This window comes from Pleurodeles waltl, chromosome 11 (genome assembly GCF_031143425.1).
Source record: "Pleurodeles waltl isolate 20211129_DDA chromosome 11, aPleWal1.hap1.20221129, whole genome shotgun sequence".
NCBI classification, from domain to species: Eukaryota; Metazoa; Chordata; class Amphibia; order Caudata; family Salamandridae; genus Pleurodeles; species Pleurodeles waltl.
Genome location: NC_090450.1, coordinates 381,170,285 through 381,314,463, shown reverse-complemented (window position 1 = coordinate 381,314,463; position 144,179 = coordinate 381,170,285).

Here is a 144,179-nt window from a genome sequence, read left to right as displayed (position 1 = left end):
TATCGGGAGACTTGGGGGAACGCTGGGTGGAAGGAAATTTGTGGCTCCTCTCAGATTCCAGAACTTTCTACCACAGAAATGTGAGGAACATGTGTTTTGTTAGCCAAATTTTGAGGTTTGCAAAGGATTCTGGGTAACAGAACCTGGTCCGAGCCACACAAGTCACCCCATCTTGGATTCCCCTATGTCTCTAGTTTTCAGAAATGCACAGGTTTGGTAGGTTTCCCTAGGTGCCGGCTGAGCTAGAGGCTAAAATCTACAGGTAGGCACTTTGCAAAAAACACCTCTGTTTTCTTTCAAAAATTTGGATGTGTCCACGTTGCGCCTTGGGGCGTTTCCTGTCGCGTGCACTAGGCCTACCCACACAAGTGAGGTATCATTGTTATCGGGAGACTTGGGGGAACGTTGGGTGGAAGGACATTTGTGGCTTGTCTTAGATTCCAGAACTTTCTGCCACAGAAATGTGATGAACATGTGTTTTATTAGCCAAATTTTGAGGTTTGCAAAGGATTCTGGGTAACAGAACCTGGTCCGAGCCACACAAGTCACCCCATCTTGGATTCCCCTAGGTCTCTAGTTTTCAGAAATGCACAGGTTTGGTAGGTTTCTGTAGGTGCCGGCTGAGCTAGAGGCCAAAATCTACAGGTAGGCACTTTGCAAAAAACACCTCTGTTTTCTTTCAAAAATTTGGATGTGTGCACGTTGCGCTTTGGGGCGTTTGCTGTCGTGGGCGCTAGGCCTACCCACACAAGTGAGGTATCATTTTTATCGGGAGACTTGGTGGAACGCTTCGTGGAAGGAAATTTGTGGCTCCTCTCAGATTCCAGAACTTTCTGCCACAGAAACGTGAGGAACATGTGTTTTTTTAGCCAAATTTTGAGGTTTGCAAAGGATTCTGGGTAACAGAACCTGGTCCGAGCCACACAAGTCACCCCATCTTGGATTCCCCTATGTCTCTAGTTTTCAGAAATGCACAGGTTTGGTAGGTTTCCCTAGGTGCCGGCTGAGCTAGAGGCTAAAATCTACAGGTAGGCACTTTGCAAAAAACACCTCTGTTTTCTTTCAAAAATTTGGATGTGTCCACGTTGCGCTTTGGGGAGTTTCCTGACGCGGGCGCTAGGCCTACCCACACAAGTGAGGTATCATTTTTATCGGGAGACTTGGGGGAACGCTGGGTGGAAGGCAATTTGTGGCTTCTTTCAGATTTCAGAACTTTCTGCCACAGAAATGTGAGGAACATGTGTTTTTTTAGCCAAATTTTGAGGTTTGCAAAGGATTCTGGGTAACAGAACCTGGTCCGAGCCGCAAAAGTCACCCCATGTTGGATTCCCCTAGGTCTCTAGTTTTCACAAATGCACAGGTTTGGTAGGTTTACCTAGGTGCCGGCTGAGCTAGAGGCCAAAATCTACAGGTAGGCACTTTGCAAAAAACACCTCTGTTTTCTTTCAAAAATTTGGATGTGTGCACGTTGCGCTTTGGGGCGTTTGCTGTCGTGGGCGCTAGGCCTACCCACACAAGTGAGGTATCATTTTTATCGGGAGACTTGGTGGAACGCTTCGTGGAAGGAAATTTGTGGCTCCTCTCAGATTCCAGAACTTTCTGCCACAGAAACGTGAGGAACATGTGTTTTTTTAGCCAAATTTTGAGGTTTGCAAAGGATTCTGGGTAACAGAACCTGGTCCGAGCCACACAAGTCACCCCATCTTGGATTCCCCTATGTCTCTAGTTTTCAGAAATGCACAGGTTTGGTAGGTTTCCCTAGGTGCCGGCTGAGCTAGAGGCTAAAATCTACAGGTAGGCACTTTGCAAAAAACACCTCTGTTTTCTTTCAAAAATTTGGATGTGTCCACGTTGCGCTTTGGGGCGTTTCCTGACGCGGGCGCTAGGCCTACCCACACAAGTGAGGTATCATTTTTATCGGGAGACTTGGGGGAACGCTGGGTGGAAGGCAATTTGTGGCTTCTTTCAGATTTCAGAACTTTCTGCCACAGAAATGTGAGGAACATGTGTTTTTTTAGCCAAATTTTGAGGTTTGCAAAGGATTCTGGGTAACAGAACCTGGTCCGAGCCACACAAGTCACCCCATCTTGGATTCCCCTATGTCTCTAGTTTTCAGAAATGCACAGGTTTGGTAGGTTTCCCTAGGTGCCGGCTGAGCTAGAGGCTAAAATCTACAGGTAGGCACTTTGCAAAAAACACCTCTGTTTTCTTTCAAAAATTTGGATGTGTCCACGTTGCGCTTTGGGGCGTTTCCTGACGCGGGCGCTAGGCCTACCCACACAAGTGAGGTATCATTTTTATCGGGAGACTTGGGGGAACGCTGGGTGGAAGGCAATTTGTGGCTTCTTTCAGATTTCAGAACTTTCTGCCACAGAAATGTGAGGAACATGTGTTTTTTTAGCCAAATTTTGAGGTTTGCAAAGGATTCTGGGTAACAGAACCTGGTCCGAGCCGCAAAAGTCACCCCATGTTGGATTCCCCTAGGTCTCTAGTTTTCACAAATGCACAGGTTTGGTAGGTTTACCTAGGTGCCGGCTGAGCTAGAGGCCAAAATCTACAGGTAGGCACTTTGCAAAAAACACCTCTGTTTTCTTTCAAAAATTTGGATGTGTCCACGTTGCGCCTTGGGGCGTTTCCTGTCGCGTGCACTAGGCCTACCCACACAAGTGAGGTATCATTGTTATCGGGAGACTTGGGGGAACGTTGGGTGGAAGGACATTTGTGGCTTGTCTTAGATTCCAGAACTTTCTGCCACAGAAATGTGATGAACATGTGTTTTATTAGCCAAATTTTGAGGTTTGCAAAGGATTCTGGGTAACAGAACCTGGTCCGAGCCACACAAGTCACCCCATCTTGGATTCCCCTAGGTCTCTAGTTTTCAGAAATGCACAGGTTTGGTAGGTTTCTGTAGGTGCCGGCTGAGCTAGAGGCCAAAATCTACAGGTAGGCACTTTGCAAAAAACACCTCTGTTTTCTTTCAAAAATTTGGATGTGTGCACGTTGCGCTTTGGGGCGTTTGCTGTCGTGGGCGCTAGGCCTACCCACACAAGTGAGGTATCATTTTTATCGGGAGACTTGGTGGAACGCTTCGTGGAAGGAAATTTGTGGCTCCTCTCAGATTCCAGAACTTTCTGCCACAGAAACGTGAGGAACATGTGTTTTTTTAGCCAAATTTTGAGGTTTGCAAAGGATTCTGGGTAACAGAACCTGGTCCGAGCCACACAAGTCACCCCATCTTGGATTCCCCTATGTCTCTAGTTTTCAGAAATGCACAGGTTTGGTAGGTTTCCCTAGGTGCCGGCTGAGCTAGAGGCTAAAATCTACAGGTAGGCACTTTGCAAAAAACACCTCTGTTTTCTTTCAAAAATTTGGATGTGTCCACGTTGCGCTTTGGGGCGTTTCCTGACGCGGGCGCTAGGCCTACCCACACAAGTGAGGTATCATTTTTATCGGGAGACTTGGGGGAACGCTGGGTGGAAGGCAATTTGTGGCTTCTTTCAGATTTCAGAACTTTCTGCCACAGAAATGTGAGGAACATGTGTTTTTTTAGCCAAATTTTGAGGTTTGCAAAGGATTCTGGGTAACAGAACCTGGTCCGAGCCGCAAAAGTCACCCCATGTTGGATTCCCCTAGGTCTCTAGTTTTCACAAATGCACAGGTTTGGTAGGTTTACCTAGGTGCCGGCTGAGCTAGAGGCCAAAATCTACAGGTAGGCACTTTGCAAAAAACACCTCTGTTTTCTTTCAAAAATTTGGATGTGTCCACGTTGCGCCTTGGGGCGTTTCCTGTCGCGTGCACTAGGCCTACCCACACAAGTGAGGTATCATTGTTATCGGGAGACTTGGGGGAACGTTGGGTGGAAGGACATTTGTGGCTTGTCTTAGATTCCAGAACTTTCTGCCACAGAAATGTGATGAACATGTGTTTTATTAGCCAAACTTTGAGGTTTGCAAAGGATTCTGGGTAACAGAACCTGGTCCGAGCCACACAAGTCACCCCATCTTGGATTCCCCTAGGTCTCTAGTTTTCAGAAATGCACAGGTTTGGTAGGTTTCTGTAGGTGCCGGCTGAGCTAGAGGCCAAAATCTACAGGTAGGCACTTTGCAAAAAACACCTCTGTTTTCTTTCAAAAATTTGGATGTGTGCACGTTGCGCTTTGGGGCGTTTGCTGTCGTGGGCGCTAGGCCTACCCACACAAGTGAGGTATCATTTTTATCGGGAGACTTGGTGGAACGCTTCGTGGAAGGAAATTTGTGGCTCCTCTCAGATTCCAGAACTTTCTGCCACAGAAACGTGAGGAACATGTGTTTTTTTAGCCAAATTTTGAGGTTTGCAAAGGATTCTGGGTAACAGAACCTGGTCCGAGCCACACAAGTCACCCCATCTTGGATTCCCCTATGTCTCTAGTTTTCAGAAATGCACAGGTTTGGTAGGTTTCCCTAGGTGCCGGCTGAGCTAGAGGCTAAAATCTACAGGTAGGCACTTTGCAAAAAACACCTCTGTTTTCTTTCAAAAATTTGGATGTGTCCACGTTGCGCTTTGGGGCGTTTCCTGACGCGGGCGCTAGGCCTACCCACACAAGTGAGGTATCATTTTTATCGGGAGACTTGGGGGAACGCTGGGTGGAAGGCAATTTGTGGCTTCTTTCAGATTTCAGAACTTTCTGCCACAGAAATGTGAGGAACATGTGTTTTTTTAGCCAAATTTTGAGGTTTGCAAAGGATTCTGGGTAACAGAACCTGGTCCGAGCCGCAAAAGTCACCCCATGTTGGATTCCCCTAGGTCTCTAGTTTTCACAAATGCACAGGTTTGGTAGGTTTACCTAGGTGCCGGCTGAGCTAGAGGCCAAAATCTACAGGTAGGCACTTTGCAAAAAACACCTCTGTTTTCTTTCAAAAATTTGGATGTGTCCACGTTGCGCCTTGGGGCGTTTCCTGTCGCGTGCACTAGGCCTACCCACACAAGTGAGGTATCATTGTTATCGGGAGACTTGGGGGAACGTTGGGTGGAAGGACATTTGTGGCTTGTCTTAGATTCCAGAACTTTCTGCCACAGAAATGTGATGAACATGTGTTTTATTAGCCAAATTTTGAGGTTTGCAAAGGATTCTGGGTAACAGAACCTGGTCCGAGCCACACAAGTCACCCCATCTTGGATTCCCCTAGGTCTCTAGTTTTCAGAAATGCACAGGTTTGGTAGGTTTCCCTAGGTGCCGGCTGAGCTAGAGGCCAAAATCTACAGGTAGGCACTTTGCAAAAAACACCTCTGTTTTCTTTCAAAAATTTGGATGTGTCCACGTTGCGCTTCGGGGCGTTTCGTGTCGCGGGCGCTAGGCCTACCCATACAAGTGAGGTATCATTTTTATCGGGAGACTTGGGGGAATGCTGGGTGGAAGGAAATTTGTGGCTCCTCTCAGATTCCAGAACTTTCTGACACAGAAATGTGAGTAACATGTGTTTTTTTAGCCAAATATTGAGGTTTGCAAAGGATTCTGGGTAACAGAACCTAGTCCGAGCCACACAAGTCACCCCATCTTGGATTCCCCTAGGACTCTAGTTTTCAGAAATGCACAGGTTTGGTAGGTTTCCCTAGGTGCCGGCTGAGCTAGAGGCCAAAATGTACAGGTAGGCACTTTGCAAAAAACACCTCTGTTTTCTTTAAAAAATTTGGATGTGTCCACGTTGCGCTTTGGGGCATTTCCTGTCGGGGGCGCAAGGCCTACCCACACAAGTGAGGTCTCATTTTTATCGGGATACTTGGGGGAACGCTGGGTGGAAGGAAATTTGTGGCTCCTCTCAGATTCCAGAACTTTCTACCACAGAAATGTGAGGAACATGTGTTTTTTTAGCCAAATTTTGAGGTTTGCAAAGGATTCTGGGTAACAGAACCTGGTCCGAGCCACACAAGTCACCCCATCTTGGATTCCCCTAGGTCTCTAGTTTTCAGAAATGCACAGGTTTGGTAGGTTTCCCTAGGTGTCGGCTGAGCTAGAGGCCAAAATCTACAGGTAGGCACTTTGCAAAAAACACCTCTGTTTTCTTTAAAAAATTTGGATGTGTCCACGTTGCGCTTTGGGGCGTTTCCTGTCGCGGGTACTAGGCCTACCCACACAAGTGAGGTATGATTTTTATCGGGAGACTTGGGGGAACGCTGGGTGGAAGGAAATTTGTGGCTCCTCTCAGATTCCAGAACTTTCTGCCACAGAAATGTGAGGAACATGTGTTTTTTTAGCCAAATTTTGAGGTTTGCAAAGGATTCTGGCTAACAGAACCTGGTCCGAGCCACACAGTCACCCCATCTTGGATTCCCCTAGGTCTCTAGTTTTCAGAAATGCACAGGTTTGGTAGGTTTCCCTAGGTGCCGGCTGAGCTAGAGGCCAAAATCTACAGGTAGGCACTTTGCTAAAAACAGCTCTGTTTTCTTTAAAAAATTTGGATGTGTCCACGTTGCGCTTTGGGGCGTTTCCTGTCGTGGGCGCTAGGCCTACCCACACAAGTGAGGTATCATTTTTATCGGGAGACTTGGTGGAACGCTTCGTGGAAGGAAATTTGTGGCTCCTCTCAGATTCCAGAACTTTCTGCCACTGAAATGTGAGGAACATGTGTTTTTTTAGCCAAATTTTGAGGTTTGCAATGGATTCTGGGTAACAGAACCTGGTCCGAGCCACACAAGTCACCCCATCTTGGATTCCCCTAGGTCTCTAGTTTTCAGAAATGCACAGGTTTGCTAGGTTTCCCTAGGTGCCGGCTGAGCTAGAGGCCAAAATCTACAGGTAGGCACTTTGCAAAAAACACCTCTGTTTTCTTTCAAAAATTTGGATGTGTCCACGTTGCGCTTTGGGGCATTTCCTGTCGCGGGCGCTAGGCCTACCCACACAAGTGAGGTATGATTTTTATCGGGAGACTTGGGGGAACACTGGGTGGAAGGAAATTTGTGGCTCCTCTCAGATTCCAGAACTTTCTGCCACAGAAATGTGAGGAACATGTGTTTTTTTAACCAAATTTTGAGGTTTACAAAGGATTCTGGGTAACAGAACCTGGTCCGAGCCACAGAAGTCACCCCATCTTGGATTCCCCTAGGTCTCTAGTTTTCAGAAATGCACAGGTTTGGTAGGTTTCCCTAGGTGCCGGCTGAGCTAGAGGCCAAAATCTACAGGTAGGCACTTTGCAAAAAACACCTCTGTTTTCTTTCATAAATTTGGATGTGTCCACGTTGCGCTTTGGGGCGTTTCCTGTTGCGGGCGCTAGGCCTACCCACACAAGTGAGGTATCATTTTTATCTGGAGACTTGGGGGAACGCTGGGTGGAAGGAAATTTGTGGCTCCTCTCAGATTCAAGAACTTTCTGCCACAGAAATGTGAGGAACGTGTGTTTTTTTAGCCAAATTTCGAGGTTTGCAAAGGATTCTGGGTAACAGAACCTGGTCCGAGCCACACAAATCACCCCATGTTGGATTCCCCTAGGTCTCTAGTTTTCACAAATGCACAGGTTTGGTAGGTTTACCTAGGTGCCGGCTGAGCTAGAGGCCAAAATCTACAGGTAGGCACTTTGCAAAAAACACCTCTGTTTTCTTTCAAAAATTTGGATGTGTCCACGTTGCGCCTTGGGGCGTTTCCTGTCGCGTGCACTAGGCCTACCCACACAAGTGAGGTATCATTGTTATCGGGAGACTTGGGGGAACGTTGGGTGGAAGGACATTTGTGGCTTGTCTTAGATTCCAGAACTTTCTGCCACAGAAATGTGATGAACATGTGTTTTATTAGCCAAATTTTGAGGTTTGCAAAGGATTCTGGGTAACAGAACCTGGTCCGAGCCACACAAGTCACCCCATCTTGGATTCCCCTAGGTCTCTAGTTTTCAGAAATGCACAGGTTTGGTAGGTTTCTGTAGGTGCCGGCTGAGCTAGAGGCCAAAATCTACAGGTAGGCACTTTGCAAAAAACACCTCTGTTTTCTTTCAAAAATTTGGATGTGTGCACGTTGCGCTTTGGGGCGTTTGCTGTCGTGGGCGCTAGGCCTACCCACACAAGTGAGGTATCATTTTTATCGGGAGACTTGGTGGAACGCTTCGTGGAAGGAAATTTGTGGCTCCTCTCAGATTCCAGAACTTTCTGCCACAGAAACGTGAGGAACATGTGTTTTTTTAGCCAAATTTTGAGGTTTGCAAAGGATTCTGGGTAACAGAACCTGGTCCGAGCCACACAAGTCACCCCATCTTGGATTCCCCTATGTCTCTAGTTTTCAGAAATGCACAGGTTTGGTAGGTTTCCCTAGGTGCCGGCTGAGCTAGAGGCTAAAATCTACAGGTAGGCACTTTGCAAAAAACACCTCTGTTTTCTTTCAAAAATTTGGATGTGTCCACGTTGCGCTTTGGGGCGTTTCCTGACGCGGGCGCTAGGCCTACCCACACAAGTGAGGTATCATTTTTATCGGGAGACTTGGGGGAACGCTGGGTGGAAGGCAATTTGTGGCTTCTTTCAGATTTCAGAACTTTCTGCCACAGAAATGTGAGGAACATGTGTTTTTTTAGCCAAATTTTGAGGTTTGCAAAGGATTCTGGGTAACAGAACCTGGTCCGAGCCGCAAAAGTCACCCCATGTTGGATTCCCCTAGGTCTCTAGTTTTCACAAATGCACAGGTTTGGTAGGTTTACCTAGGTGCCGGCTGAGCTAGAGGCCAAAATCTACAGGTAGGCACTTTGCAAAAAACACCTCTGTTTTCTTTCAAAAATTTGGATGTGTCCACGTTGCGCCTTGGGGCGTTTCCTGTCGCGTGCACTAGGCCTACCCACACAAGTGAGGTATCATTGTTATCGGGAGACTTGGGGGAACGTTGGGTGGAAGGACATTTGTGGCTTGTCTTAGATTCCAGAACTTTCTGCCACAGAAATGTGATGAACATGTGTTTTATTAGCCAAATTTTGAGGTTTGCAAAGGATTCTGGGTAACAGAACCTGGTCCGAGCCACACAAGTCACCCCATCTTGGATTCCCCTAGGTCTCTAGTTTTCAGAAATGCACAGGTTTGGTAGGTTTCCCTAGGTGCCGGCTGAGCTAGAGGCCAAAATCTACAGGTAGGCACTTTGCAAAAAACACCTCTGTTTTCTTTCAAAAATTTGGATGTGTCCACGTTGCGCTTCGGGGCGTTTCGTGTCGCGGGCGCTAGGCCTACCCATACAAGTGAGGTATCATTTTTATCGGGAGACTTGGGGGAATGCTGGGTGGAAGGAAATTTGTGGCTCCTCTCAGATTCCAGAACTTTCTGACACAGAAATGTGAGGAACATGTGTTTTTTTAGCCAAATATTGAGGTTTGCAAAGGATTCTGGGAAACAGAACCTAGTCCGAGCCACACAAGTCACCCCATCTTGGATTCCCCTAGGACTCTAGTTTTCAGAAATGCACAGGTTTGGTAGGTTTCCCTAGGTGCCGGCTGAGCTAGAGGCCAAAATCTACAGGTAGGCACTTTGCAAAAAACACCTCTGTTTTCTTTAAAAAATTTGGATGTGTCCACGTTGCGCTTTGGGGCGTTTCCTGTCGGGGGCGCAAGGCCTACCCACACAAGTGAGGTCTCATTTTTATCGGGATACTTGGGGGAACGCTGGGTGGAAGGAAATTTGTGGCTCCTCTCAGATTCCAGAACTTTCTACCACAGAAATGTGAGGAACATGTGTTTTTTTAGCCAAATTTTGAGGTTTGCAAAGGATTCTGGGTAACAGAACCTGGTCCGAGCCACACAAGTCACCCCATCTTGGATTCCCCTAGGTCTCTAGTTTTCAGAAATGCACAGGTTTGGTAGGTTTCCCTAGGTGTCGGCTGAGCTAGAGGCCAAAATCTACAGGTAGGCACTTTGCAAAAAACACCTCTGTTTTCTTTAAAAAATTTGGATGTGTCCACGTTGCGCTTTGGGGCGTTTCCTGTCGCGGGTACTAGGCCTACCCACACAAGTGAGGTATGATTTTTATCGGGAGACTTGGGGGAACGCTGGGTGGAAGGAAATTTGTGGCTCCTCTCAGATTCCAGAACTTTCTGCCACAGAAATGTGAGGAACATGTGTTTTTTTAGCCAAATTTTGAGGTTTGCAAAGGATTCTGGGTAACAGAACCTGGTCCGAGCCACACAGTCACCCCTTCTTGGATTCCCCTAGGTCTCTAGTTTTCAGAAATGCACAGGTTTGGTAGGTTTCCCTAGGTGCCGGCTGAGCTAGAGGCCAAAATCTACAGGTAGGCACTTTGCACAAAACACCTCTGTTTTCTTTCAAAAATTTGGATGTGTCCACGTTTCGCTTTGTGGCGTTTCCTGTCGCGGGCGCTAGGCCTACCCACACAAGTGAGGTATCATTTTTATCGGGAGACTTGGGGAACGCTGGGTGGAAGGAAATTTGTGGCTCCTCTCAGATTCCAGAACTTTCTGCCACAGAAATGTGAGGAACATGTGTTTTTTTAGCCAAATTTTGAGGTTTGCAAAGGATTCTGGCTAACAGAACCTGGTCCGAGCCACACAGTCACCCCATCTTGGATTCCCCTAGGTCTCTAGTTTTCAGAAATGCACAGGTTTGGTAGGTTTCCCTAGGTGCCGGCTGAGCTAGAGGCCAAAATCTACAGGTAGGCACTTTGCTAAAAACAGCTCTGTTTTCTTTAAAAAATTTGGATGTGTCCACGTTGCGCTTTGGGGCGTTTCCTGTCGTGGGCGCTAGGCCTACCCACACAAGTGAGGTATCATTTTTATCGGGAGACTTGGTGGAACGCTTCGTGGAAGGAAATTTGTGGCTCCTCTCAGATTCCAGAACTTTCTGCCACTCAAATGTGAGGAACATTTTTTTTTTTTGCCACATTTTGAGGTTTGCATTGGATTCTGGGTAACAGAACCTGGTCCGAGCCACACAAGTCACCCCATCTTGGATTCCCCTAGGTCTCTAGTTTTCAGAAATGCACAGGTTTGCTAGGTTTCCCTAGGTGCCGGCTGAGCTAGAGGCCAAAATCTACAGGTAGGCACTTTGCAAAAAACACCTCTGTTTTCTTTCAAAAATTTGGATGTGTCCACGTTGCGCTTTGGGGCATTTCCTGTCGCGGGCGCTAGGCCTACCCACACAAGTGAGGTATGATTTTTATCGGGAGACTTGGGGGAACACTGGGTGGAAGGAAATTTGTGGCTCCTCTCAGATTCCAGAACTTTCTGCCACAGAAATGTGAGGAACATGTGTTTTTTTAACCAAATTTTGAGGTTTACAAAGGATTCTGGGTAACAGAACCTGGTCCGAGCCACAGAAGTCACCCCATCTTGGATTCCCCTAGGTCTCTAGTTTTCAGAAATGCACAGGTTTGGTAGGTTTCCCTAGGTGCCGGCTGAGCTAGAGGCCAAAATCTACAGGTAGGCACTTTGCAAAAAACACCTCTGTTTTCTTTCATAAATTTGGATGTGTCCACGTTGCGCTTTGGGGCGTTTCCTGTTGCGGGCGCTAGGCCTACCCACACAAGTGAGGTATCATTTTTATCTGGAGACTTGGGGGAACGCTGGGTGGAAGGAAATTTGTGGCTCCTCTCAGATTCAAGAACTTTCTGCCACAGAAATGTGAGGAACGTGTGTTTTTTTAGCCAAATTTCGAGGTTTGCAAAGGATTCTGGGTAACAGAACCTGGTCCGAGCCACACAAATCACCCCATCTTGGATTCCCCTAGGTCTCTAGTTTTCAGAAATGCACAGGTTTGGTAAGTTTCCCTAGGTGCCGGCTGAGCTAGAGGCCAAAATCTACAGGTAGGCACTTTGCTAAAAACAGCTCTGTTTTCTGTGATGTGTCCACGTTGTGTTTTGGGGCATATCCTGTCGCGGGCGCTAGGCCTACCCACACAAGTGAGGTATCATTTTTATCAGAAGACTCGGGGGAACATAGAATAGCAAAACAAGTGTTATTGCCCCTTGTCTTTCTCTACATTTTTCCCTCCCAAATCTAAGACAGTGTATAAAAAAAAACATCTATTTGAGAAATGCCCTGTAATTCACATGCTAGTATGGGCACCCCGCAATTCAGAGATGTGCAAATAACCAATGCTTCTCAACACCTTATCTTGTGCCCATTTTGGAAATACAAAGGTTTTCTTGATAGCTATTTTTTTACTCTTTATATTTCAGCAAATGAATTGCTGTATACCCGGCATAGAATGAAAACCCACTGCAAGGTGCAGGTCATTTATTGGCTCTGGGTACCTAGAGTTCTTGATGAACCTACAAGCCCTATATATCCCCGCAACCAGAAGAGTCCAGCAGACGTAACAGTATATTGCTTTTGAAAATCTGAGATTGCAGGAAAAAGTTACAGAGTAAAACGTAGAGAAAAATTGATGGTTTTTTTCCCCTCAATTTCAATATTTTTCTTTTTCAGTTGTTATTTTCTGTAGGAAAACCTTGTAGGATCTACACAAATTACCCCTTGCTAAATTCTGAATTTTGTCTAATTTTCAGAAATGTTGCGGTTTCTGGGATCCAGCATTGGTTTCATGCCCATTTCTGTCACTGACTGGAAGGAGGCTGAAAGCACAAAAAATCGTAAAAATGGGGTATGTCCCAGTAAAATGCCAAACTTGTGTTGAAAAATTGGGTTTTCTGATTCAAGTCTGCCTGTTCCTGAAAGCTGGGAAGCTGGTGATTTTAGCACCGCAAACCCTTTGTTGATGCCCTTTTCAGGGAAAAAACCACAAGCCTTCTTCTGCAGCCCCTTTTTCCCATTTTTTTGAAAAAAACGAAATTTACACAGTATTTTGGCTAATTTCTTGGCCTCCTTCTGGGGAACCCACAAAGTCTGGGTACCTCTAGAATCCCTAGGATGTTGGAAAAAAAGGACGCAAATTTGGCGTGGGTAGCTTATGTGAACAAAAAGTTATGAGGGCCTAAGCGTGAACTGCTCCAAATAGCCAAAAAAAGGCTCAGCACAGGAGGGGGAAAAGGCCTGGCAGCGAAGGGGTTAATGGGATAAAATAATGTTAATGTAAGTTTTAATATCTTGTGTAAACTTGTTGCTCAAATGCAGATTTACCTTTAAGAAATTAAAAACAAGAGTCGTTTGGCAAAACAGGAACAATTGATTTATTTAAACGCAGAGGCCGGGAGAGCGCAGTACAGAGTCTGGGTCTGATGACTGACTGTCAAAGTTACAGAGTCCTGAGTGCCCTTAAATATAATTCTTGAAGGGTTATAAAACAATTCTATACATCCTTTGCAGAAAGTAAATCGGCCCTAGTCACAGAGTCATAAGTCTGACCATCTGATAAAGTGCAGAGGTGGGTCTTGACATAGCATGGACATTCTGCAGGCCAGTGGGTAACATGTTCAGATGTCCGGCATGGGGAGCACATGATCATTGCGTGTTGTGTGTGTGTGTTGTGTTCTGATTGGCTGAGTGTTCCTAGCTGCATGCGGCATCTAACTTTATGGTGTTTTGGGAACGTGCACCCCTCCTGCCAAATGTGTTTTACTGGGGACCAATTGCGTATGACTATTGTGGTGTTGCTTTCTATCTGAGAGATTGATCTGTGTTTTTCCTGTTTGTTCGATTGTCTACGGGCTATGTGTCACCCCACCTGTGACATGTCAATCAATTGCTTCAGGCCTAGGTTGCAAGGCTTGTCTGACCACATATTTCTGACTCTGGGTTGATGAGGAGGTCACATCGGGTGGAATCGACAACAGTGATGCAAGTTTGTTATGTGCACACATATCATGTGTACATTGGCATTATTTTTATCTCTATCAGCATTCTCCCCTCTAGTTGAATTTTCAACCACATCATCCACCCCATATTTTATGACAGTCGCATTGTTTTAGGTTTTGCAGTGTTTCTGTTGTGTCTATTACTATTTCCCTAGTTATTTGAATTCTACCTAATTTGGGGACTGTATTTTTACAGCAGGAAACCCCCACTTGTAGGAAACAGCACAAAAACAGCACTAGAATGAGGATCGGAAGAAATTACATGGACAGTCTGGTCACCCACCAGGGTAACCAGGAAAACCAATCAAATAACTAATCCTGCACAGGGGCACCTCCCTCCTTCATACCTGCTTGTATACGATGCAGTGCCTGAAAGGCAAAAGTTAGTGTCCCATTGTTCAGGTCATTACTAGGGATAAATATACCACAGGATGCACTGATTTTGGTATAAGCCCCACCCTCCATCACGGTGATGAAATCCAACACATTTTGATGTTGCCTCACCATGAGGAGGATGGCTCTTAATTCTTCCTTGATGGCATTTGGGGCAACCTGATTGTTGTTGGTCAGTTTCAGCATTTCCCACCTTATTATTTGCAACCAGCGGGCGTTTGCTTTTGTCAGTAGGGTAAAGAAAGGGTATGGACCCTTCCACGTTGGTCATGAGGCCTGTGCATGGATTCACTATAGTTATGCCTCATTTCTTAGCACTCTAGAAATTACAATGCCTTTGCCTTGCCTTGTTATACATTGCACATTTTTTCTTTCCTGCCATTGTTTTGAAACACACTATAATTTCACTTGTGATTCTGTCTGTATATTCTCCGACTACTCAGTGGGAACAACAAGTGCCAAGTGTTGTTTTCTGTCTGTCCAGCAATGGTTCCCAGACTTCTATAGACGTAACACAGTAGCTCTTCACTGTATCAAGCTAACGTTATAAATTAGATCCTGTGGTGATTATTTTAGAGAGGAGGATTCTAGCAGAGCTGCCACTTCTGGGGAACAGATGCCTTCCAGGGCATGCAGCCAATATAAACTGGATTTACACTTCCCTATGAGGACCACTTGACTACAGAAGCAGAGGTATGGGGTTCTCCACTCCCGGAGATCATAATATTATTAATAGCTTTCCTGTGCATACAATTGCAGAGTAGGCTCAAGCCACTCAATTTACATTATGGTGGCTCTATTTGTGTTTTACAGTTTTCTAACTGCTATCTGATGTTTATATGTATTGCCAGTATTGTAATTGTATCTAATTTGCTTTATAATATACAGTTAGTTGCAATAAATATATTGTGTACTTTCACTGTGTCTTTTTTACTGTTTCTATGGATATGCATTACTGAGATAAAGTATGAAAAGGACTGACGTGTTTTCCACTGTACCCTCAGAAAGGGGGCTAGAGTATCATGTTTTTTGGGTTGTCAAAATTACTTGTCACTCTGTAAGGTTAAGAGGGCAAGTAAGGCACTGTGAGCTAGTCAGGTATTTTGTTATGACAGTACTGAGTTGGCAGAAGTGGTGCAGCGCCTTCATTCTGACATTTGGTTGTCCCAAGGCAAAGTTCTGCAAAAGCAGACTCCCTGCGACACGTTTACTTGAGCATCAGTGAATAGTCTGAATTCCTCCGTAGTGTTCGTGTACTGAGTCCTATATTATTGCATAACAATGGAGTAACCCAGAAAACCCCAGGACCTGGGTACAGTATGTTGCAAAAGTAGATGGTCCTACTGAGTGATTTATTGGGTAAGATGTCTAAATGGCCTACATTGGGTGAGTCAAATAAATTAGCCTACCACACCTTCCGGGGACGAGCTGAGCGTTGGCAAGTTCTCCACACTGCCAGTAGAAGTCCATCAGAGCTTAGGTGCTCCTGTGCATGTCTGGTAAATGTAGTATTGCTTCGCAGTTCTCATTCGTGCCAAACGGGATCATCCCTTTCCCTCTGACACACAAGAATACAGTGTAAATTTCCATACAATTTGGGGTTGCCCGTTACCCTCCAACACGTGTTCCTATCTATCTCAGCATCCCAGATTTGCAGACATGGAGTATCTATGCTGGTATTCAGTCCTCCCCTATGGAACTTGTTTCCCTTGTATCATTAAGGTGGATGGCCCTACCCAGGAACTTCCTTTCTGGGGTTCATTTCTTAATAAAGAAGACTGCCCCAGACATGCTAAGAGTCACCCTGGGAGGCGGGAGCAGATGAGTTTGTTGACTGGTGCAGTGGTTTTGCTAACTCCAAGAACCTCTTCTCTGGAAAGTCTCAGGGCCAAACAGTGTCCTCCCCTAAAGTGCCCCGCCTATGCATCTTATCTTGCTTAGTTTGAATATCAATAGGCTCGGTATAAAGGTACAATGTGGTGGGATTGGTCTCATATCAAGTGACATTTACAACCACCCTATGGGTTTCTGCCCTACTGCGTTGTAACTTGGCTCTAATCCTACATAGATACTGATGGATGAGACATTTCCCTTTCTTGGAGGCTAGCTCCTGTGATAAATAAAGCCTTACAGAGCCTACTGCGTGTGTTATCAGCGAACAGACGTAGCATGGTCTGGCTGATCTCTGGGTGCCCATGGCAGTCATGTGCTGATACCATGTGTTATGTAAGAGAAACAAGAGATTTCACCAACCAATAGGTGGCATGCTTTATCATCGGGCCTGCTCCTCTTCTGGCCGGCACCGCAGTGCTAAAGTGGCCCCACAACGGCTTTTTGCCGGAAATCTTTTTGTTGAGGAGTGCCGATGTGCCCTACAGGGATGTTCTCAAATCTGTATTCGCGCAAGGTGAAGGACTAGAATGTGTGAGGTTAAAACTGACTATAGGCCTTGTGAAAGGATGCTTTATTACTACCCAAAGGGCCTATGTCAAAGTTTAAAAACAAGGTGTCACAGTGGCCTTTCCTCGGGATCTGCACGCTGCTGAACAAAAGGCCCACCTCCCGGCGTCACCAACTCAGAAAGCTATTATAGCACTGAGTTATGATGAAGCCAGGTGGGGGGAAGGGAACTAGGGTAGAGAACTGCAGGGAGAGAGAGATGTGAAAGAAAAGGTTAGAACAAATATGCATATACTCATTCATAACAGTATAACTCACCAATAGACTCTTGAATAAAGGCGTCTCCGTGATATCAGATTGAGACCCTTTGTGAATTGAGCGTAGCCCCTTCTTTGAATCATGAACAAGAACAAACTGCAACATCTGAACCTAGAGATGGCAAGAGCTTTGGACTATGGACATACTCTGAATATCAATTATGTAACAACTATGCATTCATAAACATAAACCTTTGATCTCAGCCTAGAAATTCTCAAAGACTTAAATATGTCTCTCACATATTATGCTTCCCAAAAAACAATGAAACTATAATTTGCTTATCTCCGAAACGTTTTTACATTTACTACCTAGGCCTGAAAGTTTTACTCATTGAACTTGAAGCGCTTTGTTCGTTGGGCAGAAGCGCCTTGCTTGTTGTTAATGAAGCGCTTTGATCATCATGCATGAAGCGCTTTATTCTATATGCCAGGGAGCGCTTTTACTTGCTTTGTCTGAAGCGCTACGCTCATTATGCTAAGGGGCGCTTTACTCATGTGGCCTGAAGCGGTTCGATCCTCGTGTCAAGACCGCTTTACCCATGTGACCTGAAACGCTTTGACTGTCGTGCCAAGGGCGTTTTACTCATGTGACATGAAGAGCTTTGATTGCCGTGCCAAGGGCGCTTTACTCATATGGACTGATGCACTTTGATTGCCGTGCCAAGGGCACTTTACTCTTTGAACTGAAAAAACTTTACTCGTTGTGCTAAGGGGCGCTTTACTTTCGGAAGTAACAACTCCCTTCAAGATTGGGCTCATCAAGACCTTACCGCTACGAGTACGACCTACTCGTATCTGAATTCACCCCTTGGAAACAAGGATACTCTGATTTACTGTCAATCTGCCATGCAGGAAATCTGCTCTTCTTCAGAGGAACCCCCACGAGGTCTGACTGCATCGAAGTCTTCAAAATAGTGAACAATGTGCTTGAGTGTGGTTGGGCTTTATAGGCCAGCCACACCCCAAGATGGCAGCTGCCTCTAGAAACGTGGGAATTGTAGTCCATTCCTAAAATGGCACTGATAAGTGCATCTTGTCCACCAATGTCCTGACCCCGCAGCTACATGAGCTTTACCACAGGTAAATGCGGATGAGGATGACCACTTTTAGAACAAGAGGGGATGACAAGTGGTACGCATGAAGCGCAGCAAATACGAGCAGCGGAGTTTCAGGCGGGACCTGGACCTCGCACAGCTTTATTCCTGACACAGGGGGAGAGTATCTAGGAAAATAATGTTTCTGCCTTCTCTATTTGTAAAAAAATGTTTAAAAAAAAAATAATCTACTCTAGTGTACTGGTAGAAGTTTCATGCCGTTGAGTCCCAAAAGGATCTAGCGAGTTGCTTCAGGATCAAAAATATATCCTACCTAGTCCTTACCTTTAGGCAAGAAAGTGTGCTTTCAGTGTGTGTATCTGTAGGTATAACTTACACTCATATGTAGATTCCCTAATTGGGATGACCCGGAGAAAAACAAAGAAACAAACAAAAGTACTAAGACAACTCATCATAGACACAAAACATACACACACTCTGGTGGTCATTCTGACCCTGGCGGTCTTTGACCGCCAGGGCGGAGTACCGCGGGAGCACCGCCGACAGGCCGGCGGTGCTCCAATGGGGATTCCGACCGCGGCGGTAAAGCCGCGGTCGGACCGGCACCACTGGCGGGGTCCCGCCAGTGTACCGCCGCCCCATTGAATCCTCCGCGGCGGCGCAGCTTGCTGCACCGCCGCTGGGATTCCGACCCCCCCTACCGCCATCCAGATCCCGGCGGTCGGACCGCCGGGATCCGGATGGCGGTAGGGGGGGTCGCGGGGCCCCTGGGGGCCCCTGCAGTGCCCATGCCACTGGCATGGGCATTGCAGGGGCCCCCGTAAGAGGGCCCCTACATGTATTTCACTGTCTGCTGCGCAGACAGTGAAATACGCGACGGGTGCAACTGCACCCGTCGCACAGCTTCCACTCCGCCGGCTCGATTCCGAGCCGGCTTCATCGTGGAAGCCTCTTTCCCGCTGGGCTGGCGGGCGGTCTGAAGGCGACCGCCCGCCAGCCCAGCGGGAAAGTCAGAATTACCGCCGCGGTCTTTCGACCGCGGAACGGTAATCTGACGGCGGGACTTTGGCGGGCGGCCTCCGCCGCCCGCCAAGGTCAGAATGAGGGCCTCTGTGAGTGAACCATAATAGCGTTGTTGCCATCAAAAACTTGTGCCAAAATAGCCCTACAATGTGTGATGTAGCACTCAAACAAAATCTTACCCTCCTATGATAAGGAAAAGGCCCCTTGGAAATTCACATGCTGTGGGACTGCTGCAAACTTCAATGGGTATAATGGGGTTAAAACTCCCCAATAAATACAAGCAACCCTGAACAATAATAAAGCAATTCTATGTCTGAAATTTTGTTCATAAGGGAAACTCATGTCAGCAATGTCTGCCGGTGGTTGATGTACAACTAGAGTTGTGTGATAGAATGGACTTCTATGCTACCCTTTGTGTTTTTATGTAGTACAAATAATAGAGGAGCTGTAGACCCTCATGTACATAAGACACCTTTTAATGTGTTGCTGTATTGTTTGCACAGGTCCAGATTCATCCTACTCTGAATAATCTAGGTATAGGGTCTCTCTCTAAGATATCAATGGTAAACCCTGTCATGACATTCTTCTCATTTGGCTTACACACAGATATTCACAACCATCCCTCTATAGTGTGGTTTAGTGTATATGCCTGCAGAATTGCTCTTATCTAAAGTTGAACTATGATAACCATAGAGAATGAGAGCACAGAGCTATCATGAGCCCCTTCGATACATTGCATCCCGCCATTATGCATGTAAACCAAAGTGCCTTCTCATAGTCAAGCACTTAACTTGGATAAAGTATCAATACTTTCTAATTATGCACATTAAACAAGACATCTCCCACCAAGAAAGGCTTTTAGCATGGAGGAAACTTTGGTAAGTATAAAGCGTGAGGACAAGGAGCCATCATTAGCCCCTAGATATTAATGTAACAGCTCCCACCAAGGTTAACCCCCATTCAGTGCACAGTTGTGAAGTACTGGGTTTTTCAGAACCCAGTGGTGCCAGGGAACACACCCTAAGACTTCGAGTCCTTCCTGTTTCAGACTACAAAACACAGAGGGCCTGATTCTAACTTTGGAGGACGGTGTTAAACCGTCCCAAAAGTGGCGGATATACCACCTACCGTATTACGAGTTCCATAGGATATAATGGACTCGTAATACGGTAGGTGGTATATCCGCCACTTTTGGGACGGTTTAACACCGTCCTCCAAAGTTAGAATCAGGCCCAGAGTCTTCTTGGTGAAGTCAAAGATCTTGTTTATTGGCTGCAGCCAGTAACAGGTATCCTAGAAGTACAACACGGTGTATATTCTCAGGAGACTGCTCCCTTTGCAAAGCTAACCTTCTCTTTTATACAAAATATTATGCTTTAGGCAAACATTCCTTATTTTACAGTTGACCATTCACATATTTTCACTACAAAGAAATAGCAGGTTTATGATGACAAGCCCATATTTCAGTTTGTCCAGCCCTCAATCAATTACCCGGCAAGGCTTAGTACTTTCATCAGATATCGACGGACCCCCAATATAAACGGGCACCTCCTCCTTGTAAAGCAAGTCATAAAGAAAGAAACAGGGACAGGTGTGTGTAAGATTAGGCATGGTTTGTGTGTGATGAAAGGTTTATGATGTGTTGTGCCTTGATACTAATCTCATTCGGACACTGGGAAAGAAACTGGCCGAACAGGTTTGGCTTCAGGCAGTGGAGTCAGCTTGCCCAGGTCACAGAGGAGTCAGCAAAGGTGTACGTGTCCTTCAGACTCGTTTTCAGCATTAGACATTGGCCTATGTGAGGGCAATCATAAAATGGCTGTCGTTTAAATGGAACACGAGGGTTCAGGATGGAAACTCTGATATTCGGGTGATTTCATTACCCAAATATGAATACAATGCTTGTGCATACTATTCTAATCATTCTCGGTCTGCTGATACCAAAATCGTTGTGATACGACGATGTTTATAACACGGGTCCAGAATTTTCAGTACCACAGACCCTCCTTTTGCCCTTACATAGGCAATAACCTATACTCACGCTAATCTGAGTCCAGGTCTATATTCATAAAGTCGTTGAGATGTTGCTGTAGCATCATCCTATTACTTAGCTCGTCCCTTAATACAGGTTTCCTTACACACGATGTAGCACAGAGGCCACATATTGCAGGAGCACACTGTACACACAGACAGGACAGGAAAAGAATGGCTAAGATCATCCCAATGACTACCAGAGTCTTCCATCCCCAGGCGGATATCAGCTCCCAGAACCACCCCATCAATGACCAATCTCCTTTATCCACGTGAATAGATTCGGAGATCTTATGCAGTTTGGAAATGGCCTGGTAGACTGTCGGAGCGTTATCTGGGATGAAAACACAGCAACTTGATTGGATCACTTTACATACCCCACCTCGGTCTGCAAGTATGACGTCTAATGCGACCCTGTTCTGAAGAGTCATAAGGCGATCCGACTGGAGCTCAGCAGTCAAATTACCAAGGGCACCGGCGGTTTCAACTACCGTGGATTCAACCACCCTTGTCAATTGCCTTATGTTCCTGCTGTTAACCATAGGGTCCCAAAACGGCAGAAAACCCTTTGTGAAATCTCCAAATTCTTGTCCTGTAGTGTCTTCTTTACTTATGACACCTCGAACTATCCTTGTCTTATGGTAATCTGCCGCGGCCGTGTAGGTTGGAGGTAACAGGAACGAAACAAAACATGTGCCTGAGAAGTCAGGGGGCAACCATGTATAGGCTCTATTATGGCAGATGAAATAGGTACCCTTAGCTGCTAAGAACGAAGGAGAAGTCTGAGACGCAAAAACATATGTTTCAGTGCAGATAATTTTCCCTAACTGAGCTCTGGGATTCTTGCCATTACCTTGCAGACATAGGTGACCCTGATGGGGTACAATCCAAATCGGGGAGGATCTCTTTGCTCGCTGGTTCCCACTCAGAGTAACTCCATATCCTGTTATGTTCCATCCAATATATGCTAGTGTCTCATCTCTCGGGATAGTCTCATAGGAAATATCTTCCCTAATCATATCTACTATACCCTTAGCTAGAGCACTATTCTTAGGATTATCTTTCACAGAACGTAGGGGGTTGGCTTCATACGCGTATATGAACACCGTTCTATATGCCCACACAGAACCATTATGGCTGAAAGGCAGGACCAGATAAGGGATACCTTTATCAGTAGTATGAGGCATAAGACCACACACCCAACAGTTAGTTGTGTTCACTACTAATTGGTGTTGGTGTAGAAGCTGAATGAATGAATTGTTGACAAATTCTAATCTTCTGGCAGACTCGTGTTCAGGCAGGGGGTGAAAAGAATGCGAGGAAACAGTAGAAGGAGGTATGGGCTGTGTAATGGGTGCAAATGTCACTTGAAAAGAGAATAAAACATATCCTATTAAAAACGTCATTACACTAAGCAACATGAAAATACATAATATCAAAAATCGTTTCTTTGTCATTATTATACCCATTCTGGCCTTAAAGTCCATCTGTCTGGCAGGTCTCTCAATCTTGAAAAACTCCATCCTCTCTAATTGCTGCTCGTGGTGGTAGGGTGTTCTATGCTAGGGAATGCTTCTGTCAGTCCAGGGCAACTCCCTTAGACCGACCAGAACTGTCGACCTAACGTCTTCAGCTGCACTCCAAAGACTTGGGCAACCACGACCCTACAGCTGAACCCGGATGGCGGTTCGAAAAGAAAAAAAAAAATAAGAAAGTTTCTCAGATGAGAGAGCTGCACTTTAAAAAAAATAGCAAAGGAACGGGAAAAAAATTATTTGTCCTTAGTTCTTGGTCTCAAATTATAACGGCTTTTTCCAGGTACTGTCTGGTTTTGGAACAAGAGTTCAGGCTCTGTAGTGTTCAATCGAATTGACGGTGGCACAGCTTCTTGCAAATTATTGTCCCTTTCTTGTTCAGAAATTGTTCCTTTTACACGTGCATCGCTAAATGGCAAAAAACGAGGCACAGTCTCAGTCTCAGAGTCAGCGATCCCCTCCTGGACCCATTGGTCGTGCGGTAGAGGAAAAGGGACCCTCTTGCAGTGTACGCCGTGGATCCAGTTCTTTTTCCCTTCCACTCGAACAGCTGATCTTGTTGAGAGAAGGACGAGGTAGGGGCCGGTCCAACGGGGCTGGTCATTCTTTGTCCGCTGGAAGTTCTTGACCAGCACCCATGATCCAGGATCGATAAGATGTCCTGGAGCTTCAGAGACCTGAGGCAGAGTATCGTGAACCTGTTGGTGTAGAACACGCAATTTAGCCGTCAATTCATACAAATAATCAAGCAGTACAGGGTGTTTGATCTCAATGAATTTTGTTGGTCTTGGCACTCCCCATATGTTGGCCGGGCGGCCGAACACAATTTCATAGGGACTAAGTCCCACTCGCGAATGCACAGTCATTCTTGTTGTTAGGAGTGCTAGAGGCAGAGCGTCAGGCCATTTAAGACCAGAGCTCGCTTGTATCTTTGCCAACTTCAGTTTTAGCGGGCCATTATAGCACTCTACTAGTCCAGCTGATTGGGGGTGATTTGCAGCGTGGAATTTTTGCTGGATACCTAGCCCCTCACATACTTTTTTCATCACTCGACCCACAAATTCACTCCCATTATCACTCCAGACCATTCTCGGCATTCCAAACCTAGGGAAGAATTCTTTAGCAAGGGCTTTAGCTGTGGATAAGGCAGTGTTGTCTTTTAAGGGATATGCTTCTACCCATCTTGAAAAAGCACAAACAACAACGAGTAAGTTTTTCAGATTGTTGCACCTTTCCATGTGGATGAAATCTAGCTGCAAAACCTCGAACGGATACGTTGGAGGCGCAAAATGACCAGCTGGAGTTGGGGTTCCCCTACCAGGATTGTATTTCAGACACACCATGCAATTCTTGACCACATTCTCTGCACATTTAGGAATTCCAGCATTTTGCCATACTGGAGCCAACAACTTACAAATCCCTTTCACACTGATATGGGCCATTCCATGAGCCATTGTCACCACTGCAAGCACATACGCATCGGGTAACAACCATCGCTGATGTTCTGACAAGTCAACCCAACAACCATTTTCATCCAATTTACCAGTACTTTCTTTCCACACACTCAACTCTTTCTCTGAAGCTTCAGCTTGAATAGACTTCACACTCTCTATCGTATCTTCACATATTCCAACGTCACCAACCCATCTTGCGGGGCCTGCAACATACATTCGATTCATCACATCTTTTGCTGTTTCTTTTGCGATTTCGTCAGCAAATGCATTCCCACGACCGACATCATCAGTAACCTTCTTGTGTGCACTGCATTTCACAATCGCAACTTGTAATGGCAAGGTCAGTGACTCAAGAAGCTCATTCACCAACTGACCATGCTGAATTTTAGCTCCATGCGAAGTCAGGAACCCACGTTCTTTCCACAATCGTCCAAAACTATGGGCCACACAAAACGCATACTGGCTGTCGGTATATATGGTCACTTTCATTCCTTTCGATAACACACACGCTCTCGTAAGTGCAATCAGCTCTGCTGCTTGAGCTGAATTATGAGGTATACGTGCAGCTTCAACAATCGTATGCAAAGTTGTGACAGCATATGCTGCAGTCGTATCACCATACGGAAGCTTGAAGCATGAACCATCCACCCATAAGGTACCATCACACTTTACAAGAGGAGTATCTTTAAGATCTACTCTCCCTTTCGTTTCTTTTTCTGTCCTAAGAAAACAATCATGTTGTTCAACATCATCTGTTTCTACTGAAATTGGCAATAACGTGGCTGGATTTAACGTATTGCACCTCTTTATGTGCACATGACTCGCTAACAGTGTCAACTCGTAACCTGACAATCGAGCACTAGTTAAATGCTGTGTCTTGGTCCTGTTTAACAATGTGTCCACTGCATGTGGAACCATCACAATCAACATATTATTCATCACTAACCCAGCAGACTGTCGAATAGAAACAGCTGCTGCCGCTGTGGCTCTCAAGCAACCCGGCAATGCTTTAGCTACCGGATCCAAAGTCGACGAAAAATATGCGCATGGGCGCTGCTTGTCTCCAAAAGACTGTGTCAGCACTGACAATGCACAACCCTCTTTCTCATGAACATACAGTGTAAAGGGCTTACTGTAGTTGGGGGTACCCAACACAGGAGCCGAACACAATGCATTACACAATTTGGAAAAACTTTTCTGACAATCTTCAGACCACGGAACGGGGTTTGGTGTATCTTTATAGGTCAATGCTACCAAAGGTTTGGCCAGCAAAGAAAAATTCGGTATCCATTGTCTGCAGTATGATGTAATGCCCAAGAAAGCACGTACTTCTCTCTGTGTCTTTGGCACACTCAATTTTGCAATTGCCTGAATTCTTTCTGAGGTCAGTTTCCTTCCCTCCTTCGATAAGAGATGACCTAAGTAGGTCACTTCTTGTCGACAATATTGCAGTTTTGAAAGGGACTCTTTGTGATGTAAATCAGACAAATGACGCAACAACAACAAGGTGGCTTCTTTACAAATCTCTTCAGTATCTGTAGCGACTAGCAAATCATCAATGTACTGAATAAGGGTAGCGCCATCAGGTAAAACAATTGCATCAAGCTGTGTTTTTAAAGCCTGACTATATATTGATGGACTTTCACAGTAGCCTTGTGGAGCGCGTTTGAAGCGGAAACTTCGGCCTCCTAAACTGAAGCCAAAAATATCCCTGCTCTCCTCGGCAATCGGGATGCTGAAGAAAGCATTCTTTAAGTCAATCACCGAAAACCAGGTGGCGGAAGCTGGAATCGTAGTCAATATGGCAGTGATATCAGGAACAACTGGAAACTGTGGCACAACTATTTTATTTACCTCTCTAAGATCAATCACGAGACTGTAAACAGGTGGCTTAGAGGGGTCAGTACGTTTCAAAACAGGCAGAACAGGACTATTACAAACGTTGCCTCTTGTCTCTTCAATTACATCTTTTTCAATTAAATCATAAATGATCGCTAGCAACGCCTTTTCACCTTCACTAGAGATCTTGTATTGTTGAATGCGTGGTAATTTAACATTGGCTTTCAATGTCACAACATAAGGCGGTATTTCCAACAGACCCACATCATTAGGACCAGTAGCCCAAATGGTATCAGGAAGAAACGACAATTCGGTCAGAAGTTTATCCTTCGACAAATACATTGGAGAGACCAATTTCCTACCTAGTGTAAGTTGTACTCCCGAAGGAGAACAATATAATGTCGCATACAATCTTTTCAACAAATCCAATCCTAACAAGTTTTCACCACAACCTGTCAGCAGAATAAGGGGTGCTTCCAATTCGCAAGGTCCAACAGAAAGGGACATAGGACTAGAAATCGGGTTCCTAACCGGGGCGCCAGAAAAACCTACTGAAACATTCATCTCGCCAGACAAAGGTGCGCCAGGGAGTTTTGAGTGCATAATAGAACTCTTTGTAGCACCAGTATCCAACAGAAAAGGCTCCGACACACCTGATGTAATCACCTTAACATAAGGTCCATTCTGATCCACTGGAACTAAAAAAACTCCCTCTCTTCGTCTATGGCTGTCCTAACAATTATTACCTTCCAAGTTCTCATCTTCTGCATAGTAGTCGTCAGCATAGTACTGAGCCGTCCTACCAGACGCGTTATGTTGCTGGTCAAAACTATTCATTGAGTTTTGAGACGGAAAGGAACGCGTGTTCTGGGGGAAACTTCCACGTCCTCTACCTCTAGGAGCTTGTTGAACACCTCGACCTCTTGCGCCAGAAGCACCATTCGTACGCTGTAACAAAATAGGACAACTATACTTGAAATGACCCTCTTCTTTACAATATGAACACTGATTGGGACCTACAGGAACACGTGGTTGAGAAAACTCGAACCTTTGCGAGTTTCTCTGGAACTGTTGAGGTTGCTGATAGTTACTCTGACCACCACGTGGCGGATACGCCTGTTGTAAAAGAACCTTCGTCTTTAATTCTTTAGTTTTCTTGTCTGCTCTATCCTTCTCATCTTTATCCCTATTTTCGTAGTACTGTGCAGTAGCCAATATCTGTGCTGAAGAGGAAACGGCCCAAGAACTCTCTGAATCCTTCAATTTCTTACACAGCTCGGCAAGCAAATTGTGCACAAACTTGTCGACGAACAACCGTTGACCACCTTCTGTACTCATATCTTGACCACTGTGGTCGATAAACGTTTCCTCAAACCTGGTGAAGAAATCAGACACTGTTTCATCCTTCTTCTGCTTACACGCAGACAATTTATCCCAATTCACACGCATCGCAGACATTAAAGTCTTCATGTAAGTAATGATCCTAGCAGGCAGTTCTGCTACCATAGGCTCAGGCTTGGCACCACCAACTTGTCTATCATTTGCAGCACTAATATTAGCCCATGAGTCACCTAACTCTTGCGCATGATCTGTATGGCGAATCAATCCCCACAAAGGCTGTGGAACAACATTCCCAAATAACATGTCTATGTCGGCTAAATTCATGCATGAGTCTGCAGTCTGTGATAATTCCTTATAATACCCTGCAGGGTTTTTACGGGGATCAGGCAAAGTCTGCTTAAGGGCTAAAACTTCAGCTCGCTTCCACGGAACATGTACCCAAACACGCTGAAAATGAGCTGGGACAGCATCAATTTGATTAGCAACATCAGCCGCAACGGCGTCCTTCCATACCGGAGGGACTTCTCTCATTGGGTACTGTCGCACCTTTTTTTTAACAGAGGAGTCATGTTGGAACAATGACTGAGAAGGATCCTTATTCCTAAAGGACAACAACGTCGCAACTGCTGTCTCAACATCGGGACCCACAATCGTGCCCTTTGCAAACTCAAACCGTGCACGGCACAAATCAGGCGGATTGTTTCCAAATCATTATCTTCCAATTCCTCACAAAGGAAAGCACACATTTTCTCAAAAACGTATCTTTGTTTTGGTGCTCCCCATTGACGGAAGACATCCATAACAGACTCTACATCGTATCTTAAAGGGTAAACAACCCATTTAAGCGCCATACGGTCAAACATTTCTCTCTCTTGAGAATTAGGCAGTTGACTACGCGACTGTTTACGCTCCGAATCTGGGGTCACACCAGACGACCCAAAGAGAGGAAATATAAGGCTGGCAACAGTATCTGTCATTCTCTGTCGGACAGAAGGAGAAGTTGATGAAAGAACAGGAGGAAAAACAGAGGGAGGCAAGGCAGACGCAGAAGCAGACGCAGAGGCAGTATCAGGAAGAACACCAGAAGAGGCAGTCGATGTAGTACATAAAGTCGCAGGAGGTACAGATGGAGCAGGTAGCGAAGTCGGCGGCCCTTGAAGGGGTTGCGCCATAGTAGTTGGAGCCAACTGAAAAGGAGCTGGCGGCTGTGGAAGAACCTGAGGCACAATAACAGGAGGTTGCACAGCTAAAGGTTGCGGAGGTGCTGTAGCATTCTGCGCATAAGGGGGTGGCGAACTCAACAAGTGTGACATTAAAGAATCTTTCTCAAGTTCTTTTGCTGCATCTTGCTGAAGAAGCGGAAGAACTGGATAACATTTATCGGTCACCAATTTACGTTGCCTGTGCAACTGCTCATTCATCTGTTCTTCTTCATTATCTTTAAACTGCATGGCAGCTTGCATTATCGAGATACCCTCTTCCCTCTTATTTCTCTTTGCTAATTTAATTTCCTTCTGTTTGGCTTCCTTACGCCATAGGCGGAAAGAGTCAAACATCGCCGGCTGGGCTTTCTTCTTAAAAAGTTTAACCTCCAGATTATTCAGAATCTCTGTGTCAAAACTACCATATTGGGGCCATTTCAAAACTCCATCTTTCCTGGTGTATCGGATCCATACTTCATTATATATGATGGGGCCTATGCCATGTTTCACATATAGTTCATAGGTTGGAGTTCCAATCGGAGGAACCGGACACGAGTCCTCCAATCGGGAATCCCTATTATAACCAAGACAAAACAAATTTCCATATCTGCTAAGACCAGGCATCTTCGCTCTCTAGTCTAGCTTCAAACTTCAAAGGATTATCGAATACGATAGTCTTGTGAATACACGAGTCCCTCGGCTTTGGTACTTGCAAGTTCCAAATCAAAGATCCCAAGGGGATACCAAACTAAGAACCAAACTAAGGACCGGGAGACGCTCCACTTATACTTAACTGAGGTATCGATGACGTCACCAGAAGACTCGTTTATCGTTTCGCTCTACCAAATCATCAAGGGTCCAAAACAGGGCGATAGTCAGGGCGGCAGTCCTTCGTAACCGTCGGAAAGCGGGGAACCTCGCAGCAAAGACTTTCGGACCACGTCGACATACAGGGGTCGATGAAGTGGCGGCCTTCCTCCAGAATTTTCACACGAAGCTCCTCACGAACCTCTGGCTTGGACTGGTACCGCTGAAATCGCCCCACGTTGGGCGCCAACTGAAGTACTGGGTTTTTCAGAACCCAGTGGTGCCAGGGAACACACCCTAAGACTTTGAGTCCTTCCTGTTTCAGACTACAAAACACAGAGTCTTCTTGGTGAAGTCAAAGATCTTGTTTATTGGCTGCAGCCAGTAACAGGTATCCTAGAAGTACAACACGGTGTATATTCTCAGGAGACTGCTCCCTTTGCAAAGCTAACCTTCTCTTTTATACAAAATATTATGCTTTAGGCAAACATTCCTTATTTTACAGTTGACCATTCACATATTTTCACTACAAAGAAATAGCAGGTTTATGATGACAAGCCCATATTTCAGTTTGTCCAGCCCTCAATCAATTACCCGGCAAGACTTAGTACTTTCATCAGATATCGACGGACCCCCAATATAAACGGGCACCTCTTCCTTGTAAAGCAAGCCATAAAGAAAGAAACAGGGACAGGTGTGTGTAAGATTAGGCATGGTTTGTGTGTGATGAAAGGTTTATGATGTGTTGTGCCTTGATACTAATCTCATTCGGACACTGGGAAAGAAACTGGCCGAACAGGTTTGGCTTCAGGCAGTGGAGTCAGCTTGCCCAGGTCACAGAGGAGTCAGCAAAGGTGTACGTGTCCTTCAGACTCGTTTTCAGCATTAGACATTGGCCTATGTGAGGGCAATCATAAAATGGCTGTCGTTTAAATGGAACACGAGGGTTCAGGACGGAAACTCTGATATTCGGGTGATTTCGTTACCCGAATATGAATACAATGCTTGTGCATACTATTCTAATCATTCTCGGTCTGCTGATACCAAAATCGTTGTGATACGACTATGTTTATAACACGGGTCCAGAATTTTCAGTACCACAGTTGGATGATCCAGCATTTATTCAGTACACCCTGTCACTATGCGTGTGAAACAAGGTGCAAGCACTCTAGCCTGGATGGAGTTTTAAATATAAACTGAAGGCACCCCCGGTATGTGAACTGATTATAATCCCACCAACGTTATAAAGGTGGGTAATAGCAGTACGAATCCGAAGACTGTCTGGCAAGAATATTATGCGGAGCTCCATGGTGTAAACATTGCCATTACTAAAACCCGTCTCCCCACGTACATTGTCCCCTTCAAAATGACTGCCCCAATATATTTGGGGGTAGGGTACAAAAGAAAGACACGGTCCCTACTTACATTCTGCTGTGTCTGTCCATACTGGGCAACCCACCCGCTGGCAGCAAACCCAGAAGTAAATGGGTAACGCAGTACGGTAATATCTATGTGGGCGTTTCACGTCCCAAGCTTCTTCCTGATTGGTCCATGTGACCGGTAGCAAGAACACTAGTCCGCTCACGATTGCAGACAGGCAGGCCAAAGCACTGCAAAACCTTCCAGTGTAATGCCCTCAAAATATGAATTAAAAACTGTTTTGTAATGTGATTTGACAATGGGGATCAACAAAAAAGAGGAATGATTGAAGAATAAAAGGTTGTCTCGTGGATTTATTAAGAATGCCAATGCAGGCTACATACAGAATCTGAAGGTGAATCCCCTATAACTACATTGTCCCCTGCATTTCTCACAAAATATTGATAATATAGGAGGGGGAGCAGCAAAAAGGTAAAGATAACAATAAAAGGTTTTAGAATTAGAGGTATTGCTGATGATAATAAGAGCTCTATACCAACTCAGGGGGTGACTTCCCCAAAAAATATGTTCTGCTCACTGACAGTGTACAGTGTAATGTAAATAATTCAAATTAAATCAGTGTATTCAGACAGGATGAGACAAATTAAATATTTTGACGTTAGTACGGTTGAAGTCCTTCCTTGAATGAAAGATTATGTCCCAAAAGCAGGCCACTTTCACCTAAAGAAACTGGACCATGGAATCCCATCATTCAGACCGGTGATGTGTGTGTTAAGTTTGAACACCCATCTTTGCTCTACCTCCAATAGGATCTGTGGAGCTACATTTTGACTAATGGTGGACTCAAGAATGATCCACCATAGGTCGTCAGGGGTATGCTGCTTTTCGATGTAGTGTGTGCTCAGTTTAGTGGTGGTACATCCACATCTGATGTTACTCCAGTGTTTGTTGATCTGAATTTTCACTGGTCTCATAGTCATGCTTATTAGGCCACATGTAATCAGATAAATACAACTGCGAGTGTCGCAACTGGTGTGATTCTTAAGTTACCACGTGGTAGATTCTGTGTGTTGCCATTCCAAACAATAAGCATGTCATCAATAAAACGCTACCACAGTCTTATATTCTGTGAAAAAGGATTTCCTCTGTCCAAGATGTACTGTTTCTCAAATGTAAACATGTAGAGGCAGGCCAGAGTTGGATCAAAAGTACTGCCCATTGATGTGCTGCATATCTGATGGTACAGCTGATCTTCAAATGAGAATAAATTCTCTGTGAGTGCCAGTGTGGCACATTCCATAATGAAGTGGATTGGTGTGGCGAAGTCCAATCCCGGATTATTAAAATAATTTTTTTTTTTTTTTAAATTAAAATTGACAACAGTCAATGCGGCCTCTTAGGGTATGTTGGTTTAGAGTGTCTCTACATTGAGGCTAATCAAAGCATCCCCAGGATCTTCCATGTTGATGTGATCAATAAGGTTCAAGACATCTTTTGGAAAAGTTGGTTTAACCTGGTTGAAGGAAAAAGTCACAAAATTTAGACAAAAGGTCTAAAATGAAACCAATACCAGAGAAAATAGGTTGCACAGGAGGAGATTGAACCCTTTTATTTTGGGGGGACAATAAAAGCATGGGGTTCGTGGATGGGAGTCTCCAAAAATTCAAGCTCCTTATGGGTGATCCACTCCTTAATTTCTTCGTCTTCTAGCATAGAGCGTATTCATAGTTGTAAGCCGTCTGTTGGATCTTGTTGTAACAGACATTAATAGGGAGTGTCACTCAGCAAGCGCAGGCATTCTTTTCTATATGCTTCTGTGTCAAGTATGACAAAGGCTCTTCCCTTGTCAGTAGGTTTCATCGTAATAGTCTCATCCCTTGCCAAGGCTTCTCTCTCCCTTGTAGAGATGTTGATAAATGGTTATTTGGGGTGTAATCTACTCACATCTTTCAGGACCACCTTCTCAAAAGTAAGGACCTCAAAAGGTTCCAAGTTGGCTGGGGGAGTAACTGTGGATGGAATCCTCAGTCAGGAATCTTCCGGTGGATTCTGTGTCAGTTTGTTCTGAAAGAAAGAGCGAAGCCTAATTTTCCTAAAAAACTGGATCAGCTTGCAATTCAATCAAGATGTTCTCCTTGGGGGTGAGCACAAAACCTAGTCCTTTATTGAGGTCTTGTTGTTCAATGTCTGTTGAAGACCTCTGCGACAAGTTGACTGCAAAGTTGCTGTCGCCTGAGTTTTCCCGCGGCTCCTTGTTACCATCTGTGGTTCCTCTTTTCCCGTTGTATGCACCTCCCTCTTCTTCTGTGCCTGCCTCTTCTCTGCCCCAGCCTCCGACTAAAAAAATGCATATATGGATGGATGCAGCTACGACCACAACAAACAGAGGCTGTGCAATGGTGCAAGGTTTCACAACATTTTAAAGGTGGAGAGCTTGGGATGGTTTTCTGGGGAAACATCTGCGGTTTTCTGGAGGTTGGGGTTATTGACTGCTCTTGGCCAAAGTGCTGTGGGACCGGGGGGGTCTTTGCTTTTGGAAAGAGTTTGAAGTATGTCTGTAAAAACAGTCTTTGCACACTTGGATCTTGTCAAAGTTCTGGAAGTTGTTGCTCAAGAAGTGGCAAGCCGCTGTAAAGGTGGTGCACTTGTGGTTTGCTGCAAACCAGTTGGATAAGAATTGTGGGTTGTAGGTTATCTATAGAAAAACATGCATCACTATTTAGTCTCAGGAAATTGCTGTGCCTTTCTTTTATACTTATGTTCTACACATTTATTTTGGAGGTGGCCCCAGCTGGGGCAACTACTTTAGGGAACAGTGAGTGTTTTAGTCATGGGTCGCCTGAGTTTTGTTTTGCGGCTATTTAGCCCTCCTCTTTTCCCATGGCAAAGGAGAATGTTTCTGTGGGATGATCTTCGTGAGATTGTCCTTTTGCTTTTTTTCCCTAATTATTTTCCCTAACGTGTGTGTGCTTTACTGGAACCTTTTGACCTACACGTGTGCTGCAGTATGAAAAGAAGGGGGGGGGTTGCAATTTGGGTGCTGCTGGTGGTTGCAAAGTATTCTGAAGACACATTTATGCCCCTCTAGTTCTTTCAAGTGGTGTGCATTGAGGTTCTCCCTAATGGAGTCAAGTGTTTTCCCACACCCCTTTTCTGAAAACTCGTGTTCGGCTACCTTTTGGGCTTCTTTTACAGGTCGCCGGACCCTTCCCTAGATTTTCTTGCAAATCTGTTTTCTTGAGGTATGACAAGGTGTGGAGGGGTCTCTCTCCTCGTGTGATCTGACCGACAGGCCAGACACGGCAGTGAGCTTATCTGTGTGCCTCACATGGAGTTGTGATGGTCATTTACAGAGTCCCTTTTCCTCACAGCACCTCCCTCTCCGTGGATCCAGGATGTTTTAGGCCTGCCGCCCCAGGCTGTGCCCAGGGACTTCTGACCGGTGGCATGCTATTCTGGTTGTCTTGGAGGGACATGATCCAACGAGCAGGCTTTGGACATTTGGAACTCCTTTGGGGAGAGGAGGATCCAGAGCATTTGCTTGCAATGGGAGTCAGGTGTGTGACTGGGACTCGTCTAGATTGCCCAATGTGGATAACGAACTAGGACGGCTGATTGCTCTGGTGAATTTCCCTACTGATTTGGTACCATATAGTTGCTTCGTAACCTATCTGATTTGCGTGGGAAACCTGGCTCTCGGCACTGGAAAGTCGGTTCTTTTTGGAACTGAAACGGGACCTCCATTAGCTGAAGGCCTGTTGTTGAAAGAATGAGGTCCTTTCGACTTGTAGCCCGTCTGCAAGGATTTGGATGCAGGGAACTGTGTGCTTGCTTTTATGCGGTGCTTGCCACAGTCCCCCCTCATCCAATGCACCACCTCCAGCGGCAGATCCTTCTCCCACCTCGCCGCCAAGACCTGAAACTCCCTCCCCACCACCCTACGCAAGACCCAGGACCTACTAACCTTCAGAAAGCACCTAAAAACATGGCTCTTCAAGCAGTAACTGCCCACTACCCCCCCAGCGCCTTGAGACCCTACAGGGTGAGTAGTGCTCTTAAGAAATTATTTGATTTGATATGATAGACATTTTTAGCTTGGTCATTCGGTCTCATCCTAATATGTTAGTTGGGGATGAAGAAAAATACAGCAACTGTTTCCCCATTCTATGCCCCCCCTATCTCCAGCTCGAGGGGTTCTGTGAAGGGGACCCTAGCCACTGTACCGGAGACCGTTTGTATGATGGCAATCTCTTTTGGATAAGGCGGATGTTCCCTCTCGCAGGTGTGACCTTGTCACTCCTGTGTCTTCCAGAAAGTTGTACGGTGGGTCATTTACCAATAACGTGACCACGGGGTCCTCCTCTGGACAGCCTGGGACAGGTAGTGGAGTGTGTGAGTCTTTAGGTGCGCTGATGATATCTGGCGTAGGTTCCCTATTTTTCCCTTTGGTTGGTGGGACCAGACTGTCCGGGCAGACACACACGGGTGACAGGGAATTTCATGATAGAACTGAACGATGATAAAACAAACGATAGTGAGGAAGAAATCTCCAGTCTCTAAGGATCTGACAGCGAGGGTGAGAGTGTAGGACTGGTCCCACCAACCAAAGGGAAAAATACATAGACAAAGCACAGCCAGTGTTTAATTTCATAACAGAGGAGAAGGGTCCTAGAACCTTTTTCTTCAGGTGGTGTAAGGTATAAAAGACGGGGAGACTTGGCGCTAAGACCGGAACTCTCCTGTGAAGCGGACACGCTGCTCAGGATCAAATTTTTTATCCCAGTCGTGGAGTCTTCTGACCTGGCTGATCGAGGGTTCCCCAGTCTCGCTGGCGAGGATGATGTCAACCCCATTGGTGATGCATTTTTAATCTTGATTATTTAGCTTATGTATGCATGCTCTGTTAACACATTGCACACTTCTTTTTCAGTCTTGACCACTTAGTATATGGATTTATCTTTGTGTATACAGATGTTCTGTTGCATTTGAGTGATATGCTTATTCTCATATATTAGTTTGACTTTCATTTGATATTTGAAAAGTGCCTTAATAAATTCATTATTTAGATGAAGAGTGCTGCATTCTTTTGGCATTGTGTCCTCTTAGTTTAAGTGGGAGCAATACATTTTGGCGTCACTTTGCAGGATACAAAGTAAAAGATTAAAGTGAAAAATGTATGGCAAAAAGACAAAGGCAGTTCCCCCAATACCAAATGGAATCCCGGGTTGGAGACAACTTCATACGGTGTGCTTGTGCTTGAGTGGTCTCACTGTGCTGGCTTGAGTGAAAACTGGAATGTGTGTATGGCAGATGCAGAGCCAGTAGATGTATTACCTTGTTTGCAGAAAGTGCCAATTGAAAAAGGAAAAAAAATCTCCCTTTAGGTCGCAGAGGCTGGATCCTCTTATGTGCTTATCGTGAAATGCATGAGAAATGTGTTCAGTTACAACAGGAACATCAATAAATGGAAAAGCAGTTATTGGAAGCCAAGAATACTTCCACAACGTTATCATGTCAGAATAAATTGTTACAAGACAAGTTGGAAACTTATCAAACTGTGGCGTACGGGACGTAGTGTGTGTGTGTGCACAGTATAAATGAAAGAAAAGATGAGGAAGACTTTGGGATTCTGAGGAATGGGATGGGATCTTTGTGATTCCTCTGAGTTTTTAGACTCTGGGAAAGTGTTGGCAAAATGGTGGTGTTCAGGGTGAGTCAGAAGGGCAGAAAGTGGTCTGTGCACAGCCCATATTTAGACGGAAATTGCAAGGAGGGGTCGGGATGGACTCCTTGGAGGATTACACGCAGCACAAGATTAATTACATCATAGGCAGATTTCGGCAGAGACCTGGGGAAACATTGCACACACGGCTGGTACAGTTGTTTGACACAGGAACCTCAGGAGTGATGTTGGATGTAGGAGAGGCACCAAAGTTCTGTATACTCAGTAATCACCCCACTGTACAGCAGCATTTTAGGGGTTACCAGGGCAACAATCAAATCACCTTATTGCAGTTGGCAGTTACCGGGTGCAATCATAGGTAGCCTACCAAGTAAGAATAGACCCAAAATGATATGCCCTGTTAAGATTGAGAGATGCAGTGCAGAGAATCAAAGAAGAGGGTATAAAAAACAAAACATTTCTGGGTGGTGCCCACCATTTGTTGGATGGACCGCTGACAGTGTCAGTGTGCAACAAAAAAAACGGTTTAGCCCCCCAGCCTATAAACAGGTGATAATGACCCTATTAATCAATCAGGCAGGTAACTCCTTGAAAGATGTACTTGAGGCAGTCCATGAGGTGGGAGAATGGATAAAACCTGAGAGAGCTGCTTCGTTAGAGGGCCGTACAGATAACATGGTAAGTAGGAGAGATATGTTCATGGCATTGTTGAAAAATGCTGTCAAGAAAGAACAGATAGATAGATTAGATACCAAGAATTTGTAGGAAATGTATTGAAACTGAGGGCTGGACAGAAAGGAGCGGATCAGGAAGGTGAATAAGCAGGATAATAAGTGGATTAGTCAGGGCAAATCAAACGTTAATGAGGAAGACAGAAAGGGGGAGAAAAGTAGACCCTAAAAGGTGAAGGAGGAGGAAGATGTGGACACTGATTTGTTAACTGAGGAGAGCAAGGAAAAAAAGAGAAGTCTCCTTGCAGGTATGAAAGTATATATCCACATTTGGCCCAGGCGCAAGTTAACAGGTTAAAATCAGATTAGGAAATAGGCCAAGATCCAGTACAAGAATGAGTTCACAAGGGCAATAGACCCATGTTGACGTAGAAATTTATTGGAAAAACAGGAATGTCCAGAAGGTCCGGCCCCTCGTGGACAGTGGAGCAGAGGCCTCTTTGATATTTAGAAATCCTAAAAAGTTTAAAGGACATTTACACTATTACAGGGTTTGGTGGAAAATAAACCCCCACTGTGCAAACCAATGTCCACATGAAAATAGGGAGAATGAGAATATGCCATCTTGATAGTGCCCCTCTTTGAATATATTCTTGGGATTGATAGTCTGAAGGGGATGACTCTATATTTGGAAGATAGGGGCTACCAATTTGGATCAAAGAGATACATCTCAGCGGCAGCAGTGAGGGTTGATCATTTGAAAATATCTCCAATGAAGGTGCCCCTAGCCCCCAAGGTGGTCCATTTGAAACAGTATTGATCTTGGGAAGGCATGAGGAGATAAGTAAGACCAGGCGGGATTTGTAAGAAGTGGGGGTGGTAGCCCCGGTCACCACTGTGTGGAATTATACTGTGTGACCCGTGATCAAACCTGATGGGACCTGGAGAATGACAGTTGATTACCACAAATTAAATAAACATACACCCCTTTGAATGCTACCATTCCAGACACCATCACTTAGATTGAAAAGATACAGAGACATAAAGGGGCGTGGTATGTGACAATTGATATTGCCAATGCTTTTTACACTATACCATTGGCCCCTGAGAATCAGGAACAATTTTCATTTTTGTGGAATGAAAGACAATTTAAACCTTCAAAATGGGAAGTTTCTAGGAATTCAGTGGAATCACAGACATAGGAAGGTGTTGCTACAAGTAAGACAAAAGATATTGGAATTTGTTACACCCTGTAATAAGCAGAAAACTCGGGGATTCATTGGTTTGTTTGGTTTTTGGAGGCAACATATCCCTCAATCGAGTCAGATTTTGTCCCTTTTGTACAAAGTGACTCGAAAGAAACATGAGTTTGAATGGTAAGAGCAGCAGCAGTGTGCATTTGAATTTGCAAAGGAGGCGTTTAAACCTGCTTTAGACTTGTGGCCCATACAGGAGGGAGACAGAGTTACGTGTGGCAATTCAGGGGCAACATGCAAACCGGAGTGTGTGGCAAAAACAGGGAAGAAAGGGGTGCCCCTAGATTTCTGGGCCACAAACGCACCATACGCTGGAGAGTGGTACACTCCATTTGAAAAGCAGTTACTGGCGTGTTATTGGGCTCAAGTGGATACTGAACAGATGACAATAGGGCACAATGTGATTCTAAGGTCCGAGATCCCGTAATACAGTGGGTAATGAGTTCACCCAAAACTCACCGAATAGGGCATGCACAAGAGGCAAGTGTCATTAAGTGGAAATGGTACATACAGGACAGGGCCCAAGTGGGACCAGTGGGAACTGCGGCCCCACATGAACAGGTACGAGGTGTGAGAGGTAAGAGAGTCACCAGCAAAGTGGGGTGAGCCATTTGAGTCCTTGTTCCCTGAGGACAGGAGACATGTATCGTTCACCAATGGTTTAGCAACGTATATGGGGGGCAAGAGACATTGGAAGGCAGTGTCATACAATCCAATAACTAAGAAGTTGCTTTCAACCACTGGAGAAGGGAAGAGTAGTCAATATGCAGAATTATATGCTGTGTATCAAGCTTTAAAACAAGAATTATCTGGGAAATGTCACATTTATACTGATTCTTGGTCTGCTGCCAATGGACTAGCTACCTGGCTCCCTATGTGGCATGCACATAACTGGCAAATACATTTGAAGGAGGTATGGGGCAAAGAATTGTGGCAGGAAATTTGGCAAATGTTACAGCAAAGTAACATCACTATATATCATATAGACGCCCAGTGTCCCACTAATTCACTAGAACAGTGGTTTAATTCCCTTGCAGGTAAAAAAGCCAAAATCTCTGAAGCAGAAGTGGCAACTCAGGACTCTGACTTTGTGAGGATGGATAAGTGGGCTCACCAAAAATGTGGACACCTGGGAGAGAAGGCCACTACCCGGTGGGCAGAGATTAGAGGGATGCACATTCCCCTAGAAGTAATTAAAACTGTAATATTCCTATGTCCTATTTGTCAACACACACAACAGTGATCTGTCCCGCAAACTATTAGAGGTCAGTTGGGGAGAGGAAAGTTGCTGGGCAGATATGGCAGGTTGATTACATAGGATCAATGCCTGTTAGTTGTCGCTGCCAGTGCACCTGCACACTAGTAGATACTTATTCGGGATATTTGATAGTGTTTCCATTTAAGCGTGTCACTCAGTTCAATACAATTAAGACACTAGACTTATTGATGTTGTACTATGGAGTTTCACTCTAGATCCAAAGTGATAATGGATCCCATTTCAAAGGTAAGTTAGTGCAAGATTACTATTTGCAGCAAAATATAGAGTGGAATTATCATGTTCCATATTGCCCACAGGCTGTGGGATTGATTGAGAGAATGAATGGATTGTTGAAGTCTCAGTTAAGAAAAGTGTCAGATGGATCGCAAAACAATTGGAGAGATCATTTAAATTAAGCATTGTAAATACTGTACTATAGACCTTTGATAAATGCAGAAACCCCTTTAATGCAAATGATGACCCCAGCCTTACAGATACAACCTCATGTAGCAACTAATACTATTATGTATTGGGAGACAAAGACAGGAACTTTAGCTCCGTACTGAGCAACACCAGAGGCTGCAGGTCTTGATTTGCATGCTTTGAACACGTACAGACTGAAACCAAGAGATATAGTACGCATTAAAACAGGAGTCTGGACACAAATTACCCCAGAGCATTTCGGATGCATTGCTCCTCAATCTGGGTTGGCACTCAAAGGTATTCAGGTCTTCAGGGGAATGATCACTGAAGACTACAAAGCCAAAATCAAAGTTATTCTATTGAACAGTGGAGACACTGATTTGATAATACAAATTGGAGACAGAATTGCTCAAATCATGATCATTCTAGTGTATGGAGGAATAGTCAAAAAAGGGGACTGCCCCAGCCCTTCTTACAGTGTGAGGAGAGGGAGGCTTTGGCTCATCTGATAAAAATCCCAGTGCTAAGGTGTGGCTAGAATCCCCAAATCGTCCCCATGAACCAGCAGAAATCATAGTGAAAAGAAAATACAATATTCTGTTAGTAATGAAACCAGGGCAGGAAAAGTGGGAACATGTACCAGCTGATAACTGTTACTTGAGAGAATAATCATACTTGTGCTGACTGCTCTGTATGGAGTGTTTTCAGACGGCTCTGAGTGGGGTCGGGAGAGACTGATGGCCCCCAACCCTGAAGTGACTGACCAAAAGCACAGATCAACACCTCTGCTTCACCAGTCGGAAAATATATGAATACACCTGGTACAGACTTCGTTGTGACAAATATAAAAACCACCACCGATGTCATTTCCACCTGTCTAGTTGCCATTCCAACTTCTGGTAGTGCTTTGCTGCAAATATTTAATAGTATAAACTCCAATGTGGCGGTAGAGGAAATTGACGTACGTACTCATTTTTCACTGAGTATTATCGATTTTGCCACAAAACGATCAATGGTAAGTGGAACAACCTACCTCAGGTGATAATTTAAAATATCACCGCAGGCGACGTGTTTAATAATTGTGATGCCAACAGCATCGGCAAATGTGCCTAGTTGCAACTTCAAGAGACTCAAACAATCTCATGGGAACAACACAGTTTGTGTCAACACAGAAACGATCGAATCTGTACAAATGTAAGTAATAGTATGTTCTGCAAGAATATAGGGGGTTATTCCAACTTTGGAGGAAGTGGTAATCCGTCCCAAAAGTGACGGTAAAGTGACGGATTTACCACCAGCCGTATTACGAGTCCATTATATCCTATGGAACTCGTAATACGGCTGGTGGTAAATCCGTCACATTTGGGACGGATTACCACCTCCTCCAAAGTTGGAATAACCCCCATAGTGTCTGCTGCTAGTCATATTTAGTATGTCAAGCTACCTGTTGGATGGTTATTTTCTTGTGGAAATATCTATTACACGTACATCCCCGCAAATATAACAGGAGGGCAGTGTGCTTTCACGTGGCTAGTACTCATTAAATTTCCATTGCACTCAGCATTACATACTCGAAAACTCAGTGAAGTCTGTGACTCTGGAGTTTAGTTATTATATAGATCAGAATATATAAACTTAGGTCTTTCTATGGTAGGTGTCCCAGAATTAGCTGCCTATAGTACTCGTTATTAGTAAACTAGCATTTTGATGGTTAAAAGTATTAATCACACATCTATTGGTTTAGCAGCAGTATTACTAGATATATACGGCACTAAAAACGCTGCACTGCAAAATAGGGCTGTAATAGATGATCTACTTTTGAAACATGATCATGTATGCTCAGAATTTGAAGGAGTGTGTTGTTTTAACCTGTTGGACCATTCTAAATCTAACCAGTCTCACATTGGAGCCTTACATTAATTGGTAAAGGGAGTGATACAAAATGTAGACAAAGGGTGGTGGGACTAGTTCTTTGGTTGGCTCCCTGATTATGGACTGCTTTGATCGAATTTAGGTGGGATTATTATGGTAATCTGTATTATAATAATGCTATGTTGCTGTGTACGATGCATGCCTAATCTAACATCAATGTTTTGACCTAAGAGGGTTCATTTCCAACCTGTATGTTATGAGAGTCAATGGTCAAATGGTGGAGTGTGATGATATTTAAATTTAACCATCATTTGACCATCAACTCCATTTTGTGCGAGTGACTCCATTTTGTGCCCTGCCGCAGTTGCAGGGCAGCGCAGGTATTTTTCCATACGAAAACATGTTTTTCTCTTCACACTGCTGAAACCTATTATGTGGGATAAGGTCTAGATACGAGTTCACAAGGCTGAGAATGTTTTTACCAGAGGAATGTACAAGTCCGTCTCGGAGCAAACATTGGGAGCCTGGCCAGCTCCTATGGGTGTTTTTGACGCAGACGAAGTACAGTCAGCCTTTAATTTCATAACATAGGGGAGGGATTTCTAGAACCTTCTTCTTAAGGTGGTTTAAGGTATAAAAGAGAAGGAGAGTTGGCACTAAGACAGGAACTCACCTGTGAAGCAGTCACGCTGCCCAGGATCTAATTGTTTTATCCCAATCGGGGGTCTCCTGCCTGGGCTGATCGAGACTTCCCCAGTCTCGCTGGCGAGGATGATGGCAACCCCTTTGATGATGCATCTTCAATCTTGATTATTTAGCTTATGTATGCATGCTCTGTTAACACATTGGACATTTCTTTTTCAGTCTTGACAACTTGATATATGCATTTACCTTTTTATATACACATGTTCTGTTGCATTTGAGTTACATTGTCATTCTCATATATTTGTATGACTTTCATTTGATATTTGAAAAGTGCCTTAATAAATTAATTATTTAGACTAAGACCACTACATTCTTTTGACATCGTGTCCTCTTAGTTTAAGTGAGAGCAATACACCTAATGTGGAAATGGCTGGGTTGGCAGGCATCAGAGAGAGCATCTCTGTGCCTACATATGGTGGTGCAGGTGCAGGAGTCTTGCTTGTGGGTTCTGGGTGGTTGCAGGTCGGGCCATCTCAAAGATAGCCCATAGATCTAACCGTATCTCTCTTTCAGCCTTCTTTTGCCCTGCAAATTTGGACTGAATGTGTGTCCTTGTTTGCTCTATTGTGCTGATGTTGAAGGTTCCCCCCTCTGGGCAGGGGAGGAATGTGCCTTATTATGTATGTGCCATTCATGGCAATATTTATCTGGCTTTTTAGCCTGCTTATTTTGTATTTGTATTTTGCTACTTGTAAAGCGCATATAGACCAAGGGTATCGAAGCTCTATGTGAAGATAGGGAGCGGACCATATGACTACTGTGAAAACAGCCAGGTTTTAAGTTGCTTTCAGAATAAAAGAAGAGAATTGATTCCTCTAATCGGAACAGGTAAAGAATTCCATAGTTTCGCCAAAAAGGCTTGATCGCCCCATTTTGTTTTTTTACAGCAAGGGAAATCTAGTTTGTCTGTGGCTTAAAGGCGACTCCTTGATGGGTTGGGAACCTTTTGAAGAGAATGGTATAGTTCTAACTTTCTTGAGTTTCAAACAATCCTAGATCCTACTCTGATTGTGGAGAAATATGTACACAAGATTATGCCAGCATTAACTACTATCTACGAGCTCAACTTCAGACAGAGATGCATCAAACAGACATTTCACAATATGTAAAACAACGCATATGAAGGGTCACAACCTGAAAGAGAGTGCAATGGTTAGTGCACATATTGTAAACTGTTTTAGCAGAAAAACAACAGACATGGTATACCAATTTGTGTGAGAAAGATGATGATTTCTTCATACACACATCAAAATACTTCAGACATAGCATTTCAATATGAAATATAGTTGCAATAGTTTGTCGGCACCACATCAACAATGCATCAAATGAAAAACCATAATGGAAGTAAAGAGAGGGAGAGGAAAAAACAGAAAAGAAATGACAGAAAAAAATGATGACTTTGTCCAAAAAAGTGATGACTTTGTCAAAAAAAAAAACCTTAACCTGCTACTAGCGCATGTTGCCCGATGCCATTTGGAGACTCTGCACAGTACAAGGGACAAAGTGATTCCAGTTGTCTGTCAATATCGGCTCAGGGACAAAGATAGCAACAAGTTTACACGGAGAAGAAGGAACAGCTCAGCAACTAGTTGCATTTGGCAAAACAGGACCTGTTAGTTTTAGGGTCTGATGACTGTCTCTCAGAGTTCTGAGCGCCCTCATATACAATTGGGTTATAAAACAACTCTATACATTCTTTGCAGAAAAGAATCCAGGCCTAATCACTGAGTCGTAAATCTGAACATCTGATAAAGTGCTCAGGTGGGTCCTGACATTGTGTGGACATATTTTGGGCCAGTAGGTAACATGTCCAGATGTCCGGTATGGAAAGCACGTAATCACTGTGTGTTCTGTGTGTTGTTATTGGCTGAGTGTCCCTAACTTCGTGCGGCATCCAACTTTATGGTGTTTTGGGAACGTGTATCCCTCTGACCAAATATGTTTTATCGGGCCAATCTTCTATGACTATTGTAGTGTCACTGCCTATCAGAGGGATCAACCTGAGTTTTTCCTGCTTGCACGTTTGTCTACAGGTTACGTGTCACCCCACCTGTGATCTGTCAATCAGTTGCTTCAGGCCTAAGTTGCAGGGCTTCCCTGACCAAGTATTTCTGGCTCAGGGTTGATGTGGAAGTCACATTGGGTGGAATCGACAACAGTGATGCGAGTTTGTTGTTATGTGCACACATATCATGGTGTAAATTGACATCATTTGTCTCGCTATCAACAAACTACCTATAGGCCATGAGCCAGGACCCCAAATTAAGGCCATTGGTACCATTCAGGGTATGATGTTTTTTGCAAGGTATGGATGCCTAGAGATAGAAAATATTGTTGTGGTTTGGACTCTTGCCCTGGGCAAGACTGCTGGTTTGGGGATGACAGTACTTATGTTTGTAGGTGACTATGCCTGTCCTAAAACAAATCGCAACTGTAGTCCCAAACCTTCCGGCTCACTAGCAGTACCTCACCAACAACCCAAACAGTCGAAGATGATTTGTGGCAGCCTTTATGCATGGACTCAGAAGTATGACATCTCAGGGAATGTCGTGGTTAAACGGAGATTACCCCTTTCTCACAGATATATTATATCTCAACCAAACACGGGCAATAACAAAGATACAGTAATGTTTCAATAGTTTTATTCAACATAATGCAGTAAATCATATTGGCTGCAATGATTAGGATAATGAACAGTACAATTATTATTAAGACCCCCACCATCTTGTAATATCATAGGAAGACATGAAGCGTGTCATATGTCTGTGTACCCTATCATAATAGGCCTAACCTTCTACCTAGAGGAAAGATGGGTATGTTAAACCTAATCTGCCAATGCCAAGTCCCTGGAAGTAGCCCCCAACCCTGGTTACCTTGAATGAGGTTTCAAGCTCAGACATCGGCCGAACACGAAGTCCGGATCAGCGTCAAGGCGACCTACAGCATCAATAGCGCCAATGGTAACTGGTCGGAATTCCTCTGATTATCTGTCTAAAGTGTGATGTATTTATACAGATCTACTTGGACCACTGATGTAGGTTGTTCCAAAACAGTAGATAGCGCTGCATGCTTGGGAAATGTGAACCCCTACAGTTTGTTTGTCTTTGTTGTATGAGTTGACGCTTTAGCGAGGTGACACTGATAACATAACTCTAAACAAAAGGGACTAACTATAAACATGGCAGCCATCTTAAAAGATTTAATTAAATAAATAGTTTAAGACACAGCAAGCTAAGTAGGTTAAAAGTCAGTAGGTGATGGGGGCACGAGTCTGCAAGCGAAAGCTAAGCTAACTCCTGTTATCCCATTAAAACAAACTAGGATTCACAACAATATGTGATAGCAAGTCATCACTCTCTGTCTTTTTTCTGATATTAATGGATTAGCAACCATAGTTGAAAAAAACTGTTTTTCATATTTTTGATAAATAGCATGCAAATTTATCATATGGGGAAAAAGCATATATTTCCACCAAATTGGTTAAATTCAATGTAATTTAAACATACATATGATTATTAATTGTTGTAACAATATAGTCCTTAGAATAATAACAATAAAACGTCATTGTATTCTTCATATATTGACATAGATTATATGTATAATTTTCACTTATAATTCCAAATAATATTAGTTGTTACCTTTTACATAGGCAATGTATGTCATGAGTGAACATAAACACAATTTTATTATTCACATTTGTTGTCATCATCTTCTTCTGAATAGGTGTCATCATTCTCTGTGTCTGTTTGATCTTCACAGGTGGGAAGTCGGTGCGCCAGTGCACTTGAGATAGCAGACATGTTGGCAGTTTGCAGTTCCTAATGCAGTTGCAAGCTAGTAGATTAAATAGAGCTTGAGGTGCTGGCTGTCCCTCCATCCAGTCCACTACCAGTTGCTCTACTCTCTTGTTTGTCCAACTTCCACCCTCTCCCTATTGGACTAGGTATCCGTGGATCATTCAGAGGACATCTCTTGCTTATAGGAGCTTGATAATTCGCATTTTTGCCATGTTTCTTCAGACAGTCCATGCAAGGTGGAAGTTGATGACAGTCTATCTCACCCTTCTGGAGAAGTGTGGCTCAATGGTTAGAGTGGCTGACCTTGATACAGAGGTCTCCCCTGGGACCAGGGTTCAATTCCCACCACTGCAGGTCTTGGGCTCAATTTCCTCAGACCTGATAATTCTCGCCTCGGTGCCAATCTAATCATGAGTCACACTCTGTATCTCTGGGTAATAGCTTGCTTCATCTCCACAATGGCCCCAACAGCGCTGGGATGCTTGGCTTCACCTTGGGGGTGCCCAGGAGTGGGCACTTCACAGAGAAAGCCAGGAAGGGTTCCACAGTGGTATGTGTACAGTGCCAAGAAGCCTGACTTACAGGGTAAAAGTGTGCTACCCAAGTACGAAGTTTACAGTTTCTTTGTGCAGAATATGTGATATCTCAAGTCATTCACATGATGAACTGAAGATTTTGGTGCATACAGCAATCACGAGAATTTCTCCAATTTGTCTATTAGTTCTTCACAGAGATACCTATTTGTCTCCAAGCTGTGCAAATGTTTCCTGAATATGTCTGTTGGCAGACAGAATTTTGAATGCACTTACTTTTCCTTTTCCGGCAAATGTGCTTACTGTGTGACATCCAATAAACATATGGAGACCTATCATAGCCTATTTTCACCAAGAGTTGAAGCTATTTTCCCAATGTCAAAGACTTGCATGTGTATTTTAGTACCACATTTCAGAAACAATTTACCAATGTTTCTGTCATGGTATCCCAAACACATAATAAACAGATTGGTGTCATCTGAGCTTATCTTTCCTGCCTAATATTCTTCATTAGCAAAGCATGCAGCATGCAGCAACAAACAACCATCCGCTTCTTTGTGTGTATTATTGAGATCAGGCACTTCGTGGCTCCGTTCAGATGTGATTTTGTAGCATTTATCTTCACAGTTCTGGAACAGTGTTTTATTCTCAAGTTTTACAAAATACTCTGGCTTCCTCCATTCATTAACAAGAAATGCAATGAGAGTTGTTTTATTCCTTATACAGCTTGGGAATTTCCTCCACTGTCTGACAATCTGGGAAGGTGAGATGCTCTGTAACCTAAGTTCTTCCCCTCTGACTGTCCTTTCACTGTTCTTGATAGACTTTTCATTGTACATATCAAACACAACATTGATTCATTGAATCCTATTTGCTTCTCGCAACGCCATGGACAAGACAGACATTGCCACCTCACCAAAGTTTGATGCCTCTCCTTTTACTCTCTGAGCAAGAACCATACCATCAGTCAGGATGGCTGAATTTCCAGGTATTTCCTCAGCAGGGGTAAAGATGCCTTGTTTGCCATGGAGAGACTAATGAGATCATGTGGCCCAACAAGTGGGTTTATCCAGCTTTGAACCAGACTAAGAGCTCTCGTAACAGTATCTTCATCTTTTTCATTTCATGACTTATGTAGGTCTGCATGAGTAAGATCTGATCTGTTGTCACAAACCATTTCCCTTATCTGACCCAAAAAGGCACTTCTGTGTTCAGCCGTCACATAATATCTTTTCACAGCACCCGCCTTGAGGTTGAACCTTGTCGTACCACCCGGCGTCTGTGTGTCTTTAATGGCTGTTACCTCTATCGCTTGATCGTCTGAAATTCGTCTAAACCGATCAACATCTGACAGTTTAACTGAAAAGCATCCGTTGATGAAGTTGTGGTATATCTCTGAATGTTTCACTGCAAGTAATGTAATTTCAGCATTGTATACAGGAAGAAATCTAGCGTAGTTCATCCTGTCATGCGCAAACCACCATGAGATCATAGAGCCACTAGCGATAAGATGTAAATACAAATTTCCTTCTCGAGCAGCTCGTAGCAGAGCGAGTAAGACATTTTCAACAATATCCACATAGACATCCAAAATGCAGAGAGACCATCATTGTTATGATGAAGACGTTCCAGGAATACATCCCAAAGCTGTTGTACTTCGGCAAAGGCAGCATTCTGCAAGAGGTCATCTAATCTCTGTTGGCATAGGTCTTTTACAAAGTAATTTACATCCTTAAAAAAGGAGTAGACTACCTGGCTGTTCTCTTCATAATTCTTCTCCACCCAGGGGATAAATTCCAACCAAGTCAGTCTGAACATAGCTTCATACACACACTTGTGTACTCAAATTGTTTGAGTGTACACACAACCTTCTAGTACTGATGATACTGATCCTTCTGCAATCATGTCTGCTTCAGTGCAAAGGTCGGGGAAGCCAGTGCTTTGAAACCATTTTCCAAGAATGGACATGACATTGCAAATGGTGTGAATGGACCCCATTCGAAGAATTATTCTGTTGTACGTTGCTTTATGCTTCCACACGATCTCAGTTGCTTTTGCATAGAGAGCTTGATCCATGACCTCTGCAATTTTTGCCAAATGCAGTGATTCTCTTATCAGCTCTTTTTCAAAATTTCAGAAGCAGTTGTCAGCTCAGTTGCAGGGACATTAATGGTGGGCATGTAGGCAATAGAACCCTGTGATACACTAACTTGTCTCTAGCACTAATGTTGAATCTTGTCCAACTTGGTATTATCTGTGCGAGGCTCGCTTCTTGTCTTGTAAGAACCTGGATTATGTTCTTATTTTGTGCAAGTTTCAGTTAGGCAACACATTCCAGCATGACTTTGATACTTGTCATCAATGGCTGAGGTTCAACTTGTTCACCAGAAACATACATGAACAATTCTTCAATATTTTTGGTGGGCAATGTTCTTTGCTTTTGTTTCTCAATGCTTGGGCGAGGACCTTTAAAAGGTTGTGGTCCAAACAACATGGGCTGTACAGCTATACCATTGACTTGATGCGTTGTCCCCTTACCAGTAAAAGTCTCTTCGAGCCTATCAGTGTTATCCTTGCTAAGTTAGTGAAGACATGAGGCTGAATGTCGACTGGAAGAAGAATTTTCTCATTTATGGTAGCATCACGTTTCTGAAGACACTAGGCAATATCATTTTTTTCCAGTTGTGATTATAAGATCCCATGACCAAGTCTGTTTATAGTGCAAATGATTTCAACATTGCCTGTCAGAATGTTTACGGCGTCTGGGAGCAACAATTGCTTGGGGGGTTTCTGTTGGCCATTTGTGACTGCATATATAGGTGGTCATTACAACACTGGCGGTAAAAGCCGCTTACCGCCATGCAGAAGACCGCCAACACACCGCCGCGGAATTCCGCCACGGTCATTATGACCCACAGCTCGGAATCCGCCAAAATCCAGACACCCACACAAGTCCGCCACACCAAAGGTCAGTGATAAACTGACGATAACAAAACCTCCACCGTCACGCCAACAGGAATACGCCTACACTATCACAACCCACGAATCCACGCAGCGGTCTTTCAACCGCGGTATTCCATTGGCGGTACACACCACCGAGCTCAAAATACGCACACATTTACAAAACACTACCACATTGGACAAATCGAAATACACACACCTGATACACATACACACACCACTCCCACACACCCAATACAATATAAAACACATACCCACATCACCCACAAACCCTTACGACCATAATTGCGACAGAAGGCCAGAGAGAGACACCACCATCTACAAACTAGCATCCACAGGCACTCAACACCATCACTCACATAACATCCACGCACAAAACACCACACACCTCTAAATATCACCCCATACATCACAACACACAGCACCCCACACATCACCCACACCACCCCATGGCACAGCAAAGACACCCCAGGTTCTCTGAGGAGGAGCTCAGGGTCATGGTGGAGAAAATCATCCGGGTAGAACCACAGCTATTCGGTTCACAGGTGCAGCACACCACCATAGCTAGGAAGATGGAGGTATGGCGCAGAATCGTGGACAGGGTCAACGCAGTGGGACAGCACCCAAGAAATAGGGATGATATCAGGAGAGGTGGAACGACCTACGGGGGAAGGTGCGTTCCGTAGTCTCAAGACACCACATCGCGGTACAGAGGACTGGCGGCGGACCCCCACCTCCTCCCCTACAACTAACAACATGGGAGGAGCAGGTCTTGGCTATACTGCATCCTGAGGGCCTCGCAAGAGTAGCTGGAGGAATGGACTCTGGTAAGTCAAATCTTAACTATTACATCCCCCACCCACCTGCATGCTATCACATACCCCCACCCTCGCCAGCACCCCCATCACTCGAACTCCTCACGTATGTCCCAATATCACAACCACCCATCCCAACACCAAGCCCCCCTGCATGCAACAACAAAGCATGGACACCCATCACCAATGCATGGCCACTACACAGACCCATACACCCCCCTAAACCATTATCACACAAGGTCCTACACAGGAATGCAAGCACTGGGGTACACAGTCACCCACCCATTGCACACCATGGCACACACAGATGCAATAATCATGCCTTTACACCCCTGCAGGACCCCTACCCACCGTCACCGGACAGGAGGGTCCAGATATGTCCACTCCACCCACAGAAGAGGCCCACAGTGATGAAAGCAGCTCTGTCCAACGGGATCTAGATGACCAGCCCGGCCCATCGGGGACCTCAGGACAGTCGGTTCCCCTCACACTGGCACAGGCCACTACAGAGCTTGCCCCCTCTGGAAACACCAGCACAGCACCCACCCAACGGGCCCATACCTCTGTCCCCAGGACACGTCAATCAGCAGTGTGTCCATCACTACAGGGAACCCAGGCTAACACACCACCCCAATGACACCAGGGACTTGGGGGCAGTGGTAGTGGGCACACGGTTCAGGGGATAGAGGCACAGGGGAACTGGGAGGGCTGCTGTGTGACAGGGGGAGGACAGGCCCAGGGAACCCACTCTCCACAAGGCCCTCTCCAACATCATGGGAGCCTACCACCATTCCCAAGAGACGATGGCAATGGTACTGGCCAAGTTTCAGGAGACCCAGCGGCTGCAGGAGGAACAGTATTTGGGCTTCAGGGAGGAACTTAACTCCATCAGCTCCACCCTGGGCACCATTGTAGGGGTGCTGAAGGAACTCGTCAACACCAGGAGGGACACTGTGGCACAACAAGGGGCCCCTGACACTAGCCTGGACGATGAACTGCCCAACACCTCTGCCGGCGCTAGTGGACAGGAGGCACCGCCACAGGACCACCATACCAGCACCCCACCCCCTGCAGAAGGAGAACCACCCCACAAACGGTCCCTGAGATCCAGGACAAAGACAGAGAACAATCCCAATACCCCCACCAAGAAATGAGACCACCCTGATTGTCATCCTTCTGTCCCACTTTGTCACCCTGTCCATACTGAAACTGCCCCAGCTCCACTTCCTATGACCCTTTGGACAATGCACCTGTGAGACTAATAGACTGGACTCTGCCATGGACATTCCTCCACCATCACCCCTGACCATTTTACAACCCCCTCCACTATTGAGCACTGAAATAAACACCCTTAAATCAAAAAACAATCTGGAGTCAGTCTGTGCTTTTGAAAATGTGTATTTGCAATAACAGTGGCAAAATGCTATATCAAATGTAATGTCAACATACCTATGTCATACAGCACTAGTCCATGCGGAAACAAAGCAGATGTCACACAGTGGGACCCACATCTGTGAAATCGTAAGGGAAAGTGACAACTGAGTGACCATGCACTGGGTGAAAATGTTAGACAGATGAGAGGTAGTAGAATTAAATCAGATGTAGCAGGCTGTGTTGTCTTCTTACCTGTGTCTCACTGGAAGTATTGCAGGATCACCATGTTTGTTCCTGTTGTCTGTTTCCTCTTCTTCAGCTTCCTCGTCTTCACTGTCCACAGCTGCCACAACACCTCCATCTGGACCATCCTCCTGCAGAAAAGGCACCTGTCGTCGCAAAGCCAAGTTGTGAAGCATACAGCAGGCCACGATGATCTGGCACACCTTCTTTGGTGAGTAGAATAGGGAACCACCTGTCATATGGAGGCACCGGAACCTGGCCTTCAGAATGCCGAAGGTCCTCTCTATAACCCGCCTAGTTCTCCCATGGGCCTCATTGTAGCGTTCCTCTGCCCTTGTCCTGGGATTCCTCACTGGGGTCAGTAGCCATGACAGGTTAGGGTAGCCAGAGTCACCTGCAAATGTCGAGGGACAACTGTTAGACACACACTAACCCTTAGGGACAACCCCAGACCCAGACACCTATTCACACTGTATTGGGTCCATGTCCTCACCTAATAGCCACACACGGTGCCTCTGGAGTTGCCCCATCACATAAGGGATGCTGCTATTTCTCAAAATGTAAGCGTCATGCACAGAGCCTGGGAATTTGGCGTTCACATGGGGGATGTACTGGTCTGCCAAACACACCATCTGCACATTCATCGAATGGTAACTCTTCTGGTTTCTGTACACCTGATTGTCATCCTTCTGTCCCACTTTGTCACCCTGTCCATACTGAAACTGCCCCAGCTCCACTTCCTATGACCCTTTGGACAATGCACCTGTGAGACTAATAGACTGGACTCTGCCATGGACATTCCTCCACCATCACCCCTGACCATTTTACAACCCCCTCCACTATTGAGCACTGACATAAACACCCTTAAATCAAAAAACAATCTGGAGTCAGTCTGTGCTTTTGAAAATGTGTATTTGCAATAACAGTGGCAAAATGCTATATCAAATGTAATGTCAACATACCTATGTCATACAGCACTAGTCCATGCGGAAACAAAGCAGATGTCACACAGTGGGACCCACATCTGTGAAATCGTAAGGGAAAGTGACAACTGAGTGACCATGCACTGGGTGAAAATGTTAGACAGATGAGAGGTAGTAGAATTAAATCAGATGTAGCAGGCTGTGTTGTCTTCTTACCTGTGTCTCACTGGAAGTATTGCAGGATCACCATGTTTGTTCCTGTTGTCTGTTTCCTCTTCTTCAGCTTCCTCGTCTTCACTGTCCACAGGCTCCACAGCTGCCACAACACCTCCATCTGGACCATCCTCCTGCAGAAAAGGCACCTGCCGTCGCAAAGCCAAGTTGTGAAGCATACAGCAGGCCACGATGATCTGGCACACCTTCTTTGGTGAGTAGAATAGGGAACCACCTGTCATATGGAGGCACTGGAACCTGGCCTTCAGAATGCCGAAGGTCCTCTCTATAACCCTCCTAGTTCTCCCATGGGCCTCATTGTAGCGTTCCTCTGCCCTTGTCCTAGGATTCCTCACTGGGGTCAGTAGCCATGACAGGTTGGGGTAGCCAGAGTCACCTGCAAATGTCGAGTGACAACTGTTAGACACACACTAACCCTTAGGGACAACCCCAGACACCTATTCACACTGTATTGGGTCCATGTCCTCACCTAATAGCCACACACGGTGCCTCTGGAGTTGCCCCATCACATAAGGGATGCTGCTATTTCTCAAAATGTAAGCGTCATGCACAGAGCCTGGGAATTTGGCGTTCACATGGGGGATGTACTGGTCTGCCAAACACACCATCTGCACATTCATCGAATGGTAACTCTTCTGGTTTCTGTACACCTGTTCACTCCTGCGGGGGGGGCCAAGACCACATGTGTCCCATCAATGGCACCTATGATGTTGGGGATATGTCCCAGGGCATTGAAATCACCTTTCACTGTAGGCAAATCCTCCACCTGAGGGAAAATGATGTAGCTCTGCATGTGTTTCAGCAGGGCAGACAACACTCTGGACAACACGTTGGAAAACGTAGGCTGGGACATCCCTGATGCAATGGCCACTGTAGTTTGAAATGACCCACTTGCTAGGAAATAGAGTACTGGCAGGACCTACATTTGAGGAGGGATTCCTGTTGGATGGCGGATAGCTGACATCAGGTCTGGCTCCAACTGGGCACACAGTTCCTGGATTGTGGCACGATCAAGTCTGTAGGTGATGATCACATGTCGCTCTTCCATTGTCGACAGGTCCACCAGCGGTCTGTGCACCGGAGGATGCCTCCATCTCCTCACCTGCCCCAGCGGACGTGCCCTATGCATGAGAACAGCGAGCACAGAGTCAGCTAACACTGAGGTAGAACAAAATTAATTTATTGCACACATTTGTCAATCCGCTATGTGCCTGTCTCTGTGTATATGCAAGGCCTAGATATGTGTGACGCATTCAAAAATAATGCCATGTGGCCCCCTGAAATGGCGGCTTCCTGACCTGTAAAGTGGGACAATGGGATATGAGGTAACTGCGCTGGCGTTGTACACCGTTGCGGTACGCGGTTGAAGACCGCGGCGCAATCCTGCATTGGTTAACATTGGACCCTATGGGTCCCAGGAGCCAATGACGATGTACGCCGGCGGTGACGGTACGCACCACCGCAGACATGACCGCCATTTTCTCTCTGTTCAATCACTTGATACCTGATCTTCGACAGGAGAGGACCTACACTGCAAGTGCTGATGTGACCTCAGTCTGGAAGAGACAATGGCTCATGTGTCTGGGGAAAGGGCCCCTGCCTTCAGCACAGAGGAGTTGGAGAAACTTGTGGATGGGGTGCTCCCCCAATACACGCTACTCTACGGTACTCCAGACAAACAGGTAAGTACACTGTGAGCATGCTATATGGGCAATGCCTGTGTGGAGTGGTGTGGATGAAAGATAGTGGGGGGTGAGAATGAGGCGTTCATGAAACGACAGTGAGTGCATGTGCGTCAAGGGTAGGGATGCGGGCCAATGACTGTGACGGTGCGGACAGTAATAACTTCCTCTGTACTATTCCTGTAGGTCAGCGCCCACCAGAAGAAGGACATTTGGCGTGCCATCGCCAAGGACGTCCGGACCCTGGGGGGTCTACCACAGACGGAGCACCCACTGCCGGAAAAAGATGGGAGGACATTCGCCGCTGGAGCAAGAAGACGGCGGAGGCCCAGCTGGGGATGGCCTCCCAACGTGGGAGGGGTGCCCGTCGCACCATGACCCCCCTGATGTTCAGGATCCTGGCGGTGGCGTATCCGGACTTGGGTGGGCGCTTGAGGGCATCACAGCAGCCACAAGGGGGTGAGTACACTTTCATTCTGCTGATTCAGCGTGCATTGTAGGTGTCTGGGTGGGCATGTGGGCTGTGGGTTCCCCTAGGCCAGGGTGAGTTTAGTAGGCAACGACCCTTCTTAAGGCAGGCCCTGTGGCACCCCACCTGTGTACAGTGCCAACTACACCTAGTCAGCTCCCTTGACAGCCATGTGTGCAGCGATCGGGCATAGCCTTGTAACCCATGTCCCTGGGATTGAATAGGGAACTCCAAGTGCATGGCATAGTGCAGGGGGCTTCTGTGTCTATAGTGTCCGCCAACATTCATGCACTCAACATGTCTTTCTTCTGTCTTCCCCCCCCTTTTTGTGGTCTCCCTGTTCTTGTGTGCATTAGCATCATCAGGCGGAGGAGCAGTGGCACCGGAGCAAGAGGGAGCTACATCCCACATGGCCCTGGAGGGCTACACTATGGAGTCAGAATTTACCAGTGGGACGGAGGGCGAGGGGAGCTCCACGGCGGGGACAGGAGCTGAGACCACCAATACGGACTCCTCCTCTGATGGGAGCTCCCTTGCGGTGGCGGGCCCCTCTGTGCCCACCGCATCTGCAGGTACAGCCACCACCCCCCCTACCAGCACCGCCCTCCCAGCAGCCCCTCAGCGTTTGCCCCGTGCCCGCTCACCCAGGAAGGTGGGCATCTCCTTCGCCCAGGCACCTCAGCCCCTGCCCCTGTCACCCCTACTGCCCTCAGTGAGGAGGCCATTGACCTCCTCAGGTCCCTCACTGTTGGGCAGTCTACCATTTTTGAATGCCATCCAGGGTGTAGAGAGGCAGTTGCAACAGACCAATGAATATCTGGAGGGCATTCATTCTGGTCAGGCAGCCCAACAGCGAGCTTTTCAGACTCTGGCCTCAGCATTGATGGCAGCGATTGTCACCTGTCTCTAGCCTCCCCCCTCTAACTTCCTCCACCCAGACCCAAACCCCTGTACCTCAGCCTATCCCAAGCACACCATCAGACCAGCATGCACACACCTCAACACACAAGGGAAGCTCAGGCAAACATAAGCACCACACATCCCTACAGGCACTCACGCAAGCATCACACACATGCAGACACACCAACATCCACTGCCGCCACTGTGTCCCCCTCCTCCTCGTCTCCCTCCTCCCTCCCTGTCTCGTCTCCACTCACACCTGCATGCACTACATCCTCAGCCACTACCTCCATCACCATCACACCCACCAGCACACCCCGCTCATGTGCACTCACCACCCCCACTACCATTCACACGTCCCCTGTGTCCTCTCCCAGTGTGTCTGTGAGGCCACCTCCCAAAGTACACAAACACTGCCACACATCCACCCAACAGCCATCCACCTCACGATAGCCTCCAGCCCATGCACCTTCACCCAAAGTCACCAAACGTACACCTCCTACAACCACTACCTCTTCCTCCACTCCCAAACCCCCTCCATCTAGATGTCCCAGTGTTCCTAAGAAACTTTTCCTGTCCTCTCCCAGTGTGTCTGTGAGGCCACCTCCCAAAGTACATAAACACTGCCACACACCCACCCAACAGCCATCCACCTCACGACAGCCTCCAGCCCATGCACCTTCACCCAAAGTCACCAAACGTACACCTCCTACAACCACTACCTCTTCCTCCACTCCCAAACCCTCTCCATCTAGCCGTCCCAGTGTTCCTAAGAAACTTTTCCTGTCCAACCTTGACCTCTTTCCCTCACCTCCCCCACCCCTTCAGTCTCCTAGGGCCCGACTCTCCAGGTCCCAACCCAACACCTCAGCCACAACATCTGCGGGACCAGTGGTGCCAGTAGTAACCGGCTTCTGGAGTGCGCCAGGCAGCAGGGCAGCCAGTGTCGCAAGGAGCCAGAGCACGGACAGTCCCCCACCTGTGAAGCATAAAAAGTTGGCCAGTGCCCGGCGGGAGAGGGGAAAGAAATCAGCCACCAAAGCCGCTCCCAGGGGTACAGTTGGGGGTGTGGAGACAGCTGCGCCACCATCCAAGGTGGGGAAGGGGCACAGTAAAACCAGCAAGTCTGGGAAGCTCTGCGCGGCGAACAAGACCGCCCCCATCCCCGCTGCCCAGGACACGGCCGCCAGCAGTACCGCTGCCCAGGACACCGCCGCCAGCAGCACCGCCACCAGCAGCACCACCGCCACCATCCCCGCTGCCCAGGACACCGCTGCCAGCAGTACTGCAGGCCAATGAGCGCCAAAGCTTCCGAGCTCCTGAGGCTGCCACGGGCAGGATGAAGAACTCTGGGCACCATTCCCCCTCCAGAACCAGTGGAGAGATCCATCCACTACCTCTGTCTTTCACAGGATGAAGCACTCTGGGCACAAAGCCCCCTCCAGAACCATTGGAGAGATACATCCACTACCTCAGTCCTTGGCAGAATGAAGCACTCTGGGCACAAAGCCCCCTCCAGAACCAGTGGAGAATGTTATCCACTTGAGAGACTGTGGCTTTGCACTCCCCAGGATATGGCAGTGGGCAACCCACCCACTGTAGAGACTTGAGAGACTGTGGCTTTGCACTCCCCAGGATATGGCAGTGGGCAAGCCACCCACTGTAGAGACTTGGAGACTGTGGCTTTGCACTCCACAGGATATGGCAGTGGGCAAGCCACCCACTGTAGAGACTTGAGAGACTGTGGCTTTGCACTCCCCAGGATATGGCAGTGGGCAAGCCACCCACTGTAGAGACTTGAGAGACTGTGGCTTTGCACTCCCCAGGGTATGGCAGTGGGCAAGCCACCCACTGCAGAGACTTGAGAGAGTGTGGCTTTGCACTCCCCAGGATATGGCAGTGGGCAAGCCACCCACTGTAGAGACTTGAGAGACTGTGGCTTTGCACTCCCCAGGATACATCAATGGGCATGGAGCCCCGTCGTGGATGTGGCATGGTGCTGAAATCCGGCTGAGGTGGCCCCCCCTTCCCTTCCCCCTGAGGTGCCTGTTGTATTTCTCTCTGATGCCCCGGCAGTGTTCTCTCCGTTTGTGGACAGGTATCTTGTGTGGGCCTCGCCCATGCATTTTTGGCCCAGTGGTGCACGGACATTGAGATGTGCAGATCTGCACTACTTCTCGTAATGTATATACTTTTGAATGAGTTTATATATATCTGTATATATTTGAAAAAATGTATTTTGATACATTACAATGTTTGAACTGATTTCGTTTTGTCTTTGCATTCTTCCGGGGGGGTTGTGGGTTGTTAGTTGTGGGTTGTTACAGTGATGTTTGGAAATGCATTGGTGTGTGTGTTGTAATGTGCGTGGGTGGGGGTGGGGGTGTTGCGTGTGTGTCCCCCTGACTTTTGCCTCCCCCCTCCCCTATGTCGTAGATGCAGTACTCACCGTTGTCTTCGCCGCCGCCGGCCCTGGTGTTTGTAGATGAGTAGGAAGACAAGGGCAGGTAGGATTTGTAATTCCGGCTCCATGGTGGCCTCCTTCCTTGTGGGATGTGTTAAGGTGAGCGTTTTCCCATTGCAAAAGCTGTTTCTGCCGTGTTTATATCCAAAGTGAATCCGCCCTGGAAAAGGTGGCGGATTGGCGGGTTGTGATACTGTGGGCGGTACATTGTCTTCCGCCTGTCTGTTGGCAGTCACCGCCGCGCTGCTTGTCTGTACCGCCGTGGCGGGCGGAGTGTTAAAGTGGCTGTCTTTGTTGGCGGTTTCCGCCACGGTCATAATTCCCTTTTTTGTCCGCCGGCCTGTTTGCGGTATTACCGCACCTTTAACACCGTCCGCCAGGGTTGTAATGACCACCTATATCTTTAAACAGATGTTCCCTAAGAATGCCTTCTTTAAAGTCAACACACTCAACATGAGTATTCATTCAAATGCTAAAGGTTAAAAACATAGGCAATATTGTCAGGAACCTCAATATAAGGGAAAATGTGGAGCAAAAATACCATTAATAAAGACATTCGGATTGGGACCAGCATACAGTATATCTACAATAATAATAAATTTGGGTCCAAAACTAAAAAAAGGCGAGTTAGTTCAATCAAAAGGTTTACCAGTGTCTAAAGAAATAACAGCTAAAGGTTTTCTAATGAAAACAACTTTATAGAAGACCTTGGAATTATCCAAAGAAAAACACCACAAGCTAAAACAAAGTGAAGATATAAATTGTTCCAATTTGGAGGGCAGAATTATTTAAAAGCATTCAAACAAAATTGCAGAATCCTTTTAAATTTGTATATCATCCCTCACTTCTTTCTCATCCCACAGAAAATAGTGACACTATAAAAAGCCACCTGATCTAGGGAGAAAGAGATGACAAGGCTTTCTTTTCTATAAAGTCATTTTAAATATGCCAACTGCTTTTCTCAAAGTATGTGCTTCCATTTTCTGTAGTGGCGCACTGCCCTTGTCACATGGTATAACACAGCTCTCAGGGACAGCAATCCCCGAACCCAGATTACTACGCTGATGTTCCGTTTTAGCTTCAAAACCTAAGTACTCTAACGTTTTTCTGAGACCAGAGTGAATATTTTCTCTCACCAAAGTGAATATTTTCTCTCCTATTGACCAGGAAAAATAGCCGGGTGGGACATAGCGAGCATGCCTTAATGAAAAGATAAACAGTCCTTCCAAGGATCATCGTTTTAAAATGTTCTACTTCAGAAATATTGATTGAGAACATCAGAAGCACATTGACTTTAGATAAATGAATTTGAAATAGAAAACTAAAAGAAGATGTCAGTTGGATGTAGACAGTGCTCTTCACTGGACATTACGCTTAGGGTCAATGACACGACCCTGCAATGTGCCTCAATTGCGGAAGTTAGAAAACTAGTCTGGGCCTGATTAATGCATCACCCAATTAGTTATGAAACCTACGTTTAACAACTTTTTAAATCTTTTGAGAGTGTCAGTGACTCTAAACACTTTTCGTTTCAGGTTTTCTTCTTCATCGAGATTGTGTACCACCCATCTGGGGGTCAGCGCAGCTGCAATTTGTTGTTCCTAGGCAGCGGACCAGTGTACACCACAATGCGGGACGAGAGAGTGAGCGTTTAGGGTACAGCAGTATGCCCATTCTCTCCCTTTCCATTGACACATTCCCTTGTAAAATGGAGGCCTTTGATTAGAAGAAATGGCACAGGGTGACTTATTTACTATGAAACCTGATTTTGTCCGTGAGGTGACCTCAACAATGTTTTTCTGCTATTCTCCAGTATTAAATGTGTTTAAATTCTAACATTATAGAGTTAACCTTAGATAACCATTAGTGCCATTACACACAAGACTGTGATTATCACAAAATTAGACTGGTAATGTTTTTCAGCATACATCTCATATTGTCATTTTTCTGGTATACATTAACAGCAAGCTTTATGTGTAAATATTATTAAAATTGAAAGTAACACTGGACGTGTTTGTAAACTATCACATTTACTCTGTTGTTTCGGCTATGGATGCGTAACCTCTCAAGCCTTTAAGACAGAGCAGAGGGAATGAGAGAGGTACCTCTGTAATATGACATTTAATGGGGAAATAGGCTGCATCTTTTTTTTTACATTTTCCTGATGACCCCACTCTTTGATTTCTTGCAGAGATGCATGAAAATCGTGATGGCTCTGAACTCAGGGCATTATCGTCCAATGAAAATTAGGTGGAGCAAAGCAAAGATTAGAGAGAACTTTGTGGTGATTTCATAAATAGTTGTCAGTTTCATCAGACTATCTGTCATCTGAATATCACAGATATATATTCACGTGCTGTTCATCTTGGAAGTGACCCATTTAATGTTATAAGCTTTTTTCTGGCATTCACACTTCCTCAGGACTTTATTGCTCAATTCTGAATAATTTCGAGTATTTGTTGCAGCAACAAAGATTTTGGATAATGCAAATCATTGAAGCAAACTCAAGTACAAGCTGCATTCGAACTGATGGACCTTTAGTCCAGGGCTGAGGCTTAGCATCAAAAAATCAACAATACATCAATGACAGTGAAGCACATTAGGTCCCACAAGGATAACAGAGAGTAGTAGATTTGCAATCCATGAAGGCTTTTTAGCAGATTTACAAACTCAAATCATTTGAGGTTATCAAAGATAAATGTTAACTTACATGAACATCTCTATTATATAAATTATATAAATTCAAAATTAGCAAATACAAAACAAAATGCTAAGAATTATCATGGAGAAAAATGTGCAAATTCAGCTTCTCTTAAAGGAAAAAAATCCCTAATATGCTTAGCTAAAGAAAATCAGAGAATTCATGGGGGAAGTCATGCAGAAGGTGTCAGCAAGTAAAGCCTCTAAAAAGCAGAATCAACTAAAGATTCAGTCAAGTAAGTGCCAAGGAGTCTAACTCTTAAAGCAGGTGCAGAATGGAACGTGCAATCTCAAGAGAGTGGAACGGGGCACCCCGAATCTAACTAGCTCAGCAATCCACAATTAAATCATACAGTAACTGCTCCTTATGATTCCCATGATGAGAACCAGTCAGAATCTAATCGTTCACCATAAAACATGCTCAGTCTTATACTCAGACATTGTGCAATGGAAGTTTTTGAACTGCACAGTTTTCAAGAGGTATCTCACAGCAGGATGATACATCACTGTTCGCTTGTCCTCAGCAAGTGTGGCAATTTATGGTTCACTCTTTATTGGGGCTTGGAGGAGCAAGAGTTTGCCCGGTCTCCCATTCGGCAGATCGGGCATGGGTGGTACAATCCACCATGCGAATCTTGAATGGTTCAATGGGGCTGAAGGGTGGGTTTATGGTGTGGCTATATATTGAAGGGGCAAGGCGTGGGCGGCCTCTTTGCCATTTTGCCACACCCAGGGAAGTTTGTTTTGCTATTCTTGCGAGGTAGGCTTTAGATTTAGCAGTTGGTTATTTCACCTTTATTGGTACCTTTGTTTAGGTGTCAGTGATGGATAATTCAAGTAGGGTTATTCAGGCTTTAAAGGTGTTGCAGGAGGAGGAGAGCAGGGAGGATCTTCTTCAGCATGGGGTTTTAGAGCAGGTGTGAGTGGGCTTGAAGAGCCCTAAGAGGGCGTTGTTGGAGGGTGTGGTGGCGGCCGTTATGGCTTGTGCGTCAACTTTTCGCTCCTCAAAAATGTTTAGGCAGATGAGTACTATGGGATGGAAATATGCGGAGTCAGTTAATGATTCCACTTTGTCAGAAAGGTTTGTGGGCAGTGACTCACCTCGGCACGTTGGAGGTGCTAAGAGAGGCAGCACAAGGTTTGCGCGACGTGCAGATGCTTCAATATGGCAGCGTGTAGCCTCTCGAGGGAGAGGTGCTGCGGAGTTGAGTGCGGTGGCAGCATTTGGCCGCATGGGGGCTGAGGCACGTGCGCATGCGCCTGTTTCGGTTTGCCGAGAGGGGAAAAAGAAAAAGCAAGCCCCACTCCCCTCGGAGATGGCTAGCAACCGAGGGGAGGGGTTATTAGTGGAAAGTGCATTAGGTATGGGAACAAACATGGCGGCGCCCACCGCTGATCGTCAGGAGCCGATTATTGTTTTGTCGGATTCGGATGAGGAGTGTAGGGTGGGTGAAGGTGGTAGTTTGCCTAGTTTTGGGCAGGTTAGTGTCCCCCCCCCATAGTTAGCCAAGGCGAAAAAGTGCAATTTGTGCCCAGATTGGTTAGTCCTATGTTGCGCAAAGTGCAACATTGGGTTGTGGAAAATCGGACATTGTTTCAAACAGGGCAGTTTGTTGAATTTACTGATAAAGGTGAGGTTGGCATGGAAGGTATATTAATTGGGAAAGCAGATGTTAGTGGTAGCGCAGGTAGGGCACAGGTTAGGTTGGATTTTTGGCACCCTGGTTCTTCAGTTTGGTTACCTGGGTGCAGCAATTTACATGCATTGGGTGGGCATGAGGAGCATTTTGCAGGGGCAGAGCTTGGACGCCTGCTTAGAACCAAGGACACTGGGTGGGGGTTGGAACACCCCTAAGACACCGTAGCGAAGAGTGGGTGAGACATGGAGCGGCTCGCCCAACGTCGGGGGATGCAGTATTATCAGCACAGCCAAGCGGGCAGAGCGTTGTTAATGAGGAGCCATCTACCAGCTGGAGCGCTGGTAGTTTGGTGCAGGATATTGGTATTGAAGATGAACCTTTGGACTTCGATGAGGTCAATGAGTCTGAAGGATTAGTTTTTCAGCAACAAAGGAGGGAGGGGGGTTTAGGAGGGCAAGGGAATAACAGGATTAGGAGTTTTGGTGTTTTACAGGAGCCAAGAAAGGCGGCGCTCCGGAGCGATCGTCAAAGTGGAGAGAGTCGGCTGACCTGCTTGTCCGGAAATTTACCAAGAGGTGAGGAGAGAAGTGCTAATTCGGGCATGGGTAGAGGGGTAATTCTTGAAAAAGGGGCATCGGTTGGGAGGACATTGGTTAAAGATATGGGTGTTCAGGCGGGAATATCTGACAAGGATGAATTGGTTCAAAAGGATGGATGCTTAGAGGTAAGTGTTTCGGTGGTAAGTTCAGGTAAGGCAGAATCGGAGCGTTTGGCCCAGAATCAAGGTACTGGTAGTCAAGTGGAAAGTGCTAGGGGAAGTGTGAAGAATAAAAAGCTTCCGTACATGGGATTGTTGATGCCTTTGGGGGCGCATCTCACTCAATCCTTGAAGGACAAAATTTGCAGGGAGAGTTCATTGACGTATTTAAACTGTTGCACAGAGAGATTCAGGCCAAGGAAGGGTCAAAAGAAGAAGAGTGGGAGTTGGCGCGCAGGCCCAAAGTACCCACTACAATTGAGAATTTGACTTCGTCATTTTTTATTTTTGCCAGTGTATATTGTGAACACTTTCCCGATCGGTGTGTGTCTTTATTTAAATACATGGATATTGTTCTGCAGACTCAAATGAATTATGGTGGTTTTGGCTGGTTTCAATACGATGAGGAATTTCGTGCCACAATGGCGGTTTATTCAGATAAAGAATGGGGCGAAATTGATAACGAATTATGGATGCAGTGGTTGAGGACGGCACGGAATGCGCCAGTCATGCATACGGCTAGTGGATTACCTTTAAAGTACAAGCCCTTTCAAGGCCACCCCACCCATTATGGGGTGGGGAATGCTGCAAGGGGTCATTTGCCACAAAATGGGGCTTGCTGGTCCTTTAATAGCGGAGGGTGCACGAGGCAGCAGTGTAAATTTAGTCATGACTGCTCAAGTTGTGGAGGTAGGCATCCCGTTTTCCAATGCCTTGGGGGCATGCACTGGGTTGGCAAGGATCGCAGGGGAGAGGGGCGACAGGGGTAGGGGCCACGTACAGCATTTGGCAGGTAAAGTACCCTACACCTATTAAGCTGGATGTACTGGGATAGTGGTTGCAAAGTTATCCCAAGGAGTCTGAAGCGAAAGTTCTGTGGTGGGGATTTTCCTTTGGGTTTAGGCTTTGTTATCAGGGGCCACGAATCAGGAGGTGGGCAAGGAATTTGAAATCGGCATTGGATCATCCGGATATTGTGAGGGATGAATTGAGAAAAGAGCTTTACCTGGGCAGAATTGCTGGTCCATTTGAGTGTTGGCCTCTGGAGAATTCGACTATTTTCTCCTTGGGTGTTGTGCCGAAGAAACAACAAGGTGAATTTTGCTTGATCCATCACTTGTCTTGGCCGGTTGGTGCATCCATTAATGACTTTATTGCCACAGAAGATTCTGCAGTGCATTATGCGTCAGTAGATGAAGCAAATACATTGGTGAGACGGTGTGGTAGTGGGGCAATGATGGCAAAGTCTGATATTCAATCCGCCTCTAGGCTCCTTCCGGTGCATCCTGATGATTTTTCCTTGCTTGGTATGCAGTTTGAAGGTGCCATTTATGTAGATAGAATGTTGCCTATGGGCTGTTCTGTTTCGTGTTCATTGTTTGAAATGTTCAGTTCCTTTTTACAATGGTATTTGCAGATTAGATCAGGATATAAACTCGTAACTCATTATTTTGATGATTTCTTTTTTGTTGGTGTTTCTGACTCAAGTGATTGTGAAGAGGCATTGACGGGTTTTCAGAGAGTCATGTTGGAGATGGGTGTTCCTTTAGCGCCTGAAAAAACTGAAGGTCCTACAAATTTTTGAGTTTTTTAGGAATTGAATTGGATTCACAAAAAATTGAAGTACGTTTGCCTACTGACAAAGTGCAGTTATTGATTGGGTTGCTGGGGGAGGCGGTACAAAAACCTAAATTGGAGTTGAGGCAGGTTCAATGTTTACTTGGGCATTTAAATGTTGCTTGCAAAGTTGTGAGAGTTGGAAGGGCTTTTTGTAGAAGGTTAGGTTTTGCTATTAGGGGAGTGGTTTTGCCTCATCATCATGTCCGTTTGCGGGCAAGTGTTCGGGAGGACTTGAGGAAGTGGATTGCTTTTTTACGGGATTTCAACAGAGTCACAATGCTGGTGGAGGGTGCAGATTGGTTTTGGCAAGTCCACATTTTTTCTGATGCAGCAGGCGCTCATGGTTTTGGAGTGTTTTGGGATGGGCATTGGGCTGCGGAGGCTTGGCGGACGGCATGGAAAGAGGCTCACCATAGCATTGCATTCTTGGAGTTTTTCCCGTTGTTTGTGGCAATGTCTATTTGGGGTCATGCATTAGCTAACAGGAACGTGGTTTTCAACGTGGACAATCAGACAGTAGTGAACTTGGTTAATTGCCAGAAAGCCAAGGAGGAAAAAGTGTTACGTCTTCTGCGATTGTTTTTATTGACATGTTTGAAGTTCAATATAATGTTCAAGGCCAGATATGTTCCAGGTGTCAATAATGACATTGCCGATGCGCTATCTCATTTGCAGTGACGGAGATTCCATGGGCTTGCACCGGGAGCGGACGCGCAGAAGACACCAGTTCCTAGGGCATTATGGGAGATGGGAATGTGATGATGCTGGAGCTGATTCAGCAGTCTATGGCCCCTTCTACGCAGAAAAGTTATGATCAGGCTTGGTCTGAATTCATTAAATCAGGGGTGATTAGAAGATCTGGTGGGGTTTTGGTTATTAACAAAAGGCGGGAGGATGCAGTTTGTTTTATTATGCAGCAGATCGAGTTGGGTTTATCTGCTGTAAGTATATCTGGTAAGTTGCCTGGCATTTCTTTTTACGGTAAGTATTATTGGGGTTATGATCCGATGGAAGGTGAAATTTGTAGGAGGATTATTGCGGGAAAGGCTAGGGAGGAGGATGCGCGGCGCGATCAGAGACACCCTATAATGTCAGAGTTGTTGAAAGAAATTATTTTGGTCTTGAAAGGTGTTTGTTTTTCCCATTGGGTGGCATTATGCATGTCATGGCTTTTTCACGGAGCATTTAGAGTCTCTGAGCTTTTGGGTTTAAAAGGCAAGGAAGGTATCTTATGCTCGGAGGTCAAGGAAATGCAATGTGGGGTTTATTTGTGGTTACGGGCTTCAAAAGTGGACCAGTTGGGTAAGGGTAGGGAGGTGGTATTGCGAGGGGTGCATTCTCCGGAGGGGCCAGTGTACTGTTGGTGGTCCTTTGCTGGTAAGTTGCCGGCGAGTTCTAGGTTGGTATTGGTCCATGAGAACGGTTCCACATTGAAGTCTCATCAGTTGCTTTCAGTTCTGAAGATGTGTCTGAGGAGGTTGAGTTTGAATCCAAGTTTTTATGGTAGTCATTCCTTTAGAATCGGGGCTGCTACGGAGGCTCGGCAGCGTGGGTACTCAGACAGGGCAATAATGGATTTGCGGCATTGGAAGTCTCAGTGTTTTCGGCGCTATGTTAGAACGAGTCTTCTTGAGGATTGTTGATGTAGTTAATCAGTCTTATTTCATTAGGTAATGTTTTTTTTCTGTTTTTTCTGCCTACTAGTTGTGTAGCTGGCCCTCACAGAGCAGTTTGTTCGGTCTGGATAGTGGGGCATTCGTTTGTTCGGTGGGCGGAGAAGCAGGCATCATCAAGACACTTTGGAAGACAGTTGAGTTTGGACTGGCCAGAATTAGGATATCTTGGATGGGTAAAAGCGGTATGAGGTGGGGTGAATTGTTGTATTTTCTGTGAAAAAGATTAGCTCAAGGGGTGTGTCTTGATTTATTAGTGGTGCATTTAGGCGAAAATGATTTGGTAGCTTTATCAGGTATAGGACTTTTGAAAGCCATGAAGATGGATCTTTTGAGGATTAGACAGAGGTGGGCGGGGACACATATCGTTTGGACAGAATTAGTTCCTAGGAGGGTTTGGAGGGGAGCGAATTCATTTAAAGGTATTGAGAAACAGAGGAGGAAGGTGAACAGGGAGATGCAGGGTTTTTTGTTTGGCGGAAGGTTTTTCGGTTCTACAGCACAGTGACATCATTCATGGAGATCCACACCTTTTTAGACAGGATGGTGTACATTTATCGTTTTTGGGCAATGAGCATTACTTGCTGGAGCTTCGTATTAAGATATCGGAGTTGTAGGGTGTGAAGTTATGGGATCAGCACTAAAAGGTCATGATTCTTGGTGGAGCAGGAAAACGCCTGTCAGGTTTTCCTGTGTGACGGGGTCTTTACAGATATGCTTTGGGGGGGAAGGGTACGGATGCACAAAGTTGAGATGTCGGGGAGTTTTTGAAAAGGAACAAAAGGGAGGAAAAGGCAAGGGGAAATACAGAAGGTGGACAGCAGGACAGATGGGTCCTGGATTGGTCGGGTCAAGGTGGAGATGTGAAGGGGGCATTGATGAGGGGTACGTTTTATAGAGGGTGTGGGTGGGATTTTTAGGATGTGTTTATGTATTAGTGTGGTGTTTTCTAGTTTTGTAAGGCTAAATGCCAAGGTTTTGTTGTCCAGACCTGTTCTATTAAAGCGGCCTTTTAACCATCAAGTCAGAGTGTTGGTGGTTTGTGTGCCGTTTCGCCCGATGAGGGTTTGGGGGGAGCTAGGGCTTGCCCGGTCTCCCCCCTGGCAGATCGGGCGTGGGTGGTATAATCCACCACGCAAATCTTGATTGGTTCAATGGGGCGGAAGGGTGGGTTTATGGTGTGGCTATATATTGAAGGGGCAGGGCGTGGACAGCCTCTTTGGCTATTTTGCCACAACCAGGGTAGTTTGTTTTGCTATTCTTGCACGCTCCCGCCCTCCCCATTCCTTAGTAGTTTCTCGTTTTTTCTCTTCTCTCCCCTTATCCATTTTCTTTTTTTTTAAATAAGAATTTTTGTACGGGAGTGGTGGGTTGGTTTTTCTAGCTTATTTATTTTATCTGGGATCGTTGTCTAATTGGGGTTTCTAAATCCTTCACATTTTTTGCATGGGTGATAAAGGTTAGATTTTGCATTTGCTGGTGCATTGTTTTAAGAGGACAGGTCGTTGTTTTGATTTTGTATGTTAATTTTGTCACTGATAGGCAGGCGGGGTCTTTACAGATATGCTTTAGGGGGAAGGGTACAGATGCACAAAGTTGAGATGTCAGGGAGTTTTTGACAAGGAACAAAAGGGAGGAAAAGGCAAGGCGAAATACAGAAGGCGGACAGCAGTACAGATGGGTACTGGTTTGGTCAGGTCAATGTGGGGATGGAAAGGGGGCATTGACGAGGGGTACGTTTTGTAGAGGGTGTGGGTGGGATTTTTAGGATGTGTTTATGTATTAGTGAGGTGTTTTCTAGTTTTGTAAGGCTAAATGCCAAGGTTTTATTGTCCAGACCTGTTCTATTAAAGCGGCCTTTTAAACCCCAAGTCAGAGTTTTGGTGGTTTGTGCGCCGTCTCGCCCGATGGAACGCATGGAGATAAAGAAAATTCTCACAGAAACCAAAACATTTTGTAACATTCTAATTAAAGTACCGCAGCTTGGCCCCTGAAACCAGAGAAAGAAAGAATTTACAGCAAACACAGAACATTTTGTTTAACATAAGTTACTCGAACTGAGGCCTACAATAACTATGGCTAACTTAACCTGAACATCACACATTATATATGTGTATGCATGTGGTGCAAATTAATATATATATATGTATATATATATATATATATATATATATATATATATATATATATATATATATATATATATTTCTCAATTCAAAATACTTTTTTCCATCTTCCACAGCCGCACTGAAGTGTGAGATTTCAACATCACCACAAATCCACTTCCCATAAGAGGATCTTGACGCTGCACAGGGTCATTCAATTAATTGATTTATTAGAACAATTAACAATTAGTGACTCCCAAAGGAGAAAAGCAAGTCGACACGTTTCAGCTAACAAGCTTTCCACTGCATTACTTCTCTTACAGTGCACCACTGCCCCTATACATGGTTAGTCCCTCACTGCTATCTACCTCTTCTTCCCCACAACTAGGTTCCTGCTGTCATTTCCCATGTCACTATGGGCGCCATCTTTGAATGGAGAAATCCAGGAACTATTGTTCCTGTCAGATTACAATAATAGAGAATGACATTTCCAAACAGTGATAGGCATAATGGTACAAATGCATATATTACATAATCTCAAGGGACCCATAGCTACGCTATATTTAGTTAAATAGGTCTCATTGTTAGGAAATAAATACAGCATTTTTACATAGAGCTGTTCATGATCAGGTCATCACTGTATGTTACCAGTCCTATAATTGGGGTATACAAAACTCTCAATCTTTAGTCCCTGGAGGACTATGTGGACATAAGCATAAGTGCCTATATGAATCAAAGAATATAAACATAAGATATAAAGTGGCAAGTGCTATAAAAAATCTATCACTCCATGGGTTGGTGACTACTGTGCACATTAAGGCATCAGATGTTACACTACTCATGGCAATATCAAAGACAGTCCTTCTGCAGAGGTATATCTCAGCAGTTTTATAATCCATGCCATTTTGGCTGGTTCCTTACATTTAACCCCAATGTTATATGGTATAGCCCAGCATAATGCTGGGAGTATGCCCCTGAGTGCAACAGTAGTCTTCCATTCCACCACAATTCATTCCATAAAAGGACTTGCTATAATACTCAATATGTTTTCATTGTGAACCTGATAATCATGCGCTTACATAGATGGGGAGGCGATAACCATTTCACCATATCACATCTTTTCAATGTACATATATAAAAAGTGCTTAAAGTGCTTATAGTGCTGAAAGTCCTAGAGTTCCCTACTGTCACGATTCCTTCACTTCGATTATAAGTGAGCTAACAGCCATGATTTGATTATTGTGCACATCAGTGGGAGTATACATTACAGGACAGTTGTGGTGAGTGTTGGCTGATGTGCAGGCTCATTTTAACATGGTCATGGGCTATTGATCATTACAGTGTTGATCGGGTCCTTTCCCAGTTTGACTGTAGCAATCAGTTGCATTTGCCAAGTCTTGCTGAACTTAGCAGTAATCCTCGTGTCCTTTCTCAGTTTCCATAGTAGCTTCACAACCATCTCTGAGGCTATAAAAGCAGCTCGCCCCACTCACACATGCGGGTTACTCATGGCAGAGACAGAGGTCTGGTGTTGTCTCTGGTCGTGCTCATTTCACTGGGACGCCCTTCGTTCCCAGTCCCCCGAGAGTCACTGTGTCATCGCGTGTTGCAAAAGCTGAATTCCCAAAATGTTTTCAGCCACCGTCAGGTAGGAGATCGACTGTAATTTATAGGATCGAAAGAGCAGAAATTCAGCAGAAAGTTCACGTGTTTAAGGTTTGAGTTTTTGAGTTTCTATAACAGGGAGAATCGCCCCATGAACTTTTGGGAAGTTTTAAACCAGTGGAATCACTGTCGTAGTGAACAATAATAATATATCGATCATTTTTGTAATTTCATGATATTCTCACAAAGTGAGAAACAAAATCGAAAGTGAACTTTTGTAAAGTGTTGAACCAGTGAAATCAGTGTTGTAATAAACAATATTTATATTGCGATGATTGTCATACCTTTAATGACCACCTAAAAAAGGAAAGGAAAACGAAAGTGAACTTTTGTCAAGTGGTAAAACATTAAAGACAGCATCACAACAAACAATACTTATATATCAATGATCATTATAATATTCATGATCTTCACATAAAGGCAGAAGTGAAACCGAGTAAAAGGGAAGGGAAAGTAAAGTAAAGGGAAAAGAGAAATAATCATAAATACCAGAAGGAAGTAAATCTAACAAATTCTTATGGTTTGATGGTGGTTTGAGAGTATTTAACGAAGAATTCAAGGTAAAACAAATACTGAGAGCTTCCAAGTATTATAAAGTGTATTCTAATCAAATTTAACACAAAAGAAGGTCACAGTATTTGCAGGTGATTACTGAGCGAGAACAAATAGGACGTTAATTATTATATTCTCCTTTCAGGTCTCCCTTCCCGCGGTACCCTCCCTAAATCCCTTCCCCTTGTCTGGCCATTCTGATACTCTATATATATATATACAATCAGAGTCGGAGCTGCCTGAAGGTGTGCCTCTTGAGGGTATTGCTCCTAAGAACCAATCAAACGAACCTTGACACCTATTGCCTCAACTAAAAGTGCATTAACTCTTTTAAAAATGCTGATAGCACATCTGACATTCATCAAATTGAAGACGTTAATACATAACGCTGCTTTATGATTATTTGTATCCTAATATATCATATAATTACCCACAGATATCAATGTCAGAAAGAACACCCACCCATAAAACTCCAGTTCTTTAGGACGATATAATACACAAATGATTTAAGTATTGCACATCCCACCAACACGGGGGATCAGAGTCACAGATGCACATGTAGCTCGGCATCCTGATTGTGCCCCCATGGATTCTTAGTCCCCACAGTTAGGTTCATTTTTTATTCCAGTCTTCTCAATTCTAGGACCCTGTCTCCTTTCCTAGGATTCATTTTAACTTGTTTGATGCCACAAAAAACTCTGGTAATCTCCTTCATGTGCATGCCATAAGTGCAGAGCCAATTGATCAGTTCTGTCTTGATTCTTTATTGACCATAGGTGCTGCAAAAATGGAACTTTAAGTTTGTTTATTGCACTGCCCACATATTTCTTAAGACATGAACATTGAATAATGTACACCACAAATTCCCTGTGACATGTGACTCTGTCTATGATCGGACAGGTTCTCCCGTCAAACATTTCTAAAGTGTGCATGTTCATCGCTTATTGACAGGCTTTACAGTGGCCACATTTCCAAAAGCCCAGCCTTTTCGTGAGCCATGTTGTATTTGGTTTGCTCATAAACAAACTTTTTGTTAATATGTCACCCAGCGATGCAGCTTTCCTATATGTAATTTGTGGGTGAGATCCAATACGTTGTTTGATATGTTCATCCTGTTGTAAGATATGCCAATTTCTTGTTATGATCTTTTTCAGATTTCTGTGTTCTTTATTGTATTCTAAAAAGAGTCAAGGCTCAGATGAGTCAGTTTTTTCTTTTTGTTAATTTCTTGCAGTGTCTTAGACTGTTGGGTTCCGAAGAGTAGATCATCTCTTTTTTTATTCTTAACTCTTACATAGGCATCCATAAGGATTTTATATGGATATCCTCTTTCCTGGAACCTCTGCATCATGCCCACTATCTCTTTTTCAAACACATCATCATTAGAGCATAATCTACAAGCTCGTAGGAATTGGCTACATGGGATGCTCCATTTCAAGGCCTCTAGGTGACCACTGTTGCCATGCAGAATACATGCTGTTGGTTTTTGATATATACGTGTTTCCACTTGTCCATTTTTCACTTGTACTTCCACATCCAAAAAACCCAATTTTGGTTTTACTCCAAGAGGACACTACTTGTATGTTAAGAGTGTTGTTGTTCGATATCTTAATATATTCATTTAGCATGTCCTCTGGGCCATACCAAATGATGAATAAGTCATCAATGAACCGCACCCATAGATTCACTTTGTCCATATATCTGCTCAATTTGTCTGACCATGCTATCTCTTTTTCCCACCAGCCCATGTACAGGTTGGTATAGGTCAGTGCAAAGGAAGCTCCCATCGCCGTACCTTGTCGCGGAATATAGTGGTCATTGCAAATATGAACACATTATGATTTAAGCATAAGGATAACATCTTCATCAGCATCTGAGTGTTTTGTATGAGTCTATGGATCGTGTTCGTAGAAAATACCTACAGGCTTCCATACCATAATGGTGTTTTATGGATGTATAGAGAGATGTCACATCCATGGTGACCAAATGGAACGTGTCCTGCCATGGGATATTATGAATTTTTGATAGAAAATCTGTGGTGTCACGTAGATATGATGGAAGCTCAGTGACAAACTGGCATAAGAAAAGACCCAAATACCTCGATGTATTTTCTAAAAGGGATCCTATCATGCTGGCAATCGGTCTCCCAGGAGGATAGTGTAAGTTTTTATGGGTCTTAGGCAAGAAATAAATGCAAGGAGTTTTGGGATAATCCATTTTCAAATAGGAGTACTCCTCATATTCCAGCAATCCTCAACTGAGCCAATCTTTCAGCATTTCACAGTGCATTTTTTTATATTGATCACTCCGATCATGTTTGAGTTTCTCATAGTGATTCCGGCTGCCCAATTGTTTACGAGCTTCTCTAATATATTCTGTAGTGTCAATGATGACAATGTTGCCACCCTTGTCTGAAGATTTAATGGTAATGGAGTCGTTATTTCTCAAAAAGTAAATGTCTTGCCAGTCCCTGTTTGTAAAATTACTGCATTCTTTGATCTTCACTTAAATATACACACACATATATATATCTATATATATATATATATATCTATCTATATATATATATATATATATATATATATATATATATATTTATCTATCACCACATAAATTTGACACACGGTCAACGACGCGGCACTCACAGGATTATCAATTCTTCATTTTAATGTGCAAAAGTGATACCTCCAGCAACCACCAACGCGTTTCAACCCACAAGGTCTTGATCACGGTAATAAGTCAATCCATTTTGGGCTATATTTATACTATTTATCTCAACATGCCTTTATGTGGCATTCTGGGATATGTAGTTGAAACCAATACACATGTGAAAACAAAAAAAGAACATCAATTATAATAGAAAATTAAGTGCAACTACATCATTCCTATACACATATTCCTAAAAAAGTAAATAATCTTTAAAAAATGTATGAGATTAAAAAAACTCTACTAATTACTTGTTCTGGCCACAATCTCTACTTTTATATGTCACTATATCTATTAACAACAAATATACATCCACATTACATAATTCCATTTGATCACATCACTATTTTTTCATGCGACCTTATGTTGCTATTACTTTTCTTAGTCAGATTCCAATTTACGGGTCTGGTACCCCATCATCATATATCAATTTGATTTCTCAATATTAAGATCAGTAACAGCTGTCTACAACCAATGGTGCATTTAATCCTTTATGTGAAAATGTTTCATGTCATATTCCTATGTTCTATTCATATTTATAGATGACAATACAGTTCCTCATCGCCGTTTACCTCAAAAGGGGTCTTAGTTTTTAATCTAATGATGTATCTAGATTCTAAACATCTCAATTTCTGGACTCTGCCCCCTCCCCGTTCTTGTTTTTTTATTGTAGCAATGCCATAACACCTCATATGTAGCCAGTCTGATTCTGGATGGCTTTTTCAGATGTTTAGTTATAGCATAATTGTTATCATTATTTTGTACTGCCCTAATGTGCTCCAAGATACGCTTTTTTAAAGGGCAGATAGTGTTGCCAATGTATCTTAGACCACACAGGCATTCCATGACATATACCACAAAAGTTGTTTCACATGTAATTCTGTCTCTAATCGGAATCTCCTTATCCCGGAAGTCTATTACTGCCTTTTTGTTACAACCAATTTTACATGCTTTACACTTTTTGCAGCAATAGAAACCCTTATTCCCATCTACTAACCAATTAGAGATCATTGGGTCTCAAAATGACTTCTCACTAGTATGTGCTTCAATGCTGGCACTTTCCTATATGTAACTAATGGGTAAGTACCCACTCTCTGTCCAATATCATTGTTCCTTTTAATCATGTGCCAATGTCTGTTTAAAATATTTAGTATCAGTTGGTTTTCTTAACTGTAATCCAAGATAAGTCTTATCTCATCATTTTCCATGATCATCGCATCTAGCCCTTTTTTTTTTCATCAAAACCTGTGCTTGTGTCTTTGCTTTTGCCTTTCCCTGATTCACCACCTTCAATTTGTATCCTCTGTTTAGGAAGCTCTGTTTGGTTTCCCTAAATTTAATATTCATATCTTGTTCATTTGAACAATTTCTTTTAATTCAGACAAATTCCCCATATGGAATACTTTTTATTAATGAACTCGGATGAAAGCTAGATCCATGTAGGATACTATTGGTTGCAGTAGGCTTCCTATGTAGTGGGGTCTGTAATTATTTTTTTTCAATATACACCAACACATCTAAGAACTCAATGGAAGCCTTGCTTGTCTTGCATGTGAATTGCAACCCAACATCATTCATATTTTTTCATGTGACCTTATGTTGCTATTACTTTCCTTAGTCAGATTCCAACTTACGGGTCTGGTACCCCATCACCATATATCAATTTGATTTCTCAATATTAAGATCAGTAACAGCCGTCTACAACCGATGGTGCATTTAATCCTTTATGTGAAAATGTCTCCTGTCATATTCCTATGTTCTATTCATATTTATAGATGACAATACAGTTCCTCATCGCCGTTTACCTCAAAAGGGGTCTTAGTTTTTAATCTAATGATGTATCAAGATTCTAAACGTCTCAATTTCTGGACTCTGTCCCCTCCCCGTTCTTGTTTTTTCATTGTAGCAATGCCATAACACCTCATATGTAGCCAGTCTGATTCTGGATGGCTTTTCAGATGTTTAGTCATAGCATAATTGTTATCATTATTTTGTACTGCCCTAATGTGCTCCAAGATACGCTTTTTTAAAGGGCAGATAGTGTTGCCAATGTATCTTAGACCACACAGGCATTCCATGACATATACCACAAAAGTTGTTTCACATGTAATTCTGTCTCTAATCGGAATCTCCTTATCCCGGAAGTCTATTACTGCCTTTTTGTTACAACCAATTTTACATGCTTTACACTTTTTGCAGCAATAGAAACCCTTATTCCCATCAACTAACCAATTAGCGATCATTGGGGTCTCAAAATGACTTCTCACTAGTATGTGCTTCAATGCTGGCACTTTCCTATATGTAACTAATGGGCAGGTACCCACTCTCTGTCCAATATCATTGTTCCTTTTAATCATGTGCCAATGTCTGTTTAAAATATTCAGTATCTGTTGGTTCTCTTAACTGTAATCCAAGAAAAGTCTTATCTCATCATTTTCCATCATCATCTCATCTGGCACTTTTTTGTTTTTCACCAAAACCTGTGCTTGGGTCTTTGCTTTTGCCTTTGCCTCTCCCTGATTGACCCCCTTCAATTTGTATCCTCTGTTTAGGAAGCTCTGTTTGGTTTCCCTAAATGTAATATTCATATCTTGTTCATTTGAACAATTTCTTTTAATTCGGACAAATTCCCCATATGGAAGCCTTTTTATTAATGAACTCGGATGAAAGCTCGATCCATGTAGGATACTATTGGTTGCAGTAGGCTTCCTATGTAGTGTGGTCTGTAATTCATTTTTTTCAATATACACCAACACATCTAAGAACTCAATGGAAGCCTTGCTTGTCTTGCATGTGAATTGCAACCCAACATCATTCATATTTAAACCAATGAAAAATTCCTTAAACAGTTCCTCCGTTCCATTCCAGATCAAAAATAGGTCTTCTATATATCGGAACCACATCACCACTTTCTCCATGTATTTCTCATTTCGCTGAGCCCAAGCTCTGCACTTCTCCCACCAACCCATCATAAGGTTCGCATAGCTTGGAGAAAAGGAAACTCCCATGGCTGTCCCACAAATATGTTTTTATACCAGATGACTGAACATGAACACATTATTCCTCAAGCACAGCTCCATCATTACCAATAACATCTCTGAATGTCTTAAAAAATGGATACCCCTTTGTCTCAAGAAAAATTGCACTGCATTCATACCCAATTGATGCAAAATTGAGGTGTATAGGGAAAAACATAAATAGTGACTAACAGATAATCTGATTGCCCTGCCACTCCATCCAGTAATCTAAGAAAATCCCCAGAATCTTGTATATATGAATTTAGGTCTTTAACCATAGGTACCAGAAAGTGATCCACATATTTCGACACACCCTCATACAATGAACCACAGCTTGAAATAATAGGTCTCCCTGTTTTTTTTTTTAAAGTCTTATGAATCTTCTGTAAGAATTATATGGTTGGCATAATCGGATTTTCATTTGTCATAAATGTTCTCTCATCACAATTTATTATTCCTTCTGAGTACCATTTGTCCAATCTCTCACATTCAAGTCCAACACTAACTCGTTCATAGGGTTCTTGGTTAGTTTACAATAGTCCGACTCTACATTTAATTGACTGTATGCCTCCTCCATATAATCATCCCTCTCCCAAATCACTATATTTCCTCTTTTGTCTGCCGGTTTGATTATTATTGATTTACTCTTTTTTCGTTCTTCTACTTGATTTTCATATTTATCCAGAAATGTGTTCATTACTTTCTTACATTTCTCTTTCTACTCTTCCTGACCCAACAATTGAATCTTGTCCTCCAAATCTTTTATACTATGCCTCTATTTCTCAATATCTTTCTTAGCATACTTAATGATAATTTCCATCGTGTGTTTTGAGCATTCCATACTATTAATTCCCCATTCCTCCAACATTTCAGGACTCGTATCTGGATGGTTCGGCAGGGAAAAAATTCTCAATCCTCTTGGAACTCTCCCCACTTATATATATTTCTGTAATATAATTACTTCCCAACTTTTCGAAATCTCCTTTTCATGAGACGCTCTAGTTGCAAATACAAGTGTTTTACATTTTCCTTATGTGCTGTTTCTGCATTTGTTTGAGACCTGCCATTGTTTTGCGTATCACTTGTAACGCAAAAAGCTGATTCCACTATACGTTTAGCCAATCTCTCCTCCATATTGTCACCAATTTGTTATCAAATTATTGCGACTTTGTGACTAGAAGATTATTCAAGCAATAAATGTAGAATAATCACAAGATCATCCACTGTGCAGGGTATCTTTTATTGCAATATTTATTTACTATAATAATTCATCCTGTGTAGCTACTAAGGCCTTATATTCTTCTCGCCTTGTAACTACCACTTCCCTTACTTGGGCACCGACGAAAAGAGCACGCCTCAATTGGGCCTCTTGGGAGAAAAATAAATAAATATATATATATATATATATATATTCCAACACAAACCTCCATTCGGGGGCCCCCAACCCTGCAGGGCAGCTTCAGCTGGGGCGGAGAAACCCATATTCAAAATCCAAAAACGAAATTGCCAAAGCCTCAGTTTTAGTACTTCCAAGCATTTATTCTCAGTAAAATTGGCAGTGAGCAAAAATCCTGACGCGTTTCGGCGGAATGCCTTGATCACAGGTGAGTGGTTCAAGGTAAGCACAACCCAGGTGTTTTTCAATCAAATGTCACATGACCCCAAGATGATAGCATACATCTCCCATAATGCACCGATGATGTATCAATGAGAATTATTGCACTGTAGCTTATTATTTAATCCTGCTATAATAGCTTCGAAAATGCCACAGTCATATTTCACACTTCTGACCAGTGCATAAAGTTGTTGAAATTAGGTAAAGTTGCCACGTGCTTTAATAATATCCATCTGGATGTGTTTCACTTTAAAAGTATCACTCATTGCTGCTACTGCCGCAATTGTATTAACGATATGAGGAAGTCTGTGAACTGCAGAAAGAGAGGTGAAGACCTCTCACTCATCCCTTTCTCACCTCTGTGTTCAAATCTTTTGGTGAAATACCTTGTATTGAACGGAGACAAGCGGGTCATGCCCCCAATTATAATTTCCAACACAAACCTCCATGCGGGGGCCCCCAACCCTGCAGGGCAGCTTCAGCCGGGGCGGAGAAACCCATATTCAAAATCCAAAAACGAAATTGCCAAAGCCTCAGTTTTAGTACTTCCAATCATTTATTCTCAGTAAAATTGGCAGTGAGCAAAAATCCTGACGCGTTTCGGCGGAATGCCTTGATCACAGGTGAGTGGTTCAAGGTGAGCACAACCCAGGTGTTTTTCAATCAAATGTCACATGACCCAAAGATGATAGCATACATCTCCCATAATGCACCGATGATGTATCAATGAGAATTATTGCACTGTAGCTTAATATTTAATCCTGCTGAAATAGCTTTGAAAACGCCACAGTCATATTTCACACTTCTGACCAGTGCATACAGTTGTTGAAATTAAGTAAAGTTGCCACATGCTTTAATAATATCTGTTGGCCCTGGCTTTTTGACAGGGACATCCCCAAACTTTTTGCCTCCTTCCTCCTATTTTTTCTGACCTGTTGTTGTTGGCTTTTGACCTCTGGGCACTTTACCACTGCTAACCAGTGCTAAAGTGCATATGCTCTCTGTGTAAATTGTACTATTGATTGGTTTATCCATTATTGGCTATTTAATTTACTTATAAGTCCCTAGTAGAGTGCACTATATGTTCCCAGGGCCTGTAGATTAAATGCTACTAGTGGGCCTGCAGCACTGGTTGTGCCACCCACTTCAGTAGCCCCTTAACCTTGTCTCAGGCCTGCCATTTCAAGGCCTGTGTGTGCAGTTTCACTGCCATTTCGACTTGGCATTTAAAAGTACTTGCCAAGCATAGAACTCCCCTTTTTCTACATATAAGTCACCCCTAATGTGTGCCCTAGGTAACCCCTAGAGCAGGGTGCTGTGTGGGTAAAAGGCAGGACATGTACCTGTGTAGTTATATGTTCTGGTAGTGTAAAACTCCTAAATTCGTTTTTAAACTACTGTGAGGCCTGCTCCCTTCATAGGCTAACATTGAGGCTGCCCTCATTCACTGTTGAAGTGGCAGCTGCTGATCTGAAAGGAGCAGGAAGGTCATATTTAGTATGGCCAGAATGGTAATATAAAATCCTGCTGACTGGTGAAGTCGGATTTAATATTACTATTCTAGAAATGCCACTTTTAGAAAGTGAGCATTTCTTTGCACTTACATCTTTCTGTGCCCTTCAATCCACGTCTGGCTAGGTTTAGTTGACACCTCCTTGTGCATTCACTCAGACACACCCCAAACACAGGGTACTCAGCCTCACTTGCATACATCTGCATTGTGAATGGGTCTTCCTGGGCTGGGAGGGTGGAGGGCCTGCCCTCACACAAAGGACTGCCACACCCCCTACTGGGACCCTGGCAGACAGGATTGAACTGAATGGGGGCCTGGTACATTTCTTAGACACTCTTTGAAGTCACCCCCACTTCAAAGGCACAACTTAGTATAAAAAGGGCCTCTGCCCTACCTCATCAGACACTTGCTGGAGAAGAAACCTGAACCAGAAACTACATCCTGCCAAGAAGAACTGCCTGGCTGCTCAAAGGACTCACCTGTCTGCTTTCTTCAAAGGACTTCTGCCTTGCTGTTGGCCTGCTGCCTTGCTGAACTCTTGTCTGGCTATAAAAGTGCTCTCCAAGGGCTTGGATAGAGCTTGCCTCCTGTTCCCTGAAGTCTCAGGACCAAAAACACGTATCTTTTTGACTTGGACGCTTCGTGCGCCGAAATTTTCGACGCACAGCTTGTTCCGCGGCGAGAAAAACGCCGCACACTGACGCTGATCGACGCGACGCCTTCGGGACGACCGGAACTTCGACGCACGGCCTCGCAAGGACAACGCCGCCCAACTTCCAGAGGAGAAATCGACGCGACGCCTGACGTGAGAGCGAAACTTCGACGCACAGCCCCTCGGAAAGACGCGCAGCCGGAAAACAAGCAGGAGAATCCACGCACAGACCCGGGACATCTGGTAATCCCCGCGATCCACAGAAAGAGACTGTCCGCGTGCCGGAAAACGACGCACGACTTCCCCGCGTGAAAAATAACGACGCAAGTCCGTGTGTGCTGGGGAGAAATCGACGCACACACTATTTTTCAACGTATCTCTTCTTCTGCGGCCCTTTGCGGAGATTTTCCACCAGAAACCAGGTACTTTGTGCTTGAAAGAGACTCTGTTTGCTTTTTAAAGACTTAAGACACTTTATATCACTTTTTCAGTGATAGTTTTACAAATTCATATTGCATCTTTGATCGTTTTGACCTGCATACACCCAGATAAATATTATATATTTTTCTAAACACTGTGTGGTGTATTTTTTGTGGTGCTATATTATGGTATTGTATGATTTATTGCACAAATGCTTTACACATTGCCTTCTAAGTTAAGCCTGACTGCTCGTGCCAAGCTACCAGAGGGTGGGCACAGGCTGATTTTGGATTGTGTGTGACTTACCCTGACTAGAGTGAGGGTTCTTGCTTGGACAGAGGGCAACCTGACTGCCAACCAAAAACCCAATTTCTGACATTGGTGATCAGCGGTGAGGATAGGACTTGTGTTTGTGCAGTGACATACAGTAGCTAAGTATTTCACTACCTACCCACAGTTGAAGGTCAACTTGATTTTTCATCTTTTTGCTTTTGGTTCTCTGATGTCCTCCTGTATATACTATTGATATTTTGGACTTTGGATTTTGTTTTTTGCCGGTAAGATCTTATCAGAATGGGATTGTGTACCTACTCATTCTTTGTCCCTACTGACCACCTCACTAAGGCCGACCTAAGGAAGCTTTGCAGAAAATGGGGCCTTCCTGTAGCAAGGAGATCTACTAAGATGGAAATGCTACATAACTACATAGTCTGGGGGGGAAAAGATGGGCAGAGAGAGAGGCAGCAAGAAACCAAATGACTAAGTACTCCTCAGATGAGGAGGAGGACTGCTCACATGAGGAGGAAGACTGCTCACATGAGGAGGAAGACTACTCAGATGAGGAAAGAGACCCAGAGAGAGATGAATGGCTCCTAGGTCAAAAGGGGCAGGAGCAACAGTTAGAGGAGTATCTTGAAAAGGTTGAGGCAAAAAGACTCTTAGCCCTGGAAAAAGAAAGGATTACAGCTCAAGAGCTGAAACTGGAGGCTGGAAGGGCTGAGTCCAGTTCAGATGGTGGCAGCAAAAATCTTGCATCCAGTACTGCTGAAGAAGGGCACAAGCCTAGAGATGTGGTGCCCATCTTGAAGAAGGGAGTTGACACACCCCAGGTGGTTCAAGGGTATGAGGTAGTTCCCGTTATGCACAGGGTCCCTGAGAAGGATTGGGGAACTGGCACAGGGTGTCATATTCCTACTGGGGGGAGGGACACTTTACTGGCTCTAGCAGAGAGTGACAGAGAAAAGGGTTCCCCCTGGTGGACGTCTTGGATATAGAGTGTAGAGACATCCCAGAAGAGTATGGGTTGAGTATCAGGGACAGTCAGATACTGTCTCACCAGTCTCAGGAGGGTAAGGTAGAGTGCTTTTCCAAGGCTGAGTTACTGGATGGTGGGGGGAAGGTGTAGGAGGCTGGCCTGGTTTGTAGTGGTACCAAGGGGTACTTACACTCTGCACCAGGTCCAGTTATCCCTTATTAGTGTAGAAGAGGTGTCTAGCAGCTTAGGCTGATAGAAAAGGGTAGCTTAGCAGAGCAGCTTAGGCTGAACTAGGAGATGTATAAAGCTCCGACTATACCACTGGTGTCATATGCACAATATCATAAGAAAACACAATACACAGATATACTAAAAATAAAGGTACTTTACATTTATGACAATATGCCAAAAGTATCTCAGTGAGTACCCTCAGTATGAGGATAGCAAATATACACAAGATATATGTACACAATACCAAAAATATGCAGTAATAGCAAAAGGATGTAATGCAGGCAATGTACAGTCACAATAGATTGCAATGAGAGCACATAGGTATAGGGGCAACACAAACCATATACTCCAAAAGTGGAATGCGAACCACAAATGGACCCCAAACCTATGTGAGCTTGTAGAGGGTCGCTGGGACTGTAAGAAAACAGTGAGGGTTAGAAAAATAGCCCAACCCAAGACCCTGAAAAGTGGGTGCAAAGTGCACCTAAGTTCCCCAGAGAGCACAGAAGTCGTGATAGGGGAATTCTGCAAGGAAGACCAACACCAGCAATGCAACAACAATGGATTTCCAGATGAGAGTACTTGTGGAACAAGGGGACCAATTCCAGAGTCACGATCAAGTCGGGAGTGGGCAGATGCCCAGGAAATGCCAGCCGTGGGTGCAAAGAAGCTGCCACAGGATGGTAGAAGCTGTGGATTCTGCAAGAACGAAGAGGGCTAGAAGCTTTCCCTTTGGAGGATGGATGTCCCACGTCGTGAAGAAGCTTGCAGAGGTGTTTCTGTGCAGAAAGACCGCAAACAAGCCTTGCTAGCTGCAAGGGTTGCCGTTAGGGTTTTTGGATGCTGCTGTGGCCCAGGAGGAACCAGGAGGTCGCCAATTGCGTGAGGAGACAGAGGGGGCATCCAGCAAGACAAAGAGCCCACTCAGAAGCAAGCAGCACCCGCAGAAGTGCTGGAACAGGCACTACGAAGAAGAGTGAACCGGAGCTCACCTGAAGTCACAAAAGAAGGTCCCACGACGCCGGAGGACAACTCAGGAGGTCGTGCACTGCCGGTTAGAGTATCGGGGACCCAGGCTTGGCTGTGCACAAAGGAAATCCTGGAAGAGTGCACAGGAGCCGGAGCAGCTGCAAATCAGGCGGTACCCAGCAATGCAGTCTAGCGTGGGGAGGCAAGGACTTACCTCCACCAAACTTGAACTGAAGAGTCACTGGACTGTGGGAGTCACTTGGACAGAGTTGCTGAGTTCCAGGGACCACGCTCGTCGTGCTGAGAGGGGACCCAGAGGACTGGTGATGCAGTCTTTTGGTGCCTGCGGTTGCAGGGGGAGGATTCCGTCGTCCCACGGGAGATTTCTTCGGAGCTTCTAGTGCAGAGAGGAGGCAGACTACCCCCCCAGCCTGCACCACCAGGAAAACAATCGAGAAGGCGGCCGGATCAGCGTTACAAGGGCGCAGTAGTCGTCTTTGCTACTTTGTTGCAGTTTTGCAGGCGTCCAGAGCAGTCAGCGGTCGATTCCTTGGCAGAAGGTGAGGAGAGAGATGCAGAGGAACTCTGATGAGCTCTTGCATTCGTTATCTAAAGAATTCCCCAAAGCAGAGACCCTAAATAGCCAGAAAAGGAGGTTTGGCTACCTAGGAAGGAGGATAGGCTAGCAACACAGGTAAGAGCCTATCAGAAGGAGCCTCTGACGTCACCTGATGGCACTGGCCACTCAGAGCAGTCCAGTGTGCCAGCAGCACCTGTGTTTCCAAGATGGCAGAGGTCTGGAGCACACTGGAGGAGCTCTGGGCACCTCCCAGAGGAGGTGGAGGTCAGGGGAGTGGTCACTCCCCTTTCCTTTGTCCAGTTTCGCGCCAGAGCAGGGCTGGGGGATCCCTGAACCGGTGTAGACTGGCTTATGCAGAGATGGGCACCATGTGTGCCCATCAAAGCATTTCCAGAGGCTGGGGGAGGCTACTCCTCCCCAGCCCTGACACCTTTTTCCAAAGGGAGAGGGTGTAACACCCTCTCTCTGAGGAAGTCCTTTGTTCTGCCTTCCTGGGCCAAGCCTGGCTGGACTCCAGGAGGGCAGAAACCTGTCTGAGGGGTTGGCAGCAGCAGCAGCTGCAGTGAAACCCCGGGAAAGGTAGTTTGGCAGTACCCGGGTCTGTGCTAGAGACTCGGGGGATCATGGAATTGTCTCCCCAATGCCAGAATGGCATTGGGGTGACAATTCCATGATCTTAGACATGTTACATGGCCATGTTCGGAGTTACCATTGTGACGCTATACATATGTCGTGATATATGTATAGTGCACGCGTGTAATGGTGTCCCCGCACTCACAAAGTCCGGGGAATTTGCCCTGAACAATGTGGGGGCACCTTGACTAGTGCCAGGGTGCCCACACACTAAGTAACATAGCACCCAACCTTTACCAGGTAAAGGTTAGACATATAGGTGACTTATAAGTTACTTAAGTGCAGTGGTAAATGGCTGTGAAATAACGTGGATGTTATTTCACTCAGGCTGCAATGGCAGGCCTGTGTAAGAATTGTCAGAGCTCCCTATGGGTGGCAAAAGAAATGCTGCAGCCCATAGGGATCTCCTGGAACCCCAATACCCTGGGTACCTCAGTACCAAATACTAGGGAATTATAAGGGTGTTCCAGTATGCCAATGTAAATTGGTGAAATTGGTCACTAGCCTGTTAGTGACAATTTGGTAAGAAATGAGAGAGCATAACCACTGAGGTTCTGATTAGTGAGACAGTTAGTCATAACACAGGTAACACATACAGGGCACACTTATGAGCACTGGGGCCCTGGCTGGCAGGGTCCCAGTGACACATACAACTAAAACAACATATATACTGTGAAATATGGGGGTAACATGCCAGGCAAGATGGTACTTTCCTACAGAAGGGTATTGTGGTTAATACATGCAAAGTGCAGAGGTATGTAATTGATAGAGAGCATATGTCTGGTCCTTATTTTCCAGAGTTACGCCAACACCCGTTGGAGTGTGAGTTCTCTGACCCCAGAGAGCTTTCAATGGAGGCAGACTTCTGGGTGAGTACCAGAGAGTCTGAAGAGGCATTTGGGGGTGCTCCTGAAGGGAGTGGTCTAGGTGGTTCCCAACCAAGTGAGGTGGGAGAGGATTGTAGTGTCCCAGGTCCTAGAGGGTTCCATGAGGGAACACCAGGAGGGAAGCCTAGCCTGTACCGTAGGGCCACCTGTTGAGGGAAGCCCCGCAGTTTCAGAAGAACTTGGGGGGGGGGGTGACTGTAACCAGCATCCTAACAGTTCTGGTGTCTGGCAGTACCACTCCTAGTGAGGGGGTGCAGAAGTCCAGACATAGGGTTGAGAAGGGGTTGCGCACCCCAGTGGAGGACCTGGAGAGTCAGGGGTCAGCTCTGAGAGCAGAGCCCCCCAGGAATGACCCAGGTGAAACCGTTTCTGGTTTGGGGGAGACCCAGACTCTGCCGGATGGGCAGAGGTCAGGAGACCTGCGCCAACCAGACTCTTGTGTGGCCCTTGGGGACGGTGTGTCCCTTGTGGGGGGTGAGAGTGCCCCCCAGGAAGTCCTGGCATGCTAGGCAAAGATTCAACCTCAGGGTGGTGACTCTGGGTTGGATAACCAGGTTCAGAGGTTAAACTCTGACCTGGTGGGAGGTAGGTGTGCCTCCCAGGAAGTCCGTGCCTGCCAGGCAATGGTTCATCCTCAGGGTGGTGACTCTGAGTTGGCTAACCAGGTTCAGAGGTTCAACTCTGACCTGGTGGGGGGTAGGTGTGCCCCCCAGAAAGTCCTAGTATGCCAGGCAATGGTTCAACCTCAGGGTGGTGACTCTGGGTTGGATACCCAGGTTCAGAGGTTAAACTCTGACCTGGTGGGAGGTAGGTGTGCCTCCCAGGACGTCCTGCTGTGCCAGCCAATTGTCCAATCTCAGGGTGTTGACTCTGGGTTGGATGGCCAGGTTCAGAGGTTAAACTCTGACCTGGTGGGGGGTAGGTGTGCCCCCCAGAAAGCCCTGGTGTGCCAGGCAATTGCCCAACCTCAGGGTGGTGACCCTGGGTTGGAGAACCAGGTTCAGAGGTTAAACTCTGACCCGGTGGGGGGTAGTTGTGCCCCCCAGAAAGTCCTGGTGTGCCAGGCAGTTGTCCAACCTCAGGGTGTTGACTCTTGTTTGGATGGCCAGGTTCAGGGGTTAAACTCTGACCTGGTGGGGGGTAGGTGTGCCTCCCAGAAAGTCCTGGTGTGCCAGGCAATTGCCCAACCTCAGGGTGGTGACCCTGGGTTGGATGGACAGGTGCAGAGGTTAAACTCTGACCTGGTGGGGGGTAGGTGTGCCCCCCAGAAAGTCCTGTTTTGCCAGGCAGTGATCCAGTCTGAGGGTACAGACCCTGGGCTGGAAGGCCAGGTTCAGGGTGTCCCCCCAGACCTGGAAGGAGGAGCTACTGATAACAGTGCCCCTACCGTGTTGTCTTCTGAGTAGGCCACTCCTAGTTGGAGGGTGCTGGACCCCAGAAGGGAGGGCAAGGGAGGGAAGCCTCACCCCGGGCCCTAGTCCAACCTGAAGGTACAAAACTCAGGTTGGAGGGCCTGTTGCAGGTTAACAGCCCTGCACTGGTGGAGGGAGGGTACAGGGTGACTTCTATAAGCACCCTGACCATGTTGGACTCTGGGGGTACCGCTCCAGGAGGGAGGGTACAGAGCCCCAGAGGGGAGGACCAGGTTCAGGCAGTCATCCCTGACCTGGTGGAAGGGAGAGTGGTTACAGGGTGCCCGGCACCTGGGGCTACCGCCCCCCACTCTCCACAGCCACAGTGGTGGGAGAGCTTTGAGAGGCCTGGGGCCTGGCTCTCATCCCTGGCAGCTGTCAGTAACCACTGTGGCTTGCTGTCCGGGTGGACAGAGTTATCCCTGGGGAGGGGACAAGTGTCACACCCCGGGGGTAGAGTGGGCAACACCACTGTGGTGGTCCTGGTGGTACTATCCTGCTCCTGGGATACATCTGTGAACAAAGTAAGGTTAGGTGTTGCACAGATGGGATCCGCAGGTAAGGAGAAAGGTTGCCCATGGGTTGGCTTAGTGGGCCCTGAGAGTATGGACAGAGGTATCCAATTGGAGTCAGGAAGGCGAAGAACTGGAGCATGCCCCTGCTGTTGTGGGCATGGGTCCTTGTTCTGTCGGCTCAAACAGGGAAGTACATCAGGATAGTGATTGTTCTCCCCTGGCTTTAGGCTGGTAGGGGGTCATGTTGGACCTGGCTTTTTGACAGGGACATCCCCAAACTTTTTGCCTCCTTCCTCCTATTTTTTCTGACCTGTTGTTGTTGGCTTTTGACCTCTGGGCACTTTACCACTGCTAACCAGTCCTAAAGAGCATATGCTCTCTGTGTAAATTGTACTATTGATTGGTTTATCTATGATTGGCTATTTAATTTACTTATAAGTCCCTAGTAGAGCGCACTATATGGGCCTAGGGCCTGTAGATTAAATGCTACTAGTGGGCCTGCAGCAGTGGTTGTGCCACCCACTTCAGTAGCCCTTTAACCTTGTCTCAGGCCTGCCACTGCAAGGCCTGTGTGTGTAGTTTCACTGCCACTTCGACTTGGCATTTAAAAGTACTTGCCAAGCATAGAACTCCCCTTTTTCTACATATAAGTCACCCCTAATGTGTGCCCTAGGTAACCCCTAGAGCAGGGTGCTGTGTGGGTAAAAGGCAGGACATGTACCTGTGTAGTGATATGTTCTGGTAGTGTAAAACTCCTAAATTCATGTTTACACTACTGTGAGGCCTGCTCCCTTCATGGGCTAACATTGGGGCTGCCCTCATACACTGTTGAAGTGGCAGCTGCTGATCTGAAAGGAGCAGGAAGGTCATATTTAGTATGGCCAGAATGGTAATATAAAATCCTGCTGACTGGTGAAGTCGGATTTAATATTACTATTCTAGAAATGCCACATTTAGAAAGTGAGCATTTCTTTGCACTTAAATCTTTCTGTGCCCTTCAGTCCACGTCTGGCTAGGTTTAGTTGACAGCTCCTTGTGCATTCACTCAGACACACCCCAAACACAGGGTACTCAGCCTCACTTGCATACATCTGCATTTTTAATGGGTCTTCCTGGGCTGGGAGGGTGGAGGGCCTGCCCTCACACAAAGGTCTCCCACACCCCCTACTGGGACCCTGGCAGACAGGATTGAACTGAAAGGGGGCCTGGTGCATTTCTTAGACACTCTTTGAAGTCACACCCACTTCAAAGGCACAACTTAGTATAAAACAGGGCCTCTGCCCTACCTCATCAGACACTTGCTGGAGAAGAAACCTGAACCAGAAACTACATCCTGCCAAGAAGAACTGCCTGGCTGCTCAAAGGACTCACCTGTCTGCTTTCTCCAAAGGACTGCTGCCTTGCTGTTGGCCTGCTGCCTTGCTGATCTCTTGTCTGGCTGTAAAAGTGCTCTCCAAGGGCTTGGATAGAGCTTTCCTCCTGTACCCAAGATGATAGCATACATCTCCCATAATGCACTGATGATGTATCAATGAGAATTATTGCACTGTAGCTTAATATTTAATCCTGCTATAATAGCTTCGAAAATGCCACAGTCATATTTCACACTTCTGACCAGTGCATACAGTTGTTGAAATTAAGTAAAGTTGCCACGCGTCAGGATTTTTGCTCACTGCCAATTTTACTGAGAATAAATGCTTGGAAGTATTAAAACTGAGGCTTTGGCAATTTCGTTTTTGGATTTTGAATATGGGTTTCTCCGCCCCGGCTGAAGCTGCCCTACAGGGTTGGGGGCCCCCGCATGGAGGTTTGTGTTGGAAATTATAATTGGGGGCATGACCCGCTTGTCTCCGTTCAATACAAGGTATTTCACCGAAAGATTTGAACATGGAGGTGAGAAAGGGATGAGTGAGAGGTCTTCACCTCTCTTTCTGCAGTTCACAGACTTCCTCATATCGTTAATACAATTGTGGCAGTAGCAGCAATGAGTAATACTTTTAAAGTGAAACACATCCAGATGGATATTATTAAAGCACGTGGCAACTTTACTTAATTTCAACAACTGTATGCACTGGTCAGAAGTGTGAAATATGACTGTGGCATTTTCGAAGCTATTATAGCAGGATTAAATATTAAGCTACAGTGCAATAATTCTCATTGATACATCATCTGTACATTATGGGAGATGTATGCTATCATCTTGGGGTCATGTGACATTTGATTGAAAAACACCAGGGTTGTGTTCACCTTGAACCACTCACCTGTGATCAAGGCATTCCGCCGAAACGCGTCAGGATTTTTTCTCAGTGCCAATTTTACTGAGAATAAATTCTTGGAAGTACTAAAACTGAGGCTTTGGCAATTTCGTTTTGGGATATATATATATAAAATGCAAACAGAAAAATTGTGACAGTTCCACCACCCTTGAAGGAAATGCATCTTTTCACTGTGTTGGCCCTAGACAGTTTAATTTTTGTGGGCCTGTGTAGTTGGAGTTTTTGGGGTTTAGGGCTTTTCGGTATGCACAATAGACCCTATCTATGTACGTTTTTTCCCAAAACATGAAAACCATATTAGCTATTCATTGATATATTAGAGTTGTTTATAAATCAACTGTAAAGTGCACGCAAACCGCTCATGCTGTTTAAAAGGTAAATCCCCAAAAAAAGATTGCAGCAAAGCTTTCACCAATCACACTTGGGGGAAATCATATAACATAAACTGTGACAGAATTTTGGCACACTCCAGATTAGAGCTGGAGGTTTAAAAGAAAGATTGAACCCGTTTTTTAAAAATTTGTTTGCTGAATTTAAAAATGTGTTATTTTAAAAGTTAGGCCCAGCTGTAGAACGCCTAATTCTGAAATGTAAGTTGTGGCACTCATTTATATTTAATAAGGCTAACATTAGCTTAAGTGCGATGTTAGAAGTGAATCTGAAACCAGCCTACACAAATTTAACATTGCCTAGTCTCAAAAAACATTGAATTTGGAGATCCATAGAGAAGTTGTTTTCATCACATACCTAGAGCATGATCAAAGCTCTGTGCAAACAGTGCCATTCTTGCTTAACAACAATCTATCAAAAGAAGTTTAAGTCACATCTTTGAATGATCAAGCTGTCACAGGCTGGAAGCAGATCGCCCCACTTGGTGGGAAAGCCAAATGTGCCCAGAACGGGAGTGTTTAGCTTTGATCTCAGAAGGACTGGAGGACGTCAGCTTTGGGGGGAAGTAGCAAAGGGAGAGAGAACAGTTTAAACTAAGCTCAGTACTACCCTGAAAACATCTGGAGAACAAAGCATTTTGGACTTAATTTTGCGTGAAGTCGTGGTTGACAAACAAAATGGGTCACAATGCTGAGAAGGAAAAATTATAATGTTCAGGAAATCTGACACGATTCATTTAGGAAAACTGCAAGTCACTGTTTGGGTAATCTTGTAAAGATGCCTTGACATCATATAAGAGAATTCTTGTCTGCTTCGGGGGGCTGAGTAGTGTGAGTGCTGTCTCATCTTGAACTATCGATTTAAAAGGCTTTTCAAAGAGTCAGGGAAGTTGAACTCTTGCCTTACTACAGGACTAACATGGAGGAGGAGCTGCCTTTTCTACAGAAGGCAGGTCCTTAACATTCTATTTCTGGGATGAAAAGTGTGGAAGATCCTAGAGATAGAGATAGAGATAGCTGCACCTAGCTGAAAGAAAACAAACAAGACCAGTGTTAACTGTACTTTTTCCTAACAAAAAGAGGAGGAAAACCTTTTCCCATCAAGTTTTTGGCCTGATCCCCAGCAGAATTCCCTAGACGTTTGAAAACGTTTGGAGAACCAGTGAAGAAGTTAAGCAATAGGTTGGGAATTGGAAATGTTTCACTTCTGAAGGATCCATACAAGGTGCCAAGCTTACTAGATAAAGAGGTTTGTCTCACTCTGAGCTTTGGAGCCCAAGTTTGTCAGCTGCAGGACCACAAAATAAGATATCTGACCTTGTGAAGTATCCAGCCTTGCTCCACTGATGATCTCTTCTCTCCTAAAATGTTTGAGTGTGAATGTAAAGCTTGCAACTATGATGAACCCTCAACTCGTGCTTGATCTTGCTTCATCATAGATTGGCCGCAAATGGTGCCATGTCCTAGTCCTCTATAAAACTTGACTGTGGTGAATCAAAAGCTCTTGCTCGCCTTCTTCCATCACAAGTCATTTGCAAAGGGTGTCTTGGACCTGGTCAACTACAACATATTGCTTAGCAATGGATTTTAATTTCAAATGGTTTCCTGTATTTTTAATATTTTGTTTACCTCCTGATCCTGCTTCAGTCATTGTGATGTTTTTAATCAGTAAATCATTTTAATTAAATTGAGGCACACTCAGTATTCAAACTCTAATCTCCTAGTTTCATATTCTCAGCTGCTGTCTTGCTTTTAGAATGTTTGAAACTGGTTGGTGTCGCTTGCTCACTTTAGTAATCATCGTTCCTTGGCATTGTGAGAAAGATAGCACTGTTGGTGGGGCTTGCGGGATCTACAAGGGCTGAATGTTTGTCCTGCAGTGTCCCTTCTGTATGGCAAGTGGGAGCCCTACAAATTGTACTGCAATCTCTTCCAATATTCTGGAAGTGATTGGAGGACTGGGACCTGGTGGTTGGTTTCAGACTCGCTCAATTTTTATGATTCCCTTAGACAGGCCGAGGCCGGTCAGTTGGTTGGTGATAAATACTTTAATCAGAAACTCAATACTATAAAAAGACCTTAAAACCACTAAAAATGTATGCATCACGATACATACATAAAACATAATTCAAGTTTGTTTTTTTTAAATCACAGTACATTTGATAAAAGGACAATAAAAAGCCAGATTTCCCCCTGTTAATGTCTCAAGGAATAAAAACAATTAATTGCACAAAAGCCTCCTAATCATTAAATAGCTGTGCACAAGAAAAGAAGCTTGCGACCCCAAAAGAAACCCTGGGAGAAGAAAGCATTTGCAGAAACAGCAAAGCTGGTTTTACTTTGTATGAATCGTGTTTCAGCAGTGGAACAATAAAACGGTGCCTTAGTGTCTGATACAAATCACATAAAAAACATAAAATGCATGGTATTCTCCTGAGAGTAGTTGTTTAGCAGTGGAACCCTTTTGGCACTGCTAAAAACCAGTGCATGATATTCAGCCTGAATCTCATTAATAAAAATCGATGATGGGGGTTAGTAACAAAAGCCAAGTGTGATTCTCCTAGTGAGCTTGTGGCCAAGAGAATGCACTGTTTTTCCGTTGGTTTATGGAGCTCCCTTTCCTCTGTGACTGCCATCCTACTTAAAAGCAGTATGTTCTTTATCTCCAGTAGTTCTCTTTACCTCAAGGCTTTAGGGTTAGGAAATAAGTCTGCACACCCCACACTCTCCAGCATATTTTTAACATATCTGAGACAAGGGACACAGAGCACCCCTTCAAGTGAACTGCAATCCTCTAACACTAACTGATTTAGTGAAAGGGCCGGGTTTGACCAGATTCTAAGCTAGGACATGATTGGAGCCAGGGCAATAAGATCAGAGAGGTAACCTAAGCCTAATTCCTCGTGTATCAAAAATGAAGAGGTACAAACAGAGACCACCAGGAGCCTTCGCAGAAAATTATTTTTAATAACTTGGAGCTCACCGGCATCTGTGTGCCCCCATAAGTCACAACCATAACTTGCCATTGGGACACACTTCTCACTGTATACTTTAACCATGGCCTGCAATGGTTTGGCCCGAGTCTCTTAGAAAAATCTATTGTTGCAGCCACCACTGTCCAGAGGATAGTCTTCTTAAAGGATCTTTGTGGGGCCAAAGACCCCCGATCGTCCACTACTGCCCCGAGGTATGGAAAGATAGCTACTTTCCTCAACTCCAAGCCCTTAGCAAAAAATGGTTTCCTGGCAATCTTACAGCAACCTAGAGTCATTGTGTGTGAATTAGCGTAATTTGTTGCAAAGTAAAATGAGTCCATAAAAACAATAAATCCATCCAAAAGATGCCGAACTGCCACCGGCATCCTTGCAATCAGGACTGCATCATCTGTGGACAGTAATGCAGGAATTAGCTTGGAGCCATTGTGGGAAAACCCCTGCAGGTGGCTGATAATACATCACCCAATTGATTTCTATTGAGAGTAAATAACAGGGGTACCAGAATAATCCCCCTTTGTACAGCCAATGGAGTTGTCAAACTACCATCCTCGTGGCAGAGGTTGGAATGTAAGTTATGTAAAAATGCTACTACCTCAACCTCTATGCTCATCTTGACAAGGGCCAAAGCTTTGATCTATTTACTTGGTCAAATGCCGTGGTAAAAGCCATCAAAGCCAAATAAAGACAACCCGCTTTGGCGATAGTGTATTTCCCAACTTTCATCTGGAAGTTAATACTCTGATCCAGTGTCCCTCTCCCTTGCCTAAAACGGTATTGAATGTCTGAGATTACATTATTGCTATTGAGCCAGGGGATTAATGTATCCAACACAACACTTCCCATAATTTTTGCAGCCGAAACAATAAGGGCAATAGGGCAATAACATTGTGGATCGTCCATTTCTCATTTCTTATATATATGGGTAGTTTAATCGATTTACCCCAAGAAGGGGGAAATCCTTTCCTGAAGGCTGTGTTAAATACCTTCACCAGAATCCTTGTACACCTATTGGGAGCAGCCTTGTAAAGGTCTGGGGTACCCCATCCGGCCCTGGAGCTTCCCCACCATCCTAAGAATGGCCTTTTACACTTCTTCTAAGCTAAAATTCAATGGGGGAATATCAATATCAGGCTCCCAGGAACAATCCTGCCTGTTCTCACACCCCTTGCTATACAACCCTTGAAAATGAGACACCCATCTGTCTGGGGCAATGTTCCATTCCATCCTGGAATTTCCTTGGCCGGACAAACACTGTGTGATCCTTAATTCTTTTTCACGTAAATGGGTCGCCAATTTATAAGCTTGCCCACAGGCCCATACCTTGATCACACCCATTGGTGTTTACTTTAGGGCTGCCAGCAGTCTCTTATGTGCCCCAGAGCAATTTCTATTGAACCATTTATTCTCCTTTCTACTACCCTATTTTCCCCTAGTAGTGAGATTGGGGGAAATCTGCCCGCATAATCTGTTGAAGGCGTTGAGTACCTCTTCCTCCCTTGTATTAGTCTCTGGACATAAGGTAATAACAAACTCATTTTCTCTGCAGAGGTTCTCCAAAAATGCCTCAGGAATCACCTTATCCCATTTAATTCTACGTACCTGGTACCTAGTGCTAATAACCCCATAAGCACGGCCTTTTCTAGATTTCACTTCCACATCGAGCCTCCAGATCAGGTTCAACACTACAGGGCTATGATCACTAAAATTATTCAGTTGTATGCGCATGGTCTTAACAAGGGAAGCCATGGGTGCTGACACCATGATGTGGTCGATGGTGAAATGACATGTGGTCGATGATGGAATGACGGCCCCTGCCCACAAAAGAATTTCTAGGTCCCCCCCAGCTCACCCCCTCTATCTGCTCAACACAATACAGATTGCTGCTTGCCAATATATCCTCAAGCAAGTCATCCTTCTCTGTGAGATCAAAGTGTGTTACTTTGGGCTAACATCAGGTGACCCTTTACCTATTCCACAACCTGGTGTACACAGATGAATGTTAAAGTCACCTATGATTAGGATATTAACCGGTTTTACTCTCCTCATACCATTCAAAAAAACGTTATAAGCAAAGGATATGCTCTATTGGTGTGACCCTGTCAAACAAATTTTAAAAGATAACCACCAACCACGTTGGGCTATTCTTAAATACCAGCTCTATCGCCAGTGGGTTGACAGAGCCTGTTTCCACCAGTGTGAGGGTACATGGAATTTTAAGGGAGACAAGAATAAGGAGGCCAGCCTTTGCCTGCTCCAAGGGAGACAGTGACGCGGCCTTAAAAAATTAGGAAAAACCATCAAGGTAAAATGAATTATCTGTGTCCCACATTTCCTGCATAGCCACAATGTGTTTTCTTCTTAGCACATCCAGCCACCTCGCATCACCCCTCTTGGCTTTCAACTCAGTGATGTTCCAACTCATAACAGACAGCAGGGACTTCTGCTCCCTCATACACTCAAGCGGGAGGCCACTCTCGCACTGCTTACCCTTAGCATTGATGGAGATAACAGTTGCAACAGGTGGGCTTAGTCAATCATTATCGTCCATGCAACACAACGTGGTGAACCTATTCTCCAATGGTATGTCCTTACCCTGTTCCACCCCCTGCCCTTAAACATGGTTTAAATGAAGCTCATTCTATGGCATCTAAGTGAGAGCAGAAAGAGCGGTAGAAGTACCACAAGGGGCAAACCCTAATGGCTGTAGCCTTACCCTGAGAAGTAAAGCTGCACTGTACAAAATCTTTTGCAATTCTGGGTTGTCTAAAGTTAACTACAATGCAGTTCCCATTCACTATTTTTCTCTTTACCTCACACCCAGCCCACCCTTCTCACCATGTGTGGTGAAAAAGCTGCCCCATTTACCAAAATGTCATCACACCAATGTTTCACTTTATCCAGCAGATTACCCGTTGTTTCCCTCTCACCTGTTCTGATAGGGGGTACCCCAGTCAAAACCACTAAAAGTGGTGCTGATTCAGGAGAAGATGCAATATGGTAGTGTCCCCTGCCATTGATAGAACATTTGATCATGGTCACGCCTGTTAGAAGCAGTTATACCCTGCTCATTGGGGCTGCTCTGCTGCTGCCTGCCCAATGGGCCAGTAGCTGACTTATTACTTGATACACAAGGTGCCACTGCCTGCCCCTCTGCAAGGCTGGCAGTGTGCGTTTCACCGCTAACTGGGTGTGGCTCAACTTGTCTTTTACCCCCTGCATGTTTCAGTCAAAGGACTATGCACCAATGCACACATGACTAGGGCACTTTGCCAGCCTGCCAGGCCCTTGTGGTACCATTAATGGAGCCCCCTTTGGGGACGCACTTATTTCAATGATTGGCAAGTATTGCTTCAATCCCATTATTGTATGATACTAATGACAAAAGACGCTTAGATAAAGCTTCAAAGTTCGGTAAAAACATGTCCAGGGTTTGATAAGCACTAAGGACAATCCCCGTCTACAACTTCCCTGCTGCCCCCCTTTTATTGGGCATCAACTTTTTTATCACCTCACTTTTTTTTCCCTGGGATCTCGACCGAGGGAGAATTAGGCTCAATAAAAGGCTCCATTAAAGTATCTTCAACACCCACATTATGTGTTCCAGCAAGCAAATGTACAGGTCCCTGCGGCTGAGAGCCTTCCTCCCCAGAGTCACCCTGATGTGTCAGGCCACGATCTCCCCTGACAAGTTCCATAAAGTCTCCTTTCAGTCAATTCTGTCTCCTTGGAGATTACCCCGTCACCCACACCAGAAATGTGTCAATAGTGGTAATAGTGTTGCCAGCGAGCACACCCCGCCCCAATTTCTTTTCCCCATATGGCTATGTAGAGCAGGGAAAGTCCAACTTGATTACCGTAGGGCCAGAGGGAGGGTCCGGCCCAGCTTCTTTCGGCCGCTGACGGGCGCAGAGGAGCCCGCTCTTGGCCTGGTCTTCACTCAGGTGTGTCCCATGCGTGTCCCGTGCTGCAGGAAGGGAAGTGCATCTTAGTAGGTGCCTACCTGGCGCTACAGTGTGCCCCCACCTCCTCCACCACTAGGGCAGTCTGGGGCCTGCAGTTCTCCCTCGTCACTGTTGTGCACAAAGGTGTCCCATGCTCCGGGAAGGTAAGTGTGTCTTAGTAAACGCCCGAATTGCGCTACGGTGTGCCCCGGCCTCCTCCACCTCCACCAGCAGGGCAGCCTGGGGCTTGCAGTCAGCCCCCGTTACTGTTGTCCACACAAGTGTCCCCAGGCCGAGGCATAAATCACATGAAAAAGACACAGCCATAAAACTCAAGCTGAAGTTCTTGATACATTAGGACTTTAAGCGCAACCCACACAGGGCACCTGCAACCTATTGATCAATTAGTTGTACAATGGGGAGAGCAAACTGCTCCTGCTGTATGAAAATAAAAATGTATCCAAGTTCTGTCTCGGCATCAGATAGTGTTAAATTAAGGTCTACTCATTCTAATATTAACATCATGTTCTCATTCCATCTTAAATGAAAGAATATCATTTTTGGTTATATATTCTAAAGGATTTCTGAATAAGAAAGGAGAACATATGTAGACAAACCATATTGCTCATCTAGCTCTTCAAAAGTCACCCTCCAGCCTCTTTCCAAGTCCAACTACAACTTCAGTTTAGAAACCTCTGAAATGTACATCACCAAAAACAGAGGAAGTTAAAGAACAATATTTCAATGTCTTGAATTGGCTTATGGGATGACCAGAGTCAAATCCAGAACAGGAGTTAAAGTATACCATCACCCGCATTACTTAATCACCATTCTTCAAGGTAAGCGCAGAGTTTGCTGTAAACTATGTAACTGAAAGAGAAAGACAGATAAAATGAAGCTCATAGAATACTCGTTCCCCAATTATGTGATTTTAGTGCTGCTATCAGAAAAGTTGCAATTAATGAAAAGCAAAAGGAGACTAGCAATGAGAACATTATTAATGAAATTATCCCAACAGAATTCGGCACTTTAGGAGTACTACTTGAGAAATAATGGTGAATGCAAAAACTAAGTAAACCACAAACAATAATATAAAGAGAGATAATGCTTTGGGCAGTCTAGAATGCATAGCATTGATCTTCCAAATCTCTCCATCCTCTTGCCGTGTCCAAACACAATGTAACCTTTAGAAAACTTCCGAAATATACATCACCAAAGACAGGGGAAGGACAAAAGTTAAGTGACGTGAATTGGCCTGTGGAGTGACCAGAACCAATTCCAGGTAAGGAGGGAAAGGTGTATCAGCATCTCCATTCACTTCACCACCATTCTTCACGACAAGCGCAGAGTTTACCTCAAATGATACACTTTGAAGGGTCAAGAAAGGTAAGATGAAGTTCACAGAATTCTCATTCTCCAAGTCGGTGCCATTAGTATCCCTATAGGCAAGGCACTGGAACTATGTGATTCTGTGGCCGTGGCGTTTTTCAGATAATTATGGATTTGCTGCACTTGCCATTTAATACATCATCTGCAACATAATTTTCAGATTTTAACAACAATTGTTTCTAATTCAAATGAATCAAAATATACTAAAAATGTGCAAAGCATGTTGCTGTGCAGCAGAAAGCACTTTGTAAAGGTTGACTGTTTCAGTAACATATTGCTGTATTTGGGTGTTAACCTTATGCTAATAAGATGAAACCTCTGTCCAGACAGTGGTAACTTATAGAAATGACAAAATATTGAACTGGTACATCACAAAATTTGCCGCATAATTTGTATTTTCTTGCAGCATAATTTGGTCCTCCCTTGTTGCATAATTCTAGTGGCCCTGTCTATAAGAAAAGTTGAAAATAATGAAAAGGAACGGATCACTAGCAATCCATCATTATTGAAATTACCATGAAGCGGTCAGTTTAGAAAACAGAGTTATAAGATGAGGAAAAGAATAGTGAATACAAAAACTAAGCAAGCCATAAATAATCATATTAACATAAATAATGCTTCAACTAAGCTAGAATGGATAAGTTTGATTCATATGCTACTTTCTGTAAATTCAGCCTCTGATACACAGAGAGAAATGACTAAACTAACTAATAAGGGAATTATTTCCTGTTTAGCAATTCAGTGCACCTCAGAGGCTGCGATCAACACTTCTGTACCCTTATTGACTAAACAATGATGTTTTGGCCCCCTAAGGAATGGAATGAGCCTCAAGCCCTTTGATGGGGATGCTACAACAGTGGAAAGGAGTGTAATTGACAAAGTCGGCATTACTCAATAAGATAATAAGCATTATTAAAGCCAAAAGATTGCGCCTCTGCAAGAGGTATAGGCTTTGCCAATGTGTTTTAGCTATACTGTACACCAACGTGGCCGCTGTCCAGCATGGCTAAACATTAGCGGTGTACAGTAGAGTGGCATGTAGTTAAATGGAGTGTCCCAGAGTGAAGTAGAATAGATTATCATGGAGTGGCATAGAGTTGAGTGAATGGTTGTGAATTACAGTTGAGTGTTGCAGAGTGGAGTGGAATTGAGTGGTGTAGAGTGGTGGCGAGTGGAGTAGAGTGATGCAGAGCGGAGTGGTGTAAAATGGCAGAGTGGAGGGGCATAGAGTGTCCTAGAGTGGGATGATGAAGAGTGGAACGGTGAAGAGTGGTGTAGTGAAGTCGAGTGGAGTAGTGTGCCATGGAGTAGTGTGGAGTGGCATAGACTTGAGTAATGTGGTTTGTAGTAGCATAGATGGAGTTGAGTGGAATTACATAGAATGGAGTAGAGTGGAGTTACATAGAATGGAGTAGAGTGTCATAGAGTGAAGTTATATAGAGTGGAGTACAATTTCATAGAGTGAAGGGGAATAGAGTGCAGTGGAGTGGTGTGTCGTAGAATTGAGTGGCATAGAGTGTAGTAAAGTGTCACAGTGTGCCATAGAATGGAGCAGTGTGGCATGCAGTGGACTTGAGTGGAGTGTCATGGAATGCAGTGGTGTAGTGTGGAGTAGAGCAGCATAGAATGGAGTATAGTAGAGTGGAACAGACTGGTGTAGAGAGGAGTTGAGTAGTGTGGCGCTGAATGGAGTAGAGGGGCATAAAGTGGCATGGAATGACGCTGAGTGGAGTGGTGTAGAGTGGATTGTCAGAGTGGAGTAGATTGTTGTGGAGTGGCAAAGAGTGTTAAAGAGTGGGGTGGCATAAAGTGGCATAGAGTGGAGTAGTGTTGAGTGAAATAGTTGAGTAGTGTCTCATGGAGTGGCACAGAGTGGAGTATCATGTGAAATGGCATGAACTGAGTTGCATAGAGTGTAGTAGAGTGTTGTGGAGTAGAGTGGAGTTACATAAAATGGAGTAGAATGGCATAGACCGGAGGGGCATAGGGTGCAGCAGAGGGGCGTAGAGTGGAGTGGCAATGAGTGTAGTGCTGTGTCTTAGAGTGGAGTGGCATAGAGTTGAGTATTGTAGAGGGAGTAGAGTTATAGAGTGAAGTAGAGTGGTATAGAGTTGAGTGGCGTTGCCATGTTGTAGAGCAGAGTGTCATGGAATGTCAGAGTGGAGGGGCATAGAGTGTCACAGAATGTTGTGGTGCAGTGTTTCATGGAGTGTTACAGAGTGGAGTGGCACGAGTTGAGTAAAGTGTACTAGAGTGGAGTGGAGTCAAGTTGATTGGAGTGGAGTGTCCTAGATTGGAAGGGAGTAAAGTGTTGCAGAGTGTAGTGGTGTAGAATGTAGGGGCATAGAGGGGACGGGCATAGAGTGGACGGGAGATAAATGTTGTAGAGTGAAGGGGCATAGAGTGTTGTAGAGTGTCAGACTGGAGTGTCATAAAGTGGATGGTGTTATGTGTCCCGTTGTAAAGAGAAGTAGAGTGTCAGAATGGCATGCAGTAGAAAGTAGAGTATCATAGCGTAAAGTGTCATGGAGTGGCATATAGTGTTGTAGAGTGGAAGGGCCTAGAGTGGAGTGGACTAAAGCTGTAGAGTTGAAGAGAGCAGAATGTAGTAGAATGAAGTAAAGTGCCAGAGTGGAGTAGTAGGTCGTAGAGTGTCAGAGTGGAGTTTTGTGGAGTGAAGTAGAGTATCAGAGTGGAGTACCATGGAGTGGAGTAGTTTAGAGTGTTGTAGAGTGTCCTGGCATAGACTGGAGTAGAGTGTCATAGAGTGGAGGGGCATGGAGTGGGAGTAAATTGTAGAAGAGTGGAGTGGAGTGTAGCGGAGTTGAGTGTCATAGAGTGGAAGGTCAGAATGGAGTGCCGTAGAGTGGTGTGTCATAGAGTGGTGTGTAGTAGAGTGGAGTGGCCTTGAGTGGTATGGAATGTGCACGCACAGAGAGGAGCAGGGTAGAGTGGAAAAGCCTGGAGTGGAGTATAGTGTTGTACAGTAGAGTAAAGTGTTGCACAGTGGAGTAGAGGTGTGTAAAGTCGAATACAGTGGAGTGTCGAAGAGTGTAGTGGAGTGGTGTAGGAGGCTGGCCTGGCTTGTAGTGGGTACCAAGAGGTACTTACACCTTGCACCAGGTCCAGGTATCCCTTATTAGTGTAGAGGGGTGTCTAGCAACTTAGGCTGATAGAAAAGGTAGCTTAGCAGAGCAGCTTAGGCTGAACTAGGAGACGAGTGAAGCTCCTACATTCCCACTAGTGTCATATGCACAATATCATAAGAAAACACAATACACAGATATACTAAAAATAAAGGTACTTTATTTTTATGACAATATGCCAAAGTATCTCAGTGAGTACCCTCAGTATGAGGATAGCAAATATACACAAGATATATGTACACAATACCAAAATATGCAGTAATAGCAATAGAAAACAGTGCAAACAATGTATAGTCACAATAGAATGCAATGGGGGCACATAGGGATAGGGGCAACACAAACCATATACTCTAGAAGTGGAATGCGAACCACGAATGGACCCCAAACTTATGTGACCTTGTAGAGGGTCGCTGGGACTGTAAGAAAACAGTGAGGGTTAGAAAAATAGCCCACCCCAAGACCCTGAAAAGTGGGTGCAAAGTGCACCTAAGTTCCCCAAAGAGCACAGAAGTCGTGATAGGGGAATTCTGCAAGGAAGACCAGCACCAGCAATGCAACAACGATGGATTTCCTGACGAGAGTGCCTGTGGAACAAGGGGACCAAGTCCAAGAGTCACGATCAAGTCGGGAGTGGGCAGATGCCCAGGAAATGCCAGCTGTGGGTGCAAAGAAGCTGCCACCGGATGGTAGAAGCTGTGTATTCTGCAAGAACGACAAGGGCTAGAAACTTCCCCTTTGAAGGATGGATGTCCCACGTCGTGAAGAGTCGTGCAGAGGTATTTCCGTGCAGAAAGACCGCAAACAAGCCTTGCTAGCTGCAAGGGTTGCAGTTAGGGTTTTTGGATGCAGCTGTGGCCCAGGAGGGACCAGGATGTCGCCAATTGCGTGAGGGGATAGAGGGGGCACCCAGCAAGACAAGGAGCCCTCTCATAAGCAAGCAGCACCCGCAGAAGTGCCGGAATAGGCACTACAAAGTGGAGTGAACCGGAGCTCACCCAAAGTCACACAAGAGGGTCCCACGATGCCGGAGGACAACTCAGGAGGTCGTGCAGTGCAGGTTAGAGTGCCGGGGACCCAGGCTTGGCTGTGCACAAAGGAAATCCTGGAAGAGTGCACAGGAGCCGGAGTAGCTGCAAAACACATGGTTCCCAGCAATGCAGTCTAGTGTGGGGAGGCAAAGACTTACCTCCACCAAACTTGGACTGAGGGAGTCACTTGGACAGAGTTGCTGAGTTCAAGGGATCTCGCTCGTCGTGCTGAGAGGAGACCCAGAGGACCGGTGATGCAGTTCTTTGGTGCCTGCGGTTTGCAGGGGAAGATTCCGTCGACCCACGGGAGATTTCTTCGGAGCTTCTAGTGCAGAGAGGAGGCAGACTACCCCCACAGCATGCACCACCAGGAAAACAGTCAATAAGGCGGCAGGATCAGCGTTACAAGGTCGCAGTAGTCGTCTTTGCTACTTTGTTGCAGTTTTGCAGGCTTCCAGCGCGGTCAGCAGTCGATTCCTTGGCAGAAGGTGAAGAGAGAGATGCAGAGGAACTCTGATGAGCTCTTGCATTCGTTATCTAAGGAATTCCCCAAAGCAGAGACCCTAAATAGCCAGAAAAGGAGGTTTGGCTACTTAGGAGAGAGGATAGGCTAGCAATACAGGTAAGAGCCTATCAGAAGGAGTCTATGACGTCACCTGATGGCACTGGCCACTCAGAGCAGTCCAGTGTGCCAGCAGCACCTCTGTTTCCAAGATGGCAGAGGTCTGGAGCACACTGGAGGAGCTCTGGACACCTCCCAGGGGAGGTGCAGGTCAGGGGAGTGGTCACTCCCCTTTCCTTTGTCCAGTTTCGTGCCAGAGCAGGGCTAAGGGGTCCCTGAACCGGTGTAGACTGGCTTATGCAGAAATGGGCAACATGTGTGCCCATGAAAGCATTTCCAGAGGCTGGGGGAGGCTACTCCCCCCCTGTCTTCACACCATTTTCCAAAGGGAGAGGGTGTAACACCCTCTCAGAGGAAGTCCTTTGTTCTGCCATCCTGGGCCAGGCCTGGCTGGACCCCAGGAGGGCAGAAGCCTGTCTGAGGGGCTGGCAGCAGCAGCAGCTGCAGTGAAACTCCGGGAAAGGCAGTTTGGCAGTACCAGGGTCTGTGCTACAGACCACTGGGATCATGGGATTGTGCCAACTATGCCAGGATGGTATAGAGGGGCAATTCCATGATCATAGACATGTTACATGGCCATATTCGGAGTTACCATTGTGAAGCCACATATAGGTAGTGACCTATATGTAGTGCACGCGTGTAATGGTGTCCCCGCACTCACAAAGTCCGGGGAATTGGCCCTGAACAATGTGGGGGCACCTTGGCTACTGCCAGGGTGCCCTCACACTAAGTAACTTAGCACCCAACCTTTACCAGGTAAAGGTTAGACATATAGGTGACTTATAAGTTACTTAAGTGCAGTGTAAAATGGCTGTGAAATAACGTAGACGTTATTTCACTCAGGCTGCAGTGGCAGGCCTGTGTAAGAATTGTCAGAGCTCCCTATGGGTGGCAAAAGAAATGCTGCAGCCCATAGGGATCTCCTGGAACCCCAATACCCTGGGTACCTCAGTTCCATATACTAGGGAATTATAAGGGTGTTCCAGTAAGCCAATGTAAATTGATAAAATTGGTCACTAGCCTGTTAGTGACAATTTGAAAGAAATGAGAGAGCATAACCACCGAGGTTCTGGATAGCAGAGCCTCAGTGAGACAGTTAGTCATAACACAGGTAACACATTCAGGCACACTTATGAGCACTGGGGCCCTGGCTGGCAGGGTCCCAGTGACACATACAACTAAAACAACATATATACAGTGAAAAATGGGGGTAACATGCCAGGCAAGATGGTACTTTCCTACAAGGACAACATCTGTTTCCCAATGCTTCAATCTTTTTTGTCTCCTTGTCTGTAGTATTGTGGGGAATGCATTGGGGTGATGTTGTTAGGGGAAGGCTGGACAACCACATCCTCAGGATTTGGAAGCTGTCTCAGAAAGTCCAGGTCACCTGGTGTCGGTCTATGACGCTTTGCCACTTGCCTGTTCCCTGGTGGGCAAGAGCAAGGTTTCACCCAAGTGCCCATATGGGTGTCAGTCATGGCTTCGTAAAATAGATGTAAAGGCTTGGACGAGGCTCACCCAGGGCGCAAAACCTCAGTAAGGACATTTGTCTTGACTTTGGTTGAAGGCAGAGTAGGTTTAGGACCTCAGTTACACATCTAATCACTGCAGCAAATGATGTGCTCTCCTCCATTGATGGTCCAAGGGGTGAAACCAACCCTATGTCAGGGGAAAGTATCTCTATCACTGGCCTTCTGCAAGTCCATGTTAATTTCACCATCATCATAGTTTGGGGGTAAATAGTTCCCATCATCGTCCTAGTCATTATCAGGTTAATCAGACTTTCAGCCTTGTGGAAGAGGAAATATTTTGTTCTGAATAAGACCTTATGGGGACCAGCTGCACTGAAACGGATTCAAGGAGTGATCTCAGTTGGGGCTGAAACCACAGCCAGCATGGGCTCCACCTCCAGCAATGCCAATGTCAGGACTGGCATCAGTGGTGAAGGAACTGGTGCAGTTCTTGGTGCTGTAGTTGAAGGCAGTACCAGAGTTGGTGTGGAATCTGAGGTGGGTTATAGAGACACAGACAGTACAGAAGAATCATTTGCCGGTAACCTAACCAGATGTCCCTGCGGATCATTGGGCCTTAAGGTGCACCAGAGCAAACCAGAAGAATGATGAAAACATCTTGCATGGCCTCTTTAAAGTCCTTGACCTGTTAAGGTGTCGCCAATTTCCCAGGAAACAGCCTAAAGAGCAGGAGCAGGTCTGCACCCTAAACTTGGACCTGTGGTGGGGCTTCCATGAGGTCTGTCACTTAATTTGGTGTTCAGCAACACATGGCTTCATGTTACAATCCCGGATCACCTTGGGATGCATGAGAGCTCATTCTTCCGTTGACATGGAGTTGTGCTTTGAGCCCAAACTCCAGAGGGACAGCTTGTGCGGTTCTGTCACCGAAATTTGTTTCTGACAGTCACAGCATGGTTCAAACTCAGTAGTCTTTGGTAGGGACATCAGGACATCATTCCCTTGCACACTAGAAAAGATTCTGGAAGGAATTTGTCAACCGAAAAAAGGGAGCGGAGAGCAAGCTCTGCGTATGAAGGTCCAGAAAGAAAGTAATGGATGTTGACACGCTGGGTTGGTGCTTATATGTGGCTCCAGGGCAAAACCAAGCATGCGTAGACCCCAAGGGCACCACCTAGCCTTCCTGTGAACACTTCCTGATCCAGTTTGGTGGCTGAAGAATATTCTATCAGTGAGAAATCTGCAATTAAAAGTATCCATCATAAATCTTTTTACGAACATTAGGGTATGGTTAGAACCCTATGGTTTTATGTAGGGGCATTATTCTCTTGCACATTGCAATACAGATTGAAAAACTCGTCAAACTGCTGAAAAAGGGAGCAGAGCTCCAGATTCATGTTTGAAGGTGCCAAAAGGAAGGAATTGACATTGGTCTGCAGGGGTGGCGCTTATAAGCTGCTCCGCTGTATCATTTCTGAGGCAGTAAGAAATCAATGCAGAGCTGAATGGCATCACCCAGCAGCACCCTGGAGCAGTGCTATGAAATCATCTGGATCCAGCCTGGCACCTAGAGAATATTCTAAAGGTGTGGACTCTGCAGTTAAAATGCTCCATCAGAATGACCATGTGTAGATGGAAGATGGAGGGTGTAGCCAGGGCAAGATAGTCTAACACGATGTGAAACTGCACTTCTCAGGCCAAATAGCGAGATCCTGAATAGTTCCTGGCAGTGTGAAGCCCCAACCATTCATGTTATTCCACACTCTGTGCCGACCCTGGGGTAAGGCAGTGACGGTGTGGAGTGAGAGAGTGGCCTTGGACCGAGAGGTCACTGAGAGAGATGAGGGTGCGTCAGTCAAGCTGTCCCTAGAGAAAGCAATCTAAAGGACGCCCATCCACCGTATCATTGATCATATCACAAACTGTGGTGAGACAGGTCTTTTTAAAATATTTCTCCAAACTGTATGCTACCCACTGATCCACCAGCAGTATGATACAATTTAGTGACTGATGTTGCACTGGCTGACAGCTGCCCAAAAAGTGTAGCTAGACTCCCCACTCTTCTTAGGTACTGAAACTTATGAGAAGAGCAAGGGTGTGGAATTTGTATCACCCAATGCCCAGGACAAATAGGCCCTCATTACGATCTCGGCAGGGAAACCCGCAGAGGTCGGTGCTGACGGTTCACAGAAGACCACCACCGCGCAGGACCCGCTCCTGCCACATAATCACAGTGTTTCTGCCAGCCGGCCCAGCTGGAAACAGGGCCTGAACATTGACGCCGGCTCCAAATGGAGCCGGCGGCAATGTAGTAGTGCGGCGGGTGCAGCAGCACCCGTTGTGCATTTCACTGCCTGTAAATTGGGCAGTGAAATGCGTGATGGGGCTGTGCACGGAGGCCCCTGCACTGCCCATGCCAAGTGCATGGGCAGTGCAGGGGCCCCAGGGGGGCCTGAGTCACTCATTCCACCAGCCTTTCCCTGGTAGTGTAAACCACCAGGGAAAGGCTGGTGAAATCGGACTCATTATCCGGCTTGCAGCACTGCCCTTTCAGATCAGAAACACCACCACCACCTGCCTGGTGGCGGGAGCCTGGCGGTGGTGGCATTTAATCCGTGGCGGTTCTGCCACATTCATCATATGGCGGTCTGGACCGCAATGCCGTTGGCGGAAATTACCACCACAGCTGGCATGGCGGTCCAGACTGCCATGTTAGTAATGATCACTATAGTTTTAGGTCAAGGACAAAAGATTTCATGTTTGTTTAGTCCAGTGGACAAGTAAGTCCACCCTCCTACAGCACAAACTCTTTAGCTGGCAGTTTACAGTCCCACAGTATGTCCGTGAAAAAGGACTGTGTGCCACTAAAGGGAAGTTTTGAACATATACAGATAAACTGTTCAAACTTGCCTATATAATTCATCAATACTATAGCCTTTACTATTAGCGCAAGCGCTGTAAGGAGAAGCAGTGAACTGTGATTCCAGCTTGTACTGCTTATTGTGGTCCAAGAATGAAAGCGCGCGCACGTTTGAAAAACAGAACAATTGAGGCTATTTATAATGTTCCCAGAATGCACCCTAATTATATGCAAAATACATATATGAGCATGAAAGCCAGATTGCCTTCAAAATTAAAAGTCCCCAAAAAACTGCAATTTGATAAAAAGGCTTTATTAGACTATTGTACAAATGTAACTACAATTTCTCAAAGGCAACACTTAGTAAAAGATGTTTAATGGATGCCAACAGAAAAAAAGATGAATAATAGAATCCGTGTAATACCATTATAGGCAACATTATGGGCAACAAGTCCATAAAACAGAAGCTCAAATCTTTAGAAATATCATAAAAGTGCATCCACAGCACGGCGTCATTTCTTGTGTCCAAATTTACGACTTTCATGAATACACAAGAGTTTAAGGAAGCAGGTCTGAAAACCATACTACTAGCCAGGGGCGGCTTGTTCGCAATGGCAAAGGAGCATTGCCCCCTTGGCTAAACCAGGAGGTGAAAGATAAAACGATATTTCTTTATCGTTTTATCTTTCAGCTGCTTGCTCTGTCAGCATCATGTGAAGGGAGGGGCGGGGCTGTGCCACGGGAGGTGGGAAGGAGAAGGAGGAGAGAGTGCACCTAAGTGCACATGCGTGTTTGCCCAGCTGTCTCAGGCCGGCCAAACTCAAATACGCACTTAAGTTTCTCCTTGAACAGCCGGGCTGGAGAAACTGCACAGACCCCAGGGTTGTGTCTGAGCAGCAGTCCAAGCCACTCAGGCCAATCCTGACGCTGCTTTCAAGCTAGGTTTAGCATGAACAAACAAACACAGATGATAGACGGAATGCAGAATCAATCTCACATTCACCCCAGTCACATATCTGGGTTTAATCCATCAATTCTTTTGCTCCCCATGCCACCCCAGTTTGGACCCAACCATTTGCAAATCAGTCTTGACCCTGGTCCCCATAGGAACAGTCCAGCCCGTTCTGTCAGGCCACGGCCTCCCTGGACAGGAAACAAGCATCCTAGGACCGGTTTCAGGGTATCACCCTTTATCAGCCAGGCTAGCTTGAATCCAGTGGTATAGTGAGCCCGGTACCCACGTCTAGGCAGACCCAGTGCACTTAGTGTGACAAAAGCAAACAATCACAAATGATGGACTGAATGCAGAACTAATCAAACATTCACCCCCAGTCACAGATCTGGGTTTAATCCATCAATTCTTTTGGTTCTGCATTCCATCCATCACTTGTGTTTGTTTACAACAGTCAAAATGGGGAGCACCCTGTCTTCCATTTCAGCATTTGTGACCCCAAGGCATCATGGTAAATGCAGTCATTAGCACGAATTTGAATAGAGTTTTGAAAGTTTTTCACCATAAGTTGGTGCGGCGAGTGCCGCATCTTCGGACACATGTTTCTGGCTATTTGGCCGTCATCAGCGAAGAGCAACGTGTAGCTGGCGGGGTTGCTTGAAATGCCGCCTTGAAAGTATTCACAGGTTTAAGTACCACTCAAGAAGGCGCACAGGTGCTTCACCCGAGCTCGTCAGCTCAGAGGCTCACGGGAGCCTTAATTACAACAGTCAAAATGGGGAGCACCCTGTCTTCCATTCCAGCATTTGTGACCCCAAGGCATCATGGTAAATGCAGTCATTAGCACGAATTTGAATAGAGTTTTGAAAGTTTTTCACCATAAGTTGGTGCGGCTTGTGCCGTATCTTCGGACACGTGTTTCTGGCTATTTGGCCGTCATCAGCGAAGAGCAACGTGTAGCTGGCGGAGTTGCTTGAAATGCCGCCTTGAAAGTATTCACAGGTTTAAGTACCACTCAAGAAGGCGCACAGGTGCTTCACCCGAGCTCGTCAGCTCAGAGGCTCACGGGAGCCTTAATTACAACAGTCAAAATGGGGAGCACCCTGTCTTCCATTCCAGCATTTGTGACCCCAAGGCATCATGGTAAATGCAGCCATTAGCACGAATTTGAATAGAGTTTTGAAAGTTTTTCACCATAAGTTGGTGCGGCGTGTGCCGTATCTTCGGACACGTGTTTCTGGCTATTTGGCCGTCATCAGCGAAGAGCAACGTGTAGCTGGCGGGGTTGCTTGAAATGCCACCTTGAAAGTATTCACAGGTGTAAGTACCACTCAAGAAGGTGCACAGGTGCTTCACCCGAGCTCGTCAGCTCAGAGGCTCACGGGAACCTTAATTACAAAGGTCAAAATGGGGAGCACCCTGTCTTCCATTCCAGCATTTGTGACCCCAAGGCATCATGGTAAATGCAGTCATTAGCACGAATTTGAATAGAGTTTTGAAAGTTTTTCACCATAAGTTGGTGCGGCGAGTGCCGTATCTTCGGACAAGTGTTTCTGGCTATTTGGCCGTCATCAGCGAAGAGCAACGTGTAGCTGGCGGGGTTGCTTGAAATGCCGCCTTGAAAGTATTCACAGGTTTAAGTACCACTCAAGAAGGCGCACAGGTGCTTCACCCGAGCTCGTCAGCTCAGAGGCTCACGGTAGCCTTAATTACAACAGTCAAAATGGGGAGCACCCTGTCTTCCATTCCAGCATTTGTGACCCCAAGGCATCATGGTAAATGCAGTCATTAGCACGAATTTGAATAGAGTTTTGAAAGTTTTTCACCATAAGTTGGTGCGGCGAGTGCCGTATCTTCGGACACGTGTTTCTTGCTATTTGGCCGTCATCAGCGAAGAGCAACGTGTAGCTGGCGGGGTTGCTTGAAATGCTGCCTTGAAAGTATTCACAGGTTTAAGTACACTCAAGAAGGCGCACAGGTGCTTCACCCGAGCTCGTCAGCTCAGAGGCTCACGGGAGCCTTAATTACAACAGTCAAAATGGGGAGCACCCTGTCTTCCATTCCAGCATTTGTGACCCCAAGGCATCATGGTAAATGCAGTCATTAGCATGAATTTGAATAGAGTTTTGAAAGTTTTTCACCATAAGTTGGTGCAGCGAGTGCCGTATCTTCGGACACGTGTTTCTGGCTATTTGGCCGTCATCAGCGAAGAGCAACGTGTAGCTGGCGGGGTTGCTTGAAATGCCGCCTTGAAAGTATTCACAGGTTTAAGTACCACTCAAGAAGACGCACAGGTGCTTCACCCGAGCTCGTCAGCTCAGAGGCTCACGGGAGCCTTAATTACAGAATATAAGGGAATCCAAGATGGGGTGACTTGTGGGGCTCTGACCAGGTTCTGTTACCCAGAATCCTTTGCAAACCTCAAAATGTGGCTAAAAAAACACATTTTCCTCAAATTTCGGTGACAGAAAGTTCTGGAATCTGAGAGGAGCCACAAATTTCCTCCCACCCAGCGTTCCCCCAAGTCTCCTGATAAAAATGATACTTCACTTGTGTGGGTAGGCCTAGCACCCGCGACAGGAAATGCCCCAAAATGCAACGTGGACACATCACATTTTTTTTAAGAAAACAGAGGTGTTTTTTGTAAAGTGACTACCTGTAGATTTTGGCCTCTAGGTCAGCCGGCACCTAGGGAAACCTACCAAACCTGTGCATTTTTGAAAACTAGAGACCTAGGGGAATCCAAGATGGGGTGACTTGTGGGGCTCTGACCAGGTTCTGTTACCCAGAATCCTTTGCAAACCTCAAAATGTGGCTAAACAAACACATTTTCCTCACATTTCGGTGACAGAAAGTTCTGGAATCTGAGAGGAGCCACAAATTTCCTTCCACCCAACGTTCCCCCAAGTCTCCCGATAAAAATGATACCTCACTTGTGTGGGTAGGCCTAGCGCCCACGACAGGAAATGCCCCAAAACACAACATGGACACATCACATTTTTTTAAAGAAAACAGAGGTGTTTTTTGTAAAGTGACTACCTGTAGATTTTGGCCTCTAGCTCAGCCGGCACCTAGGGAAACCTACCAAACCTGTGCATTTTTGAAAACTAGAGACCTAGGGGAATCCAAGATGGGGTGACTTGTGGGGCTCTGACAAGGTTCTGTTACCCAGAATCCTTTGCAAACCTCAAAATGTGGCTAAACAAACACATTTTCCTCACATTTCGGTGACAGAAAGTTCTGGAATCTGAGAGGAGCCACAAATTTCCTTCCACCCAACGTTCCGTCAAGTCTCCCGATAAAAATGATACCTCACTTGTGTGGGTAGGCCTAGCGCCCACGACAGGAAATGCCCCAAAACACAACATGGACACATCACATTTTTTGAAAGAAAACAGAGGTGTTTTTTGCAAAGTGCCTACCTGTAGATTTTGGCCTCTAGCTCAAACGGCACCTAGGGAAACCTACCAAACCTGTGCATTTTTGAAAACTAGAGACCTAGGGGAATCCAAGATGGGGTGACTTGTGGGGCTCTGACCAGGTTCTGTTACCCAGAATCCTTTGCAAACCTCAAAATGTGGCTAAACAAACACATTTTCCTCACATTTCGGTGACAGAAAGTTCTGGAATCTGAGAGGAGCCACAAATTTCCTCCCACCCAGCGTTCCCCCAAGTCTCCTGATAAAAATGATACTTCACTTGTGTGGGTAGGCCAAGCGCCCGCGACAGGAAATGCCCCAAAACGCAACGTGGACACATCACATTTTTTAAAAGAAAACAGAGGTGTTTTTTGCAAAGTGCCTACCTGTAGATTTTGGCCTCTAGCTCAGTCACCACCTAGGGAAACCTACCAAACCTGTGCATTTTTGAAAACTAGAGACCTAGGGGAATGCAGGATGGGGTGACTTGTGGGGCTCTGACCAAGTTCTGTTACCCAGAATCCTTTGCAAACCTCAAAATGTGGCTAAACAAACACATTTTCCTCACATTTCGGTGACAGAAAGTTCTGGAATCTGAGAGGAGCCACAAATTTCCTTCCACCCAACGTTCCCCCAAGTCTCCCGATAAAAATGATACCTCACTTGTGTGGGTAGGCCTAGCGCCCACGACAGGAAATGCCCCAAAACACAACATGGACACATCACATTTTTTGAAAGAAAACAGAGGTGTTTTTTGCAAAGTGCCTACCTGTAGATTTTGGCCTCTAGCTCAGCCGACACCTAGGGAAACCTACCAAACCTGTGCATTTTTGAAAACTAGAGACCTAGGGGAATCCAAGATGGGGTGACTTGTGGGGCTCTGACCAGGTTCTGTTACCCAGAATCCTTTGCAAACCTCAAAATGTGGCTAAACAAACACGTTTTCCTCACATTTCGGTGACAGAAAGTTCTGGAATCTGAGAGGAGCTACAAATTTCCTTCCACACAACGTTCCCCCAAGTCTCCCGATAAAAATGATACCTCACTTGTGTGGGTAGGCCTAGCGCCCACGACAGGAAATGCCCCAAAACACAACATGGACACATCAAATTTTTCAAAAGAAAACAGAGATGTTTTTTGCAAAGTGCCTACCTGTAGATTTTGGCCTCTAGCTCAGCCGGCACCTAGGGAAACCTACCAAACCTGTGCATTTTTGAAAACTAGAGACCTAGGGGAATCCAGGATGGGGTGACTTGTGGGGCTCTGACCAGGTTCTGTTACCCAGAATCCTTTGCAAACCTCAAAATGTGGCTAGAAAAACACATTTTCCTCACATTTTGGTGACAGAAAGTTCTGGAATCTGAGAGGAGCCACAAATTCCCTTCCACCCAACGTTCCCCCAAGTCTCTCGATAAAAATGATACCTCACTTGTGTGGGTAGGCCTAGCGCCCACGACAGGAAATGCCCCAAAACACAACGAGGACACATCACATTTTATGAAAGAAAACAGAGGTGTTTTTTGCAATGTGCCTACCTGTAGATTTTGGCCTCTAGCTCAGCCGGCACCTAGGGAAACCTACCAAACCTGTGCATTTTTGAAAACTATAGACCTAGGGGAATCCAGGATGGGGTGACTTGTGGGGCTCTGACCAGGTTCTCTTACCCAGAATCCTTTGCAAATCTCAAAATGTGGCTAAGAAAACACGTTTTCCTCACATTTCGGTGACAGAAAGTTCTGGAATCTGAGAGGAGCCACAAATTTCCTCCCACCCAGCGTTCCCCCAAGTCTCCTGATAAAAATGATACCTCACTTGTGTGGGTAGGCCTAGCGCCCACGACAGGAAATGCCCCAAAACACAACGAGGACACATCACATTTTATGAAAGAAAACAGAGGTGTTTTTTGCAATGTGCCTACCTGTAGATTTTGGCCTCTAGCTCAGCCGGCACCTAGGGAAACCTACCAAACCTGTGCATTTTTGAAAACTATAGACCTAGGGGAATCCAGGATGGGGTGACTTGTGGGGCTCTGACCAGGTTCTCTTACCCAGAATCCTTTGCAAATCTCAAAATGTGGCTAAGAAAACACGTTTTCCTCACATTTCGGTGACAGAAAGTTCTGGAATCTGAGAGGAGCCACAAATTTCCTCCCACCCAGCGTTCCCCCAAGTCTCCCGATAAAAATGATACCTCACTTGTGTGGGTAGGCCTAGCGCCCACGACAGGGAATGCCCCAAAACACAACATTGACACATCACATTTTTTGAAAGAAAACAGAGGTGTTTTTTGCAAAGTGCCTACCTGTAGATTTTGGCCTCTAGCTCAAACGGCACCTAGGGAAACCTACCAAACCTGTGCATTTTTGAAAACTAGAGACCTAGGGGAATCCAAGATGGGGTGACTTGTGGGGCTCTGACCAGGTTCTGTTACCCAGAATCCTTTGCAAACCTCAAAATGTGGCTAAAAAAACACATTTTCCTCACATTTCGGTGACAGAAAGTTCTGGAATCTGAGAGGAGCCACAAATTTCCTCCCACCCAGCGTTCCCCCAAGTCTCCTGATAAAAATGATACTTCACTTGTGTGGGTAGGCCAAGCGCCCGCGACAGGAAATGCCCCAAAACGCAACGTGGACACATCACATTTTTTTAGAGAAAACAGAGGTGTTTTTTGCAAAGTGACTAACTGTAGATTTTGGCCTCTAGGTCAGCCGGCACCTAGGGAAACCTACCAAACCTGTGCATTTGTGAATACTAGAGACCCAGGGGAATCCAAGATGGGGTGACTTGTGGGGCTCTGACCAGGTTCTGTTACCCAGAATCCTTTGCAAACCTCAAAATGTGGCTAAACAAACACATTTTCCTCACATTTCGGTGACAGAAAGTTCTAGAATCTGAGAGGAGCCACAAATTTCCTTCCATCCAACGTTCCCCCAAGTCTCCCCATAAAAATGATACCTCACTTGTGTGGGTAGGCCTAGCGCCCACGACAGGAAATGCCCCAAAACACAACATGGACATATCACATTTTTTTAAAGAAAACAGAGGTGTTTTTTGAAAAGTGCCTACCTGTAGATTTTGGCCTCTAGCTCAGCCGGCACCTAGGGAAACCTACCAAACCTGTGCATTTTTGAAAACTAGAGACCTAGGGGAATCCAAGATGGGGTGACTTGTGGGGCTCTGACCAGGTTCTGTTACCCAGAATCCTTTGCAAACCTCAAAATGTGGCTAAAAAAACACATTTTCCTCACATTTCGGTGACAGAAAGTTCTGGAATCTGACAGGAGCCACAAATTTCCTCCAACCCAGCGTTCCCCCAAGTCTCCTGATAAAAATGATACCTCACTTGTGTGGGTAGGCCAGCTCCCACGACAGGAAATGCCCCAAAACACAACATGGACACATCACATTTTTTTGAAAGAAAACAGAGGTGTTTTTTGCAAAGTGCCTACCTGTAGATTTTGGCTTCTAGCTCAAACGGCACCTAGGGAAACCTACCAAACCTGTGCATTTTTGAAAACTAGAGACCTAGGGGAATCCAAGATGGGGTGACTTATGGGGCTCTGAGCAGGTTCTGTTACCCAGAATCCTTTGCAAACCTCAAAATGTGGCTAAAAAAACACATTTTCCTCACATTTCGGTGACAGAAAGTTCTGGAATCTGAGAGGAGCCACAAATTTCCTCCCACCCAGCGTTCCCCCAAGTCTCCTGATAAAAATGATACTTCACTTGTGTGGGTAGGCCAAGCGCCCGCAACAGGAAATGCCCCAAAACGCAACGTGGACACATCACATTTTTTTAGAGAAAACAGAGGTGTTTTTTGCAAAGTGACTACCTGTAGATTTTGGCCTCTAGGTCAGCCGGCACCTAGGGAAACCTACCAAACCTGTGCATTTGTGAATACTAGAGACCCAGGGGAATCCAAGATGGGGTGACTTGTGGGGCTCTGACCAGGTTCTGTTACCCAGAATCCTTTGCAAACCTCAAAATGTGGCTAAACAAACACATTTTCCTCACATTTCGGTGACAGAAAGTTCTAGAATCTGAGAGGAGCCACAAATTTCCTTCCATCCAACGTTCCCCCAAGTCTCCCCATAAAAATGATACCTCACTTGTGTGGGTAGGCCTAGCGCCCACGACAGGAAATGCCCCAAAACACAACATGGACATATCACATTTTTTTAAAGAAAACAGAGGTGTTTTTTGCAAAGTGCCTACCTGTAGATTTTGGCCTCTAGCTCAGCCGGCACCTAGGGAAACCTACCAAACCTGTGCATTTTTGAAAACTAGAGACCTAGGGGAATCCAAGATGGGGTGACTTGTGGGGCTCTGACCAGGTTCTGTTACCCAGAATCCTTTGCAAACCTCAAAATATGGCTAAACAAACACATTTTCCTCACATTTCGGTGACAGAAAGTTCTGGAATCTGAGAGGAGCCACAAATTTCCTTCCACCCAACGTTCCCCCAAGTCTCCCGATAAAAATGATACCTCACTTGTGTGGGTAGGCCTAGCTCCCACGACAGGAAATGCCCCAAAACACAACATGGACACATCACATTTTTTGAAAGAAAACAAAGGTGTTTTTTGCAAAGTGCCTACCTGTAGATTTTGGCTTCTAGCTCAAACGGCACCTAGGGAAACCTACCAAACCTGTGCATTTTTGAAAACTAGAGACCTAGGGGAATCCAAGATGGGGTGACTTATGGGGCTCTGAGCAGGTTCTGTTACCCAGAATCCTTTGCAAACCTCAAAATGTGGCTAAAAAAACACATTTTCCTCACATTTCGGTGACAGAAAGTTCTGGAATCTGAGAGGAGCCACAAATTTCCTCCCACCCAGCGTTCCCCCAAGTCTCCTGATAAAAATGATAGTTCACTTGTGTGGGTAGGCCAAGCGCCCGCAACAGGAAATGCCCCAAAACGCAACGTGGACACATCACATTTTTTTAGAGAAAACAGAGGTGTTTTTTGCAAAGTGACTACCTGTAGATTTTGGCCTCTAGGTCAGCCGGCACCTAGGAAAACCTACCAAACCTGTGCATTTGTGAATACTAGAGACCCAGGGGAATCCAAGATGGGGTGACTTATGGGGCTCTGACCAGGTTCTGTTACCCAGAATCCTTTGCAAACCTCAAAATGTGGCTAAACAAACACATTTTCCTCACATTTCGGTGACAGAAAGTTCTAGAATCTGAGAGGAGCCACAAATTTCCTTCCATCCAACGTTCCCCCAAGTCTCCCCATAAAAATGATACCTCACTTGTGTGGGTAGGCCTAGCGCCCGCGATAGGAAATGCCCCAAAACGCAACGTGGACAAATCACATTTTTTTAAAGAAAACAGAGGTGTTTTTTGCAAAGTGACTACCTGTAGATTTTGGCCTCTAGGTCAGCCGGCACCTAGGGAAACCTACCAAACCTGTGCATTTTTGAAAACTAGAGACCTAGGGGAACCCAAGATGGGGTGACTTGTGGGGCTCTGATCAGGTTCTGTTACCCAGAATCCTTTGCAAACCTCAAAATGTGGCTAAACAAACACATTTTCCTCACATTTCGGTGACAGAAAGTTCTGGAATCTGAGAGGAGCCACAAATTTCCTGCCGCCCAACGTTCCCCCAAGTCTCCCGATAAAAATGATACCTCACTTGTGTGGGTAGGCCTAGCGCCCACGACAGGAAATGCCCCAAAACACAACGTGGACACATCACATTTTTTTAAAGAAAACAGAGGTGTTTTTTGTAAAGTGACTACCTGTAGATTTTGGCCTCTAGGTCAGCCGGCACCTAGGGAAACCTACCAAACCTGTGCATTTCTGAAAACTAGAGACCTAGGGGAATCCAAGATGGGGTGACTTGTGGGGCTCTGACCAGGTTCTGTTACCCAGAATCCTTTGCAAACCTCAAAATGTGGCTAAACAAACACATTTTCCTCACATTTCGGTGACAGAAAGTTCTGGAATCTGAGAGGAGCCACAAATTTCCTTCCACCCAACGTTCCCCCAAGTCTCCCGATAAAAATGATACCTCACTTGTGTGGGTAGGCCTAGCTCCCACGACAGGAAATGCCCCAAAACACAACATGGACACATCACATTTTTTTAAAGAAAACAGAGGTGTTTTTTGCAAAGTGCCTACCTGTAGATTTTGGCTTCTAGCTCAAACGGCACCTAGGGAAACCTACCAAACCTGTGCATTTTTGAAAACTAGAGACCTAGGGGAATCCAAGATGGGGTGACTTATGGGGCTCTGAGCAGGTTCTGTTACCCAGAATCCTTTGCAAACCTCAAAATGTGGCTAAAAAAACACATTTTCCTCACATTTCGGTGACAGAAAGTTCTGGAATCTGAGAGGAGCCACAAATTTCCTCCCACCCAGCGTTCCCCCAAGTCTCCTGATAAAAATGATACTTCACTTGTGTGGGTAGGCCAAGCGCCCGCAACAGGAAATGCCCCAAAACGCAACGTGGACACATCACATTTTTTTAGAGAAAACAGAGGTGTTTTTTGCAAAGTGACTACCTGTAGATTTTGGCCTCTAGGTCAGCCGGCACCTAGGGAAACCTACCAAACCTGTGCATTTGTGAATACTAGAGACCCAGGGGAATCCAAGATGGGGTGACTTGTGGGGCTCTGACCAGGTTCTGTTACCCAGAATCCTTTGCAAACCTCAAAATGTGGCTAAACAAACACATTTTCCTCACATTTTGGTGACAGAAAGTTCTAGAATCTGAGAGGAGCCACAAATTTCCTTCCATCCAACGTTCCCCCAAGTCTCCCCATAAAAATGATACCTCACTTGTGTGGGTAGGCCTAGCGCCCACGACAGGAAATGCCCCAAAACACAACATGGACATATCACATTTTTTTAAAGAAAACAGAGGTGTTTTTTGCAAAGTGCCTACCTGTAGATTTTGGCCTCTAGCTCAGCCGGCACCTAGGGAAACCTACCAAACCTGTGCATTTTTGAAAACTAGAGACCTAGGGGAATCCAAGATGGGGTGACTTGTGGGGCTCTGACCAGGTTCTGTTACCCAGAATCCTTTGCAAACCTCAAAATGTGGCTAAAAAAACACATTTTCCTCACATTTCGGTGACAGAAAGTTCTGGAATCTGAGAGGAGCCACAAATTTCCTCCAACCCAGCGTTCCCCCAAGTCTCCTGATAAAAATGATACCTCACTTGTGTGGGTAGGCCAAGCGCCCGCGACAGGAAATGCCCCAAAACACAACGTGGACAAATCACATTTTTTTAAAGAAAACAGAGGTGTTTTTTGCAAAGTGACTACCTGTAGATTTTGGCCTCTAGGTCAGCCGGCACCTAGGGAAACCTACCAAACCTGTGCATTTTTGAAAACTAGAGACCTAGGGGAATCCAAGATGGGGTGACTTGTGGGGCTCTGACCAGGTTCTGTTACCCAGAATCCTTTGCAAACCTCAAAATGTGGCTAAACAAACACATTTTCCTCACATTTCGGTGACAGAAAGTTCTGGAATCTGAGAGGAGCCACAAATTTCCTTCCACCCAACGTTCCCCCAAGTCTCCCGATAAAAATGATACCTCACTTGTGTGGGTAGGCCTAGCTCCCACGACAGGAAATGCCCCAAAACACAACATGGACACATCACATTTTTTTAAAGAAAACAGAGGTGTTTTTTGCAAAGTGCCTACCTGTAGATTTTGGCTTCTAGCTCAAACGGCACCTAGGGAAACCTACCAAACCTGTGCATTTTTGAAAACTAGAGACCTAGGGGAATCCAAGATGGGGTGACTTATGGGGCTCTGAGCAGGTTCTGTTACCCAGAATCCTTTGCAAACCTCAAAATGTGGCTAAAAAAACACATTTTCCTCACATTTCGGTGACAGAAAGTTCTGGAATCTGAGAGGAGCCACAAATTTCCTCCCACCCAGCGTTCCCCCAAGTCTCCTGATAAAAATGATACTTCACTTGTGTGGGTAGGCCAAGCGCCCGCAACAGGAAATGCCCCAAAACGCAACGTGGACACATCACATTTTTTTAGAGAAAACAGAGGTGTTTTTTGCAAAGTGACTACCTGTAGAATTTGGCCTCTAGGTCAGCCGGCACCTAGGGAAACCTACCAAGCCTGTGCATTTTTTAAAACTAGAGACCTAGGGGAATCCAAGATGGGGTGACTTGTGGAGCTCTGACCAGGTTCTGTTACCCAGAATCCTTTGCAAACCTCAAAATGTGGCTAAACAAACACATTTTCCTCACATTTCGGTGACAGAAAGTTCTGGAATCTGAGAGGAGCCACAAATTTCCTTCCACCCAATGTTCCCCCAAGTCTCCCGATAAAAATTATACCTCACTTGTGTGGGTAGGCCTAGCGCCCACGACAGGAAATACCCCAAAACACAACGTGGACACATCTCATTTTATGAAAGAAAACAGAGGTCTTTTTTGCAAAGTGCCTACCTGTATATTTTGGCCTCTAGCTCAGCCGGCACCTAGGGAAACCTACCAAACCTGTGCATTTTTTAAAACTAGAGAACTAGGGGAATCCAAGATGGGGTGACTTGTGGGGTTCTGACCAGGTTCTGTTACCCAGAATCCTTTGCAAACCTCAAAATGTGGCTAAAAAAACACATTTTCCTCACATTTCGGTGACAGAAAGTTCTGGAATCTGAGAGGAGCCACAAATTTCCTCCCACCCAGCGTTCCCCCAAGTCTCCTGATAAAAATGATACTTCACTTGTGTGGGTAGGCCAAGCGCCCGCAACAGGAACTGACCCAAAACGCAACGTGGACACATCACATTTTTTTTAGAGAAAACAGAGGTCTTTTTTGCAAAGTGCCTACCTGTATATTTTGGCATCTAGCTCAGCCGGCACCTAGGGAAACCTACCAAACCTGTGCATTTTTTAAAACTAGAGACCTAGGGGAATCCAAGATGGGGTGACTTGTGGGGCTCTGACCAGGTTCTGTTACCCAGAATCCTTTGCAAACCTCAAAATGTGGCTAAACAAACACGTTTTCCTCACATTTCGGTGACAGAAAGTTCTGGAATCTGAGAGGAGCTACAAATTTCCTTCCACACAACGTTCCCCCAAGTCTCCCGATAAAAATGATACCTCACTTGTGTGGGTAGGCCTAGCGCCCACGACAGGAAATGCCCCAAAACACAACATGGACACATGAAATTTTTCAAAAGAAAACAGAGATGTTTTTTGCAAAGTGCCTACCTGTAGATTTTGGCCTCTAGCTCAGCCGGCACCTAGGGAAACCTACCAAACCTGTGCATTTTTGAAAACTATAGACCTAGGGGAATCCAGGATGGGGTGACTTGTGGGGCTCTGACCAGGTTCTGTTACCCAGAATCCTTTGCAAACCTCAAAATGTGGCTAGAAAAACACATTTTCCTCACATTTTGGTGACAGAAAGTTCTGGAATCTGAGAGGAGCCACAAATTCCCTTCCACCCAACGTTCCCCCAAGTCTCTCGATAAAAATGATACCTCACTTGTGTGGGTAGGCCTAGCGCCCACGACAGGAAATGCCCCAAAACACAACGAGAACACATCACATTTTATGAAAGAAAACAGAGGTGTTTTTTGCAAAGTGCCTACCTGTAGATTTTGGCCTCTAGCTCAGCCGGCACCTAGGGAAACCTACCAAACCTGTGCATTTTTGAAAACTATAGACCTAGGGGAATCCAGGATGGCGTGACTTGTGGGGCTCTGACCAGGTTCTCTTACCCAGAATCCTTTGCAAATCTCAAAATGTGGCTAAGAAAACACGTTTTCCTCACATTTCGGTGACAGAAAGTTCTGGAATCTGAGAGGAGCCACAAATTTCCTCCCACCCAGCGTTCCCCCAAGTCTCCTGATAAAAATGATACCTCACTTGTGTGGGTAGGCCTAGCGCCCACGACAGGAAATGCCCCAAAACACAACGTGGACACATCACATTTTTTTAAAGAAAACAGAGGTGTTTTTTGTAAAGTGACTACCTGTAGATTTTGGCCTCTAGGTCAGCCGGCACCTAGAGAAACCTACCAAACCTGTGCATTTTTGAAAACTAGAGACCTAGGGGAATCCAAGATGGGGTGACTTGTGGGGCTCTGACCAGGTTCTGTTACCCAGAATCCTTTGCAAACCTCAAAATGTGGCTAAACAAACACATTTTCCTCACATTTCGGTGACAGAAAGTTCTGGAATCTGAGAGGAGCCACAAATTTCCTACCACCCAACGTTCCCCCAAGTCTCCCGATAAAAATGATACCTCACTTGTGTGGGTAGGCCTAGCTCCCACGACAGGAAATGCCCCAAAACACAACATGGACACATCACATTTTTTTAAAGAAAACAGAGGTGTTTTTTGCAAAGTGCCTACCTGTAGATTTTGGCTTCTAGCTCAAACGGCACCTAGGGAAACCTACCAAACCTGTGCATTTTTGAAAACTAGAGACCTAGGGGAATCCAAGATGGGGTGACTTATGGGGCTCTGAGCAGGTTCTGTTACCCAGAATCCTTTGCAAACCTCAAAATGTGGCTAAAAAAACACATTTTCCTCACATTTCGGTGACAGAAAGTTCTGGAATCTGAGAGGAGCCACAAATTTCCTCCCACCCAGCGTTCCCCCAAGTCTCCTGATAAAAATGATACTTCACTTGTGTGGGTAGGCCAAGCGCCCGCAACAGGAAATGCCCCAAAACGCAACGTGGACACATCACATTTTTTTAGAGAAAACAGAGGTGTTTTTTGCAAAGTGACTACCTGTAGATTTTGTCCTCTAGGTCAGCCGGCACCTAGGGAAACCTACCAAACCTGTGCATTTGTGAATACTAGAGACCCAGGGGAATCCAAGATGGGGTGACTTGTGGGGCTCTGACCAGGTTCTGTTACCCAGAATCCTTTGCAAACCTCAAAATGTGGCTAAACAAACACATTTTCCTCACATTTTGGTGACAGAAAGTTCTAGAATCTGAGAGGAGCCACAAATTTCCTTCCATCCAACGTTCCCCCAAGTCTCCCCATAAAAATGATACCTCACTTGTGTGGGTAGGCCTAGCGCCCACGACAGGAAATGCCCCAAAACACAACATGGACATATCACATTTTTTTAAAGAAAACAGAGGTGTTTTTTGCAAAGTGCCTACCTGTAGATTTTGGCCTCTAGCTCAGCCGGCACCTAGGGAAACCTACCAAACCTGTGCATTTTTGAAAACTAGAGACCTAGGGGAATCCAAGATGGGGTGACTTGTGGGGCTCTGACCAGGTTCTGTTACCCAGAATCCTTTGCAAACCTCAAAATGTGGCTAAAAAAACACATTTTCCTCACATTTCGGTGACAGAAAGTTCTGGAATCTGAGAGGAGCCACAAATTTCCTCCAACCCAGCGTTCCCCCAAGTCTCCTGATAAAAATGATACCTCACTTGTGTGGGTAGGCCAAGCGCCCGCGACAGGAAATGCCCCAAAACGCAACGTGGACAAATCACATTTTTTTAAAGAAAACAGAGGTGTTTTTTGCAAAGTGACTACCTGTAGATTTTGGCCTCTAGGTCAGCCGGCACCTAGGGAAACCTACCAAACCTGTGCATTTTTGAAAACTAGAGACCTAGGGGAATCCAAGATGGGGTGACTTGTGGGGCTCTGACCAGGTTCTGTTACCCAGAATCCTTTGCAAACCTCAAAATGTGGCTAAACAAACACATTTTCCTCACATTTCGGTGACAGAAAGTTCTGGAATCTGAGAGGAGCCACAAATTTCCTTCCACCCAACGTTCCCCCAAGTCTCCCGATAAAAATGATACCTCACTTGTGTGGGTAGGCCTAGCTCCCACGACAGGAAATGCCCCAAAACACAACATGGACACATCACATTTTTTTAAAGAAAACAGAGGTGTTTTTTGCAAAGTGCCTACCTGTAGATTTTGGCTTCTAGCTCAAACGGCACCTAGGAAAACCTACCAAACCTGTGCATTTTTGAAAACTAGAGACCTAGGGGAATCCAAGATGGGGTGACTTATGGGGCTCTGAGCAGGTTCTGTTACCCAGAATCCTTTGCAAACCTCAAAATGTGGCTAAAAAAACACATTTTCCTCACATTTCGGTGACAGAAAGTTCTGGAATCTGAGAGGAGCCACAAATTTCCTCCCACCCAGCGTTCCCCCAAGTCTCCTGATAAAAATGATACTTCACTTGTGTGGGTAGGCCAAGCGCCCGCAACATGAAATGCCCCAAAACGCACCGTGGACACATCACATTTTTTTAGAGAAAACAGAGGTGTTTTTTGCAAAGTGACTACCTGTAGAATTTGGCCTCTAGGTCAGCCGGCACCTAGGGAAACCTACCAAGCCTGTGCATTTTTTAAAACTAGAGACCTAGGGGAATCCAAGATGGGGTGACTTGTGGAGCTCTGACCAGGTTCTGTTACCCAGAATCCTTTGCAAACCTCAAAATGTGGCTAAACAAACACATTTTCCTCACATTTCGGTGACAGAAAGTTCTGGAATCTGAGAGGAGCCACAAATTTCCTTCCACCCAATGTTCCCCCAAGTCTCCAGATAAAAATTATACCTCACTTGTGTGGGTAGGCCTAGCGCCCACGACAGGAAATGCCCCAAAACACAACGTGGACACATCTCATTTTATGAAAGAAAACAGAGGTCTTTTTTGCAAAGTGCCTACCTGTATATTTTGGCCTCTAGCTCAGCCGGCACCTAGGGAAACCTACCAAACCTGTGCATTTTTGAAAACTAGAGAACTAGGGGAATCCAAGATGGGGTGACTTATGGTGCTCTGACCAGGTTCTGTTACCCAGAATCCTTTGCAAACCTCAAAATGTGGCTAAAAAAACACATTTTCCTCATATTTCGGTGACAGAAAGTTCTGGAATCTGAGAGGAGCCACAAATTTCCTCCCACCCAGTGTTCCCCCAAGTCTCCTGATAAAAATGATACTTCACTTGTGTGGGTAGGCCAAGCGCCCGCAACAGGAACTGCCCCAAAACGCAACGTGGACACATCACATTTTTTTTAGAGAAAACAGAGGTGTTTTTTGCAAAGTGACTACCTGTAGAATTTTGCCTCTAGGTCAGCCGGCACCTAGGGAAACCTACCAAACCTGTGCATTTTTTAAAACTAGAGACCTAGGGGAATCCAAGATGGGGTGACTTGTGGGGCTCTGACCAGGTTCTGTTACCCAGAATCCTTTGCAAATCTCAAAATGTGGCTAAACAAACACATTTTCCTCACATTTCGTTGACAGAAAGTTCTGGAATCTGAGAGGAGCCACAAATTTCCTTCCACCCAATGTTCCCCCAAGTCTCCCGATAAAAATGATACCTCACTTGTGTGGGTAGGCCTAGCTCCCACGACAGGAAATGCCCCAAAACACAACGTGGACACATCTCATTTTATGAAAGAAAACAGAGGTCTTTTTTGCAAAGTGCCTACCTGTATATTTTGGCATCTAGCTCAGCTGGCACCTAGGGAAACCTACCAAACCTGTGCATTTTTTAAAACTAGAGACCTAGGGGAATCCAAGATGGGGTGACTTGTGGGGCTCTGACCAGGTTCTGTTACCCAGAATCCTTTGCAAACCTCAAAATGTGGCTAAACAAACACTTTTTCCTCACATTTTGGTGACAGAAAGTTCTGGAATCTGAGAGGAGCTACAAATTTCCTTCCACACAACGTTCCCCCAAGTCTCCCGATAAAAATGATACCTCACTTGTGTGGGTAGGCCTAGCGCCCACGACAGGAAATGCCCCAAAACACAACATGGACACATGAAATTTTTCAAAAGAAAACAGAGATGTTTTTTGCAAAGTGCCTACCTGTAGATTTTGGCCTCTAGCTCAGCCGGCACCTAGGGAAACCTACCAAACCTGTGCATTTTTGAAAACTAGAGACCTAGGGGAATCCAGGATGGGGTGACTTGTGGGGCTCTGACCAGGTTCTGTTACCCAGAATCCTTTGCAAACCTCAAAATGTGGCTAGAAAAACACATTTTCCTCACATTTTGGTGACAGAAAGTTCTGGAATCTGAGAGGAGCCACAAATTCCCTTCCACCCAACGTTCCCCCAAGTCTCTCGATAAAAATGATACCTCACTTGTGTGGGTAGGCCTAGCGCCCACGACAGGAAATGCCCCAAAACACAACGAGAACACATCACATTTTATGAAAGAAAACAGAGGTGTTTTTTGCAAAGTGCCTACCTGTAGATTTTGGCCTCTAGCTCAGCCGGCACCTAGGGAAACCTACCAAACCTGTGCATTTTTGAAAACTATAGACCTAGGGGAATCCAGGATGGCGTGACTTGTGGGGCTCTGACCAGGTTCTCTTACCCAGAATCCTTTGCAAATCTCAAAATGTGGCTAAGAAAACACGTTTTCCTCACATTTCGGTGACAGAAAGTTCTGGAATCTGAGAGGAGCCACAAATTTCCTCCCACCCAGCGTTCCCCCAAGTCTCCTGATAAAAATGATACCTCACTTGTGTGGGTAGGCCTAGCGCCCACGACAGGAAATGCCCCAAAACACAACGTGGACACATCACATTTTTTTAAAGAAAACAGAGGTGTTTTTTGTAAAGTGACTACCTGTAGATTTTGGCCTCTAGGTCAGCCGGCACCTAGAGAAACCTACCAAACCTGTGCATTTTTGAAAACTAGAGACCTAGGGGAATCCAAGATGGGGTGACTTGTGGGGCTCTGACCAGGTTCTGTTACCCAGAATCCTTTGCAAACCTCAAAATGTGGCTAAACAAACACATTTTCCTCACATTTCGGTGACAGAAAGTTCTGGAATCTGAGAGGAGCCACAAATTTCCTTCCACCCAACGTTCCCCCAAGTCTCCCGATAAAAATGATACCTCACTTGTGTGGGTAGGCCTAGCTCCCACGACAGGAAATGCCCCAAAACACAACATGGACACATCACATTTTTTTTAAGAAAACAGAGGTGTTTTTTGCAAAGTGCCTACCTGTAGATTTTGGCTTCTAGCTCAAACGGCACCTAGGGAAACCTACCAAACCTGTGCATTTTTGAATACTAGAGACCTAGGGGAATCCAAGATGGGGTGACTTATGGGGCTCTGAGCAGGTTCTGTTACCCAGAATCCTTTGCAAACCTCAAAATGTGGCTAAAAAAACACATTTTCCTCACATTTCGGTGACAGAAAGTTCTGGAATCTGAGAGGAGCCACAAATTTCCTCCCACCCAGCGTTCCCCCAAGTCTCCTGATAAAAATGATACTTCACTTGTGTGGGTAGGCCAAGCGCCCGCAACAGGAAATGCCCCAAAACGCAACGTGGACACATCACATTTTTTTAGAGAAAACAGAGGTGTTTTTTGCAAAGTGACTTCCTGTAGATTTTGGCCTCTAGGTCAGCAGGCACCTAGGGAAACCTACCAAACCTGTGCATTTGTGAATACTAGAGACCCAGGGGAATCCAAGATGGGGTGACTTGTGGGGCTCTGACCAGGTTCTGTTACCCAGAATCCTTTGCAAACCTCAAAATGTGGCTAAACAAACACATTTTCCTCACATTTCGGTGACAGAAAGTTCTAGAATCTGAGAGGAGCCACAAATTTCCTTCCATCCAACGTTCCCCCAAGTCTCCCCATAAAAATGATACCTCACTTGTGTGGGTAGGCCTAGCGCCCACGACAGGAAATGCCCCAAAACACAACATGGACATATCACATTTTTTTAAAGAAAACAGAGGTGTTTTTTGCAAAGTGCCTACCTGTAGATTTTGGCCTCTAGCTCAGCCGGCACCTAGGGAAACCTACCAAACCTGTGCATTTTTGAAAACTAGAGACCTAGGGGAATCCAAGATGGGGTGACTTGTGGGGCTCTGACCAGGTTCTGTTACCCAGAATCCTTTGCAAACCTCAAAATGTGGCTAAAAAAACACATTTTCCTCACATTTCGGTGACAGAAAGTTCTGGAATCTGAGAGGAGCCACAAATTTCCTCCAACCCAGCGTTCCCCCAAGTCTCCTGATAAAAATGATACCTCACTTGTGTGGGTAGGCCAAGCGCCCGCGACAGGAAATGCCCCAAAACGCAACGTGGACAAATCACATTTTTTTAAAGAAAACAGAGGTGTTTTTTGCAAAGTGACTACCTGTAGATTTTGGCCTCTAGGTCAGCCGGCACCTAGGGAAACCTACCAAACCTGTGCATTTTTGAAAACTAGAGACCTAGGGGAATCCAAGATGGGGTGACTTGTGGGGCTCTGACCAGGTTCTGTTACCCAGAATCCTTTGCAAACCTCAAAATGTGGCTAAACAAACACATTTTCCTCACATTTCGGTGACAGAAAGTTCTGGAATCTGAGAGGAGCCACAAATTTCCTTCCACCCAACGTTCCCCCAAGTCTCCCGATAAAAATGATACCTCACTTGTGTGGGTAGGCCTAGCTCCCACGACAGGAAATGCCCCAAAACACAACATGGACACATCACATTTTTTTAAAGAAAACAGAGGTGTTTTTTGCAAAGTGCCTACCTGTAGATTTTGGCTTCTAGCTCAAACGGCACCTAGGGAAACCTACCAAACCTGTGCATTTTTGAAAACTAGAGACCTAGGGGAATCCAAGATGGGGTGACTTATGGGGCTCTGAGCAGGTTCTGTTACCCAGAATCCTTTGCAAACCTCAAAATGTGGCTAAAAAAACACATTTTCCTCACATTTCGGTGACAGAAAGTTCTGGAATCTGAGAGGAGCCACAAATTTCCTCCCACCCAGCGTTCCCCCAAGTCTCCTGATAAAAATGATACTTCACTTGTGTGGGTAGGCCAAGCGCCCGCAACAGGAAATGCCCCAAAACGCACCGTGGACACATCACATTTTTTTAGAGAAAATAGAGGTGTTTTTTGCAAAGTGACTACCTGTAGAATTTGGCCTCTAGGTCAGCCGGCACCTAGGGAAACCTACCAAGCCTGTGCATTTTTTAAAACTAGAGACCTAGGGGAATCCAAGATGGGGTGACTTGTGGAGCTCTGACCAGGTTCTGTTACCCAGAATCCTTTGCAAACCTCAAAATGTGGCTAAACAAACACATTTTCCTCACATTTCGGTGACAGAAAGTTCTGGAATCTGAGAGGAGCCACAAATTTCCTTCCACCCAATGTTCCCCCAAGTCTCCCGATAAAAATTATACCTCACTTGTGTGGGTAGGCCTAGCGCCCACGACAGGAAATGCCCCAAAACACAACGTGGACACATCTCATTTTATGAAAGAAAACAGAGGTCTTTTTTGCAAAGTGCCTACCTGTATATTTTGGCCTCTAGCTCAGCCGGCACCTAGGGAAACCTACCAAACCTGTGCATTTTTGAAAACTAGAGAACTAGGGGAATCCAAGATGGGGTGACTTATGGTGCTCTGACCAGGTTCTGTTACCCAGAATCCTTTGCAAACCTCAAAATGTGGCTAAAAAAACACATTTTCCTCACATTTCGGTGACAGAAAGTTCTGGAATCTGAGAGGAGCCACAAATTTCCTCCCACCCAGCGTTCCCCCAAGTCTCCTGATAAAAATGATACTTCACTTGTGTGGGTAGGCCAAGCGCCCGCAACAGGAACTGCCCCAAAACGCAACGTGGACACATCACATTTTTTTAGAGAAAACAGAGGTGTTTTTTGCAAAGTGACTACCTGTAGAATTTGGCCTCTAGGTCAGCCGGCACCTAGGGAAACCTACCAAACCTGTGCATTTTTTAAAACTAGAGACCTAGGGGAATCCAAGATGGGGTGACTTGTGGGGCTCTGACCAGGTTCTGTTACCCAGAATCCTTTGCAAACCTCAAAATGTGGCTAAACAAACACATTTTCCTCACATTTCGGTGACAGAAAGTTCTGGAATCTGAGAGGAGCCACAAATTTCCTTCCACCCAATGTTCCCCCAAGTCTCCCGATAAAAATGATACCTCACTTGTGTGGGTAGGCCTAGCTCCCACGACAGGAAATGCCCCAAAACACAACGTGGACACATCTCATTTTATGAAAGAAAACAGAGGTGTTTTTTGCAAAGTGCCTACCTGTAGATTTTGGCCTCTAGCTCAGCCGGCACCTAGGGAAACCTACCAAACCTGTGCATTTTTGAAAACTATAGACCTAGGGGAATCCAGGATGGCGTGACTTGTGGGGCTCTGACCAGGTTCTCTTACCCAGAATCCTTTGCAAATCTCAAAATGTGGCTAAGAAAACACGTTTTCCTCACATTTCGGTGACAGAAAGTTCTGGAATCTGAGAGGAGCCACAAATTTCCTCCCACCCAGCGTTCCCCCAAGTCTCCTGATAAAAATGATACCTCACTTGTGTGGGTAGGCCTAGCGCCCACGACAGGAAATGCCCCAAAACACAACGTGGACACATCACATTTTTTTAAAGAAAACAGAGGTGTTTTTTGTAAAGTGACTACCTGTAGATTTTGGCCTCTAGGTCAGCCGGCACCTAGAGAAACCTACCAAACCTGTGCATTTTTGAAAACTAGAGACCTAGGGGAATCCAAGATGGGGTGACTTGTGGGGCTCTGACCAGGTTCTGTTACCCAGAATCCTTTGCAAACCTCAAAATGTGGCTAAACAAACACATTTTCCTCACATTTCGGTGACAGAAAGTTCTGGAATCTGAGAGGAGCCACAAATTTCCTTCCACCCAACGTTCCCCCAAGTCTCCCGATAAAAATGATACCTCACTTGTGTGGGTAGGCCTAGCTCCCACGACAGGAAATGCCCCAAAACACAACATGGACACATCACATTTTTTTAAAGAAAACAGAGGTGTTTTTTGCAAAGTGCCTACCTGTAGATTTTGGCTTCTAGCTCAAACGGCACCTAGGGAAACCTACCAAACCTGTGCATTTTTGAAAACTAGAGACCTAGGGGAATCCAAGATGGGGTGACTTATGGGGCTCTGAGCAGGTTCTGTTACCCAGAATCCTTTGCAAACCTCAAAATGTGGCTAAAAAAACACATTTTCCTCACATTTCGGTGACAGAAAGTTCTGGAATCTGAGAGGAGCCACAAATTTCCTACCACCCAGCGTTCCCCCAAGTCTCCTGATAAAAATGATACTTCACTTGTGTGGGTAGGCCAAGCGCCCGCAACAGGAAATGCCCCAAAACGCAACGTGGACACATCACATTTTTTTAGAGAAAACAGAGGTGTTTTTTGCAAAGTGACTACCTGTAGATTTCGGCCTCTAGGTCAGCCGGCACCTAGGGAAACCTACCAAACCTGTGCATTTGTGAATACTAGAGACCCAGGGGAATCCAAGATGGGGTGACTTGTGGGGCTCTGACCAGGTTCTGTTACCCAGAATCCTTTGCAAACCTCAAAATGTGGCTAAACAAACACATTTTCCTCACATTTCGGTGACAGAAAGTTCTAGAATCTGAGAGGAGCCACAAATTTCCTTCCATCCAACGTTCCCCCAAGTCTCCCCATAAAAATGATACCTCACTTGTGTGGGTAGGCCTAGCGCCCACGACAGGAAATGCCCCAAAACACAACATGGACATATCACATTTTTTTAAAGAAAACAGAGGTGTTTTTTGCAAAGTGCCTACCTGTAGATTTTGGCCTCTAGCTCAGCCGGCACCTAGGGAAACCTACCAAACCTGTGCATTTTTGAAAACTAGAGACCTAGGGGAATCCAAGATGGGGTGACTTGTGGGGCTCTGACCAGGTTCTGTTACCCAGAATCCTTTGCAAACCTCAAAACGTGGCTAAAAAAACACATTTTCCTCACATTTCGGTGACAGAAAGTTCTGGAATCTGAGAGGAGCCACAAATTTCCTCCAACCCAGCGTTCCCCCAAGTCTCCTGATAAAAATGATACCTCACTTGTGTGGGTAGGCCAAGCGCCCGCGACAGGAAATGCCCCAAAACGCAACGTGGACAAATCACATTTTTGTTAAAGAAAACAGAGGTGTTTTTTGCAAAGTGACTACCTGTAGATTTTGGCCTCTAGGTCAGCCGGCACCTAGGGAAACCTACCAAACCTGTGCATTTTTGAAAACTAGAGACCTAGGGGAACCCAAGATGGGGTGACTTGTGGGGCTCTGACCAGGTTCTGTTACCCAGAATCCTTTGCAAACCTCAAAATGTGGCTAAACAAACACATTTTCCTCACATTTCGGTGACAGAAAGTTCTGGAATCTGAGAGGAGCCACAAATTTCCTTCCACCCAACGTTCCCCCAAGTCTCCCGATAAAAATGATACCTCACTTGTGTGGGTAGGCCTAGCTCCCACGACAGGAAATGCCCCAAAACACAACATGGACACATCACATTTTTTTAAAGAAAACAGAGGTGTTTTTTGCAAAGTGCCTACCTGTAGATTTTGGCTTCTAGCTCAAACGGCACCTAGGGAAACCTACCAAACCTGTGCATTTTTGAAAACTAGAGACCTAGGGGAATCCAAGATGGGGTGACTTATGGGGCTCTGAGCAGGTTCTGTTACCCAGAATCCTTTGCAAACCTCAAAATGTGGCTAAAAAAACACATTTTCCTCACATTTCGGTGACAGAAAGTTCTGGAATCTGAGAGGAGCCACAAATTTCCTCCCACCCAGCGTTCCCCCAAGTCTCCTGATAAAAATGATACTTCACTTGTGTGGGTAGGCCTAGCGCCCACGACAGGAAATGCCCCAAAACACAACATGGACATATCACATTTTTTTAAAGAAAACAGAGGTGTTTTTTGCAAAGTGCCTACCTGTAGATTTTGGCCTCTAGCTCAGCCGGCACCTAGGGAAAACTACCAAACCTGTGCATTTTTGAAAACTAGAGACCTAGGGGAATCCAAGATGGGGTGACTTGTGGGGCTCTGACCAGGTTCTGTTACCCAGAATCCTTTGCAAACCTCAAAACGTGGCTAAAAAAACACATTTTCCTCACATTTCGGTGACAGAAAGTTCTGGAATCTGAGAGGAGCCACAAATTTCCTCCAACCCAGCGTTCCCCCAAGTCTCCTGATAAAAATGATACCTCACTTGTGTGGGTAGGCCAAGCGCCCGCGACAGGAAATGCCCCAAAACGCAACGTGGACAAATCACATTTTTGTTAAAGAAAACAGAGGTGTTTTTTGCAAAGTGACTACCTGTAGATTTTGGCCTCTAGGTCAGCCGGCACCTAGGGAAACCTACCAAACCTGTGCATTTTTGAAAACTAGAGACCTAGGGGAACCCAAGATGGGGTGACTTGTGGGGCTCTGACCAGGTTCTGTTACCCAGAATCCTTTGCAAACCTCAAAATGTGGCTAAACAAACACATTTTCCTCACATTTCGGTGACAGAAAGTTCTGGAATCTGAGAGGAGCCACAAATTTCCTTCCACCCAACGTTCCCCCAAGTCTCCCGATAAAAATGATACCTCACTTGTGTGGGTAGGCCTAGCTCCCACGACAGGAAATGCCCCAAAACACAACATGGACACATCACATTTTTTTAAAGAAAACAGAGGTGTTTTTTGCAAAGTGCCTACCTGTAGATTTTGGCTTCTAGCTCAAACGGCACCTAGGGAAACCTACCAAACCTGTGCATTTTTGAAAACTAGAGACCTAGGGGAATCCAAGATGGGGTGACTTATGGAGCTCTGAGCAGGTTCTGTTACCCAGAATCCTTTGCAAACCTCAAAATGTGGCTAAAAAAACACATTTTCCTCACATTTCGGTGACAGAAAGTTCTGGAATCTGAGAGGAGCCACAAATTTCCTCCCACCCAGCGTTCCCCCAAGTCTCCTGATAAAAATGATACTTCACTTGTGTGGGTAGGCCAAGCGCCCGCAACAGGAAATGCCCCAAAACGCACCGTGGACACATCACATTTTTTTAGAGAAAACAGAGGTGTTTTTTGCAAAGTGACTACCTGTAGAATTTGGCCTCTAGGTCAGCCGGCACCTAGGGAAACCTACCAAGCCTGTGCATTTTTTAAAACTAGAGACCTAGGGGAATCCAAGATGGGGTGACTTGTGGAGCTCTGACCAGGTTCTGTTACCCAGAATCCTTTGCAAACCTCAAAATGTGGCTAAACAAACACATTTTCCTCACATTTCGGTGACAGAAAGTTCTGGAATCTGAGAGGAGCCACAAATTTCCTTCCACCCAATGTTCCCCCAAGTCTCCCGATAAAAATTATACCTCACTTGTGTGGGTAGGCCTAGCGCCCACGACAGGAAATGCCCCAAAACACAACGTGGACACATCTCATTTTATGAAAGAAAACAGAGGTCTTTTTTGCAAAGTGCCTACCTGTATATTTTGGCCTCTAGCTCAGCCGGCACCTAGGGAAACCTACCAAACCTGTGCATTTTTGAAAACTAGAGAACTAGGGGAATCCAAGATGGGGTGACTTATGGTGCTCTGACCAGGTTCTGTTACCCAGAATCCTTTGCAAACCTCAAAATGTGGCTAAAAAAACACATTTTCCTCACATTTCGGTGACAGAAAGTTCTGGAATCTGAGAGGAGCCACAAATTTCCTCCCACCCAGCGTTCCCCCAAGTCTCCTGATAAAAATGATACTTCACTTGTGTGGGTAGGCCAAGCGCCCGCAACAGGAACTGCCCCAAAACGCAACGTGGACACATCACATTTTTTTAGAGAAAACAGAGGTGTTTTTTGCAAAGTGACTACCTGTAGAATTTGGCCTCTAGGTCAGCCGGCACCTAGGGAAACCTACCAAGCCTGTGCATTTTTTAAAACTAGAGACCTAGGGGAATCCAAGATGGGGTGACTTGTGGAGCTCTGACCAGGTTCTGTTACCCAGAATCCTTTGCAAACCTCAAAATGTGGCTAAACAAACACATTTTCCTCACATTTCGGTGACAGAAAGTTCTGGAATCTGAGAGGAGCCACAAGTTTCCTTCCACCCAATGTTCCCCCAAGTCTCCCGATAAAAATTATACCTCACTTGTGTGGGTAGGCCTAGCGCCCACGACAGGAAATGCCCCAAAACACAACGTGGACACATCTCATTTTATGAAAGAAAACAGAGGTCTTTTTTGCAAAGTGCCTACCTGTATATTTTGGCCTCTAGCTCAGCCGGCACCTAGGGAAACCTACCAAACCTGTGCATTTTTGAAAACTAGAGAACTAGGGGAATCCAAGATGGGGTGACTTATGGTGCTCTGACCAGGTTCTGTTACCCAGAATCCTTTGCAAACCTCAAAATGTGGCTAAAAAAACACATTTTCCTCACATTTCGGTGACAGAAAGTTCTGGAATCTGAGAGGAGCCACAAATTTCCTCCCACCCAGCGTTCCCCCAAGTCTCCTGATAAAAATGATACTTCACTTGTGTGGGTAGGCCAAGCGCCCGCAACAGGAACTGCCCCAAAACGCAACGTGGACACATCACATTTTTTTAGAGAAAACAGAGGTGTTTTTTGCAAAGTGACTACCTGTAGAATTTGGCCTCTAGGTCAGCCGGCACCTAGGGAAACCTACCAAACCTGTGCATTTTTTAAAACTAGAGACCTAGGGGAATCCAAGATGGGGTGACTTGTGGGGCTCTGACCAGGTTCTGTTACCCAGAATCCTTTGCAAACCTCAAAATGTGGCTAAACAAACACATTTTCCTCACATTTCGGTGACAGAAAGTTCTGGAATCTGAGAGGAGCCACAAATTTCCTTCCACCCAATGTTCCCCCAAGTCTCCCGATAAAAATGATACCTCACTTGTGTGGGTAGGCCTAGCTCCCACGACAGGAAATGCCCCAAAACACAACGTGGACACATCTCATTTTATGAAAGAAAACAGAGGTCTTTTTTGCAAAGTGCCTACCTGTATATTTTGGCATCTAGCTCAGCCGGCACCTAGGGAAACCTACCAAACCTGTGCATTTTTTAAAACTAGAGACCTAGGGGAATCCAAGATGGGGTGACTTGTGGGGCTCTGACCAGGTTCTGTTACCCAGAATCCTTTGCAAACCTCAAAATGTGGCTAAACAAACACGTTTTCCTCACATTTCGGTGACAGAAAGTTCTGGAATCTGAGAGGAGCTACAAATTTCCTTCCACACAACGTTCCCCCAAGTCTCCCGATAAAAATGATACCTCACTTGTGTGGGTAGGCCTAGCGCCCACGACAGGAAATGCCCCAAAACACAACATGGACACATCAAATTTTTCAAAAGAAAACAGAGATGTTTTTTGCAAAGTGCCTACCTGTAGATTTTGGCCTCTAGCTCAGCCGGCACCTAGGGAAACCTACCAAACCTGTGCATTTTTGAAAACTAGAGACCTAGGGGAATCCAGGATGGGGTGACTCGTGGGGCTCTGACCAGGTTCTGTTACCCAGAATCCTTTGCAAACCTCAAAATGTGGCTAGAAAAACACATTTTCCTCACATTTTGGTGACAGAAAGTTCTGGAATCTGAGAGGAGCCACAAATTCCCTTCCACCCAACGTTCCCCCAAGTCTCTCGATAAAAATGATACCTCACTTGTGTGGGTAGGCCTAGCGCCCACGACAGGAAATGCCCCAAAACACAACGAGGACACATCACATTTTATGAAAGAAAACAGAGGTGTTTTTTGCAAAGTGCCTACCTGTAGATTTTGGCCTCTAGCTCAGCCGGCACCTAGGGAAACCTACCAAACCTGTGCATTTTTGAAAACTATAGACCTAGGGGAATCCAGGATGGCGTGACTTGTGGGGCTCTGACCAGGTTCTCTTACCCAGAATCCTTTGCAAATCTCAAAATGTGGCTAAGAAAACACGTTTTCCTCACATTTTGGTGACAGAAAGTTCTGGAATCTGAGAGGAGCCACAAATTTCCTCCCACCCAGCGTTCCCCCAAGTCTCCTGATAAAAATGATACCTCACTTGTGTGGGTAGGCCAAGCGCCCGCGACAGGAAATGCCCCAAAACGCAACGTGGACACATCACATTTTTTAAAATAAAACAGAGGTGTTTTTTGCAAAGTGACTACCTGTAGAATTTGGCCTCTAGGTCAGCCGGCACCTAGGGAAACCTACCAAACCTGTGCATTTTTTAAAACTAGAGACCTAGGGGAATCCAAGATGGGGTGACTTGTGGGGCTCTGACCAGGTTCTGTTACCCAGAATCCTTTGCAAACCTCAAAATGTGGCTAAACAAACACATTTTCCTCACATTTCGGTGACAGAAAGTTCTGGAATCTGAGAGGAGCCACAAATTTCCTTCCACCCAATGTTCCCCCAAGTCTCCCGATAAAAATGATACCTCACTTGTGTGGGTAGGCCTAGCTCCCACGACAGGAAATGCCCCAAAACACAACGTGGACACATCTCATTTTATGAAAGAAAACAGAGGTGTTTTTTGCAAAGTGCCTACCTGTAGATTTTGGCCTCTAGCTCAGCCGGCACCTAGGGAAACCTACCAAACCTGTGCATTTTTTAAAACTATAGACCTAGGGAAATCCAGGATGGCGTGACTTGTGGGGCTCTGACCAGGTTCTCTTACCCAGAATCCTTTGCAAATCTCAAAATGTGGCTAAGAAAACACGTTTTCCTCACATTTCGGTGACAGAAAGTTCTGGAATCTGAGAGGAGCCACAAATTTCCTCCCACCCAGCGTTCCCCCAAGTCTCCTGATAAAAATGATACCTCACTTGTGTGGGTAGGCCTAGCGCCCACGACAGGAAATGCCCCAAAACACAACGTGGACACATCACATTTTTTTAAAGAAAACAGAGGTGTTTTTTGTAAAGTGACTACCTGTAGATTTTGGCCTCTAGGTCAGCCGGCACCTAGAGAAACCTACCAAACCTGTGCATTTTTGAAAACTAGAGACCTAGGGGAATCCAAGATGGGGTGACTTGTGGGGCTCTGACCAGGTTCTGTTACCCAGAATCCTTTGCAAACCTCAAAATGTGGCTAAACAAACACATTTTCCTCACATTTCGGTGACAGAAAGTTCTGGAATCTGAGAGGAGCCACAAATTTCCTTCTACCCAACGTTCCCCCAAGTCTCCCGATAAAAATGATGCCTCACTTGTGTGGGTAGGCCTAGCTCCCACGACAGGAAATGCCCCAAAACACAACATGGACACATCACATTTTTTTAAAGAAAACAGAGGTGTTTTTTGCAAAGTGCCTACCTGTAGATTTTGGCTTCTAGCTCAAACGGCACCTAGGGAAACCTACCAAACCTGTGCATTTTTGAAAACTAGAGACCTAGGGGAATCCAAGATGGGGTGACTTATGGGGCTCTGAGCAGGTTCTGTTACCCAGAATCCTTTGCAAACCTCAAAATGTGGCTAAAAAAACACATTTTCCTCACATTTCGGTGACAGAAAGTTCTGGAATCTGAGAGGAGCCACAAATTTCCTACCACCCAGCGTTCCCCCAAGTCTCCTGATAAAAATGATACTTCACTTGTGTGGGTAGGCCAAGCGCCCGCAACAGGAAATGCCCCAAAACGCAACGTGGACACATCACATTTTTTTAGAGAAAACAGAGGTGTTTTTTGCAAAGTGACTACCTGTAGATTTTGGCCTCTAGGTCAGCCGGCACCTAGGGAAACCTACCAAACCTGTGCATTTGTGAATACTAGAGACCCAGGGGAATCCAAGATGGGGTGACTTGTGGGGCTCTGACCAGGTTCTGTTACCCAGAATCCTTTGCAAACCTCAAAATGTGGCTAAACAAACACATTTTCCTCACATTTCGGTGACAGAAAGTTCTAGAATCTGAGAGGAGCCACAAATTTCCTTCCATCCAACGTTCCCCCAAGTCTCCCCATAAAAATGATACCTCACTTGTGTGGGTAGGCCTAGCGCCCACGACAGGAAATGCCCCAAAACACAACATGGACATATCACATTTTTTTAAAGAAAACAGGTGTTTTTTGCAAAGTGCCTACCTGTAGATTTTGGCCTCTAGCTCAGCCGGCACCTAGGGAAACCTACCAAACCTGTGCATTTTTGAAAACTAGAGACCTAGGGGAATCCAAGATGGGGTGACTTGTGGGGCTCTGACCAGGTTCTGTTACCCAGAATCCTTTGCAAACCTCAAAACGTGGCTAAAAAAACACATTTTCCTCACATTTCGGTGACAGAAAGTTCTGGAATCTGAGAGGAGCCACAAATTTCCTCCAACCCAGCGTTCCCCCAAGTCTCCTGATAAAAATGATACCTCACTTGTGTGGGTAGGCCAAGCGCCCGCGACAGGAAATGCCCCAAAACGCAACGTGGACAAATCACATTTTTGTTAAAGAAAACAGAGGTGTTTTTTGCAAAGTGACTACCTGTAGATTTTGGCCTCTAGGTCAGCCGGCACCTAGGGAAACCTACCAAACCTGTGCATTTTTGAAAACTAGAGACCTAGGGGAACCCAAGATGGGGTGACTTGTGGGGCTCTGACCAGGTTCTGTTACCCAGAATCCTTTGCAAACCTCAAAATGTGGCTAAACAAACACATTTTCCTCACATTTCGGTGACAGAAAGTTCTGGAATCTGAGAGGAGCCACAAATTTCCTTCCACCCAACGTTCCCCCAAGTCTCCCGATAAAAATGATACCTCACTTGTGTGGGTAGGCCTAGCTCCCACGACAGGAAATGCCCCAAAACACAACATGGACACATCACATTTTTTTAAAGAAAACAGAGGTGTTTTTTGCAAAGTGCCTACCTGTAGATTTTGGCTTCTAGCTCAAACGGCACCTAGGGAAACCTACCAAACCTGTGCATTTTTGAAAACTAGAGACCTAGGGGAATCCTAGATGGGGTGACTTATGGAGCTCTGAGCAGGTTCTGTTACCCAGAATCCTTTGCAAACCTCAAAATGTGGCTAAAAAAACACATTTTCCTCACATTTCGGTGACAGAAAGTTCTGGAATCTGAGAGGAGCCACAAATTTCCTCCCACCCAGCGTTCCCCCAAGTCTCCTGATAAAAATGATACTTCACTTGTGTGGGTAGGCCAAGCGCCCGCAACAGGAAATGCCCCAAAACGCACCGTGGACACATCACATTTTTTTAGAGAAAACAGAGGTGTTTTTTGCAAAGTGACTACCTGTAGAATTTGGCCTCTAGGTCAGCCGGCACCTAGGGAAACCTACCAAGCCTGTGCATTTTTTAAAACTAGAGACCTAGGGGAATCCAAGATGGGGTGACTTGTGGAGCTCTGACCAGGTTCTGTTACCCAGAATCCTTTGCAAACCTCAAAATGTGGCTAAACAAACACATTTTCCTCACATTTCGGTGACAGAAAGTTCTGGAATCTGAGAGGAGCCACAAATTTCCTTCCACCCAATGTTCCCCCAAGTCTCCCGATAAAAATTATACCTCACTTGTGTGGGTAGGCCTAGCGCCCACGACAGGAAATGCCCCAAAACACAACGTGGACACATCTCATTTTATGAAAGAAAACAGAGGTCTTTTTTGCAAAGTGCCTACCTGTATATTTTGGCCTCTAGCTCAGCCGGCACCTAGGGAAACCTACCAAACCTGTGCATTTTTGAAAACTAGAGAACTAGGGGAATCCAAGATGGGGTGACTTATGGTGCTCTGACCAGGTTCTGTTACCCAGAATCCTTTGCACACCTCAAAATGTGGCTAAAAAAACACATTTTCCTCACATTTCGGTGACAGAAAGTTCTGGAATCTGAGAGGAGCCACAAATTTCCTCCCACCCAGCGTTCCCCCAAGTCTCCTGATAAAAATGATACTTCACTTGTGTGGGTAGGCCAAGCGCCCGCAACAGGAACTGCCCCAAAACGCAACGTGGACACATCACATTTTTTTAGAGAAAACAGAGGTGTTTTTTGCAAAGTGACTACCTGTAGAATTTGGCCTCTAGGTCAGCCGGCACCTAGGGAAACCTACCAAGCCTGTGCATTTTTTAAAACTAGAGACCTAGGGGAATCCAAGATGGGGTGACTTGTGGAGCTCTGACCAGGTTCTGTTACCCAGAATCCTTTGCAAACCTCAAAATGTGGCTAAACAAACACATTTTCCTCACATTTCGGTGACAGAAAGTTCTGGAATCTGAGAGGAGCCACAAGTTTCCTTCCACCCAATGTTCCCCCAAGTCTCCCGATAAAAATTATACCTCACTTGTGTGGGTAGGCCTAGCGCCCACGACAGGAAATGCCCCAAAACACAACGTAGACACATCTCATTTTATTAAAGAAAACAGAGGTCTTTTTTGCAAAGTGCCTACCTGTATATTTTGGCCTCTAGCTCAGCCGGCACCTAGGGAAACCTACCAAACCTGTGCATTTTTGAAAACTAGAGAACTAGGGGAATCCAAGATGGGGTGACTTATGGTGCTCTGACCAGGTTCTGTTACCCAGAATCCTTTGCAAACCTCAAAATGTGGCTAAAAAAACACATTTTCCTCACATTTCGGTGACAGAAAGTTCTGGAATCTGAGAGGAGCCACAAATTTCCTCCCACCCAGCGTTCCCCCAAGTCTCCTGATAAAAATGATACTTCACTTGTGTGGGTAGGCCAAGCGCCCGCAACAGGAACTGCCCCAAAACGCAACGTGGACACATCACATTTTTTTAGAGAAAACAGAGGTGTTTTTTGCAAAGTGACTACCTGTAGAATTTGGCCTCTAGGTCAGCCGGCACCTAGGGAAACGTACCAAACCTGTGCATTTTTTAAAACTAGAGACCTAGGGGAATCCAAGATGGGGTGACTTGTGGGGCTCTGACCAGGTTCTGTTACCCAGAATCCTTTGCAAACCTCAAAATGTGGCTAAACAAACACATTTTCCTCACATTTCGGTGACAGAAAGTTCTGGAATCTGAGAGGAGCCACAAATTTCCTTCCACCCAATGTTCCCCCAAGTCTCCCGATAAAAATGATACCTCACTTGTGTGGGTAGGCCTAGCTCCCACGACAGGAAATGCCCCAAAACACAACGTGGACACATCTCATTTTATGAAAGAAAACAGAGGTCTTTTTTGCAAAGTGCCTACCTGTATATTTTGGCATCTAGCTCAGCCGGCACCTAGGGAAACCTACCAAACCTGTGCATTTTTTAAAACTAGAGACCTAGGGGAATCCAAGATGGGGTGACTTGTGGGGCTCTGACCAGGTTCTGTTACCCAGAATCCTTTGCAAACCTCAAAATGTGGCTAAACAAACACGTTTTCCTCACATTTCGGTGACAGAAAGTTCTGGAATCTGAGAGGAGCTACAAATTTCCTTCCACACAACGTTCCCCCAAGTCTCCCGATAAAAATGATACCTCACTTGTGTGGGTAGGCCTAGCGCCCACGACAGGAAATGCCCCAAAACACAACATGGACACATCAAATTTTTCAAAAGAAAACAGAGATGTTTTTTGCAAAGTGCCTACCTGTAGATTTTGGCCTCTAGCTCAGCCGGCACCTAGGGAAACCTACCAAACCTGTGCATTTTTGAAAACTAGAGACCTAGGGGAATCCAGGATGGGGTGACTCGTGGGGCTCTGACCAGGTTCTGTTACCCAGAATCCTTTGCAAACCTCAAAATGTGGCTAGAAAAACACATTTTCCTCACATTTTGGTGACAGAAAGTTCTGGAATCTGAGAGGAGCCACAAATTCCCTTCCACCCAACGTTCCCCCAAGTCTCTCGATAAAAATGATACCTCACTTGTGTGGGTAGGCCTAGCGCCCACGACAGGAAATGCCCCAAAACACAACGAGGACACATCACATTTTATGAAAGAAAACAGAGGTGTTTTTTGCAAAGTGCCTACCTGTAGATTTTGGCCTCTAGCTCAGCCGGCACCTAGGGAAACCTACCAAACCTGTGCATTTTTGAAAACTATAGACCTAGGGGAATCCAGGATGGCGTGACTTGTGGGGCTCTGACCAGGTTCTCTTACCCAGAATCCTTTGCAAATCTCAAAATGTGGCTAAGAAAACACGTTTTCCTCACATTTTGGTGACAGAAAGTTCTGGAATCTGAGAGGAGCCACAAATTTCCTCCCACCCAGCGTTCCCCCAAGTCTCCTGATAAAAATGATACCTCACTTGTGTGGGTAGGCCAAGCGCCCGCGACAGGAAATGCCCCAAAACGCAACGTGGACACATCACATTTTTTAAAATAAAACAGAGGTGTTTTTTGCAAAGTGACTACCTGTAGAATTTGGCCTCTAGGTCAGCCGGCACCTAGGGAAACCTACCAAACCTGTGCATTTTTTAAAACTAGAGACCTAGGGGAATCCAAGATGGGGTGACTTGTGGGGCTCTGACCAGGTTCTGTTACCCAGAATCCTTTGCAAACCTCAAAATGTGGCTAAACAAACACATTTTCCTCACATTTCGGTGACAGAAAGTTCTGGAATCTGAGAGGAGCCACAAATTTCCTTCCACCCAATGTTCCCCCAAGTCTCCCGATAAAAATGATACCTCACTTGTGTGGGTAGGCCTAGCTCCCACGACAGGAAATGCCCCAAAACACAACGTGGACACATCTCATTTTATGAAAGAAAACAGAGGTGTTTTTTGCAAAGTGCCTACCTGTAGATTTTGGCCTCTAGCTCAGCCGGCACCTAGGGAAACCTACCAAACCTGTGCATTTTTTAAAACTATAGACCTAGGGAAATCCAGGATGGCGTGACTTGTGGGGCTCTGACCAGGTTCTCTTACCCAGAATCCTTTGCAAATCTCAAAATGTGGCTAAGAAAACACGTTTTCCTCACATTTCGGTGACAGAAAGTTCTGGAATCTGAGAGGAGCCACAAATTTCCTCCCACCCAGCGTTCCCCCAAGTCTCCTGATAAAAATGATACCTCACTTGTGTGGGTAGGCCTAGCGCCCACGACAGGAAATGCCCCAAAACACAACGTGGACACATCACATTTTTTTAAAGAAAACAGAGGTGTTTTTTGTAAAGTGACTACCTGTAGATTTTGGCCTCTAGGTCAGCCGGCACCTAG